The following is a 140877-nucleotide window of genomic DNA, read 5'->3' on the forward strand; positions in this document are numbered from 1 at the left end:
CTTTTCATTTTCTGGAAATGAGACGCCTCACTTCCTTACTGAAATCTATATTACAATTTACTGTCGAGAAAGGCCTGTGAAACAGTTATTTGGCAGACTGATAGGCTGAGCTCATATATCCATTTATCTGCTCTCATCAAATATGGATCGCTCCTGAGAACAGCTTGGACAGGACTCTCGCTGCAGCATATGCTCAGAGACCGACTGGCTGACATCTGTGTGTCCTCTGTGAACTGTGTGTTTATTTCATTTATTCCATTCTCTCTCTCCCAGTGAGTAATACCAAGCTCACATTCCTGAATGTAACAGCCTTTGGCATTGGTCTGAGATAATGTCTTAAAGTGCCTTTAGAGATGCTACATGTTGTAATTTGGCTTTTGAAAAAATAAAATGTAATCATTTAGTTGAATTGAATAAATGAATAAATAAGAACTGCAATCTCCTTTATGTTGTGGGACACAAATAACTCCCCAGCAAACTCAGTGTCAGTCTTCACATTGATCAAAGACATTGGTGATGTTTTCTTCATGGTTATGTCTTTTATTTTGTGAAGTAATGTAGTTGCCAGAACTGCCTTTAGGTCAGAAAAAACAACAAAGAAGAGATAGTGGCCGACTTTCAAAGACCGGGTGACTCCACACGAGTTAACAAATTGTTTTTCTCTGCAACATGCTCAGACTAAAAATAACAACATACTTCAGATACCATGTACAAGAGCGACTGCAATCTCGTCTTCCCACAGAGAAGATAAAGTCACTGAACACATGTGAGTGTGCAGCGCCATTAGCTTTCCTCTCCGCAGTGGTCGACTGGGCCAGTGGCTTTTATGTGGCCATTAAGACGGCTATGCAAATGCATCAGGAAAGGCTGGCTCTGTGCCACAGTGCTCTTCAGTATGTGGATTTCCAGATAGCGAGGTAGTAAACGTGATGGTTTAAAGACATCATCATCCAACCCAGTACACAAAACATTTGTGTGTTCTGACACATAGTGTTTATTGTCATCAGGATCACATGTACTGTAGTTTGGTGATATTCCTGTGACATGTAGAGAAATTAACAGCCTGGAGAATAGTTTTGCTGAAACTCTCTTTAAAGAACAAATTTTGCTCCTTATTTATTACTTTTTCTAAATTGTAAAGGTGTTTGAGTTTTTTCCAGTTTGGACTACTGCAAAAAACATGGCGGCTGCCGTAGAGGGGACCCACTACCAATGAAGATATAAAGTAATAAAATATAAAGGGCCCAGTTTAGGGTAAAGAAAACAACAATTTGTACATTTTAGACGATTTCACACTAGTGATAACTTGCTGCAAACAGATCGGACTCAATCTACATCCAGGACACGGTTAAACCTTTCACCCCAGAACGTCCACTCCGCTTTACATCGGCCAATCAGCTGGCTGCTCACTCACCGCGAGGGACAGCTAGCCACTCATTAAAATCACCACTGTCCTGGCTACCAAATGGTGCAACAAGCTCCCCATTGACATCAGGACAGCAGAAAGTCTACACATTTTCCCCCGCAGGCTAAAAATACATCTCCTCCGACTACACCTTGGCTAAGAAGATGATGGTCTAATAACCATTGTCAACTCTGGTGTATATAAAAACAACAAATATATATATAGTTGTACTTGTATATTGCACTTACATGAAGTACTTGTAGTTTGGCTCTTTCGAAGCTAATGTACTTCCATGATTGTTGCTGGTCTGGGTTTGTACCCTCATGGTTGAATGCACTTGAATTGTTTGTCACTTTGGACAAACGCATCAGCTAAATGATATGTAACAAATGTAATGAAATGATAATTATTACATTATATTATTTTGTACTCAATGTCTGCCGCTTTCCCCTAAATCTTACACACTGGACCTTTACTGGCAGCTCCTGTGCAACTCACAGCAACAACAATAATTTGCGTTTACAACATTATCTCCCCACGCTGTCGTGCATGTGAGCAGCTAAACACAACCGGCGCTGCACGTGTATATACAGTCTATGGTGAAGCTGCAGCTGTAACGCGGGAATATGCGGTGCGCGCTTGCTACAGTGTGCGCGGTAGTCGGAGGAATGTGTCACAGCAGCGCGGAGCCGTAATGATGTCAACTTGTTATTTACTTTCCAAATGTGAATGACTGAGCAGGGCGAAGGGAGAATTAATCAACCGCGGTGTGACCGGGCAGGCGAAAAGGAGCTGGAGGAGAGCCGGCGTGGGGGAGGGGAGAGAGCGGCAGATATACACACACCATGCGGGGCTGCAGCCTGAGACCCCCCCCCCCCACCCACCCACCCCACCCCACCCCCCGCTTCTCCTCCAGCTAACACCACCTTTAATCAGTGTTCTTGCGCTAACTTAGCGTTAACACCACCCGTGTTTAGCTAGGCAGCTAGGCTACTGTATGCTAGAAATGTTGACGCTCCACATTCTTCAGACGCTAGCTTGTTCTCTTTAATCTCTGAGATTATAGTAATTCTAACAGAAGGGGACGATAGTGTGTTTTCTCATTGGCTTGATCCATCGAGTTTATGTTTGTAATATTCAGGTTTAAGGTCAGTTAGCCTTCACCCCCCCCCCCCCACTTACTCTCTCTCTCTCTTTTTCCTATTCTCCGTCTCAGTCTCTCTCCCGCTGCTGCCGCCCCCCCCCCGCTCACAGTGAACGGGGAAACTCCACCAGAGTCGCCCGCAGTCCGAGCCGCAGAAACTCGCCTGTCCCCGTTTCCCCTTCCATTTTTTTATTTTTGTAACTTTAAAAAATAAATAAATAAACAAACCCCCACCAACCCCCCCTCCCCCCACCGCGAACTCACAACTTCTCCCCGCCGGTTGTCAGGAGCCTTCCGGAGGGGGCCGACACTTTACGTTAGTCGGCGGTGGAGTCTTCACCCACGGCGGCGGTCGGAACTTGAAATATGACGGCGAGCAAAATAGGAGGAAAGTCGTCGCTCGCGTAACCGGCTTGAAGTTGGAGGTTTTTCTCTCCCCCGTGGGAAGAGGTGGCGGCGGACACCACGAGTTCACTCTCACGATACAAGAGAAGGTGAGTTAGAAAGTCGCCTGGCGCGGGTTTGAAAAGCTGCATGTTTGTGTTTGGTTCTTGAAGAGTACAGGGACTTCTTCGTTAATGGGGGATCGTGCCGTTGATTGTGGAGGTTTGCCGGCTCAGCTTCGTCACCCGCCGCCTCACACGTGTATTGAAATGTCTCCAGCTTGTGCCTTTAATATTCTCTCCTTTGATGTGAGCACTTTTCTCGTCGCCCTGATTTCTTTTCCTTCGGAGCTGAGCTGTGTGACTGCTTCACTAAATGGAATTAGAAGTTTTACAGCTTCGAGGTTGTCCCCATTTTCTTTAATACTTGGTAAATCTAGTTTTCTCTTTAAAAAAAACAAAGCATCACAACAGTAAAAGCTCCAGCATGCTGTGCAGTTTGAGGCATTTTCCCTGAAGCTGAAATATGAACGATATACATATTTATATCCCTTTGCAGACTTAGGGAGCACATGAGTGGGGGAGGGGAGAGACGTCCAACTGTACTACATTGCCACCAGTAGTCAAGGGACAGTTCATGTTACTGTATAACTACAATGTTAATGCTGTTTCCTGAGCTGCAACTCTCTTTAAATACAACGCAGACCAATATCTACAGAAAACTGCAACATTTTCCATTTGAGGACACTTTTGATGAAGAGATTAATACATGTTGCATGACCTATAAATTCTTATTTTCCATGCAGTAGCCCTTGCTTTTCTCAGTAGTTAATGGAATAATGGGATACAGCATGTACAGCCACAGTTAAGATGTCTCGCCTCACCACTTGAGCATCAAAGTGTTCATTATCGCTATTAAAGCAAGACAGTAGAAGGATTCAGATGGAAATAACCGCTAAAACACGCTGCTCTCTCAATGCTGTTTTGGCCTGATTGTATGTCAGTGGCACAAACAATAAGGTTTGTTCACAACAACCAGTCAATGTGGTCTAGCTCCTGGATTTGTATGAAAGCATTTCCGCAACAAAGAACTTGCATTAAAGAAATCATATGTTAGAAGATGGTGAATGGACCTAATTTGACATTGTGGTTGCTGCTGCCACCTTTTTGTTTATTTTTAAGGAGTAAGCTTGTAGACATAAGCTGTATGACACCTTAAACTTCACTAATGTCATTGCCACTGAGATACTACAGATATTCAGTTAATTGGATTTAATAACAAGAGCATATCAGTAACACTGTAATTGGGTCTTTCCATAGAAATATGTTTTTTGATAGTATGATTATGTAATTGGGCCAACATTTCTCCATAAAAACCAATGTGCAACCAATGAAAATAATCATGTTGAACAAAACCAATGTAGCCTCATCCTATATTACATTGGAAAAATCACTAAATAAATGTGTGTGTGTGTATATATATATATATGGAGCAAAATTGATTACACTGAAATTAGTTTAATGATTTTATGTCATTTACTAACATTTTACGTATTCTTGATTGCTTGTTTTCATATATATAGGATATTCCTGTCAACGTAGTGTGACCAGTTTACCAGTTTTGTCACCAGAGGTGAGAGCTGGTAGAGAACCGTAATTGCAGTCGTTACAAAAATAGGTTTAGTGCTGCCCATTACAAGAACAAAAGCAGTTTTATGATGTCTTAAGTACATGTTTCAGACAACTTTTCAGTTTCCATGTATTGGTCCTTAAATATGTTGTTGTCAGTGACTAAATTCTGTACTATCTCTATTAATAGCTGTGTGTCTTTCTTTTCTTTTGTGTTTCAGTAGCTGGTCATTGTTACCTTTTGTACTGAGTCTTCAGAGGGCATAAATTAATAATATAGCTAGCCCACAGGCCTTCTTCAGTTTTCTGTGAGCAATTTGAGAAAAAAATACACCTTATTTGTTTTTCAATGCTGTGTTGTCTCAGGTCTAAAAATAAAATGAGTGACCTCAGTGTTTCTGCTAGGACTTTTAATTTGAATAGGTTTAAATCAATATTGAAAGATCTGTATGGTTCAAATATAATTGGACATTTGGCTACTAAATGTTTCTGTGTGTTTCAATGGTTAAATCCCCAAAAAGCTCACATGGACAGAGAGTTGTCAGTTAGATCAAAGTAGAGCTTTCTGTCAGCATGAGAAGTAAAGAGGTGACCATACAACTGAAAATGAGGTTAGAAAGTAAAGATCCATCAAAACAGAAAGGACAGGTTGCAGTTCTCAAAAAACATCCAGAAAGAAACAAAATTCATTCGAAAAATCAATCTCTATCAAGATTATGGTCAAACAAAGTGATGATTCTGTGAAGGCTCGGGCAGATATATGACTGCTAATGGAACTAGAAAACTGGCATCTACTGTGTGATTTCACTGCTAATGGAAGCAACAGGATGAATGTTGAGCTATGTAGGGGAATATGATGTGCTCAGATTTAGTCAAATACATAAAAACTCATGGTTCATATTTCAGTAGACCGGACAAAGATCCTAAACATATGGCCAAAGCGACCAAAGAGCTTTTCAAGGTGAGGAGGTGGAATATCCTCAACCTGTTACCTGATCTCAGTCTGACAGAGCACCAGAGTCTGGTGTGTTTCTATGTAGTTACTTTTGAATCGTTAAAATTAGGGACAGTGGGTGATGAAAGGTGAGACATGCGAATCAAATTTTGTATCCATAATTTGTATTTAAAAGTTGCTGAAGCTCAGAGCTTAAAAATCTGTTGCTTTCCAAATGCCTCTGATTTTGATTAGATATTGTGATTTGGTCTAAAATATTGTGGCTTGTAGTTAATCTTTGTTTTCCTCTACTGCGTCATTCAATTGTGAATACTGTGGACCCTGAGAACTGAGGCACAGATGAGACAACAGCAAATCCATGGTATGTTGTGTCAGACTGTTCAAAACAGAAATTATCCCCTGCTCATAAGTAGGGCAAGGAAGTCCCAGAGAAAGCCCATGGCAGCCCTGTGGTGCTGCTAAGCTCTGTTTCGAGCTGTCCAAATATTTCTGTAACGGTATTTATTTATGATAGGCCATGGGGGGAGGTGAACCATTCTCTCCGAGCTGTCTTTGTGGGCTATCTGCCAGCTCACAGACTAGTGGTTACTCTGAAATGACGCCCATACAAGTACTGGCTAGTCCAAGGCTGTAGTTATTTATTTGGATGTCAGTTTGGATTTCAGGTGGCTCTGTTTATCATTGTGTGAACTTGTGTCTGCTGTGCGTTAACTCTATACTTGAGAGCATTTAAATTAAAGCAAGTGGGATAAAGCCACATGTCTTTAAGTCTGTGTCAAACACCCAACTGTTTTAGTGTCTAGCAGGTAATCAGTTTCTGTTTCTATTGTGTCTGAACCCATTACACTGTGGCTAATGATTCACTTACCTTCTTTGCATTAAAAGAATATGTTTCCTGCTTTTAGCAAACATCTGTGTCACATCATGCTCTGTTAATGGACAAACTCTTTTTCTCAAAGGTCAGTCTGTTAGTACAAACAGGTAATCTAATTTCTATGTAAAAAAGAGAAAGACTAAGCTCTGTGTGGCCACTGTCCAAGTGTTTCTCCTCAGTTGGACTGTAGTAATTTGTAACAAGACAGAACAAATGTTTCGGGGGCACTAATAACGCTGGAGGATGAGTGTTCAGGAAGTTGTGCAAGCACATGCATGCCAGAGAACCTTTTCACCAAAGGGGATATTGTTATTTTTTTCCTTAAGTCTTTTTTCATTCCCTGCTGATTCAGCCTCAAAAGATGAGACAGAAAATCATTAAATAAACAATATTATTTGTTGTTGTAGTTGTGTAGGTTTGTCAGGTCTGCCACTTGGTTTTCAATACCACTATTTTTTTGTCCTTTATGGTCGGGCTGCAGCTTCTTTTCACACACACACACACACACACACACACACACACTCAGTGGACAGCACAGAGGCGGCAGTAGAGACCATTAAGAAGTGACGGTTTTTCCTCAGTTGATCACAACACTTGTACCACTGCAAATATAATCAGAAAGGCCAGCAGAGAAGTTATATTTGAACCTTTCACTGCAGGATGCTTAACACAGCCACTGTGTGTTCACTGCGCTAATGGTGAATTGTTACAAGCTAAAATTAAAGCCGTCTGTATGAAGGCTGCTAGTTTCTTTTGCCACACGCCTTCAAATTAATGCGATCTTTGTTCATTTATAGTTACAAGTTAGCAGTCGCCCCCTCTCTAGTGGTATCACTTGCTGATGATGAGTCCACATCAGCAGCAGAGTGCAGAGGAGGGAGATGGCTGACAGACTCATGTCTGTGTTCTTTATTCAACATCATGCCGTGTTTTTATGTCAGGTGTATTATTTAGTTTATTGACATTTTTCTTTTTTCCTCAGAGATATTATTGATTTTATAAACTGTCATGACTTTGCTACTGTAAGTGTTTATTTTTTGCTGTGCTCGAGTCAAATTGTATTTATTCAAATATTGTTTGAAAACTCCACGGTTGCGTTTTAGTTTGGACAGGTAGAAACAAAGACTTGGAAACAGATGCAGGTGCTGCCTGATTGTGTCCTGTAAGTCTCAATGAATCTTTCCCTGATTTTTTTTTCTCCTATCAACAAATGGCATAGCTTTGACTATCAACGATGAATGCAACATGGAGAATGAATTAGAAGCTTATTCCTGTGACTCCTACTTTGACTAATGGCTCCACCTCGTTGTCAGTTTAATCAACAAAATCCCTGCTCTTACTTTTTGTGTTGTTGCTGTTCTTTGTTTTATTTTCCTCAACTAAGAAACCAACTGCAGACCACACAATCTGCTTCCTGTTTAAACTAGCACATGCAGGCCAAGTGTGCGTGAATGCGTCATTCGATATGCGGTTTCATGGGTGTCAGTATGGACAGAGATTAATTCTGATGTGGAGCTAAAATGCTTGTCTGGATGGAGATCGTTTTCATTTTAAATTAGTGTGGACATAGCCCAAGGGTAAACCCTGCATTCACATACTTGGCATGCGAGTGTCAGATAGATCTGACTTATCAGATGGAACCCGAGATGCACAGGCCATGTATTCACACCATGTGAATGGTACTCAGATGAAGCTCCAGCTAGCTGTCAGCTACCCTCAGATTAATTGGTGTCAGTCTGTTGGTGACTGAGAGGTTAGGCTGCACGGTGGCTGAGGAAAACATAGGAACTATATATGCACACTTTATTATTTTCCATCATAACAATATTGAACAATGTTATCATACATTGTAGGTTCAGGCTTAGTTCTGTACTGAATACATTCATTGGTTTTCTTTCTAAAGCTATGTCCAGACAGCCAGTGAGAGGAATATGCTTTGTTGAGAAAAAGCATGAATTGTGGCTTTGAGCACACTGCTCCGGAAACGAAACTGCGATCTGTAGAATGCCAGTGAAAGTCTCAAATTTACCCTCTGCGTGGTTTGTAATTTCCTTTTCCTTGTAGTTGAAAACTTGTCAACAATGTACCAAACACTGGGTCTTGCCTGTGGTGAACAAAAAGACGAGTATGATTTTTGCCCATGGAGTTCAGGTAGTGTAAACAAAGGTTTATTATTCTACAGTTTACCTACCATAGTGCATAATTACACAGTCGATGACTGATTTATTTTACGCGTGTGTGTCAAGTCTTCCTTTACCAGTACCATGTGAAACATTACATGGTTAGTTTTTATACAGGAGATGTTGCATTTATTGCCTCCTGAGAAGACTACATTATGTGTCTTCATTGAGTGAGGCCACCAATGGGCCATGGAAGTATTAAATGTATGTAAATTAAAAATATGGTATTGATGTTAGAAGGTGTGTTTTCATGATCTAAATACCCATGCAGATTTAAACATTCTCTACACACATCAGAGGTACGTGCATGCTAAATCCTGAATTGTTTACAACAAGAAACATTTCCAAAATTTCGTTCTGTGTGAGCGTTGGATTGCTCAGCAGGATGTACACTGCAGAGGACATACATGCCACATATGCTACAAAGGGTGATCTCTGATGTGTAGTTGTTAATGTCGTACTTTGTAAATGATAAGTCAAGGGATGGCTTAGAATCAAGATCAGAATTTCAGCTCACTTGTCTGCTTTTGTTTGTTTGACCCTGATGTCAGATTTAAGGAAAGCACCACAAGAGTGGGGGGGTATTCAGGGTGGCATGAGCAGCTGTTGACAGAGAAGCAAGATCTTCTGGTCACCATGGCAACACTTGTATTGCCCACACTGGTTTGTTGCTGTGTTTCCAGCTTATTTCGTGCAGTCCTCATCTTGCTGGGGAAAAAAAGAGAATTGCCTGGCTGAGGCCCTTTATGTTGTTACTGTGTGTTTCTACTGAATGGATGTAGAAATGCACATTTAGGCTACAAAACAAAAATGGCATAAATAGTACAGTCGTCTTTTTTACCCAGTAAAGCAGTGTTACGTAAAAGCTTGTTAAGACATACTGTATGTTCCCATAAATATGTAATCGTTTCCGTTCCTGTCAGTAGTGGAGACAATGGTCCCATTAACAGGAACACAGCTTAAGGCTGTCCAGTTTGTTGGTTTTGATCAAATGTGCATATCATTTAGTCTCAATTTTAGATGTAATACACTGGCTCTTTATCATACAACATAAAGATAAACAGAATGCACCGGCCTAGATTTTACAAACGCGTCTTTGCTGAATTTTATTTTGCTAAAGATCACATGTTCACTGTGCTAGATTTGACCTTGTCTATATATGTATTGATGAATGCAAGGTCAGAGTACTGAAGATGTTTTATTCTGCTGTATTATTTGATTCCCACAATCTCCTCCAAACAAAGTATTTACTCGAGAACAACCCCCGCACAGGCATATACACTTGTAAGCCCTCCAGAGACTGGTCCTTGGTGTGCATACATGCACATATTAAACCATCCAGTGTTAACAATAACCATGTTACTATAAAAACAGTTTTTACATGTTTCCTAATCCAAGTCCTCATAACAAAATTGTCTCTGCCCAAATATCCAAAGTAACCATTCCAGTGTTGACTCTTATTTAAATTGGATCTAAACTACTACATCTGTGATTAAGATCTATTTGAGATGTATGCCGGTGTCAACATGTTGGTACAGGATGAAAATTTTGTTGAGGAAGTCCGGTTGGATTAATGAGTTTCTTAATTATAAGGCTTAAACAATGCCATTAAATTGTACTCAGTTGTAGTCTTCCTGTAACAAAATTCTTACAATTTTACTCCAAATCTCGACAGTGTCTAAACCGTTCCCTCCACTGTTGACTTACAATTGAAATAATTGAAAGGGATTTAGTTTCGTCCACACCAATAAGGTGAAAAGCCAAGGGGTCTCTCTTCTTTGAGCAATGTAAGGCTGCTGATATCCTTTTGTTTCTGTTGAGAAAACTAAATGACAACGATGGACAAGTGGGAGTTGTTGTTTTTATTTGATTCTAATGGGTTCAGCATGAGGGTGGATCATAGGTCCTTGCGCTTCCCATTAGAAGACATCATGATGAATCTTTCTGGTGATCCTCGCTGTCTGTCACCAACCCCCATTCAGTCCCTGAGGAGAAAATATAATTGATGGTGGCGCATGTTAATGTGCAACTCTCTTGAGATAGACAAAAAAACACACCAGACATTTATATTAATCCAAATCTGTCAAGGCGTATTTCAAAGATTTGTCCCTTTGTAGTTTGTATGAGGACCATAGCATGAAGACATGTTTTCAGTATCAGTTGCTGCAGTTGCACTAATGTGTTACCCTGATGACCTTGATGATTGTTAGCTGCTGCAACAACCATTAGGTCGGCCCTCGTGGTTCCAGGGGTGGTCATCCATGTGCTACAGAGAGTCAACTGTCTGCAGACCCTGTTTCTACTGATCACCTCAGCAGATTATTTCTTCCTCTATGAGCTCTTCCTCTCTGCTTGAAGGAGTGTTAGTCAGTGGGTGGAGTCACTGGTTTGAATGAAACCATGTACACTTGTGTAGTTTCTCCTGCTGCACAGTCGGCCACCCCTGGTAAACATTTAAAATGTTGCCGCCCATAGGAAGCGTGGGAGAAGTGTTTCCCCAGGAGACTTGAGGGCTACCATCCCCCAACACGTGTTGACCTACCATCCCCCACCGCACGCCGACCTACATCGGCCGCCGTTAAGTGACTCATTGAGAAAGGCAAAGAATAACGCTCAAATGGTTGTTGTGATTACCTGTGTGGGGATCATTATTTATCACCCTGCTCCCATTCCACCACCATCACCACCATCTCTCTCTGGTTCCCCTCCCCCACTCCAATCGCTCTCACCCCCCCAAAGACTGCAGCCCAACCAGAAGCTTCAAAGGCGGGTTTTTACTCAGCAGAGCAGTTCAAGAGAAAATGGCTGCTGTTTCCAGGTCTTGTTTGCACATCTGTCAGGAGGTGACTGTTCAGGAGAAAATGGGGTCCCTGGTATGCTGGTTTCTAACATTGTGCTTTTCAAACCGGCATGTGTAGGAGTGAGATGGTTCTGTATTGTGTTGTGTATTCTTTTACTTCTGCACTGAAACTGTAATGTTTTAAAAAAGTATTTTATTTGCATTAGTAGCTAAAGTTGGTTATAATTGTAACCTATTATACCATATAGTCTGTGCGCGTGCAGAGAGAGAGAGAGAGAGAGAGAGAGAGAGAGAGGATGCCAGTGTTGTTTAGATTTTGTTTAAGGTAGGGTTACATCATGTGAAGTATTTTAAGCATATAGCTGCAGTGTATAAGTCCATGGGTTAAGTGTTTTTCTAAAGCAGATACTGCAAATTATGCTTCATGATCTTTATTATTAAAAGCTAAATTTGTGCTCTGTTTAAAAGTGTTGTCATGTAATCCTTGGAACGTGTGCACACATGTGAAATGTGTGGCTTGGCTTCAACTCAGATATTTTGAAAATGAATAATGATACCCAGTCTTTTCTTACACATGCCAGTAGAGCACCTCAGCAGCAGTGCAAGTGTTTGATTTTGAATTTAATATTGGTTGTGAGGCCTCTTTCTAAAACATTCAAAGCTGTGGGTTTCATGTATATTTTTATGATTATGGTTAATCAGAAATTGCTGGGTGGCTCAGTGGTAGACATCATTTTTTGCATATTTACATTACGTTAAGGTTTACCAAATCATACTTTAAAAGGAATACATTTTAAAATGGTTTAAATGTAAATTAACAGTACTTGTAGTTCTGCGTAATTTTCGCAGTGCACTCAGAAGTGACTGGGCCACAAAACACAAGCCATGTAGTTACACAAGTATTTGCTCAGGGTGTCAATTGCGTAAGCAAAGAGTGAATTGGTACTTTGCTTAAGTGACAGATTTGATACAGATATATTTGTCTGCCGTGGTTGAGGTGGAAGACTGAAAATGCAGCTGAGATGTGTACAGTGTTGACAGGCCATTAAATTATGAAGGGTTTTATTGTTCTTCTGCTTCAACCACATCCTTTGGCCATAACGCACATAGGTGGCTTGGTAAGCTGGGTAGTTTATATTCTCAATGGTGCAATAAACGTCCTAAAAATAACCATAATGTGCTTGATGACCACAGAAGGGGTTCTCATCATTTGTCATTTTGGGTTTATATTTGTCTAATCCTGTCTATTGTCTGTCTATTAAAACAGACAAATTGTTTGTTTGTTAACACTGTTATAAATGTACAGTACATTTACACAGTACAGTACACTGTTGGTTGTGGTCTGGTGCTTAAAGCCGTTTTCAGACATGACCTGTGGGTAAATCCAGATAATTGACCACAGAGTTTACCCAGTTTGCCTTTCACACATGCACAACAGAGCGGGAGGTTCTCTGTGCAGACACGTTAACAACAGCAACAAATCCTCCGCATTATTCAGACGAGAGGTGGAGCAGCTGGGTGCAGCAGTTAGAGGCAGGAAGCGACGTATTAACTCTGCTGTAGAGAACACGTGATTTTCTTTACAACACAAAGACGCTGGTGTTGGCTCACCACCAACTCCTGACATCTTTGTCGGTGTCATCTATGTGTGTGTGTCACCGCTTTTTCACCAGGAAATAATTTGTTTCTTTGGGTTTTTTTATTTGTTGTATCTGTGAAAAAATAGATTGTGAATTGAGACCTTTTACTGTTCCAGTTGTGGCTTTGGGGAGATGTATATTAAAAAGCTTCTTGAAGTTGTTCCATTGACACACACAGTGACAGTAAAGACTGATGGGACTGGATTGACTTGGTTCTTATGTTCCATTCAATACAATATCTAGTTTTACTCCTCAGATTGATTGATACTCCTTCACTGTTCGACAAACCCCACACTTGCTCTGTGGTATTTCCAGGCAGGGGCTCATCTGGCTCAAATGTTGGATCTCTGATACCGCTTTGTACTATTAGACATTCATATTGTCATAGCAACGTCAGCCACATGGATCATTTGATGTGTGGGGAAGTCAGATTCTTTTCTCAAAAAAAAAAAATCAAGGTTCAAAGAATTTGAACAGGAAGCATGTACTTCCCTTGAAGTAATTTGACCTCAATACATATTTCAGTATATAATCATGTTTCATTTACATACATTAAAGTTTAAGGGCATTTTGTAGGTGTGGTTTGTAGTGCTGATGAATAACGATGTCTGTCAAAAGCCGATTTCAGACATGAACACCAGAAAATATCCAGCCATTTGGGTCTACACATTCTCTATAGTTTGCCTTTCATATATGAAAAACATATATGATTGACGCAGGAGATGTTCTGGGTTTCCAGATGTACAATAGGAAAATGACGTACAGCCAAATATTTTCAGGAGAGTGTTCGGACTTCAGTGCGAATTCCCATTATATTTTAAAGCTACAGTATCACATTATCATACTAACCACAATACAGGATGTGTGGTTTTATATCATTGTCAACATTATGTCTGCTGTATGGTTAGTCAGTGCTTTGAAAACAGTGTTTTTGTTGTAGTAGTCTTAAAGGAAGTAGCCCCCCACCCCTCTTATCACTTCAGTGGTTACATGTCTCTTTTCCTAGATGCCACATTGTTTGTTCAAAGGAGACTGATACCCAGGGAACTGGTGATGGTGCCATCATGGGCCCAGTAGAGGGATTATTGCCTCTGCCCTGCACCGATGGGACTCGAGCCCCTCCAGGCTCCCTGCTAATTATGTTTCCAGTTGTTTGGTATGTATCTGTAGTGGGTTAGGTGCAGCGGCTGCCTTGCTTTGATGTGTAGCCCTTCCTAGTCCCATATGTAAGCTAATAAGCTAAAAAGAAACATTGCAACAGCAGTCAAAGCAGGGAAAAGAAAGACAAGCCTTGCTTTGTTAATGGATGAAGGTCGCAAAGAGTCATTGTCTCTTGAGTGTAATCTGTTTGTTGATGGAAATGATAGATGGAATCATTTTTTTAATTAGCAGTAAATTTCTTTCTTGCATTGGTTGCAGTGGTTTATTCTACACCAGGTGCAACTTAACCTAAGCAGTTTTTCCTGTCAGTAAATATCAATGAAACATCAACCCTCCGCACGTCAGCTGCAGTACATAAAGATAGAAAGAATATACCAAGGTGAAAGTGAATAATTCATGTTGAGTAACATGTTCAAGCCCTCTGGCTGCATGCCCACTAGTAATTGGGACAACACCATTCTCTGTCTATTTTTCTCGATCACTCTCGTTGCTACGCTACCAAAGGGAAACTTGAGTGGGCCTGGAAAGTGTTTGGAATGAAAGTTGGACGGCCATGCGGTCCTCATACCTGACACCCCCCCTCCATTTCTCTTCTTATTTTCAGCAAAATGTCTGTCCCTTTATCTCCCAGTGGGAGAGCAGGAAATGGCTCTCTACTTTTAAGACATGACTCATTGTCGCGTTGCAATTTGTTCCATATTTTCCTTACATTAACACAGAGAGTGCTCACATATTTGCTGTGGATTTGTGTATATTTACATCTTATTTGTGGGTATATAATTAATCTCATTCCAGCTCAATTTACCCTTCTCTCAAAGAAGTGCATGCTTGAATCATTTGGAAATGATAAACCCTCTCAGTATTCTCACAGTGTTCATCTGCCCGAGGACAAAAAAATGGAATTTCAAATCTAATTGCATTTTTGTTTCTCTGGCCCCCTTCAGTTTTGAAATGGGCTCAATTGAAATGTTTTTCATAAGCTCTGTTAAACATTTCATATTTGTTGAAATTAACTTGGGAAGGTCAGGTCGGCTGCTAGGAATAATTAGCCCCTCGGTCTCCTCTGTAGTTCACTAGATGAGCACAAGACTGGCATTTAATATTTGTACTTCTTTATCAGGACTCTGTTCCATCTAGATGGTTGGCCCGGTCACTAATGGGAAGCACCATTCAGTTCTCAGTAGATGCCAAATTGATAGAGACACTCCCATTAGACCAGAGAGGAGAAGCGGGAAATGCTTGGATCCAGTACTGTTTGTGGATTCACAGGTTAAATGACCCAGCTATTGACACTGTCAAGGAAGGAATCATGCAGCAATGAGCAGGACAAGAGTGAGCATGTTGTAAGAGAGGCTAGAAAACAGGACTGTCCTCTGTTTGTGTGTGGGTGTGTAGTATATATATTGGCACACGACTCTGTCATTGAACAAAGACTGATTGAGCAAGGACTGATTTCTGCTGGGTGCAAAATTAGTGCTTATTTTTATAGGGATGTAAGAGAGAAATCATTTGTTTGAGAGGCTTGAAATGTGTGATATGCATGACTGCAGTGTGCAATCTTAATTATATCAAAATGTCTGATTTTATTTTCAGGAGTGAGCACAGCCTTACAATATACCTCCTCCCTGTCATTGGGCTAAGATGAGTATTACCAGCGACGAAGTGAACTTCTTGGTCTACAGATACCTCCAAGAATCAGGTTTGTCTCACTAAGCAGTCATATACCGTTAAAATTATCATTTGGGCTTGAAACATCAATTACTGATATTTTCCAGCATTGCAAGGTTTTTGCTTTAAAATCACATTTATTTGGTAATTGTCTGGAAAATGCAATTATCGTGCATTTCTAAAAGCAAAGCACGTGTTACGCATAGTCCAACATGATGCCTACTTGTTTCAAGAGATGTTTTCCTTATCACATAATGGATGGAAATAAACCTCTTGTAATGTGGCTGCACAGAACTTTGCCCTGACGTCAACTTGTTTTGCTCTTTTTTGATAAGATTCTGATCACTGAATCGAATTTGAGTCACTGCATTTTATTACTGGTTATTGTATCAACATCTGTGCTCATCTGGCAGAATAGAAGCTACGAGCAGCTCAGAGGTCAACATTGACATTGGCATGCCTTATTATACTCTTATTATACTCTCAAATGACATAGTTGTTACGCCATTGGGCTTTTGTATTCAATTACTGTTGGCTTTGTTTGGATCAAACAAGACTTTTCTATGAATATTTGTGCTGTGTTTGTGCACATCTTGTGCTCGGCACTCACCCATTAATGAATGTGAATGGTGTGTTTTGTTTTCAGGTTTCTCCCACTCAGCATTCACCTTTGGCATTGAGAGCCACATTAGCCAGTCTAACATTAATGGAACACTAGTGCCCCCTGCAGCCCTCATCTCCATCCTGCAGAAAGGGCTACAGTATGTGGAGGCAGAGATCAGCATCAATGAGGTGAGGAGAGGGATCTGCTTTCATTGACTCTAATAGATGTTTTTATGATGTATGAACATCAATTAGAAAGCTATACTCAACTTTTTCTAAATAATGATTATTGACTCAAAAATTAAAAATGGCCTCATGATGTGTTATTTATGACTGTTGTTCTGACAGGATGGTACAGTCTTCGACGGTCGACCGATCGAGTCGTTGTCGCTCATCGACGCTGTGATGCCAGATGTGGTGCAGACACGACAGCAGGCCTTCCGCGACAAGTTAGCCCAGCAGCAGGCAGCTGGTGCCATGGCAGCTTCAACCTCTGGAATCCAGTCTATTGCACCAAAGAATGGAGAAGCCACCGTGAATGGGGAGGAGAATGGCACTCACAACATGAGTAAGTTGAATAAATATATTTGCTCAGTAGTAGGTACTAACATTATCTATGATGTAGTTATATCACTCCATTATGTTTTAGTGCCTAAAACAGAGAACTCAGCTAGAAAAGAAATCCCTCGTCTTAACTTTCACTGTTGTTGTTATTCGTTTGTAGTATTTTCTGTAACCAAGCAATCAACTGCAGAACGTTTTTCAGGTGTGTTACTTCTGAAGTACTGATATTGAGGTCTGATATTCTTATATATCTTATATACTTGTTTGGGTGGAGATCATTTTTTATTTCAAAAAAGAAATTAGTAAAGTTATGGGGGTAAAAAGAAAGAATTCAGTCTGCTTCTGCAATGGCTGACAAGTCTCTATTCTATGTTTACAGTTTATACTTTGATTTTAATATAAAATGATAATGTAAAAAAAAAATCGTATTCTTATTAGTTGTGACCAGATTTTGTTTATTTTATCACCCTCACGATCATGGAAAAGGAAGAGTTACAATTCTGATTCTTGATGCTAAGTAACTCAGTGTTGACCTCTAATCAAACATTTATTCAGAAAACTATATGGACGTTTATCATCTGTGTGGTTGTCACAGGATGTGAATTCATAGGCAGCTTCTGTGAAGGTAATCAGAGACGTATACATCAGGTGGAGGTGAGGAGTGGGAGTTTTCATTTAAAGGTGTGGATTACTAGAGACAGGGAGGAAGTTAGAAATTAAAAGCTCTCTAAGCGTTTCCCTGCCTCCATCACTTCGACTGGGTTCTCATTATACTGTGATAATTGTGTGCACGCCAACTGGGTCAGTTTCTCAGACTGAGATAAATAAAAATAGCTCAGGCTTATACCAGCAAAAACACAGTATTGATTTTCTTTGATCCAACTCTGTTGTTTAAATGCAACTCTTCACCCCCTCTAACATTAGGCGATAATTAATATTCATCAGGGATACGTCTATCAGCAGTATATTTATACTACCACTAAGCTTGCTGACAAGTGTGGGCATAAACTGTACGTGCTTGCGTGTGTGTACTGATGCATACATTAATATGAGCATGTGTATCTGTCGGCTCCTCTCAGATAACCACATCGAGCCCATGGAGATGGAGTTAGATGTTGCGATACCAGCCAGTCAGGCCACAGTGCTCCGAGGCCACGAGTCTGAAGTGTTCATCTGCGCTTGGAACCCTGTCAGCGATCTGCTGGCTTCAGGGTGAGTCTCTGTCTGAGCTGAAACAGATCACTGGATGAGTCATGCTTTATTGTATGCACGCTTTGGCTTTTATTTTGAAAGATAAATGAGGCAGCTTATATTACAACAATCTTTTGACCTTCCCCTGCTGCGTTGGTATTTTCCTCAGCTCGGGAGATTCGACCGCCAGGATCTGGAACCTGAACGAGAATAATAATTCCAACTCTACCCAGCTCGTGCTGCGCCACTGTATCCGAGAAGGTGGCCAGGATGTCCCCAGCAACAAAGACGTCACCTCACTAGACTGGAATGTAGGTCCCCAAACATCAATCCACATGTCTACTCTTTTTACTCGTACCATGTGCAGACTTTGCAATTGAGGCAGCTCAAGTAACAGTTCCGATTTCTTTCCATCCGACAGAGCGACGGGACTCTACTGGCAACTGGCTCGTACGATGGATTTGCCAGGATATGGACGAAGGATGGTATGTCCTCCATCATTCCAGCACAGCGTTGCTTCCTTTTGTTATCAGGATTATATCATTGTTATTATGTAAATAATGCAACCTCAATTTTTAGAGAATCTTTTCTAAATTAAATGGATGTGGCTTTTATTCTTAAGGAAATCTGGCAAGCACCTTGGGGCAGCACAAAGGGCCCATATTTGCACTCAAGTGGAACAAGAAGGGGAACTCTATTCTCAGTGCTGGCGTAGATAAGGTATTTTATAAAGCTACCCAAGCATGGATTTTTGTCTGTCAATAATAATATCCACATGTTTTTTTTTTTCTTGTACCAGCCCTAGGGCTTGAAATTAACTTTTTTAGATCACTAGCCAGAGTGTAAATCAGAAACATATAATTTGTCTGGTATCCATAAACTACAATCTAAACTGCTCTTCTATTAGTAAATATAACAAACTTAAGATAATGAGACATAGAGAGAATTAGTAGTATTATTTGTTATTGTACATGTTTATTAATTATATATGAAATTGATAAACAGCAGTTGTTCTCATTTTGTGATTGAAAAATAAGAAATAAGTTAATAAGTTCACATAGCAAAGTTAATGACTTTTTCAACCTTCCTATTAGTTGGAAAATAATTTCAAGCCTTGGCACTATATCAATCTTTATTATGTTGATTTAAGAAATCTTTCAATGCTCCATTTCATTTCCAGACGACAATCATTTGGGATGCACACACAGGAGAAGCCAAGCAGCAGTTCCCTTTTCACTCAGGTAAATTCACTTCACTGTGTCCACCACAATCAAAACTGATGGAGATGTATTAATATGATGCAAAACAAATGTTTCCAGCTCAGTTGTGGCCTTTTAAACCTCTGATCCTTTTGAAAGAGTATAAACCTTTTCATTAAAATATTCTTCAGCCCCAGCTCTGGATGTCGACTGGCAGAACAACTCCACCTTTGCCTCCTGTAGCACAGACATGTGCATCCACGTCTGTCGACTTGGCAGTGACCGGCCACTCAAAACTTTCCAGGGCCACACGGTAAACAGCTTTTTCCACGCTCATTTTCTCACGTTATCTCACACCATACTGTGCTCACTCCCTCATGCTAATGTGTTTTATGCTATGCAGAATGAAGTTAATGCCATTAAGTGGGATCCGTCAGGGATGCTGCTCGCCTCCTGCTCAGATGACATGACGTTAAAGGTAAGAGACCAGTCCTCAGTCCTCGGAGGTTAAAACAAGCCTGAGTGGTGATTTGCATTCAGTCATCATATTTTGTTGTTGCTGTTTTCTTCCCACTCAGATCTGGAGTATGAAGCAAGAGTCCTGTGTTCACGACCTCCAGGCTCACAGTAAAGAGATCTACACAATCAAGTGGAGTCCCACAGGCCCTGGCACAAACAACCCCAACTCTAACATCATGCTTGCCAGGTGGGAAATCACTTACACATAGCTCACATTCAGCAGCGTACAGGTCAGGTACAGGACTGCGCACATTTGAGAGAAAAGTGCAGGTTTTGTGTGCTCAGACAAAAACAATATGCATGTCTGAATGTATGTTTGGGAAGGAGACACTTGTCGTAGCTTGGCATTCAGAAGAAACCTTGTTTCAGGCAAAATCTCAATGCTAGTAAATGTCAGTAGCCCACATCCTTACACTCTGACCCAGATGTGCACACGTTTAAATGTTCTAGTTCAAATACCACTGGAATTCACAGCCGTTACTGACAAACCAGCAAACCTGCCTTTAATTCACAAAGGAGATAAAACTGCCATTATTGTCACGGCCTGGATGGAACTTCATAATCTTGAATAAATGCCATCGTTGTTCAGTATGCGTGCAATAAATCTTTAATTGACTTCAGGTTTGCTCTCTGCATAAACTACCTCTTCACTTTCATTTCTTGCCACACTTAGATGAACCCTGGCTATTTATACTTACAGTGACAGTCTGTTGTTGCTTTGTGAAGCACGTGTCAATCGAAATCAGCCTCTGTTCCATTTGTTTTCAGCAGTGTCTGATTACAGGTGTTGGTTTGACACAACTTGATATTTCCTTCTTTATTTTGACAAAATTCACACATTTTTAATTGTCACTGTATTCAAGTGTTACCGTGTTATGTAGTTTTTCTCCTCAACAAAATGATGATTAACAAGTTTTCCAGGATATTTTATATTGGATGTTGAAATGGGAGCATTGTGACATTGGATTGCTAAAAAACACAAAATATGACTCAATTCAAAAATTCAATTCCAAAAATTAGATTTGATGTGTGATCATCTTGCAGACACTACAGACTTGTAGCTCTGGCACAAACAAAACATATTCTATCGATCATCTTGTTACAAAAACAGATGATTATGAATCCTTAGCTCTGCTCTCATGTCTTATTTTTTTCACTTTGTCTTTCCCACAGTGCCTCCTTCGACTCGACAGTGCGGCTGTGGGATGTCGAGCGAGGCGTTTGTATTCACACACTGACCAAGCACCAAGAGCCCGTCTACAGCGTGGCCTTCAGCCCAGACGGCAAACACCTGGCCAGCGGCTCCTTCGATAAGTGTGTCCACATTTGGAACACCACGGTGAGCGTCACAGAGGGATCTATATGCTTACGGGCCGAATAGACATAATATAATGTTATGACATATTTTGTTTGTTGCGTTGTTTCAGACTGGAGCCTTGGTGTACAGCTACAGGGGCACTGGTGGTATTTTCGAGGTTTGTTGGAACAGCACCGGGGACAAAGTTGGAGCCAGTGCATCAGACGGCTCGGTAAGCCACAGCCTGTGTGATAATGAAATCCTGATTTTTGTGTCTGTCCTACTTTTTAATTCATCTTATGTAGTAATAAAATGTTGAAGTACTTGGTGATGATAAACATATATCATTCACACAAATGTCTTTCCTTTCCAGGTATGTGTTCTCGATCTCCGAAAATAGCCGACTTAAAACTTTGATGAATCCTGGAATGTGCAGCAGATTGCCTTCTTCTGACATCAGCAAGGACACTCTCATTGCTCAAGAGGAGCCGATAAGGTTGACTGAAAACCACATGACTGCACCAGCTTCTGAGGAGCCAACACCAACTGAATTCTGGGCACCTTTATTGTCTGTTGCAGTGTGTTTTATGACACGCCTGTTTTGAGACAGCGGAAGTGGGTTAAAGAGATCCCCAAGACTGGTCTGAATCCAAATCCCTGGGGGCATCCGCATTTTTAAAAGGTTTCTAATAAGAAAGTGCTGTGATCCCTCCGGGCCACTGGTCCAGCTGTTATCGGATTGTAAGGGTTGGAAACGCAAAGATGAGTTTTACAGGAAGAGAGGTGTTAATGAGACACGTGCGAAAGGCAACATATTATGAAAGAAAGTTTGTGGTTTTTGAAATTCCTTTGTGCAAATGTTACTTCATGTCCAAATGACGTAACTGGAGACATGATAAAAGTAACATCTGTACTGAAGCACTGGCATTGTCTTGTCGACAGGGTGCTGAACTTCTCCTCAGCGGAGAATAGTTTGTCTCAAGAGTACTTTTTTGGTCTATTTTTCCACAGAAGGACGTTTGAAAGTCAAAATTGAATGTGCCGCTACAAGGTAGTTCTCAGCTCACGTTTAACACCAACGTCAACAACAACAGGAAGAACCTGCCAAGGAATAATCTCCGAACATGACCTGCTCAATTCGGTCGAGATTAGAAAATTTGTGTTTAAGATGTGAAAAGTGTGGTTTACAAAGTAAAAATGTTCTCCCTTTTTGGATGTAAATTTAAAGAATGTAAAGATATGTAAATTAGATTAATACACAGACTTATATACTGTGTATATATGTTTATATACAGTACTCTTTATTGCCATCCTGTAGGGGGCGCATTAATGGCTAGAGTTGACACTTCTTTTACTGCTAATGCGCAGAAACAAGACCTCTTTTTAAATGAAGCGCATGTCTCATCATCAGCTTCTTTTAATACAGTCTTTCTCGACCAGTCATCAGTCCAGTGCTTCAAGTTTTGTTTCTGGGTTTTTTTTCAGAGTGAAGGCAGGTGTGTTAAATAACCTTGGTCTCTGTTAAGCCACTGAAGAAACGTACTTTACCTGCAGGCAGTAAACTATCCGGTCAACAGGAGCGAACAGTGGTTTGAAGCATTGAGATGTTGTTTAATGTAGAGCTGGACACGAGAGAATCAACAACTAAACCCTACCTATGAGACCTTCTATCGCTTTTAGCATTATCATGGTGACCAGAGGGTGGAGATCAAGCCAAAATCCTGCTGTTTGTAAAAGAAGAAAGAAAGTTGCTATGATTGGCCTTATTCAATCCCACTGAGCTTCACACATGTGCAGTAAGTCTGGCTCCCTCTGCACATGTCAAAGATGAATCTACAAACCAACACACCATCGCTCTGATTTCCCTTTTTGTTGGTCCCTTTTCTACCTTTAGTCTATTTCAGCCAAAACACTTTTTGTATTGGCAGGTTCAGCAAATGTCCAGACTTTGCTAAAAGTAAAGGGCCAATTTATTCCTTGTATTTTTTTTTAAGTCACGATTGGATGTTTGATGGGTGGTTCGTTGTTTTTCGTTTGCTGAGAGCCATTATTGTCTGTGTCAGACTGAGAATCGGGCTGTGGGTTGGTGGCCTTTTCTTGGCATGCTAAGGAGCCCAGTTGGAATAAGTGCTGTGACAGCTACTGTTTCTCTCGACGCCCTGGTCCGGGGTGCACTCACCTGTTTTCGAGGACAAAACTTTGAAGTCATTCTGTGTCTCAAATAAATCACTCTATTTTGATATCAGAAACCACGGCGCCTGTGTCTTGATTTCAATTTGAACTTTGAAACTGAAATTGGTTGTATGCCTCAGTGCAGTTTCAGTCCCTCCAGGTCTTCCTGACATGTTTCAGTCCTAATGATATGAGGTCACTGTGACCTTTGACCACAGTTTCATCATTTAGTCTTTGGGTCTAAGCATCAACTAATCAAAATTTTAGTTTTGTGAGGTCACAGTGACTTTTCATCTCAAAAACCAAATCAGTTAATCCGTGAGACCAAATGAACGTTAGTAGGAAATTTGAAGGGATCCCCTCGTGGTCTTGTCCAGGTATTGCAATCACAAGGCAAAAATGTGCTTTGGGAGGTCACAGTGACCTTGAGCTGACGGACAACCAGCACACAAAGCCTCTGACCACTGGCTGCAGCTGACACGAAAATCCCATGCAACCACTCAAGACATTAAGAAGGTGTCACCAACAACAGGTTAAGAAATATTCAGGGAATTTAATAAAGTATAAAATAAATGTGTGCAAAAATACAAGATGGATAGTTGGAAAATACAGTAACTTGTTTAAATACGACACTAAATACATTCTGTTTCGCCCTAGAAGTGTAAAGACAAAGAGTGCATATCACAAATTGTGATTGTGTTCTCGGTGCTCCACCATAGCCATGATCTGAGGACCTCATTAAACCATCCAATTGTTAGTAGCGACGGGCAGTGTGTACAGAGGACAGGGACTTAATCAACGCAAGCACAGGTGCTCATGTAGGACATCCATTCAGTTCACTGTTTGTTATTCTGTCTGAAATTTGGCAGCAAAACTAGACTGTGTCCACTTTCCTCTGCACCAGCTCTGTGCAGTTTGTAAACAAGAGGACGACTGTCCTATTTTGTTTGCCTACAACTTTTATCATTTTGCAGAGTTATCAAAAGAGGCATCGTTGAGTTGAATCAGTACACTTTTACCAGTGTATTTACACAAGTATCTACACTTTTACTTAAGTATAGGATGTGAGTACTTTTGCTATACCTCTGCACAAAACCCAGTGTGCGTCTAAATCGGAGAATCAATCAGGAGAAATATTCTTTTTAAAACACGCCTGTGTTGTAGCATTGAGAAAATGTCATGGTTGTTCTGTTCTACATGAGACTGTGCTGCGGCTTTGGGGCTGCACAGTCTACAAGTCTATGAAGTAACGCTACGACAGACTTGATATCGACTGAGCAGTTGATATCTGGGAGAATCTGGAAGAGCACAGTATCGGCTAAGGGAGGAAGAACATCTAAGACATGAATGTGAACTAGAAGAGCAGCATCACATCCACAAAAGCAGAGGGAGGTGTTGTTTGATGTGGACCCGAGCTAGTCCCTCACAGAGTTCTCCAAGGATTCTCCATCAGCGTCTATATCCTCATAGTCTCGTAGCTCGCTGGAAATGTGGATTTCAACTGTACTAGACTCTGAACCTAGCAAGACAAAATATAAGGGGGGGGGGTTACTGGGTGTAACCGCACATGACACCTTAACAAACAGCGTAACCAACTGTCCACAATTATGTGCATGTATTCACAAATGTATTTTGGGAGTTTTAAAATCATGTAAAACTTGAATGAGGACGTTTTTACTGCGTTTTATAATAGAGCTCGTAGATAAGCTTTTTTTTTTGGGTGAAAAAAAGATCAAAGGCCTTAAAAATGAGTGGAAAAAACTTTATTGTCTATCAGAGACACTTGAGTGGTGACACAAAACACTGAATAGCCTTTTGTACATGAACTACATGATGCACAGAATCAACTACAAAAAAGTAGAAAATTATAAAAAAAAAATAATCCCAAAATACATTTAATTAATACTAGACAGGCCTTTTTTCACAGCAGACATTTTGACTTGTCCCAGCAGGAAAAGTAGAGGTAGTTAAACATGTGACAGTAAAAGAACTCTGACGCTGAAGCCGGATTAATTTAGCCATGTTTACATCTGGACTTTTCCTGCTGTGACATTTGAAAACAGCTGTAGTGAAAACAGGGCCCATGTCATCACTAAGTTCTGCAACACAATGACAGAATAAATATTTTAAATTCAGAGTTCAACATACACACATGCAACTTCATTAGGTACAACTGTGCTAAAACGTATTCAGTCGACACACATATCAATATCAAGGGACTAATTATCTGGTTCATCTATATATTTAACAGCTTTGCCATTGGTTTCTGTGGAAAGCTCAGGCATAAGAATGAGGTCAGAATGTGGAGAATACATTTGAATGAAAGAGCATATGACTGCCTCTACGAATGGCTTGTAACAGATAAGTGAAATTGTTCCATAAAAGCGGCTCTAGTAACAAGGAAGATCTTTCTCTCGTAGCACATGAACACAGTGTGGTAACTGATATGAGTCTTTGAAGAGTTTGTGTCGAAAACATTCTGCTAAGAAGAAGAAACCACGCAAGTTTGGTGGCAGCATTCGTGGAAGATGAAATAGCAGGAAATGAAAAATATGAGGCTATTATAGTCAGACCTCAACATTTCAACTCAAAATCCAAAATATTCTTCTGATTTCTCTCAACATCATTTCAACTTTATTCACATCATTTCAACTTTATTCTCAAAATACAAATGGTTAAAGAATCTTCCTCCTTTATCAACAACTCTCAGTGTGATTATTTGGTACAATAGCAGCATCTTGATCTACGCTCAGAATTTCTGTTCCATCAGTTACTTATTCACATCAAATGTTCAACAGTTCATACTGTTCATAACTTCACTATGCTTCACTATTGTACGCATAGATTGAATGTAAAGATTGACGACGTTTCTCTACCCCCTCCAACTACCATGAAATAAAGCCACAAACGTAGCCACCTTGGTCTGAAGACGTCATTTGGAGCCAAAGTCTGCACAGTAGCCATCTGGGGATAGAGCCAAGTGCTGTCGACCAAACGCAACTCAGTCTCAACTGTCAGTGGTCAAATATCGAATTAAAACCAAACTTACTGGGAAGGTTATCACTTGAACATACATCAGTGTGATTAACACATCATCGATTCTGTTTTTATATGATGTGTATTTCCATTGTTTTGTCTAGGCCTCATCTGCTAACATGACCTACACTGCATCCAGCCACCAGGTGGCGATCGAGACGCGAGCAGCCCCGTCATTCATCTTTGTGCACAGTCTATGATTGCATCTATCAGAATTACAGTATATCATGGCTCATCCAAACCTGCACCATTGAAACGGTTCAAATTCTATTTAATCACAACAATAAAAAACTTCCCTGCTAATGAAAAAACAACGTGTTCCTCAGTGGATGATCTCACTCATCCCAAAGACACTTCATCTTAAGAAGAGCCAGTCCAGCAGCAGGAGACACCGCGCATCAAGAACTGTTGAGCAGTGCGGCAGCTTCACCAGCCCTGATACACAGGTGAGCTGTCACTGCCACCTAGAGGCCAATTACCTTCTGAGAGGACACTGATGGCGTCGGACTGGTGCTGCCCATTGCCTGCCATGCTCTTCTTGGCCTCCTGGATGTGGCTCTGGTAGAGAAGGGTAGTTCCCACCATGGGGTTGTGGCTGGCGGTGTTGGGCACCGAAGTGGAGAGCGAGTCCCAGGCCAGCTCCCTCCTCCGCTGCAGGCTGAAGTCGATGTCGAAGCCTGTCCAGCCGTGGAAGGCCAGGGTGTTGATGAAGGCCTGCATGGGGTTCAGGATTCCCTGGAGGAGTGAAAACAATCAATTCAAGTGTTGGATATTGATCAAATTTAAATTCTTTATTCTGTACGTTGATGTTTTTCTAACCCACCATAATGAACCATGTGATGAGGGCTGCGTTTCGAACATTCCTGAGACTGTTGTCGTTGATGTCCGTCTGCATCTCCAGGTAGAAGAGGAGGCTCTCGTTGATGATGTTGGGAACCCAGCTGAAACGTCACGGAAACAATGTTTCATCAGCTTTAAACAAGCTTTAAAATGCACTGAATGTTCTGGAAGTGTCTGACCCCAACAATCTCCTGCTGCCTTCTTCATATGTGAAAGACAAACCCAAAAGGGCTGAATCCAAGTTCAAGTCTGACAAAGGCTTTCGTCAAACTGCCCTTGTACTGCATTAGCAAAATCAAATGTCATTGCTTTGTGCTTCCCAATAATAAGTCACTCTGTTTCTTTACATCCATACACACGATAACAGACGCTCACATACCATATAAAGAACACCAGCATCATCTTGAAGAAGCGTATTTTTATCTCATTGGCCAGCCGCCTCTCGTTTTCTGTGTAGATTCCCTGTCGTCCTTTCAGTAAAGATGTCACTGGATTGGGGGAAAAAGAGAAACCAAAATGTGGTTATGTTATTTCTACTTTCGTCTTTTAAAATGATTGTCGAGGGGGAGGAGCCAACCTGCAGATATGGTCCTGTTGAAGAAGATGGGGTTGGCTGCGAGGACGAGCAGCATGGGTGCGTACGTGGTGACGTAATGAGGGATGGCATGCTGCAGGCCTTGCTCGCAACTGCAGAAAAAGGAAAAGGAAATCTTTTAGGTAAAAACTGACATTGTTAATGAGCAGTGGAACATTTTGGATAAACAGCAAGTATCATGTTAACTGGGTCAAAAGTCACTGACCTGAATTTCAAAACTTCAAGGAACTAAAAACTGAAAAGATTTTAGACACGCTGCTTTTATCGCTTGTTTCGGAAGAAAACACAGGGAAGAACAAAGAGACTCACTCAGAGATGGATGGGTAGTAGAGCATGGCCACTCCTTCGACACACAGCAGCACAGCCAGACCCCATGTAATCATGTGGTAGAGGATAATGGTGCTGATGGGGAAAGAAACAAGTCATGAGACTGAGCTCACAACACATGCTGCAGCTCTGTATCTTGAGGGCGACGTTTCATGCAGAAAACAATTGTACTTCACCGACTGCGATAAAAGAAATCTGACTTTTAAAAGAACCTCTAAGACCAACTTAATAACCAGTTCCAGGCTGTTACATTTAGAGTGGACTTTTTACACACTCCAGGTCAGCTCAGTAAAAAACTTTGTGCATCAGGTGATAGTGAATTTTGGTCATGGAAGATGAGGCTGTGAGCACCTGATTCCTGCCGATGTTTTCACCACCAGGAAAACGTCAACAGCGTAGCAGAAGGTCCACCAAAAAGAGGCGCTGAAAAACAACTGGATCCACATCTGTAACACATCAATCAGATCCATTGTGATACGATTAAATGCAGCTTGTTTTACAGATCCGTTCCTCTCAAAAGACACAATGACGCACATTTTACACTTTGAGGTTGAACACATTTATGTGTGAAATCGGGATTCTCCAGGATCCCACATGATGTGCTTAAAGCTTCCCTGTGTAGAATTTTGTGAAATCTAGTGGTGGAGTGCCATGTTGCAGCTGAACACCCCTCACCTCACCCTCCCCTTCCAAACATGAGAGAGAACCTGTGGCAGCCTTCAGTTGTCATAAAAACTCAAAATGTGTTTGTCCAGTCTGGACTAATGTAAAAAACATGGTGGCTTCTGTAGAAAGGACCCGCTCCTGTTGTAAAGTATTTCAATATAAAGGATCCATTCTAGAGTAAAGACAACCACAATTTGTACAATTGGTGAAAACAACGCTAAGATTGTTTCATATTAAATCTCTGCCAATAGATCTCATTCATCTAAATCTTACACACGGGACCTTTAATGATTTGATTTCAAAAGTGCTCAGCTCACGTAATGACTGGACAACTGAGGTTTTGAAACAAAGGTTTGTCCTCATACGTACTGCGCTGCCCACGCAGAAGACTTCAGGCCAGACGTCAGTGTTGTTGACCACTGAGATCTGGTCCATGATGTTGGGAAGGCCCAGCCACAGCGACGACCTCAGGATGATACCTGCAAGAGGAAAACAGCACACGCTCTCAGAATTGGACAGTTCCTGCTTTGGCAGCAAGTGGAAGAGGAGTAAAGCAGGAGATGTGAAACTGTTCTGGATTTAATTCACATTTAAACACTTCAAAGTTCCTTCATCCCCTCTAGTCTCTATTTCTATGAGCATTAATTAACGAGAGTCCTCTTAATTGCAGCTTTACATCATGGAACTGTCTCCATGTGCGTTTTACAAGGGTGTTTCCATTTCCTACATGAAACTGTTTGTTGCCGATGAGCCATGGAAAACACAGGAGCTCTCCCAGAGTCTTTATGTGATGCACGCTGTGTATTTGACTTTTGTTAAAACTGTGCCATGGGTGTTGGTTTGCAATGGAGGAGGAAACTCAGCAGACACATGTGATCACAAGACTTCATCTGCCTGAGTGTGAGTGATGGATGAACAAGTTGAAATGTGACACTGACGATGAATGAATGTGGTGCAGGGACCTGAGGATGAATTCCGCAGCCTTTTGTGGATCAATAACTGCAGCATCTGCTTGTTTTTCCAGAATGATTCATTCAAATCAACTGAAGGTCATCACACTGCTCACATGAGAGGAGTGGGATCACTCTTTTATTATATAAAGAGGAAAAAGCAGCTAAACACTCGAAATATATCTTAATTTGTCAAAAAAAAGTATTAATTTGGGAGATGGGGTTTACATTTATGGTGTGTAACCAAGTTTCCAATTGAAATAAGGGGAATGAGAGCATGTTTTATTGATGTGTAATTGATTTTAAAACTGTATAAAACATCTCTAAATTGCATTTCCAGCAGATAAATCACATTTTCATGACACATTATGTTTAAAGTTTCTTCCCTGTATGAATACACCAGGTCAGACTCGCAAATGCAGAGTAAGAAAAGGGTTAAAAACTAAATATTTGCGTGCGTAATTGGGCACAGCCACATGCGCTCTTAAGACCCACTTTATCTCTTCTCTTTTTTTAGGCCCATCGGCTACAGCAGAGGTTTTCACGCTTTACCTGTGCATCCCAGGATGTCACACACACTGATGATGAACAATATCCGCGAGGAGGACGCGGGCCTTGGCAGAGGATACTGTCCCAGTCTTCTGTAGCCTTTGCGCTTTGGCAGAATTTGGAGCACGGCGAACAGGAGGCTGAAAGCGGCGCTGCCCAGACTCAGAGCCCCGAACAGCACCGGCTGGAAGGTGACCACAAAATCCGTCGCAGCGTCCCGGTTCGGGCAGCAGAAGGTCTCCAGCCGGGGGGAAGCCATCACAGACCGGAGGTAGAGAAAGAGCGGAGAGAAGTTGGCTATGGTGTCAGCAGGGGAAAGGAGAATAGAAAAGAAAGGAAATGGCTGAGTCCATGACCCTGCTCCCTCAGAAATCACGGGGCTGAATCATCATGTGCTTCCATTTAATCCCTGCAGTTATAGCTTAACTGAGCCACAATACCAGAGGCCGACAAAGGACCGAGTGTGGTGGAGAACAGAAAGATTTGAGTTACAAGTGAGTCCAGCAAGGAACTCACAACTTTATACAAATGACTCCATGAGTGTGTCAGTCTTCCACTGCACTTCTCCTGTGCAAAAATACAAATCAATACAATACAAGTACAACAGGAGAATTTAATTTCATGGACACTAGGATTCAAAGGCCCTTCACCCCTGATGGGAAAATAGCTTGTGTGCAAAAAACACTGCACAAACCATTAGATGTCCTCCACTCACACCGACACAAAGAAGCAGCACATCAACACATTATAACAACATCAACATCTGTATATGGCTATTATTCATTAAAGAATCCAGCTGTATATCACTATGGCAACACAACAAAGGATTTCCTTCCTTCCTTCTTTTGATGCACCAGAAAACACGTCACACCACGACACAAAGACATAGCATTGAAATGCAAAATAGAAAAGACACAAAAAAAGAAAAGAGAAAAATAGAGCAAATCAAACAAAAAAAAAGTTGTAGGTCAAATTATAAATAAAAATATTGAATTATGTTACTAATTTCATTTCACTTATAATAAATTAAATCAAATTAAACTGACATATTTTCCAGAGTTGAACTGAAAGTGACACGCACAGGAGAGACAGTTAAGTAACTCTGACACACACACACACACACACACACACACACACACACACACACACACACACACACACACACACACACACACACACACACACGCCCCTACATTCACTGATAAGTGAGCCACTGACAGGCCTCACATCCACATGAACCTCATCCACTGACACATTTGGATTTGGTAACCAGTGTGTGAGTTGTTCCTCCACAGATTGAGACAATAAATATCCTGCGTTGTGCATTAATAAATGTGACCAGCAGGTGTAAACGAGGGACTGATTTACTGATGGAGACTTTGTTTTTATGCCATAAAGTTAAAACGACCTTGCCTTATAAAACAAAAGATTTTCCAAACAATGTCCAAACAATGAGGAAATAAAGTCATGAAAAAGTTCACTTTGTGCTGCACGGAGTGAAACGTAAATAATTTGTGTCTGGAACCAAAAAGTGAGGCCTCACAATAAATTAGGCTTCAGCTCCATTCTGGGATTCACAATAAGGACGGTGACATGTGGTGCACTTTGCTGTGGCTCGTTCCAGGATTTTAAACCTATTCTTGAAACACTTTCCCTCATGAATATTGATGCAGCAGCAGACGTCCACTGCACCATGTCCAGATACAGCAGAGGTCACAGCCGCTGCCGAACCTGCTCTCTGGGCCTGAGATCTGAGGAGACGAGTGGACATCTGAAGCAGCTTTATTTGGGGAAACAAAGCATCGAGGGCTTTCATTATTCACAGCTACAGAGGTGGCATTCATCGAGTTTGTACAATGCTATTCTAATCCATACGCACCTTCCCTGACAAGGCACAAAGTCACTTGTATGGGACGCTTGTGGCCTGTTTCCAGGGATTAACAACTCCCTGAGGAACAGAGCTGCAGTGTTGACTGGCTGTTTGAAACGTCTGCTCTCTGCTGCTGCCCCCTGCTGGTTTGCATGTTACATGATCGTGGCTCTCAAAACATTAGATATTGATGGAACTAAACATGTAGCTAAAAGTGAAAATGATGTATTACTGTGACACATTATTCGATCAAATCTGTAGTATAAAGTGCCACTAATTTAAATCAATAATCACATATCATTCTATCAAACAAGATGTTGTCAGATATGGTTTCCCCACAAAATACATAACGTACGTACAATTCAGGAAAACCCTGAATATGCAGATACTTTGTTAGTTTGAGGTATTTAACTGTTTAATACGTAACAGGACAAAATCAGTTTCAAGTTTCAAAATCAAACTCGTTCTGATGTCACAAAACATCAAACTCGTTCTGAGATGAGAAACTTTCCTCCTGCAGCAGATGAATGTGAATGAACCATCTGGTATCAAACTCTGCTCACACGTTACCGTTCTGAATCATGTTTGAGTCTTTAGAGATTCAAGCTCTACTTGAACTTTGAATGATGGTTTGAAACACACTCTGAATGTAGAAGACATTACAGGCACAATAAAGTGTTTGTTTTTGTACAATATTCACAATCACTTGAGTTTCATCAACAACGGCTCAGGAGGTAGGGCGGGTCGTCCACTAACCAGAACTTCTGTGGTTTGATTCCACAGCATTGTGGATTGTAACATCAGCATTTTAACATCTTCATGTATTTATACACCAGTCACCACATGCCCACAGGAAGTGTCAGAGTTTTTAAGACACGCACATGACTAACTTCAACCTACGTCCTCCCCCAGCGCCGCCTGCTGCTGCAGAGGATGGGTGTGGATGCACAGTGTCAAATTACAGACCTGCTCAACAGGCCCCGCTGCCTCTCCCTCTGCAACTTAATTGGTTGAGGCCCAACCGCTACTTTCAACCAGCCTGCTTCCTGAATGGCAAGTATTTTGTGTGAGAGGAAGTGACATCACGACACCAGAGTCCTGCCACACAGACACAGTGGAAACAGATGAGGACCAAACACTCTTCAGATGTGCTTTGACTCGCAGCTCAGCCTCCATTCCAAAAATCCTGTGAGGCGAAACAATGAAAGAGTAAAAACAGATTTTGGAAAAACACAACGACACAAATATGTCTGCTGGGCACAAAGAGACGCCGCGAGACACTACATGTCAAACTGGGACTGTTGTTTTTTCCTCCAACCCTCTGATGAGTGGTGAGTAGCTGCTGGCAGCAGGAGTTCACACTGCAGCTGGAGTGTATTCACTGCTTTACTCAAAAACCTTCAACATTTCTTTTTAATCCACATTTATGTGATTTGAAAGTTTGTTTTCATGTGTTTTATTCCAAGATGTGGAATCAGACTGGTCTCCAATTCACGACGCAGCCTTCAACGGACGAGTGCTCACTCTGCAAAAACTCATCACACAGGTAATGTTTGATAGGATTCTGTTTTAGGAAACATTTTGTTGGAAAATCATCAGATGTGTGAAATACGTATTCACTCTTTGCTAAAATATGAAATATATCATTTGAAAAGACACAACTCATGAGCCTCTGCAGGATTTCTGAATCTACATGTGTCTGTTCTCAGGGTATATGTGTAAATCTGAACACACTGGACCGGGTCTCTCCTCTCCATGGAGCATGTGTACAGGGCCACGAGGCTTGTGTCAAACTTCTGATGGAAAACGGGGCAGATGTCAGTAAAGCATCATCGTCTAATTTTGACTTTCTAACAGTTTTAAATTACGACAGCATGTTTTGTGTTGAAAGAAAAACTCAAATCCTGCTCTGTGGTCTTGTTCGGGGGCAAATATATAAACTGTTGCTGGGTTTAACTTTGCAAAATTTGCATTTTAATGACAAACTCTCGCGCTAACAAGCAGAAACATGCTCGATTGCACAATAACACATTAACTAAGAAAGATGTGCAGATACAAAGTCCAATTTTTTTCAGCCACAACAATGCACTGCATGACGGAGGGAGACGTAATCAGTGGATGATTTGTTTTAGTACAGAAATGATCTTAACACTGTTCCTAATTCTTTATCTTCATTTATAAGTGTCACTTGACTTATTCTGGCTTTTAGTTTGAGGATTTTCATCAGGAATCTTTGCTGAATTATCTAAAAATACCCCCCCCCCCTGTCTCTCTCTCAGGTAAACGGTTCAACAGTGGATGGAAAAACTCCTCTGACAGAGGCCTGCGCCCGGGGTCACATGACCTGCGTATCGTTACTCCTTCAGCACGGAGCGACTCCCGTGGGGACCAGTCACTCCAGCTCTCCAATCCACCGGGCTGCAGCCAAAGGTTAGGGGGTCGCATTCTTCAGCATTTACGCACGGATAATAAATGCTGAGGCAGCTCGGTCGGTCACCGCAAAATGCACATGGAGCCAAAACATCAGAAAACGCTCTTTGAAAGTTTATAATGTCTGAAAACTGTGTGTTAATGTGGCTACAAAGAAAAACATCTGCATATTTTTCTCACAAGCAGAGTTCAAAGAAGAAGATCCCTTCTAGTGCATCTTTTCTATTTTTGATGATTCTGATAAAATCTCTCCAGGTCACCCAGAGTGCATTGCTCCTCTTGTTCAGCACGGTGCAGACGTGGATCAGTATATTGAACAGTCAGGTTCCCCTCTGCACGTTGCATGTTCCAATCAGCACCCGAGTACTGTGAGGAAACTGCTTCAGCTCGGTAGGAGACGTCTCACACACATGCACTCTTCTTTTAGGCTCAGGATGAAGTAACTTGGATCATGTTTTGTAAATGATGACAAATTTAACAAACTAAATGTTTTAAGTGAAAGAAAAAATAAACGAAGAGCAAAAATACTTTTTTAACAGTAAAAATCTAACTTCTAACTCACAGTTTTACTTTACCTGAGAGAAATATTGTCATTTTTACTTCACCATACTTACTGATTATTTAGACATTTTGCACATAAAAGTTAAAGGTTTTTAAAGTTAAACAATTTTACTTTTAAATACTATTTGTAGATATATATGTATATATAGCAGAGTAACTACTTTTTACTAAATGTTAGGATCAGTGTACTTCCTCCATCACTGTAGAATCATCACATACAACTACTGTAGCTTATCATTTGTAAACTTTAGTATTATAATACTATCTGGCACAATAATTAAACAGAATAACAAAGCGAGTTTCTCCAATTAAAATTCATGTTGTGCTTTGTTTCAACTAAAATCAATATTTCTTCATCTTTTGGAATATTCATGAGTGAATTCAGTTTAATTAGAAAATGCCACCAATTCTTGAATATGATTAGTAAAGATTTCGTGCTCTTTGCTGCTGGAGAAGAAAAGCATGAAGTGACCTGTCAGAGATGCTCTCCAGCAGTTATGTAACGTGAGGAGATCAAACCTCATCAGTCTCCTCTCTCCTTCAGGAGCCGGTGTGAACAACAGTGTGTCTGGTGACTCGCCCCTGCACATCGCAGCTCGTCTGTCCCACCCAGAGCTGGTGTCTCTGCTGCTCGACCACGGGGCTGATCGCTCCCTCAGGAACCCAGAGGGCCAACGGCCGCTGGACCTCGCGCCTCCCAACAGCCTGGCAGAGAGGCTGCTGAGACAAGCAGGAGGTATTCAATGAAAACAAACTGAGCAAGTAGCCTGACGGAAGATTCGCATGGTCTTAACATTAGGTTGAGCAGTGGCTAATAATCCCAACATCTCTCTGTCATGGCTCCTGCTTCTCCCCTGATGACCCCCCCCCCCCAGAAGTGTCTCCTCTAATGCAGATGTGCAGGCTGAACATCAGGAGAGCGGTGGGCAAGCGAAGGCTGGGTGGAATTCATGACCTTCAACTCCCCACAGAACTGAAACACTATCTCCTCTACCATTAAGAACCCTGAGAAGATTTCATGCACTGAAAAACCTCAACCCCTCAAGATCGGAGCATTTCACCTCTAAGTCCATAGGGGGCGGACTTGCACAGTCTTACAGTGGGATGACCACATCGTGGCTCATGGTTGAGATGGTCATCGACTGTAATTCTTCTCAGTGACAGACTCTAATAATGAATCTGGACTTTTACAGGGAGACTTAAAAGTCCAGCAGCAAGATTTGATCTTTGAATATTCATAAAGAAAAATGCATACATATTCAGAATGAGAATACAGACTCAGGAGGTCAAATACAGTCTGCAAAATAAGCTACAAATGATTATTTTGAATATTAAACACGTCAATATTCAGCTAATGTTGTTTTTTGTTATGAGTGGCAATAAAGACTGACTTTTATTTTGGTTTTTGATGCTGCTGTGTTGAAATTCTTTACTTGAAGTAGATGATACATGTCTGATTCCTGGAGGGTTGAATATTAATTCTTGAAGACCATGTGGTTCAATTCTACAGGGATCTCGTCAGCAGATGAACCAAAGGCACAGATGAAGTCATTTCAAAACAAAATGACAGTTGTTATGATCGATTACACACTTAAATCCACAGTGGAACTTTCGTGATTAAGACAAACAAATGTGCCTCCTTCAGACTGGATGAGAAATGGATCAGCGGGTCTTTGTATGATCATACATGCAGCTAAATGCTTGTGTGTTCTCAAACACGACCACAGTCTTTGTACTGAGCACACAATCCACCAGTGGTCTGAACTTCTAAAAAAACCTTTAACTTCCTTCTTTTGTTCCCGTTTTAGTTCCTCTCATTGCTTTCACGTGTTTTTACAACTAATAAAACAGATATAAGACTAGTTTACCATTAAATTTACTATCTAGTTGTGAAATGTACGGCTACTAAACCTACGCGCTGTATATGGTGCGGACAGGTTGTTTAAAAAGAGACTGCACATTGAAATGTCTCTGACTGACTGTGGAGAGACACGCTTGCACAACTGTCTCATTTTTCACTCACTGTAAAAAACAAAGAGTCTAATGTTTATGTTTTCGTGCTCATTAAGCAAAGTTATTCTGGGAAACAAAAAATGTTGTTTCCCCAGAGTCGAGGGAATATTTCAAAAACAAGCAGAGCGCAGGGAACAAACACACAAACAAACTAAAGAAATGTGAAAATGGAATTCATTGGGGATAAAAGAAGTAGATAAAAAAACAACATCATATATATGTATATATAAAAGTAAAAGTTAAGTGACAGATGGATGTATGAACTGATATATTTCATTCACCATGTTGCTCCAGTCCTACAGCAACATGATGAATAAATCCATGTGTCCGTCTGAGAAACGGAGCTTTGCAGATGTTAAAGTGAAGAATCTGGAATTTATTAGCATCTGATTTTCTTGCATATAGTGATATTCAGAGGAGGAGCGGGGGCACTGCTACCAATGTTTAACTCCCATTCATTTAAATCAAAGAAAACTATTTTTTTATTGAAGTTATCTCTTCTCTCACGATGTTGTTTCTCCACTACCTCAATCAGGTTTCTGTCAGATCTGATTCCCTGTTGAGTCTTTTATGTGCACAGAAGATAAATATTGAATGGAAGTTGAGGGACACTGGCGATGTTCCCAAAACTCCCAGCAGCCTGTCAGCTGTCACCATCATGAGCAAAAACTCTTCGAGGACTCATTGACCTCTGAGTCTGTGGATAAATTGGGTGAACAGACTCGACAGGAAGTGAGAGCAGGTTCACAGTAGATGGAAATGTGAGGCTGAGCATAAAACACACCTATTGATTACAGAGCGATCAGTTTTATGTTACTCCACAGTAACTGGAATTGATTGTAGTTCTCTGTGAGCAGACACGTCCTCTCTGCGGTGACAAAAGCAACAGTTGCTCGACTCGCCCGCTCCCTTCTTGTTAAACGCAGCACTCATTAACTTTCCCATCGATCGCCCCTGCCCCAATTTGGCACTTGAACTAAATCATTGTTCCCCTCACACAACATACAGGTGCCCGGGGCTCAGCCGCACATCGAGCCACGCTTCGATTTAACTGGTGCGTAATGTTTAATCAATACTGTGGAGGAGCTTCTGACTTCAGAAGCTGTGCAGGAAAGATATGGAGTGTGCTCTGGCTGTAATTAGCGACACGTAGACGATCGGGCGAGTCCGTCTGGTAACGTCAGTCACAAGAGCGCTCAAATAATTTTCCAGTTCAGCCGTCGTGCCATAACTGATGGTGGTGCTGTGTCCCGCTCTGTGCGGTGCAGTGTATCTGAACAAGCTCCCAGGTTCAGTCGGGTACTGTGTGGCTCTCGGATGCACTTATAAATCAACCCACCTATGTGTGATACCAAAGCTTTTACTGTTATTCTCCAGAGGCAAGCACTCCATTAACCCCCATCCTTTTTTAGTACATAGGCACTTACTACCCAAATAGTGCAAAATGCATTTCTTACCAAGGGTTTAAGTGAGACGCACACATGCAAGTTTTACATCCAGCACACACGTTGGCTTAAAACGATCCACTTCCTTCTACAAGCAGCTTTTAACAGAGAGGTTGTACACTGAGAGGAAAGAGGGAGTCGTACGAAGTGTTATCACTAAAATAGAAAGAGTAATCTTCTGGGAATAAATATTCTGCGGCACCCAAAACAACAGAGTGTTTATAATCAAGTTCAACGTAGGATTAGTTTGCTCATTACTGTGTGCATCTTTCTAATCATCCCTCGAATGCAGGCGGCCACCACCTACTGAACACAAGCTGCGGATGTTTCTGCCAGACAAACCCTGATGTGCACACATCTAATAACCAAATCGTAATCATTCGTTGTGCCGCTGCTCTCGTCCTGATTGCTCCGAGCTGGATCTTGTTATAGATATCAGCGCTTCCAACTAAGTTACAAGTGGGTTGCGCCGTGTCCTCGTACTCGCCAGTAATTGCTTTGGTATTTTTAGTTTGCAAGTGTTGGGAGTAATTAAAACAAATGGAGGAGATAGAGGAGGCAGCGATCTCCTGTGGCTTCTTGGTCCGAGCATGGAGAGGTTTAGTTGGGTCGTATACGGCGATGTTTTCAATTAGACACCGCTGCACTAATGAGGGTTTATTACAGAGTGTAAATACTTGTACTTGAGTGACGGAAACATTTAAATCTAAAGATAAAGGGTGTGTAGATGCTCTTTCATCTCTGCCTGACTTGACTGCACAAGGACAATAGTATAATAATCTTAAATGAAAAAGGTAAGTTGAAAAAAAGAGTTTATTTTACATTCTGTAGATTCATATAATGTAAAAAATTGTACATAATGATCACAAAAATAACTATTTTTTTCTAAATATTGTTACAATTGCAATAAATACACATTTATTTTATGATCCTTCTTAAAAAAATGAACGAATGATTTGATGTCACATTGTTAAAAGTGTCTCTGTTAACTCTCAAGTGCTCTGAAATCAACGAGTACAATCTCTTCATACAATAACTGCATAACGACTCACATGTCTCTAAAGTCAGCGCTCCTTCTCTTTATGACGGCAGCCTGTGGGGGGAAGGCAGGGAGGGGGAGGCAGAGCGCACGGCGACCGTCTCAACCGAGGCCCCGCTGGAACCGTCTTGTGTGTCTGTGGTCGACAAAAAGCAGGCGGAGGAAGCTGGGGGGGGTATCAAGATGTCGGCTGGGCCGTTCCCAGCAGGTAAAGACACAGAAGGTTCAGCACCACGAGGACCAGGACCAGCCCCGTGAGAACCTTCTGCAGCCAGAGACACGTGTTCAGCTTCTGCTCTAGCCGAGAGTTGCACGCCGTCATTCGCATGAGCTGGTGGGATAAAGAAAAAAGAAAGATCACTCACCTGGTTTATCAGTGTGACAGCCTTGTAATGAAAGTCACAGAAACAAGAGAGACTATAACGTGCAGGAGAAGGAATAGTTCAAGATCTGGTTAACACACCAAGACTGTCCATTAGAATGAACCTGGAGCGAGGAGGCAATAAGCTTAGCATAAAAACTGGGAGCAAGGGTAAACTGCTAGTCTGGCTTTATCCAAATTTAGATACAAGTACAACTAAAAAATATAAACTGCAAACATTTTTTGACATATATAGAAAAGCAATTTGTGTTTTAAGGTGGAGTCACATGCTGTGAGTAGTACTTCGTGAACAACAGTCGAGTTAAGTGACTCAGAGGATCTCAGCTCTCTCTATTTTGGGAGTATGCGATGAAAATGCAAAAACTATTAATTACAACTTTATTGCTGCATTTCAAACTCCAGAATCTCTTGATGATGATGGGAGTCTATACAAATCTTTTGAGGTGTTAAAAAATATGTCAATTAACACGTATATTATAACGAGTCACAGTCACTTCAACAGAACTCACCATTATGTCTGATTCCGGCTGCCCGCTGGTCCCTGTATCCACAGGACTGTCCCTCAGAAGACTGACTGCTGGTTTCAAGCTCTCCAGAACATGGCAGCGCAATCTGAGGGAAAGATACAGTCTAATGAGCCACGAGGAGTCCACCAGTACAACTGTCATGAGAACTGTGTGAAAAGAGGCCATCACCAAGAGTGTGTGGTGTGCACCTGTGTTCCATGATCTTGGCTTTTGGAACTTCTTTCCAGAACTGGGCAAGTTCTTGTGATCCAACGTTGTCCATCTCAGCTGCCATGACCAAAAATCGGTCCTGTGGCGAGGCCTGAGATCCTGCACAAAAACCATTCAGGGCAACATTACAGCAAAAAATAATCCTGCAAGCCCGCACACTTGGTTGTTACAGCTCTAAAATGCCTGACAATTAAGACTTGGGTTATTTTTTATGTGAGAGAAGAATTTCAACTGTTGTTTGAACTAATAACAAAAACAGCTAATGAATGATTTGCCCTCAAAAATGTGCCTCAGTGTTGGACATAACAGTCCTGCAATGCATAAAAGCTACAAAGAGCAACCCTTAAGAAGACAATACTGAGTCTTCTGAGACATATGAAGCTGACAATACAGTCCCCACACAGGACTCAAACACTGTCAGTTGTCTGGTTGTTTGTTTTGGGGAGATGATTATTTTATCACTATTGAAATATGTATGTCAGGTGAAAGAAAAGTGGCTGCTGGCACTTTGAAAGGGAAACAGACAGGACCGCTAGATTATTCTAAGGTTCTGCATTTGCAAACATCTGCTGTAAGTGGAGCTAAAGTGCAGTACCTCCATGTAAGGACACCACTATGTCTATTGAAGCTCCTGGTTCACAGCAGCTGCTACTGGGCTTCACTCTGTACTTCTCAGGTGCTGTGGTCCGAACCTGTGGAGACGCCAGATTCACCTTTAATAACATGTTTGATATGTTCAACTGTTAGAAAATATGGTAAAATGCACATCACACCATGAGCCATCGCTCAAGTTGACATCATAAATCTATAATGATATATAACAAAGACCAACTGATTTGTGATGAGCCTTTCACAGATGTTTTATATCAGCTTTTTCAGTTTGCCAATATGCACTGATACTGAAAACTTTTTTATTTTACAAAATGTACATTTAGGTTTATTCTCTAAATTAAACTTCTATATATTTTTGCTGTATTTGTGTTTTTATTTTATTTTGTGTAGCAGTCATCCTGACAACTCATCCCTTGTTCACAAACTCAAGCAGCCAAGTTAGCCCACAGGCATGCGAGTGTCTTCACACTCACCTTGAAGGCCACTTGATTTTTGGTCACATTGCTCAGGATAATGAGACATTTCTTCTCTGTCTCTCCAGAACCAAAGCTGAGCTCCTCTGCAGGGCTGCACGGAGAGGAAATATAAAAAGCACACAGTGTAACAGGAGCTGGGTGGACATCAGAGGTGCAGATCTTGAATAAACAACTGTGATTTGGTGCTATAAAATGTCTGTTTACCCCAGCAGAGATTTTAGATGCTAGATGCAGACGAGAGTTCCCATTTGCTTTGTTGGTTCTGTTTTATCTTATCAGTAAAGAGTGTGCGACTGTGGTTCCTGTGCTTTGCTGTCTGTGTGATATGATTACCGCAGGACTTGTTGCTTTTCCTGCGAAACATCACCTGAACTATCTGCTTTCCTGGAGCATAATATAAAAACAGTGTACTGTCACTAAAGCAAGTTATATACATACTTTTCAACCATGACTACATGATTTCAAACTACAGCCTGTGAAGTGTTAGACTATAAACTACAAGAAAATGGAAGCAGTATTATCAGAGAGAAACAACAGTTACTGGTAAGAGAATGAGAGAAATGTGTGCTGTAGTTTACATGCTATGGGTAGACAGTGTGTGGTGCTAGCAAGCGACATTATCAGAAAGGTTTCCGTGCTGTTTAGTGAGCTACCAGATAATTAGCTCGCCATGGTAGTGCACTTATCCCTGTTAATGTTTATTTGTTGGTTCGTTCATCAAGGGAAGGAGCAGGATAGGACAACAGTTATGTAAATTAGATACGATACGAGCCAATGTTGTCTTTAGGACCAGGTAATACATTTTTCACTTTGACATAGTATATTAACATATCTGACCCAAAACACAAAAGACACATCATGTGTTCTGATCACACCAATGTCACTCTCGACACCTGAGAGCACGCAGAAGGAGAACTAAAGGTATTCTGACAATTTGATGCAATTGGGAGGCATGATCCTGAAATCCAAAAACATAAAACTCTCCATTGTGGTTACCTTGCCTTGTTCTCTGATTGTTGTTTTTGTCTTGCTTCTTCTTAATTAATTTTCAACAGTCACATTTGGCTTAAAATAAAATGTGATTTAATGAATTCAGCCTTAATAAACACAGAACACTTGATGCACTGGGGACTTTCTCTTTGCCAAGAATAAACTGGCAGATGGATTATAACATAAAGGTTCTCATTGATGTAGCCTGGCTTCATTTCATGGACGAAACAAACATATTTTTCTGTTTCATGTCCTCATGTGTTCCTTCCTGGACTAAAACAGCTGTAGAGCCTGACGTTTGCTGGAGCTCAGAGTGAGTCTTCTGGCTCTGGAAACCTTTGGCAAACACAAGATCAAAGCCCCCTACTCCCCTTTAAAGCCCCCAGCCTCGAATTAAAGCTAACACAGCTCAGAAACATAATTGCATTTAAGGCTCATTTAAATCTGTTTATCACTATAATTCACAGCCTGGAGCTGTTCAAATCCTCACATCAAAGCCGTTACTCTAGAAAAAAAAAAAAAAAAGCACTCCACGGACAGCACTCATGAAAAGGAGGAGGAACATCATACAGTGTGTGAATGTACCACTAAGCATATACCGAAGATCCAAACAGATCACTATGATCGCTATGCTCCTTTGCAATTCACTAATTTTGAAGTTGATCATTGACCAGTGCCTCTCCCTGATTACTGTGGCACCATTAAAAATGAACAACACAGACTCATTCCTTCTTAATGAACAATTGATTGGTAGCATCCTTAATTCCTGTGACCAGATCAATTGAGCTTTAAAGGGACAACACATCAATAATGACTTTAGGCTTTGAGCCAATACATGAAGGAAACACTGTGGTCAATACCTACAAGGCAATTAAAACTTGTGGATGGCTCCTAAATACGCATACACTCAGTTGAAAGTTTATTAGGTACATTTAATGTACATTTATTCAGATGGAGAACAGTGACAGTGCAGAACCTGAACAGGTTTTGTGGCATCTTGCACAAAGAGAACAGGCAGACACAAATGAATTTAGCTGCAGTGAGAAGAAGCTGACTTATGTGCACATCCAACCCCAGTTAGACGCAGGAAAATCAGTCGGTTTATGTTGTGTGTGATATAGTCTGCTGAACCACAGTAAACAAGAGTAACTGTTTTGTGAGGTTGCAAAACAGTGCTTTAAGCTAAATGATAAAGTATAGACTGTATATAAGAATGATTGATGTGTCCCCACTTCCTCCAATTGTACAAAAATAAAGTATCACGGATCAAAGGTCTAATTCAGACCGAGACGCTGCACAGTAATGAGCAGAGTGGAGTACGAAGCTGTCAATCCTGATATTTCATCTAATTTTCGAAGCATCAACTAACTAATTAAAACCAAACTTCCTGAATAAATGAGACTTGACCACACATCAATGTGATTAGAACTACCTAAAATAACCATACCATATTTGAGGAACATGAAGGAGGCGGGGTTTACGACCTACACTGCAGCCAGCCACCAGAGAACAATGAGGATGCATTGGCCTCACTTTTGGAGAGCTGACATGTCGTCCATCTTTATGTACAGTCTGTGTACATAAACGTGAATTGGGGCTGATGGGGATGTCACTGATCTCTACAGATAATGAGTGGAATAGCCATAGCAATTACAATTAAGGACACTTGAACTCATCTACTAGATGTTGGGATGGTTAAGTGTGGTGGACTGATTAACTAACAGATCAATATTGGCTTAAAAAAGCAAAAGTTTTACAAGAAAATATTCCTGATGCATAATTTGGACCTGTATTAACAAGATGACACAAAATAGAAAATCACACCAACCCCATGTCCAATATAGAACATTCACTCATAAAACGATTGAGTGCTTGCAAATATAAGTGTGTAGACACATTTTCCCTTTCTCCTCTAACAGTGTGGCCATGAAAAAAATCAACGCAGACATAAATAACTGATGACAAACTGGAGAAGGAAGCAGGATGACCTACCTAACATCTAGCAGAGGGCCTTTGAAGGTGGTCAGTGGCTTCCTGGCTCCTTTGGTCCTGGCACTCACGTCTGTTTTATCATTGTCCTCTGACTTCACACTGTCTTCCAGGAAATTCACCTGAAAACAACAAAGACCACTTAATTAGAAAATGAACTCAGAGTTCAGATACTGGAACATGTGACCCTTATCTGGTCCTTTCTATGAAAACGAAAAGCTTGACCCCTGCCCTTCATGAAGAGAAAGCTATCAGTTAATGAAACCCTTGGCTGTCATTTATGATTAATAAATGGATCATGTGAAATAAAGGTCATCAAAAGAGTCTTTCTTCCCAATTATTTTTCTCTGAAAAACCCACATGACGACTCCTGACCCAACTTCCAGGTTGTCTCCAGTGTGAGCACAGAACAACAGGAAGCGTGTCCATTTGAAAATGCAGAACCCACAAACTTGTGACTTCTGACAAAAAAACTACAGCAAATTAAAGTTCAACTGGAACAAAATTCTTAAAACAACTCACTCAGTTCAGCATATTCATAACCTTTGACCCAAATCATCTGGAGACAGACAGACCACAAGACCACACAAAGGGGACAGATATTGGGAAACATCTGTATCAGCGCTGGATGTTATGGACGACTTAGGCAATTTAGGGAAATGGATGCTTTCACACATTGTAGCTGGCAACACATATTGTGCAAACATGAGAAGGTGAGGACATGATTGGAGGGAGGGAGGGAGGGCAGGGGCAAAGGTGAGTGGCCTCTGCATGTGATGGCAACATTCATGACTCAGAGAGGAAGTGTGTCATTTGCTGTGATAAGCAACCAAACATGTCATCTTAATTTTATGGCTGGCTGTCATGCAACTGCCACAATAAAGACATCAGCTGCTGATGAAATGTCTCTATTTATTTGTCATTTTAAAGGAGCAAGCTTAATACAAGGAATTACAAAACAATAAGTAAAACATGCTCAAACATAAAATTAAACTTTGAAATATTAGGCAGTTTCATTCGAATCAAAATTATTGTTTTGGCGAATAAATCATTGGCACCACTTGTCAAATGCTCATACAAAATTAAATTATTGATTAACAAAGAAACATAATTTACTATGAGAAACAAATGAATTAAAAACACCTTCATGGTAGTAATAATCACACACAATAAAATTAAGAACTTCATTTTGATTTCTACACACTGTGTAAGATATGAAATGCAAAAGACAAAAATAAAAATCACTGAAGATTTTCCATCATCAGAAACTGAAAGATTAGTGCAATGCTCACAGTGAGGAGTGTCTATAGATTATACAGAGCATAATCAGAGATTTTATACATGGTCTCAGTCTCCAGACTCACAGGCCTGGTAAGGATTGTGTTAGTGGACAAGGCACAGAGGGCTTTGGTTAAAAAGATGCCTCTAGTTAAAGAAGTTAGTTTAGTGCTGTAGGTTACAAACATAGTCTACTGTAATATAACAGTAATCATCTTTTCTAATCTGAGGTTAGAAGACACAAATAATATGAAATTGTAATAGGCAGTAGAGAAGGTGCTTCCCATTATCTCTAAGAGAATAAACTGAAAGGAGTGTCTCAATTGGTTCAGTGTTTACATGATATTGTGCAAAAGGTACACTATCCATCATTTAGCGTACATCCCTTGATAACAAGTCTGAATTTTTGTGGTTCCTTCATAAAAAAACATAAAACAGTTCAAAGTCAAATTTAAAATATGGAGTCCAGGACAGGTCAAGGGATGGAAATGTCAAGTGGAGTGGTCCTGACATCGGTTCGACTTTGAGGGAGGTGCACTCACAGAAAATCGCATCGCGTGAGTACACCTGCCTTTTCCAGTCTGCAGAAATCTTCCGGACACAGAGCTCCATGTGTAGGTGTGACCTTACACTGCCTTACCACCAACCCTTGTTTCAAAACAGAGAGAAAGTTCAAAATTAGCTTTTCTTTGGCCAAGACATTTTCAGCACAGTGCTGCCTGGAACCCAGAAGAATTCAGGTCGGGATGGGTGGTGGTGGTGGCGGAGGCGAAGGTGGAGAGTCTCTTGTCATGAAGACAAATGGATCAGAAGCAGGGCTTGAAATGTTGACAGGCACGTTTACTGATATAGTGACACAACAATGCCTGATGAACTTCTCATGAGACAGCAGACACAGCTGATTTATAACATTTATCTTAGGATCTTATATTAACCTCATATTTTATTGTGGTCATTTTGGTCAATAGCCTACTGTATACTAACTGCCATACAAAACTATTGGTTTGTCGGAACTTGCTTGGTGGCCTTAGCTAATAGATTAGATAACAGGAAAGCCTTGAATGAATTAGTTTCTGGCCAAAGTTCATAAAATGTCCAGACTTCAGCATGTAACTTTCCTTCCGTCGCAGAATTAGAAGTCACATAAATAATGATTCAAAGGTATTTGAATCGCTAAATAACTCATTATTTAAACTTGGGAGTTTGTAGAAAAACTTATTTTCTTTCACCTTGAATATTTCTGAACAATCTATTTAGCTTAAGCAAAGGGATTAATGAAATTAGTCATTTGCTCCAATAGAGAGCTCTGCACCTTTTCTCTGGGGTTATTTGGGGCAAATACACGCCACAATCTGACGAAACATATGCCAGAAAGAGTGCGAGGAGATTCCGTGTTTATATTTATATTTCCCGGTATAAGAGCATTAGCAAACTTCTGTGTCGTGCCTGTACAGTATTGTTGAGGCTAACAATTCACTGATTCGCACATCCCCGCTTTGTAAATTTTAATCTGTTGTGCATGACCAATGTGGTATTTGTTAACAATAGGAGCACTGTTTGTTTGTTGGGGCTTAGGAGGCTCATGGGAGTAAGTTAGGGTAACGCAGCACTGTAAAAACTCTCCAGTAGACAGAATTAGTATCCTATAGGCAAAATAAGCTAAAGAAACTAATGCAAAGTTATGTCATTGTCATCACGTCTCAAGCAGGTTAAATCCAAGTTCACTGCTCCCTGACTGGGACAGGAAAACAAGAAAAATAACAAACCAAAAATAAGAAATAACCACAGTTGCAAACAAGGTGCATATCCTGAGATGGCCTCCTTAATATCCTCCATCTATCTCCACACAGGCTTTCATTGCAAACTGCTCACAAAGAAAGAAGCTAAACAGATAACAGTGAGGGCTCGATTGTCCTGTGGGGAGCGAGTAGAATCTGTGACACAAGCTGCAGTACTGCTGCAAGCAGTTGAAATTCAGTGTCATCAGACTAAGACGAAGGTGACAACAGCTGCAGACGTATACAGACTGAAGCCTGTGGGTGTCTCAGCGATGGTGCTACACTGATGCCATTTGCGGAGGAAACAGGAATCTAGCTACAGCAGGGAAGAGCTTAACAAACAGACTCGACAACCTCCGCTGATCGTACGAGGAACCGAGAAGATGACGAGCAGAGCAGTGTGCTGGCTGTGATGCATGGGATTTGTTGGCAGGATTTAATTGCAGCCAAAGACATTAGGAGTCACCTTCAAAAAGACAATGAGCAAGAGCTTAACGTCTACAAATTCAGGGCATTACTTGCCACTTAATTCACAGTTGTCTCAACAGAGCAGCCTGATTACATGCTGTAATCGCTGGCTCAACTTAAAGAAATGAGCAATGAGGAAAGAGGAGGAATCTCTGACAGTGCGGCATCTAATTTGACTGGGAGCAGTGTGTCAAGTCTACCAGAGGTGGACGACACTGTCTGAGATGTCACAATCAGATTTAATCATGACTCAATCCCTCTCAGTTTATGTTAAACATGAGAGCAGCTGCAGACTGTATTACTTTAAACATCAGCAATATTAAATTGCATTCAATATGAATTTTATTCAAAAATATAACGCTTTCTCTTTCAAATCCAGATATACAATGAGATCATATAAAGATCCCACATACACAAGTTTTTAAAAAAAATAAAAGTTAACTAATTTCTGGAAGCACTGGCGACAATAAGATTTCATAGGAACTGAAGAAAAGAGTGTTAAAATTTACCTTTTTGGGTTTTACTGCATTCTCAGAGTTGAAGCTGGACTCAAGGGCATCTTTCACATCCAGTTCACCCTCTTTGCTCTCTGTGTCTTCCTCACTAACAATAGGTCCATTGTCAGAGATGGGTGTTTGGAAGTCGTCATCGGGAAGAGGTGGGTAGCTGTACTTGAAGGAGTCCTGGGATGTAGTGAGATAATTCAAAATCACTTTAAGCAAGCGCATTGTCGGTTTAAATTAAAAGAAACACTGTATGCAAGTACAGAAAGTCCCATTGACTTCTATGTAAATAATATAGCTTTTTACACATCAGCTTTGCCGTCATCACAATATGATCCCACTAAAAGAAGATTAATACTATTTATGATGTGTGTAGTTGTAGTAACTAAGTTAATCTTTTGTAACTGTGTGACATTAACAAATTAAAACACAATGTACAAGGCTATTTTAGAAAGACAGACATACCGTTCCACCCATGTGAGACGGCAGGTACTCAGGGCCAATAAAAGTATTGACATCAGATCTGGACGCAAACTTCAATTTGCTGATTGCCTCAGGGCCCAACCACGACTTCACAATCTTCCATGCCGCTGGAATGAGACAAATTTTATGCTCAGTATGTCAGAATATTTATAGTATTTAGAGAAGTTACTGATGGATCCAAAAATATACATGTTCATATGGACTGTTAAGAGAGGATAGGCTCAGTCTCACCGTTCATGATCCACGGCATATCCACAATGATCATTTTGGCTGAAATAGTATGAAAAACAAAGTTCATATCAATTGTTTCACTTCAAAATAAATGAAAGTCACTGTTATTGATTGAAACATGTTTCCATCTGGATAAATATTCATTTTGCTTTTATATCAACTTTTGTTACTTACATAAAAACTTTGGATAATATACTTTGAAGCAATTAATAATGTACTTCACAAACTCCATGTCCTGAAAAACAAAGTGGGGGAAAAACACTGATGTAAAAATCAAAACAACTCAGAAATCTCCAACTATGAAAGATGCATTATGGATGTTCGACAGTGAGAACGTTTGTTTAATCGTAAACATGTCCAAATCAGTAACGATAAAATGATAATTAATTTGAAGCACAATTTTTTTTTAACTAACTTTTCATTTTTTGATATCCACTATTTCCAAAACAGATCATCATATGACTTGCTGTAATATGTTGTTTTAGTCACCATGCAATTTCAATAACTCCATCTTTCACATTCTTCTTACAAACCATTTTTCCTCAAAAGGAGAGTTCACAGTAAATGGGTTAAAATAAAATGCATGTTTTCCACTTCAACAACAATGGGCTTCTGATCAAACAGATAATTAAATCTAAAGGCTGTTAGAAAATCTAATCATGGCTGAGAGAAACAATTCATATGATAAATCCCATTTAGATTAGAAAATGCTTATCAAGGTAAAAGGTTCTGTCATGTTTTAAAGGCTGCATTTCTATGTTGTGATTTTATGTTGATTACAATCATCAGACAAACAGCCCATGTGTCAATAGATACAGACCTTATACCATGACTGGGCTCCATAATTGACTAGAGGCCTCATTGCTATGCAGGAGCCTCACTCCTGAGCCTTAATGAGATCATACTGGGTACTCTTGTGCTCTAAATCGTACTGTGGTTCAACAAACTCCCATAAAGGTTGATTTCCAAACTCATCCTCTAATCTACTCATTTTATATTTGGTTTGCATGTCTCTTCATCCAGCCCAACTTTGGTTTATTTGAATTTAATTAAGCCATTTCTCCAGATGAGAGCCTAGCCTGAGAAATACAGTCGCTAACGCCTGTGACGCGGTGAGTCTGCGGATTAGGCAATCCACTTGAATTGACCAACAGGATTTAAAGGTTACTTTAATCTCTAAAGTGTAAAACCATTGAAGTGCATCAGTCTCTAGAAGACCACGGCTAAAACTGCAAGAAATATGAGGACACTCAACAGCACTTCTATCACTGCAAAGAAAAATAAGAGAAAAGTATATGTAACTACCAGGTAATACAAAAATATTTGTTTTGAAACCCCGGATGTTAAATATCAGTGTTATGGAATTTTCATAGACACTGTCTCTCGTCCTCTCTGGAGCATAGTGCAACAGGCTGTTGTGTTTGGGAAGTGTGAGAGCTTGGCAAAGGTCAAAGCCTTCACTCCCTAGACATCACAGATATGAGACTGTGTAAGCAGCACTACTGTCTCCATAACTAGAAAATACATTTGATTGTTTAGGAACAAGCTCACCCATGGATTAAATGATCTGTTGGGGTTTAAAGTGTGACTGCAGGAAAGCAGACTTCAGAATATGAGAGAGCATCATGCACGGATGTTGTATGGATGAATTCTGATTTTCTCCTTGGCCAAGCTTCAATAAATATTTCAGCATAAGACGTCAAAGGGCTCCTGAACGCTTTCTTCATTGATGAGTTGACCATTGATCAGCAGATTTTCCACCACAATCAGGACAAGCAAAATTATTTTTCATCAAAGAATAACAAATCAAAATATAATAATGAAAATCATTTTCTGAAACATTATCATCATCACGGACTTACTATATTGCTGAGGCCGGATTCTGCCATGTCAAACACAACAGTAAGCGGCATCCCGGGTTCTTTCTTTGCGTACCGCTCCAGCCAGAAGGCGACATACTTCTTCTTGTCCACTATTGTTTTAGCATCCTTGACGTGAAGCTTTACTTTGAACCAGACTAAACACAGGAAAAATTGTTTAATGAATTATACACTTGTTTTTTTAGATCACATTCTGGGTAGTTTTGGATTTATGTAGTAGTGTTTTAACACATTTAATGAACCAGATATCAAATCAAACTGATGAAAATGAGTATTTACTAAGTCCATATCAGTACAGTTTAAATAGGTCTTTGATAAAGTATGTACATACAGAGCTTGTTGCCTTCTTTGTCATAGCCGTGGAGGAAGACAGCACCAGTCTCAAACATCCACCTGGGGATGCTGCTCTCAGTGAGATCTGAAACACGCAGGTGTACACACAACACATTGTTAACTGGTGTTAGTTCTCATTTAAAGCATTAAATAAATACAGCTGAATAGAAAAACCTCCACCCCACACCACATTTTGATTAATAATTAACCAAGCCACGAGAATCAACTGCTAAAAAAGAAAGGGTCCAAGTTGAATGTGTAGTTCAACGAAAGCACAAGCGCACTCATGGACTTGAATAAATCAAGTTTCCTGAAACAACTGTTGCACAAATACAATTTGATGGATTAAAGAGGGACTAACACTAACAAGTCAGAAAGAAAATTCCTAAAGGACAGAAACAGTGGGGATTGTTCTCAGCGGTAGCCTATGCATGGAGATATATGGGTGTGTGACACACAATGACACTCTGTCCGGGCTCATCTCGGAGCGGCACAGCCGTTGATGTGTCTGTCACAAGCTGGCAAACTTAATTTAACAATGTCAACAGTTCTGCTATTGACTCTGGATATTTAACTTTAAGGTCAATTGTGTCTGTAGCACCAGGATTAAAGTTTTTAAAAGTTCTGAAAGCTTGTATTTAAGCTGTCAAATTCACAATCGTGTTTGTTTTTTTTAATTTTAGACTAGTTGTTGGAGTGCTTGAATATTTCCACTGACAACAGTAAGCTTTTATGTTTAATAAAAAATGCTTTTGCAAAAGGGAAAGGGAGCTAACAGATATTGCTTGACAGATACTGTATTGACACCAAAGACGATGTGAAATCAAGCACGTCCTGTGTAAAACTTCTTACCGTTCACACCAAATTCTTTTCTCCACTGGAAACTATCATCGATCATTTTCAAGGCATCGTCAACAACATAAATCCTCCATGTGAGGTAACCCTCCACCAGAGCATCGTCTGTCTGAAGCCTCTCCACGTCTCTGGAGTCATATTTTTCTGTTGAATCTGTAAACACAACAGGTAGAACCAGGTTGAGTCACATGATGCTCAAAATTCAAATGGGATTCACTTTCAACTTTACGTCTACTCATCAATGCTGAGCTGCTGTTTGCACAGTGCTGTGAACCACCAGCAGGCCGTGAAGTTCAGCCCCAGGGCTGTCACTAGTCTCTGGCACAATATGTGACAAAACGTGGCTAATATTAGCTAGTTAACTGTTGGAGCTTATCTGGGCTCAGAGCATGTAGGTCACCACAACGTTAAGCAGCAGTCAGCTAAGCTACAATAAACGAACGTATGCTGATGACAACAACCACACAAGTTGACGAGGAGAAAGTGAATTTGTAACTAAGCACAATAACTTGTGTAACCTTGGACGAACTCGTTGTTGAATCTCAGCCTCGTCTCCTCGATCTTCTTTTCGAGGTCCTGTCAAAACAGTGTCAGACACGTATTCAGGTTTCAATATGATCACTTGTACAACCGGTGGAATAAATGAAGCTGTGTTCTGTCGCTGTTGAACGGTACCTGCTCTCCTTCGTGCTGCTCAAGTTCAGCCATGTTCAACAGTCGCTCTGCTGCCGCTTCCTCCCCCGGTAGAGCTAGCGAGTTTAGCTAGGATGAATCAGTGCGAATTGTGAAACCGTCGCCCCGCGGTATCCATTTTGGCTCCGTTCGTAGCCACGCCTCTGGGCTGTGACGTTGAAAGCAAAGAGTGAATGATGGGAGGGCGATGATCAGGATGAGATTAAAGCCAATCGCTGTCACACTGGAGTCGTTTTAAATACAGAGCTAACAGGCTGAGTTTATTAAATACAGAGCTAACAGGCTAAGTTTGAATACAGAGCTAACAGGCTGAGTTTATTAAATACAGAGCTAACAGGCTAAGTTTGAATACAGAGCTAACAGGCTGAGTTTATTAAATACAGAGCTAACAGGCTAAGTTTGAATACAGAGCTAACAGGCTGAGTTTATTAAATACAGAGCTAACAAGCTAAGTTTGAATACAGAGCTAACAGGCTGAGTTTATTAAATACAGAGCTAACAGGCTAAGTTTGAATACAGAGCTAACAGGCTGAGTTTATTAAATACAGAGCTAACAGGCTATGTTTGAATACAGAGCTAACAGACTGAGTTTATTTAATACAGATCCTAACAGGCTGAGTTTATTAAATACAGAGCTAACAAGCTAAGTTTGAATACAGAGCTAACAGGCTGAGTTTATTAAATACAGAGCTAACAAGCTAAGTTTGAATACAGAGCTAACAGGCTGAGTTTGTTTAATACAGATCAGATACAGAGCTAACAGGCAACACGTTGCTTTGTGATGTCATCATCTCGCTTCTGTTTCCTGACTCTTACCCACAATGCACCTGCCAGGAAGCGTTGAATTGCAGTTGGCGCGCCGCTGGATGTAAACAGTCAACACGAGGAGACGCGGCGGAAGTGTTGTCACTCGCAGGTCAGTTCAGCTCCAGTCATCCATCTGTCCTCCCCGCTGACACTTCGACCATGACATCGACGCTACCCAACTCCAGAATAATGTTAACTCGAGCCGGCAGTGCGGAAGCAGCGGACTTTTAAGCGACCATGTGCTATTCTGTTGCGTTATGGAGACACAACGCGTTGAAGAGCTGTATAGAAATCCCCGTTTAGTTTCCCTGTGTGGGAAGATCATCTTATTTGATCACAAGCGAGCTTCAGGCAAAAGCAACAGCAGAAAAAGTGAGTTAACATTCCGCAGCTTGTCGTATGATCGGGGGAGCAACAAGTTCCTGAAGGATGGAGCAGCTGTCATCAGCAGGAAAACACCCGCCCACGTGGACATCGTAAACTGCAAACGTGCCTTAGACCTCCAGAGGAGAGTAACCACACCGTGTGTAGTAGTGGCACAGAGGGGGGAGAGAGGAGATGGCTTCTTGTATAGCCTGCTAACAATGTGTGGCTCACACAGACTGGAGTCGTGCTTTGAGTTTAAGCTTCCTTATCAGATAAAGGGGGCTGCGTCCATCCTCCAGGGCCCCACAGTGTTGTGGAGTCATGCTGGTTATGTCTTCTATACGTCTCCACAGGCAGGAGAGGTGAGGCAGATTCCCCTGCCGTTGTCCCACAGTGTGTTTGGAGAACTCCCCCTCCTCAGAGGTCAAGTATTTGTTCTTGGGCTGAAAAATGAGTGCGATCAGCCCTCAGGCCAAACCCTGGGTTATTTCCCTCAGAGTGGACAAGCTTTCGATGGCTCTCTGATTCTACCTCACCCCTACATTGGAATCACACGATGCATCTTGGCGCTCTCGGCCGAGGTAGTGGACGGGGCCCTGAAATCTGCTGTGGTTGCAGCGACTTCTCACCAGCAGCTCGTTTATTTCCAGAGTGGGGTTGTGAAAGACATGTGTCCGCTCCCCTTTCAGCAGCCCGAAGACATTCAGTTGGTCAACTGTGGAAGGAATGGCTGCCTGTTAGTCATATCCTTCCACCAGGGAAATGTTTGCGCTCTATGGAAGGAAACATTTCAGGTATGTAAACAAAATGTGTTTCATTGAGTATAGGTGTTTTCTAAGATAACAAGTTTTCTAAGTCTACTTATTAACCTTTCTCCTCCAGATAGCCTGCCACTGGTCAGGTGTCAGCTCTGTCCATGTGGATGACTTCCTGGGATGTGGAACAGACCAGATCCTCTTGGTTTTTAAGGATGAGAGAGTAACAGGACAGCCGCTAGACAAGTTCCTCATCACAGACCTCTGTGGTATTTCATATTCTGTAAGACATACCTTTTACAATATGCTGTTCATAGGTTTTCTGTTGATGAAATGCATATGTTCAGCATAACTCTTTAAATATACATGTTTTCAGCATGGACAGGACACTGATGATCCAAAGCAATCTTCTCCTCCACCAGAGAACAACCTTCTTACTCTTCAAGCCTTGGAGTCCAGACTACAGGTGAACATTTATGTACCATCACTGCATTAGTCTTTAATTCACTATTATAACTAGAATGGCACTAGCCCATACCTCGCACTAGCCCATACCTCTGCTGAGGCCCAACACTGCCAACAGTCCCCTTTAATTGTTTCCTGGTGATATGAGCAGATTATGTTATTTATCATATCAAAAAGCAAAAATAACAGAATTATGTTACTAATGGTATTTGTCTTGTATAGATTATGTATTGTTATTATTTGACCTTCCCTCTAGAAGAACCTAAGTATTATTTGAACACTGTCATCTTATATAGTGTATATTGTTGTCAGAAAATCATCATGTGAATACAGTGGTAATGATTTGATTGAATCTACAGCTTCATCCACAATATTCCTCATGATCAATCACCTGATGATAGTTCAGTCACTTATCTTGACTATGTTCAGTTTCCAAAGAACACTAACAGTCAAATGGGCTCTTTCGTTTAGAGTGGACTGACTGTGCTTCAAGAGCTTCAAGGAGAAGTGAGAGTGAAGGACAGAGTTGTACATCAGGCAGTTCAAGCCCTGTCTGCTGTGGTGACAGAAAGAGAAGCTGTTCTCACACAACCTGAGCAGGTATAGTTCATGGGAAGAAATATACAACCACGACTTTCTGTGTGTTGTGTTGGATTGTAGTTAGCTGTGATTTTAGAGACCTGGGGGGAATCAGTAATTTGAATCAAACCAGCAACTCTTGACAGCAGGACATTTTAAATTCCCTCTTAAATTCACACCATCAAAATGTGTGATCATACACTATTTATAATTTAAGGATATACAACATATATCTCCCTAAAGCAGTGAGGTATTTTACTGTTACCAGCACCCCAACAACAGTTAGCTAGATTTGGCTCCAGCTCTTCTCACTTATTTTGATATGTTGTCATATTTGAGGAGGCACATCACATGAGGCCCAGCCCTGTATTGCTAATGCTGCCACAGGCACCGAGGAAGTAAGAGCTAAATGTTGGCAGATAAAACGCGTGGCACAAATGTCTCCTTGTCATCTACTCTGTTGCTCACTGTGACAAATCATAATTTAGATGTTCTCTAAAATGTTGCTGCTTTCTGGTATTTACCTGAAAGACTTTATTTCTTGATCTCGCAAACACCCACTGCAAGCATATGTCTATGAAAAGTAATTTCCAAATGTCAGGGATAATTATATAGTATTCTCAGAGAGTGTCTCAGTGCAACACTGTTATTTAATAGCATTTTGTTCCTAATGGACTGTTCAAATTAAAATGTCCAACAGAAAGCACTATTGCTGTCAGTGCTGTCACACACTTGTCATCGCTGATCACAATCTCTGTGACTCTCTGTCCAGGAAGGCCTCGTCGCTCTGTTGGACTCTGATGATGAGTCAAAGGATGAGGCCTCGGATGACAAGATGCAAGACATGCCGGCAGTGTCTCCTGAACCTCACATTGACAAGCTGTGGCATCGCGTTGCAGAGGACCGAATAGTTGTGGGGGTCATACTGACGACAGACAGCTCCTTGTAAACACATTTTTTTTATTGAAGTGAATTGTGTATATTTCTCTGTGTGAACAGTACAGAACAGCCTTCTTAAATGTGACCCCTTGAACATGACATTATTTAAACACGTAGCAGGGATTCTTCTAAAATCTGCTTGATGTCTTGTTAGGGATAATGAGTTCATCTGGTTTAAGTGGATCCAACTGTGCATGTCGAAGATACAGACGATATTAATATGGCGCAGCATGTACAGTAATAGTCAAGTGTGAAGTTCTGCTGACCAGCTGTCAGACCGGATCACTGCTGCCTAATTAGAATCGCCAGATTAAAATTGTGTCGCAAGATCATGTTGAGTAAATCAAATCTGTGAGGTCAAATATTTGTCTTTATTGAACTTTGTTTTTTTTTAAATTTTGGAATCAAAGACTACATTTCATGGACACTTATATGCAGACTATCAACCACATTCACAATAATTTTATTTTGATTATGATGTTTACATGAGTTTCTCATAGAACATTCCATTTATATTCCCGTTTACATGTTACAGAGCATAGTCTGATTATGACTCATGTCATTACTTACCGAGCAAGACCTTATTTAGGTTAACGTAATCAAAAAATGCTGTTTCCTTGGCATTTGTCTTATTCAGGCTATTATTGTAATCAGGTTAAATTATTGGTGTCCATGTAATTTTAGTCAGTGTAGCCAGATTGCAAAGACAAAAATAGCATGAACTGAGGATGTCTTTTCCCCTCTTTGCTTCGCCCCAAACTTTATATGAATTCCACAAACCAGATGCACGGCCGATAGGTGGTCACCATGGCAACAAGCAAGCCTTTGATAACTCTCCAAGCTCCATCGGATCCCTCCATCCACCTGTTACTGTTTTTAACAACAAGTGGAGGAAAACGACTTCTGGCATGGCTGCCTCCAGAGCCTGTGTATAGCTGTTTTGATTGGTGCACTTGTACAGCTGGTGTGATTTCAGCACTCAGAGATATTGGTGTTGTTAATTAGTTTACACACACTGACACACACACACACACACACACACACACAGACTCTGTCTGCGGTTTCGTATCTGATTTGCAGTCTGATTACCCGCTGTCCATGTGATATCTGATCGTTAGTGATGTGTTATTTTTGTTCCAGACCAGTGGCCAGCGTGAGCTTATCCATCCTGACAGAGGCGGGCCAGGGCTCAATGCCGGCAGTCATCCAGACCCAGAGCCAAGTGTTATGGCTCCCCACACCCCGCCCATCTTCCTCCTCCTCTGCCTCCACCCCACCGGAGCCGGCAGCCAAAAGAAGCAAGCAGCACAACGCCAACACACCCAATGATCTCAACACATGCAGAATGGCTGTGACTGCTGTGACCAGGCTGATTCCTCTGTTGAACTCTGGCTGTGTCAAGTGCCGTGTCATGCTCCATTACGTCCAGAGACAAGATGCTTTTTCTCTCCTGAGCAGCCCAACACCTTTTGTTGTGCACTGCGGTCAAGTTTCTCTAGATATCCACAGGGATTTTCAAACCCCACTGCTCAAAAACCCCAAACTCAAAACAGGTAAAATCACAAACACCTTGCGTTGAGATCTAAAATTTACTAGATGCTCATTATTGTGTTCTTTTTGTGCCCAGATAAAGTCAAAGAGGACTTGCTGAGTTTGTTGACTGTGCTGGATCGCTGGGTCTTCCACATAGACTCTCCTGATCACAGCTTAGGTGATGTAGACGGCTGGATTCAGAGAAGGGAGGGTTGTGAGAGGATAGAAGTGAGCCCTCAGTATCTACTGATCAATTCCTCGGGAACATCTGCTCTCATGCTGCTGCGCTGGTGCCAGATAACACCTTTTCAGGGGGAACTGTCTGTCCACTCCAGGTAAATCATTTTTATTTACAGATAACAGAAAGACGGATGGCTTTATTACTGACCTCAGAGCAGGTCTTGGTAGTTTTGATAGAACTGAGTTTTGTCCACAATCATGTTATCAGTTCATGAAGCAAAATAATGTATTTTTTTATCTCAAAGGAAAAGTTGGCCTATGAAGTTATATAGATATATACAAGCTAAAATAGCTTCTGTTAATGTGTAGAGATACTTACCAAAATGCTCTGTGACTATCCTTTAGGTTTAATCAGACACAAAAGATACTGATATTTGGTGATTCTTTGCTCCACTTGTGAGTGCATTGCAGCAACATGAAATATGAATACCATTAGCTGACATTTGTGTGTATGTGTATGTGCATGTGCATTAGGCCCCACAAAGAAAAAATGCTCTGCGGCGCTGCTAATGTCATCTTCTTGGTCTGGCCTCTCATCTTGGTGGGAGGTTTTTTGACATATACATGAATTTTGATGCTTAAATAAGAACACTGACTCTATTATATATATTTCATCTCATGACACATAATCACAGTGTTTAGTAATACATGCTTTCATCTTATAATGATTGGACAACTGAAATTCTCTTTCTGGCAAATCAGGCTCACTTAGACTCAACACGATCCAACAGATGGTCACTACATCTATTTCAACCTCTCGTCTTGTTCATTTTAGAATTAATCTAAAATGTTGGTGCTCACTTATAAATCCCTTCATGGCCACGCTCCACAGAATGTCAGATCTTCTGCTGTGTAGGTCATGAGCCATCTCTTAGGTCCTCTACCCAGGACTTTTTAAGTAAACCTTTCAGAGGTTTTGAGATTTGAGGATATAATACTTTCCAATCTGTCGCCCTTGAGCTTTGGAATCGTCTCCAAATAAGTTTGAGGTATTCTGAATCTGCAGATGCTTCTAAACAGCTGCTAAAAACCCAGTAGTACCTTTACTCTAAGTCTGAATTTGACCTTCATGTTCTATAATATATAATATTTAAATATCAAATTTGTAATTTAAAAAAATACTCTTTATGAAGACCTTCCTTTATTTTTCATAATTTGAAATATTAAATGCTGCTGTCACTTATAAAATTGAATATTACTGCTCAGTGTACTGGTTCAGAAAGTTATATCTTGAACTTCCTTAAATATTCAGTTTTATTCAATTAGTAAAGAAAGCTTATTTTTGCCAATTGAAGTGGGAACTGTTTCATTTATATTTTTTGATTTATAGTTGACAAGGCTTGGAAGACAACTAGGATGCGTATCAGTATCATTCCACTGAATATCAGAGATTCACTGTTGAGAAGAAAATAAAAAATCCTGCAAATAAACGGTGAACAGGCAGGTTTATGGCAAACAGCTGATAACCAAAGAAATAAAGAGAATTCAACAATATTTTTCAATTATAATGAAATAACATCCACATTCTTACTCTGCTGTTCCTTTGCAGCCAGTTACGGATGCTTCAATTCCTGGACTCTCTCTTGGCTTTCCTCCCTGCGTCCTGCTCTGTCCAGCCTGTCAAGGGTACCAGAGGACAGGGTGCTGCACAAACATTCTCTATGGCGTTGGAAAAAGAGGTGGTGTCGCTCACAGAGTGTGTGTCATTGCTTCTGCATGAGAAACAGGAGGATGATAAGAGGAGGAGGAGCAGTGGACATGATGAGACCCCTCCTGAGCCCGGTTCTGTGGAGGGGCTGCAGAGGTGTAGGGAGGCATGGCAGCAAGATGCGGAGCGGAGTAGTACGAGGTTGAGCCCCCTGGTGGATGTGGGGCGGTATCGTAAGCTGACCCGAAGCGTTCTCAAAGTCCAGCTCGATGGGGATTTGGCCGCTCTCTTAGAAATACAGAGGACGTTACTCCACTAATGTGCTGCTGACAGAGCCACTGTTCATTTTCTGTCTTCACGGAGCAGTTAGTCTTAATGTTGGAAAAAGCCAATAATAGTGATATCTAAAAAAATCAACAGTTCATAATGCATCTCTAGAAACGTCCTGCCCCTCTTTGCTGTCCTGGTTTCTCTCTGAGCTGGACTGCGTCTGATCTCTCAGACAGCCCCACGGGGGGCTTCATATCTTTTGAGTGTCTGTCGCTGAATAGAGCCCCTGCCTACTTCTATTGGATCACCTCCTGGGTTTCACAGCTTTAATCTGATACTGATGCAATAGTAACTCTGATCAGCTTATTACTCTGCCCAGACCTGCTGTGTTCAAAAATGCTTTTTTGTATCAGTTTGTTTTGCGACTATATGATTTTCAGTACAGGGAGACAGACCGCTTTCATCTGTGTTATGAATAAAAACAGATGAAAGAGGTTATATATTTATCACTGACTGGCTGTAGTCGACTAAAAGCATTAAATGGTATTCCCTCTCATGGCTCAGTTATTTTGGATGAAACGATGGAATGGAAAACCGTCTGTGGGTGTTGTTTCTCTCAATGTTGTTCAATGTCTTTCATCCAAGCAAACATCAAATCCCACTTTAGAAGGACTGAGTCTTTGCTGGATCCATAAAGTCGGTGGCAGCTTGACCAGTAGTGTTTGCTTAAATGGTTGAGATTTTTTTTCTTGTCTCTCAGAGGGGCTTGATAAACGAATGTGCATTTAGTTTGTTCCAGGAACTGTTCTGTGTATGTGTGTGTGTGTTTGTTTTACTCACTCACTTACTCTTAGGAGAGATCCACTCTTACACCTTTTAATATCTCCGCTTCATTGCACATAACCGCTTCCACTCAACTCACTGCCACAGGACTTCCCTAAAACATAGATGTGACCCAATTACTTCTAATTCCTGTTTCCTTGAGTTATTCCTACATGTTATTATCTAAATGCTGCTGAAACACTAAAAGAAATACATATAAAATAAATCTCCTCTTTGCAGCTCAGTAACCTTTGCTGTTCTATCCAGACAACTCAACTCCAGCTACCATTGAAACTCAATCCACACATAAACACCCTTTTTTTTTCCTCTTTCGCAGCCTCTCACAGATAAAAACCTCTCCTCAGTCACACACCTCTGTCACTGTGGGCGACAAAGAAGAATTGTGAATCCTGTACAGTTAATAACACCAGTAAATGGCCAGTGGCGAAGTAAATCACACGCATAAAGAAAAAAACTCATCTGTACTGGCGTTTTCTGAGAACCCCGTCCTGCTGCACACAGTAAAGTATATGTTTTGTCATCCCGTTACTGCCTGTGAAGTTCTATTAACTCTGAGTGTTGGAGGTAGGCTGCAGGGTTTCTACCCTCTGCTGACGTCCACTCATCTTGAATGAAGATGTGGTAGATTCATAATGTTGGAAAACATCTCAGACATTGAGAAAACTGCACCTCATACAACCTATTGAAATGGGTCGCAGGTAAAATTCACACTGTGTAGATTTCTTTACACGTTTGTGGTTGCCAGACGTCAACTTGTTTTGTGATGATGACTTTGATTGAATAGTAAGTTAAATATGAGAAAACATTCATTGCAAAAGTTAGTAGAAATAGTTTGTGTTTATTTAATAACTAAAATCTTGATTAATCTCAATGTCGTTTTATTATTTCCAAAATGTGAACTTCCATAAATATTAAAAATTCTCTCAAACAAATTTTCCATCCATTTCTTTTGCTTTTCCTGGTGGAAATGGAGGCTCAGACATAAGATTTACAGCAATAATAAAATGATTTAAGTCCCAGTCCTCAATTATTCATCATATAAACATTAGTATTCATTGAAAGGTTTTGCTGAACTGATGATGAAAAGTTTTCACAAGATTGTTTTCTGCCTTATGTATAATCATTAAACATTTAACCAAAAAGTTATTTCTTTATATATTCAAAATAATTCAGTAAAATTTTGTTGAAATCTTAATTGTTTGACCCTTTAGTTTACAGCTGAATCACAGCCTGTGCCTATAGTAAGAAGTTGAGTCTTCAATTTAGGTGGCTGCTGCAGCTAAGCCATGTTTGTAATGATGCTGTATGATGAGCACTGGTCTGGTCACTACCCGCAGTTGACTGTTATTGCTTTTGGGGTCAGTGGGTTGTCTCTCCTCTGGACCCTGGAACTCAGTGGGTCAAACCAAACAGGGCAGCAGGACATTGATTATATCTATAACATAATACATAGTGTACAGACCTCAACATAATTCTATATGCAGAGAGCTCCCATGATGCAACGCAGTGGTGAAAAGAAAGAAAATCTTAATGGGTTACATGGAAATCAAATCCTTCCATAACTTAGATACTTTAACGAGATTCTGCCTTTTGCTCATCACATGGCAACAAAGTTTTGTTAAGCCCTGAGGTGTAATACTACACTCGAGTGAACAGTCAAAAAGATGAATTGCAATGATTATGTATGTTTATAGACTCATTGCATATAAAAAGTAAAGCCAAAGCGGCTCAATCACCCCGTAGTGGCTTGCTGCATTATAGTCATCCCACCTCCTCCATGCTGGTGGTTGGGACATGGGCCGAACTGAAAAGTCAAAGTACATTACAAATATATTTTTCCCAAAGTCGGTTTCTGTGATTTTACATAGTTCTTCTCATACGGATGTTTGTTAGTTTGTTTCTGTTTAGTTGTTTGATGCTATGCTTTGTGGATAGTAGGAGGGGGTGGAGATGTATGGTCCATCTTTACATACAGTCTATAATACGCTGGCTTCTGAGGTTACAGATGTTTACCGTGTTTATGCTGAAAATGAAGTCCTCTCAAGCTTTCCTCAGCAGATGGATAACAGACAGTTGCACATGAGTTGTGGTTTTCAGATGCTGCCACATTTCAAAATGGCCTGTGAAGTTTTATTAACTTTATTTTATTTTATTTACAAGTTTATTTCATTCATTGACAACACAATTAAAATGCAAACACAAAATCTCAGATCTTGAATGAAACGAAGCAGAAAGAAGAATAAGCTTCTATAATCCGCCCCTCTTTCACAAAACATTAATTAACAAAGCAAATAATTCAATACAATTTAAAATGATGATTGTGAATTCATAAACACTTGGTTCTCACGAGGCTAAATTGAGCTCTCTACAAAAACACACAGAAGCACCTCAATAAATCCTACAGGAAATACCAGCTATAACAATAACGCTGCTGGTTTCATTATTCAAATGATGAAATTATGTTTTGATGAGTATTTGTCTTCAAAATGGAAAAATCATACACCACTATTCTTAACTTCATTAATGTCCCACTTTTCCAGTCACATTGGTCCTATCAATTGCTGTGCAGTTGCCATGGCAACCCTGGTTTCTTGCCTCTCTCTCTCTCTCTCTCTCTCTCTCTCTCTCTCTCTCTCTCTCTCTCTCTCTCTCTCAGACCTCTCAAAGCAGCCTCCCCCAAACCTTAATGAATGAGGGGGAAAGTTGTTTCCCTATTAAACACCATTATAAGCTGCAAATAATGTTCTTCTCATAAGCCATCATCCTCAATTTGATTGCATATATAGACTAAATTATACATTATATTAAAGCAGCCACAATAATGGCTCGTGGTGTGAGGCTGCATTGAAGAAATGGATGGTATATCCACGCAAGGATTAGTATTATTGATTAGTTTATAATCCCTGTGTTTTGTGCGTTTAAAAAAAGCTCTTGGATTATTCATGCAGCCGTCTCAATAAGCCCACCACAGGCCAGGCATTCGTCTTTAGAACAAATAAAGGTTGATGGATCCTGGCTTCACGCGGTGCGATAATGAACAGCCTTATTGCTCGGATAATGTCATAACAGAATATTCATCTATGTCTCTGTGATATATTTGGGTTTGTGTGCGCTCACATGCAACAACAACAGGTTGAAGAATGATTTCTTTTAGCCTGTGTATATATTTACTACTATCGTCCTTTCACCAGATCTGTATTCAACTGGTCGGCAACTGCCAACCGATTGAATCTCTATATAACAGTGTGAAATCCATTATCATGCATTAATGGAAACCAACTGTCAGATCATATCTGCGTCACCTCAGGCCTCTCACCGCTCTGTGGCATGTGTCATCACCCTGACTTATGGGCCTGGTTGGGCGCAGAGACAAAAAGGACAGGAGAGGTGGAGAGTAAATAAATATTGTGCACAGTCGATTTTATTGATGTACAGGCCAGTGGATAACCTTTTTTCCCAGTAAAAGCATTCAAGAAAGGAGTTCTTCACCACAGTATATCAGGAGTGCGAGGACCATTAGCTGCTCCGGACTTTGAGTGTTAATGCAGATTTGTTCTTCGCTGTCGAATCCTGCTACAAACATACGTCACATCCCAGCAACAAACACACCAAGTGAAGGGAAACTGTCCACAGAGGCTGAAGAAGAATACAGAAAGCTTTATATATGTATATGTATATATATATATATTTATATCTAAATGTAAACACAACCTTTCCTCCATTACAATAAATATTTCATAAGGCTCTAAATCTACAAAAAACATAGTCTCAAACTCTAAAACCATACCTAAAGATACCTGGAGTATTTACCTGGAATATAAATGACTTCATATGTGTGGGCGTATGACGGTATTGAGGAATTCAGTGCATGTTCACAGTTTGTAGGCGCACATACTCGCCATTATACCTCATGAACCGAGCCTGTGTGACACTTAATGTCTGTATGAGAGGGAAAATCAATGACTTTCAAAACATCTGAATGAACTCTCAATGGTTTTTGGTGACATCATTTGTCCGTGGATATGATTTATAATTACATTTAGAGATAAAAGGAAACAACAAGAAAGTTGCTTTGAATGTCTGGCCACAGGTAGAAAAGCGAAATCTGTGCATTCGACTCTGACGGATCACTGAAAAAATAGAGAAACATATCAGTTCATCTCACCTAATCTTTTTGATATCTAAGGCCTCCGGTATAAAAATGCAGGATTTGATTCCAGATTTTCATCTGCTTTGTCGCGCTCATGCCCGAGACATGCACCGCTACCTATGATTTTTGAAAGATGTGCACCTGCCTTCTACCTGTATGTTTAAGTTTGCTGCTGTATTTCGTTTTAACCCAAGAGGAAGTAACACTAATATCCTATAAAACAGTCTCAAACATCCTCGATAAGAAAGAACCCTTTTTTGCAAATCACAAAAAATCTCTGAGGGTCTGACTGAGCTACAAATCCATGAAACCCTTGGAATGTTTTTTCCCTTGTTTGTACAGAAGCCGAAGCTGATTCAAAAAAACGTTTGGTCCATTTTCTCCAGCATGTTCCTAAGACTTGAGTTAAAACCATTTCCCCAGATTCTTTAGGAAATATGCAGCAGTACAACAACAAAACAGCTTCTGTGTCTCAAAAGCTCCTCAAGTCATCATAACCTAAACTGTATGATGCATGAACTTTATACATTATCCCTGAAACGACACCACCATCAATACCACAGTCTGTCCTCTCATCTCGCTGTGCTTCCCCAGCATTTCTCAATCTGAGAAACCAAATAGAAACGTTATTTGTCACAGAGGGTGAAGTCTTTACTTCTTGTGGATGTCCTCGTGCCTGATGATCTTGTAGGTGACCCAGTAGAAGACGTTGAAGATGAGGAAGGCCAGAGGAAACGCGGCCCTGGAGATCGTGTCTATCCTCTTGGCTCTGTCCACGAACTTCTTCCTCATGGTGTCTATGTCCTTTGGGACGGGCAGTTGGGGGTTCGGGGCCGGAGCGGCGTTCTTAACAGCTGAGCCGTCCTTTGTTGGCAGACACTGGCTCATGTTGTAGCCAGCGAAATTAAAGCGGCCCTCACGCATGTCCTCATCCTGAAAAAAAGAAACACAAGCACATGTGGACAGAGTGAACACACTTCAGCACAAAATGTATTCTTTACTTCTTGACGGCAAATGCGTTACACATATATATAGAGCTTTTTAATCTCCTTCAAATTAACATCTCATTCCATCATTCACTCAGGGTCATGTCAGGACAACCTGCTCTGTCTCCTCAGCTGCTGTGGTTCACTGAATTTTCATGGACATTAATCATCAGATATATGCAAATAGGAAAAAAAAAACAAGATAACATCATGCCCTTAAAATAACTACTTACCTAATTAACTTTAATTCATTCAAATTATATTCATGTTACTCAAGTTCAAATATCTCCAGAATCTTCAGCCACGTTCGCAGCTCTGACAACATGGTGACGTTTAGCAGGCTGATGGTAAGTATTTTAGTAATGCAGTTTTTTTTTAACATATATCAAACTGGTGATTTTGTGTGGTCCATGTCCCATCTGCTAACATGGAGGAGGCGGGGGTTTATGACCTGTAGCGCAGCTAGCCACAGGGGGGCAGTTGAGATGTTTGGCCTCACTTTTGGGGAGCTGCCATATTTAAGTATGGTCCATTGTGTTTGTCAGAGGATCAATGAAGTTCTAACGACACATCAGCCAACCTGATTTCCCAGGTTGTAACTTTAGGGAAAATCCATCCAATACTTGACCAGAGAGTGTTCAGCAATAGCATCAATAGCTGCACATCTAACCTGTGAAAAACCAAAGAGATCTCCTTTAATGACTTTAAAACCCACCTTTTGATTCCTCCTTTGTCTTCGCCTCAGCCGAAGGAACTCCTTCTGTTGCCTGGAGACAAAATTAACCCCGGCATATTCCAGCAATGCAGCAAATACAAAGAGCAGACACACAGCCATCCAGATATCGATGGCTTTCACGTAAGAAACCTGCGGGAGACAACAGATATTTCTTCGTTAGATCAAACAACAACAAACTCAAATTCAGTCCTGATTTGACCTGGCATATTTGAAGTTTTTGTCTTCATTCGAATCCTACACCTGTTAGATCTATTCACTGCTGATTATTTCTTCCCTCCTCTTTATGTTGCTCATTACATCAGCCAACAGTGACTTCTGCACGCCTGTAATTAGCGAGGGTGTTTGCTAACAAGTGAGCTGCCAGTAATGTCAGTGAGTGCATGGACATAAACAGCAGGAAGTAATTACTGCTTTAATTACCAATACAAAGAGAACGGCAATAATAGTTTGTACCTTGATTCCGATCTGTTTCTTTCGAGAACGTGAGGATGAAGATGGAGGCGGTAACTCCTCTTCCGTGTGACCTCACATCTCCATGACGGCTGATTAGCATGTGGAGCAAACAACTCAGCCTTTTGAAGTGCTTTTTAAGGCAGTTATTGTTTTTCTTGAGTCGAGCCGCTCTTTAAGGAGGAGGAGGATGCTCTTTAAATATTTATCAGCATACATGTGTCTTTAATGTGAGAATCTCTGTTGGGGCTGAGGCCTCCTGCGTGCACATCTACAGGCTGATGCATGAAGAGCATCTGATCATCGAGATCAGCCTCTCGATGCCTGTCGGACCCTTCAAAAAATATGTGCATAGCAATTTATCCGGATTGAAAATAAGTGAGCGCACATCACTGCTGCTGCTGCTGTGGGTAATGTATATTTTCTTTAAGATGAAAGCAGATTTATGGTGTTACAGAAATGTCGAATGCTGTGAACGGCACCAATCAGGTTAGAAGAGATGCCCAGCTGAGCTGTTTTTATCCTCACAGACCCATCTGTAATAAACTCCAGAAACTAAGGAAATGCACAGAATGCTTTTCTTTACTCCCACAGTTTTGGTTTTCATTGTTAGAAATCTTCATGACACCAAAGCTTTTATGTGTGTTTAATATAATAGACGTGTAGACCTGTATTCGACCTGCTGTGAGAATAAAAACCTTTTCACCTTTGGAAGAGAAGCTCTGGAGCCGGAGCTTTGAGTGGTCATGGTAAGCACGGTGGTGATGCCCAGTGCCACTCGGGCAGGAGCAGCGTCCATGTTGATCCAGAAGGACACCCAGGAGAGGATGACGATCAGGAGAGAAGGGATGTACATCTGGATCAGGTAGTATCCCATCTGACGCTCCAGGTGAAATTTCACTTCAATACAGGTGAATTTACCTGTAAAAATTCAGACACGGGAGAACTGTCAGTTGTACAAATATGTAATTGACAATTGAATTGTTTGTGTGCGTCCACTGACCAGTGTTGTAGTGTTTGGTGCAGTAGCCCAGCTCCTTCTCCTCCCTCATGATGAACTGAGGCAGGGTGAGCCCCTCCGACACCTGCACTGGACCGTTCTCCAGCCACTCAAAGATCAAGTCGTTCATGGTGTAGCCGACTGGAGACAGAGAAGAGCGTCGGAATCAACATTTTGAAAACAACAGCTGATTTTCATGTTGCAACAAACAAGTCAGTCCTTACAACTCTCCAGCTGCATCGTACACGTTTGGACGTCCATCGGGAAGTTCTTCAGATCCATCGGGCAGGACAGGATGAGCGTCAACCTGCATGTGAGACAAAGTTACAGAAAATGACACAGTTAAAAAGGTGAATAAAATAAAACGCCCCGTTACCTTGAATAAAATGAGGCATTTCTCTGGATTTGAACATTGTTGGAAAGAGGAAAATTGTTTACCTGAAAAAAATTGAAAATGAAGTTTGTTTAATTAAAGATCAGCTAATGCTGGTGCTAATGGGGATCCTAATGAAGACAGAAAGATATCAATTGTGTTCACTTGTTAATTTTAACTTGAACAAACTTGGTTCATTTGTGTGTTACCAATTTAAGTCATTTCTTAAAGTTGATTAAAGAATTTACTCAAAACATACATGTATATCATAGGTTTATTGGTTATGGTTTTAATATAGAGCCATTGCATATTTTATTTTTAACTTAAAAAATTAAATTACAGTTGTTGTATTATTTCTATCTGGATCGTGTTCATCCTCTGTGCAGGATTCCCTTCAGCAGGTTCCCATCACACTTTCATTACTGCAACTTATTGTCTCTGTGATGCATCATGGTCCAAATGTCCGCTCCCCCACCGTGTCATCTCTCTCATGAATGGAGAGTAGCTAACTGCCGCTCATCCCTCCCGCTGACCCGCTCTACCTCCACACCTGCGCTCCACTTCTGCCTCGAGCCGCTCTTCAAATGGACTCTGAATCGATCGCTTCGTTCCAGAGAAAATTGAATCTTCTGTGCGATTGGAGTTGTATTGAAATGAAATGAAACATTTTCATTTCTTGTACAGAGTTTTGCTCGGTGCTCGAGCTGACAGGCTTTGAGATGTTGTCCATCGTGATCTGGTGGCAAAAGTTCATCCACAACGATTTATAATGTTCTGTGTGTTGCATGTTGAAGGATTCAGTTTGTTCTTTTGGCCCAATTTCTCAACAATGCCCCTGAGATGATCTTGCCCTCTTGCAATCAGCGCTCCTTTATTAAAAAAATCCACATTGCACATGCTTTGTCATTTCAAAGAGTGATCTTGATGCAGTAGAATCCATTTGAAAGTGTATGCTTTAGATTGACACTCTTTGATGTTGGAGAGGAAAAGTAATGAGTGAACATGTCCTGAGGTGATCGTGTGCATCAAAGATGGCTTCTCTACATGATCATCTTTCACTGATTCTCTACCTCTGTTACTGTAGCCTACTACAGAGCCAGGTGGTTTTCCAAAAAATAGAAAATCTTCCACACTTTTGTTTTTGCACACTTATTAATTGATTATATATTTTTTTATACTTGTTTTTCTGAAAACTTGTCTAAGTGGTTCAGTCCTCTATTCAATTCTTATGGCATTTCCTAATGACAACATGTCCAGCTCGTCACCTGATGCTGTAGAGAACTGTCCCGTTCTTGAAGATCCGCAGCAGCTTGTTGTCGGTGGTGACGTCGTGGAAGTTGGCTCCTTTCTCATTGGCGAAGAAGAGGTCGGGCTTCCATATGGAGTCCAACATGGAGGGGTCTAGGTCGAGGGAGGAGTCTGGATATTTGTTGTATGCCAGCCGAGGGTCATTCCACTTCTGCCGCAGGAAGATGTTCACCCTGTAATCCTGCGGACAAGACGAGCAGCTTTGATTGTTTTGCAGTGCAGACATTGAAGGTCATGAAAGCATGCTGGTGATGGAGGATCACTATCATCAGTATCATATATATCATGCTCATTTTGATAAGGTTGTTAACCTACATCATCATGATTGTTAAAATACACACAATGCATATCATGGAATTATAATATATAATATATATAAATCACCCGACTACTGAGGAAATAAACTATTTGTTCACTTTGTAGAATACAGGTTTATTTTTACAACATATTTAAAGTACAAATGAAACAATATGATATAACAAATAATATAATGCTCCTGATTAAAGTATATTTTTCAGCTAATAATATTTCACTTTCACTTCAGGAAATACACCTTCCAAACATTTTGTCACATTCACACATTTACAACCGTTAACATAATACAGAGCATTTTCCAAAACAACAGCATGAAGAACATGTGAGAAATAATAACATGGATAGTGAGAACAAAAAAGAAATTGAATTGCACATCGAATCTATATCATCAGTATCTCAACACTAAACAAAGTGTGTTTACTTTGATGATCGTCTATCGCTGCAAGTTGCATTTGCAAAAAAGCAGTGACCTCTGACTTTTCATACTAATCATAATTTATCTGATGAGCATTAGAGGAGATAAATGATGCATTTGTAAGACGCTGATGAGGAAAACTGACAGCGCAGTTAGCAGCGGTCTGACTGACACGAGGCTCAGAGTAATTGATATGTCACGATGATGAGAGGCCCTTATGTTGTTTGATATTTCATCAGCATATCGGCGGTTCCAGATACATTATTTGCATGTGTCTCCAGAGCCGTGTAATTCCCTGGCAACCTCGTGAGCAGAAAATAACATCCTAAACTGTTCTAATCACTCATTATGAATCATTTGATCGTGATGAGTTTCAATGCAGAGGTTTTATGTTTTAGCAGTTTGGTGTTTTTACACATTTTAGATGAGCTTAATTTAAACGCTCACATCGACACGCACATGACACACCTACATTTAATGTAGTCATTGTTTTTTTGTTTTGCCATGTTTACGACTCATTGCCTTGGTGCTCACTTCTGATACACTGCCTCATGACAGCAAGGACTACACCAAGTCCTAAATCCTTCAAAATAAAAGCACCAAAGAATGACTTCTTTCTCAAACTTTTTTTTCTTTCACACACTAATCTGCGAGCCACTCAAAAGGGCCTTGTTGCCCAATTTTTGGTTGTGAACCCACCATCTGAGAACCACTGGTTTATGATTTGGTCTGTGTACAATCATGGATCTGCCAATAAACTCATTAAAGGCAAAAATAAAAGTATTTTAATGAATGGGAAGACAGAACAATTTAAAATAAACACATAAAGTTGCTCAGGTTGGTTAAGAAAACAAAAAAACACAGGATGGTTCACTCTTAAATCCAGAGCAGGAATCACAGCGATAGAACAAGTCCAAGCACAACGCTCAACTCACCATAGTAGTTTCTGCTATAGAACCAAAGCTGTTGATAAATATGTTGCAGGTAACATTAACGGGTGGACCTGAGGGATAGATAACACATTGACACGTCGTACAGGGCAGAAATCACACAGAAAGCCAGAGGAACTCACCATGGTTGTCTCTGTGACAGAGCCGAAGCTGTTGATAAAAATATTGCATGTAACGAATACAGGGGAACCTGTGAAATGGAATGACAATGACATGATAAGGGGAAAAAATACGATTTCATCCAGGACAACTGCGTCAGAAAATGTGTCCTTTAGTTTACAAGCTGTTGTTGCACCATGAATGTCAACACGTGTTAATACCAACGTGCAGCTCTCTTCACTATTATTATTTAATGGGAGCTCGAGGAGTGAGCGGGGACACGTTGATGCAAAAGATCACATGAAAGAGGATATTTAGCTCTAGAGATGAAAATTATGTTTTTTTTCGTACTGACGTGTCGATCTTTTGTGTGGTGATCTTTTGTGGTTAATGAACACATCTTTTCTGTATCCTGTTCTTGTAAATTCAACAGAGGATACATGCACACAAACGAATGCATGCACACACATACTCAGTAAAGTGGAGCTGCAACAATGGGCCCAATAATCGAGTGCTAAGACAGGAAATTAATTGGCAGTTATTTTAATGGCAGATTAAAAGACAATAGTTCCTTCTTACCTCCACCAGGGAGGTTATGTTTCCACCTCTGTCGGTTTGTTTGTTTGTTTGTGAGCAGGATTACACAAAAACAACTGATTTCCCATGAAACATGGTGGAAAGATGTGATATGGGTCTGGTATGAGCCATTTGAGTTAGGTGAGGATTCGGATCAGAGGCGGATGCAGGAATTCTGGAATAAATCGACTTTAAAAGTCGAACATGTTCAGGAGACTGATATAAAGGACTGTGTGCAATTTTGTAGAGATACAAATACAAATACAAAGATCTAGTGATTTTAAATATGGTTTTAAAAAGGCAATTTAAATGTTGCACATTGGGCCTTTAGAAAAAAATAAAACCTATTATACCAATACATCAATTGACAGTTAATTAAAAGAAATAATAATCAGTTGCAGCCCCTCAATAATGTATTAGTCCTGATATCTAATCAGAGCATTTTCTCTCACTGTGTGTAAAAATAACCATCATGCTCTAATGAGTAGTGTTGTTTTTACTCCACCGTGGCCTGAGCTGGAATCTGTTTGTGAGGGTTGGCAGGTTGTGCCATTTAAAGTCACAGCAAATCTTTTCTTCTCTCTCTCTCTCTCTCTCTCTCTCTTTCTGACAAGTGGAGTTGTTCTCCTTTCCCAGTGCCCTCCCCACCCCCACCCCCCCTTCATCAATATTGCAGAACACTTGGTAATAATATTTGCCTGGGTTTTGTTTTGTCAGGTGGCCACATTTAACAGCAGAAGCAGGAAAAATAAAGCCTCTCAACAAATTCAGCAATGCAATCTAGGTCAGCCTTCAGAAATGCAGTTCATAGCACTCTTCAAAGTGTGACTAGCAGGTTCACAACACAAATCATCCGGGGCTCGTGCAAAAAGTGTTTGTTTTGTGGCTGTGGGGAGGGAGATTTTATGTGAGACAGGGAGCTTTATCCTAAACTACAGAGAGAATGTGAATTTAACCAGCAGGCTTTTGGTCTTTTAATCCCTGTGTGCTTTTCCTCTCATAGAAACAGTTGCTCACACTTCACCCCTGAAAATGCCAACTGGTGTTCAACAGCCTGTGTTCCTCACATCTCGAGTCCAATTCATCAGGCTTGTCCCTTCCTCTCAGATAGAGAGGAGATCTGGGCCATGAATTTCTGAGTCTTGCTAATCTATCCTGGACGGTTCCTCTATACTGGGGTCCCCAACCCCCCAAAGAACCCCCAGCCTGCAATGCATGGTCCTGAGCCTCCAGCGGTCCAGCCTATCCTCTCTCCCCTCTGTTCCAGTGACAGATGCTGTGTTTGTCTCCAGCATCGCAGCACCGGCGACAACATCAGAGGAAGTCAGTGGCCAGCAGCCATGCCACCGGGGGCTCCATCCATCATTTGGCCTGTCATGGTGGCATCCCTGTCTGCTGTACCAGTCTGAGACTGCGATGTCTACAAGACGCCCCCTCCTGCCTCTTTCTAAATGATCATTTAATGGATATAAGTATTGTATCACATATAATTCCAGTCAAAGAAAAACAAGCATGCAATGTTATAATGAGGGTTAGTTCAGGATGTAATGGAAGCAAGGACAATCTTGTGACTGTCAGCTGGAGTGATTGATTGTTCTTATCCCAGGACTGGCAGCACAGTATCTCCACAACAGATAACAACAGGGGATCTCCAGATTAGTGAAAATGTCACAGTCTGGGATGGACATGCAAAAAAAAACAGTCCATTACTAGATGTTGACGCAAAGGTGGTGATTGTGGTTGTGGTGGGGACAAGACCAGACTCGGTGTGAGGAAGTGTGTGAAGATTTTTCGAGAAGACAAACATGATGATAAACGCACCTTTAAAATTCGGTCGTATTCGTGCATCATACCCAGACGTGCGACCCATGAGTGAGTCCAGAAAGTCTGATGGAGACATGTTGGAGGATGATCTGGAATCGTGCTCCTTGGCATCAACAACTCTGGAATCACACACACACGAAAAAAAGACAAATGTCACAGCTCAAAGACATCATCAAAGATTTCTGTGCGCTCACATGGAAGAGTGGAAAATGCGTAAAAGCGCAAACACGTCTCAGATGAATTGTATGTGATTCGACGTCGTGGGCTTCTCCTTCAACATGCATGCAAGATCATCACGCTGACAACACAACATGCTGTAATTTATAGAGGTGAGATAACAGGAATACTGTTGTGACGCCGCAGGATAATAGAAAATGACACCATTTCCGTGCGTAAATCTCACCATAGTCATTGCATTGTTTTAGGAGTCTTTAGGGGCAGAAAAAATGAGTCACAAAACCAAGTGAAATGTATGGGAATAAAAGGGAACTGAACGAAATCAAATTCGAAATGACACTCAACTTGATCCTTTCATTTATATTGTTTCTTGAATCAAGCCATCAAACCCTTCTAAATGTCTAAATGATCTAAATACACAGTCTTCCATCGATGAACTTGATAAATAAATGCCCTTACCTGAAGTTGTTCGTCTCCATGAAGTATGTCAATAAAGCTACCAAAACCTTGACGAAAGAGCGATTCATTCCTGGTGGTTTCCCCATGTGCTCACTTTTCTATTTGTTCCATGTGTTTACATCGGTCAGACACATAATCCAAATAGGGGCACCGCTTTCTTCCTGACCAGGTCGTGGGCGTTTGCGTTTTCTCTTGTCACACAACAGCGATACAGGAGACATTCCTCACAGCCGCCACGGATCATACTTTAGTTTCATGAAACTCTCGGACTCCCCCAAACACATTTTTTTGCGACGGAGGTGAGAAAACGAAACATCCCAATGTGGTTAGACGTCGAGAGGAACGTGGAACTCCAGAACGCATCCCCTCATGGCAGCTTTCTGGGTCGGATCTGGATGAGATCTCGCAGCGTGGAGACGTGTCCACAGCTGGTCTGTGCTGTCGTTGCTCGTGAAGCGAAATGTCTCCAGGTGGACTTCGCCGTCCCCCTGAATGGGAGAGGAACGCCTTTTCTCATTTCAGCACTTCAGACAGCTCCCGGTCTCCGTTACGCGCAAGCGCAAGACTTAAAAGTGATGGACGTGAGTTGGTTTTCAAGTCCAATAAAACGAGGGAGATAATCTGACAGAAACATAATCAAACACTTTCTTTTAATGTCATAAAATATTTTAGAATTTCATTGTTTTGTCTCGTGAGAAATGGGAAACTCCCAGTGCGCACAGGGAACCATCCGGATCAGGTGGGTTTGGGAATTTCTTGTTTTCCAATGGTCCAATAAAGAACCTGCAATTATATGATTTTCGATAATGTTAACTTATAATTTCTGTACCCTTGAGTTCACACAGAAAACAGAGGGATGCTGATTGACTGTTTTACTCTGACATCACCCCTGGCTGGATTTTCACACACTGTGCCTTTTTTTTTTTTTTTTTGTTTGGTCCTCATCATTGTCTGTTTAGAGCAGCTTCCATCCTCACAGAGATATGAAAGTGTAAACAAAGGACGCACCAGTGAGAAGCCTCTGGGAGAATATTTGGTACCCTGGTTGCCCTGGAAACAGATTTCCGAGGCACATCATTGCAAATGCTGAAAGGTTGGCCTCCCAGAGCGAGACGGAAGCGAGCTGACAGACAGAGTCACAGACGGAGACAACGGGAAATATACAACTGAAGCCCAGGGGTGGAAGGATGGAGGTTTTTGTATAGGCCAACACAGATTCATTTATTATTGCTCCATTATTATAAAGGTATAGGTCCATATAAGCTCCTGCTATTGATGCAGAACCTGGAAGCTGGCAGTGTGAGGATATGAGTGGGCTGCAAGGCTTCACGACCACAGGCATGAATGACTCATTCCACACGAATACACAGTCATGTGCTGCAGAGGAACCAGCTAAACTTAGTGAGGCACAACAAAAGTATTTAATTCAAGTGAACCACAAGCGGAGAGTTGTAAGATTAGTGCATCACATGCCTCAGTGCTGTGACATGCTCCGGGCCGTATTACACTTCAGCCTGACACTCGGTTTACTGACCAGTGTGCAGGGGAGCTCGGGCCTGTCTCAGCCCCAGTGCTCTCCACCCCTTTAATGCTGAGGTCCAAATTACAAAGTGTCACAGCCTATCTCATGCTCGGGAATGTAAGGCTTCATGCTCTGGTCTGGGGATTTAACATTAGAGTGTCATCAGAGGTCGTGTGCAGGGCGTGTACCACAGCATGTTCACCAGCATGAATACTGGATGTTCAGTGTGAATTATTTACCAGCAGGCACATGTACATGTTGTATTGTTTTTAATCAATGAAGAGACATAGCTTGTCCTTCATCCTGCATGAATAGCACAGTGCCTGTTCTAAACCTCTGTTCTGTTCATCTATCTATAAACCTGTATTTGTAAAGGGCTGTTCTCTTGTCCTGTGTTTAATGTACCAGAGCTACTTCAGAATGATTCCAAGTCTTTAGTTAGTCCTCCTCAAACAGTTCTATAATATACTGTCCCTTTTTGTACTTTTTTATTGTATGGTGCAGAGTGAAGCTTGAAAACTTTGTGTTCATCCTACCTGGTTTATATAATTGTCAATATCATTTTTTGATTGAATTTTGAATGATTCACCAAACTTATTTTTTCATACAATGCATCGACACCTTGATCTTCAGACCGAAGTTTCCAACTTTTCAAAATAAAACCTCACAATAAAGCATCAACAAAATGAACATTGTGGTTTTACAACTTGATTCTATGAATGTTGCTGCCATGATGGAGATCAGCATCAAGGACTCCTGTGAATTTCTGTGTCGGTCTGAAATAAAATAAAAATAATCGGCCGCAGCATTGGTCGTTAGTTGGCGACCACTGCTGTATCTGGGGTCGTAACTTGGTCCACTGACTGAAGGCACATTGCCCCGCCCCCACTGACTGCTTCAGAGCAGGTGCCTGTTTATTCAATTTGTATTAACATTGAATGTAACATGTGTCCAAATGGCACCAAACATGGCACTACCCTGGGCCGTTATCGATACACACACCAAGTGTGAAGTTGATAAGATGAATGGTTCATGAGATATTTGATCTATAGACACACAGACAAAAGTTTGTGGAATTATTATGTAGATGACTCCGGTGTCGCTGTGTCTGATCCAAGTTGAAAAACAACATCTATAAAAGCTGATATTTTGTGACGTCTCTTTAATGAATACATTTCCTGCCGGCCAGAGCCAAAATCCTCTTTGCACTTAAATCATTTATTACTCATCTCTGAGACAGCCGCACTTGGCTCGTCTGTGTAATGACAACGAGCCAGAGCTTCAATTGGCCATTAGTTTCCATAAGGAAAGTCTTTGGGCCAGGTGGGTCACATAATTAAAGCAGGACAAGTCAAATCTGTGTGCCATTAAAGGGGGGAGAGAGAGCGAGGGAGATGTAGTGTACCTCTGAAGGAGTGGATAAAGCCGAACGATTCTTCAGACAAGAGATGTCCATCTGTCTCATTTATCCAGCAAGTTTCCACACGACCATTAAAAAATCACAGGCTCGAGACAGGAGCTATTTTAAAGCTGCCCACACACAACAAAGATTGGTTGCCGCTGCCTGTTTTTCTGCGGGGAATTAAGGGGTTTACATCATCTGGCTTATTGTGTTGTCTAAAAGGATTTCCAGCAAGATTTACAACTTTAAAATGAAATCCAGAGGTTTCCTCTTGTGCAGTCTAATACCACATCCCAAAATAACCTATACGCAGCAATATAGCCTGTCATTTCTGTGTCTATATTCGCAACACAAACGTATAATGTCAGAGCAGTAAACCCGCTGGCAGCTCCATGTAGTCTGTTGTAATTGATCCTCCTCCTCCTCGATGAATCGAGGAGTTGTGAAGCGGCCGGACAGCTCACCTGGAAACAACAAGCAGGCTTTACCACCCTGAAGCTCATGTGCACTGGACTGGAGACGATTGAGAGCTGTAGGAGTATCCATCGCCCCCCCATCGATTCCTTGTATCTTTATCCCACTTAATGACTTTTTCGCTCTATAATTCAACTCATGGAGCTGATCCTACAGCGAGGGGGATGCGCAGACAGTAACTTGTGGCGGGAGGTGCTATCTTTTTTGATGAGAACATGCACTGTTTGTTTTTCCTGAGGAAGAATGCACAGGATTTAATGAGTGGATTGTTGAAAAGAAGCAAAGGATTTGAGAATTCTCCAGCGCCGCAACACAATTATCATAAGCTCTCCGTCGTAGCAAAGAGAAGCTAAATTGAAGCACCTACATACACAAGCAAGAGATACACATGTATAGATTATACAGCCACTCTGGTTGCAACAGGAACATGTTTGAGATATATAGGAGCTATGGAGTCATGTGAGACAAGGGTGATTGGATGGCCTAAATGCTCCACTCCTTAGGTCATTTCATCCTTCAGGCCAAGTGAAGAGAGCAGCTCTTCTCTGTGACTTATCTGTCAATCACAGCCCTCCTCCATCAGTGGGAGCCCCCTGACAGCCACAGAGCCTTTCTCCATCACTGAGCACTGGAAACCTGCTGATCCCCCACAGTCTAGACCCTCCCCACACTCATACACAGCCCCACATGCAGCCCCTCTGTCTCCGCACATTCAATCAGCCCAACGGAAAATGCCACAACACTTTTACGGGACGTGTACGTCACATCCAGCATTAATGAGCGTGTTCAGTTTGTTAAGCAATTACTCCTCAAGTGGATCCATCATGTTTTCATTCACATCTGCATGTCAGGGACGTCTCCTCCGAGTCCCAGTGTCTGTGCAGTCACCCAGATCTTAAGCAGCAGCAGCAGCAGCGGCAGCAGCACATATACACATGCAGCTCCCCGGCTGCTCCATGTTGACACTGGCTCACAATTTATCTATTTCTAGCTCACGGGCTTGTCTCGCTGAGCGTTGTCACTGTAGTTGCACAGCTGTCAAAGTGATGCAAGAATATATTGAAGATTGAATGCGAATTCGATTGCTTAACTGGTTTACATGAGCTTTTCGTTCAAGGGGAGCTTGATGCATGTCACGGGACCAATTACACATGAGAAGGACATTCATAGAGGGGCAGTGTTTATTCTGTTTGTTTTTCTTTAGATTGGGAGGAAAAAGCTCTTAAATGTTGAACATCAATTTGCATGTGATGATATTCCAACTTAATGTGGTGGAGGAAAATTCCTGTGGCAGCAGCAGCAGCAGCAGCAGCAGCAGCAGCAGCAGCAGCAGCAGCAGCAGCAGCAGCAGCATCTCTCCGGGTCCGTCAGAAGAAACAGGGAACGTTGAAGTGAGCGCGCTCGGCTCTACCGGTTAAGTGTCTCTGTTAGAAAACAAGACACGATGTGCTTGCACAAACATGGCTTCGCAAAAGTGATTAGCATGCAGCCTGTCAAATGGAGGAGGACATTAAAGATGACTGACTGTCTCACTTGAAAAGAATACAGTTCTATAGAAGTGAGCAGCTTACAGTACCAGGGAGGGAGGGTTGTCCCTGTGACTGCTGCGTGAAGAAAACACGGCTCTCTATTATCAAGCATCAGTATCTTGTTGACTGGACTCTTGCTGTGTCTCCTCTCCTTTTCATCACGTTTGTCTTAAAACCATCAGAAAGTGATGCAGGTTGACGATAGCCACAGCTGTGTCTCCACAAAGTTTGTCCTCAAAGCTGGCATCCTTATGTGTCAGGAACTGGATTAGGTAGAGGGCGTCCATTTTTTTTTGTTCTTGAGTTTATCAATAATTACTTTTCGGTAAATTTTAGGTCGACCTCAAGAAGCCAATGCTTTTGTTGTGCAGAATTTAAAGGCTCATTCACAAATGAAATCAATCAGAGGCTTTACTGCAAAATGACAATGTTACAAAAGATACAAATAAAAACAGATTTCTCACCCAAATAAATATACACTGAATTTGTGTTTAGTTGAGCTGTATATTTCTACAATGTTCAATAAAGTATATCTGAAGCTGCTGCTTCTACAAAGCCAGATCTGTTGCAATATGCCGAAAATGTCAGTCTAGTTATTCTAGCTACAATATGCGTCTACAATTACCAAAACAATAATGTGCTTTTACAAAATGTCAGATTCTTTATAAGCTGCTAGTAAAGCATCTTAAACCAAAAAGGTATTCTCCTTAATTATTTACAGCTGATTTACAAAGTATAAATCAATCATTAATAATTGCTAAAGCTATCAGCGTTCCACGAGGAACTGGTACAGTTTGTTTAATGTCAAATTAAATGAGCAAAACAACCAAAAAATAATGTAGTTTAGTAAATATAACACAACATAAAAACAAAATACATAAATGAAATGTTAAAAATATGGAATGTGGTAAAAGTTATGGCTTATATGAAAACCACCCTCAAATATTACAAAAAAAACAAACATACAAAATCTTCTAAACATTTTATATATTAGTCTAAAATTGGACAATTAAGAGATGATGTAATTTTAGATGTTGTTACTGTATAACTTGAAGGAAAAGATAATCCACGTGTTTGAATTAACAAGAGAGAATACACTCCATCAAGGAATCTCATATATTTTACAGTCAAATTGTTCAGGTGTGATGTTGGAGGACGTGTGTGGTTTCTCGTCGGCTGGTGGACGTGGTGTGTAGCGGTCAGACCCTCGGCTGCTGAGAGACGCTCCGAGTGGACGTACCTGACAGCTCGCAGCTCCACTTTCATTAAGTCAAAGGTTGACTGGGTTCACTGTCTGAACAGTCACTGGTCTGAACTCATACATTATTTAATAAGAACCATCACAGACTTTTCTTTCATTTATTCACAGCCATGCACCGAGCTAACAGTGACCAGAAAAATACAACAAAAGAAAAGAAATGCCTGTCATTAAGATCATATACTGTGAAAAGGGTCAGGTTTCTCTTTACACCGATCACACTGAAGTGGTGGAACAAGATGCCAGAGCTTTGCTGAACCCCAGTTTCTCGCTACTTTAATCCAACTTTGAACTTGATGAATGCAAAGTTATTTCCTCCGAGCTGATTGCCATGGGAACGGAGCTGTAACTGTCTCCTCCATGTGAGACAGCTAATAATTGTCTCCTCCTGAAGATGTCTCATAGCGTTATTTTCAAAATATGAAAGTGCAGAGAATCAGACACAATCCAGTGGATAATTACCAGATGACCATGGATATGAGTGGTTTGTTTACGTGTGCTTTCTTCTCGTGTTTTGAAAAAGAAAATTGGCAGCAAATTTCAATCACGTCCTCCACCTTCAGGTGAAGGCTTTGAAGGGGGAATAATCAGCGTGTGGAGACGAGGAGGACGCAGTCACACTCACAAAGGATCTTCTCCTGGCATATATAAGAAATATGCCTAAGTGTCCAAGTTTATGCAAGTAAAAAAAAATTATATCATTAGAAGAAAAAGAGAAATGACTACATTATTAGGGCTTTTAATTCCACCATTTCACTGCACACAGACTGACACAAGGTCAAAGTCAATTTCTAATTTGCTTTTATAACTAAATTGTGCACATCTCCAGAGCAGCCAGCAAGATTCATAGAGGGTGGATGGAAGAGAAAAGACGGACAGAGAGAAGAGAGGGGAGAAGGAAAAAGAGAGGGAGAGATATTTTCACCATTTGAGACAAAAATGGATAAATCCAAACAATTTGACATGTTACAGTTTTAGGTATGAAATTCATAGAAGCTGAATATGTGTTAGTCTTAAATTTCACTTTTTACAGTGTCAATCATCGTCATTGTCCCTCGTGTCTTCGCCTCCTGCTCTCACTTTAGTTTGGAACCATTTTTAGAACACTGTGGGGCAGTAAACACAGTTTCCATGGAAACATCACAGAGACACACATTGATAAGCGGATTGGAGCAGCTGTATTTTTCTGATGACGAATGGAACCTCAAAAGCTGTGTGTGTGTGTGTGTGGGGGGGAGAAAACAATTAAATACAGCCAATATATATTGGAGAAGAGGGATCCACATAAGCGGAGGAATCTGTTTGATTTCGCATCATGAGGCAGATAACAAACGACTCTTATCTGGTTTGGCCAAAAGCTCCCTCTGGCTCTGCCTCCCCGCCTGCCAGCCTGCCAGCGCCTCTGCCTGCGCGTCTGAGAGCGGCCACAAATGGGCAACAATTTCCAATTAGATTTTACTTTACAAATGGATGTATTGATCCGGAGCAGCTGTTCTCATCAGGCCGCAGAGAAACAATCAGGCAACGTTTAAGTTGGCATCAGTCAATATCCTTAAACAGATGAAGAAGGAGACACAGGTCAGATATGTGGTTAAAAAATAAAAATAAATAAGAAGCTTGGAATTAGATTTTTTGCCTAAATAATCTAAATTTGCTTGTTGGTTAAATGGATATTGTTGGATTTAGGTTAGGGTTATTTTAGGATAAGGGGGGGAGGGATAAGTTGTTTTAGTTTATTTTTTCTTAACAAGGTAATTTAACTTTTATTTCCTTTGTGGAACCCCCCCCCCCCCCAGATCTGACAGTAACTTATTGTATCAAGCAGCGTGTTGTCATCGTCTGGAGTGGATCTGAGCGTTACAACAGGACACTATATTTACACTGTGTCCCATGTCTCCCAGGGTTATAGGCGGAGACTCAGCTGTTGTGCAGACACACAGAGAAGAGAGAGAACAACTTGATCACAGTGCAACTGATGCAGTCATGAGAGATGCTCGATGCCTGACAGGAGCACGTCTCCCCTCTGTGGATCTCGTGGATCGTGAAAGGTCCAAAAAGCAGCTTCATCCACATCCCGATGAAGAGTGAAGCAGCAAATCGTGCGATGAGATTCAAGCATTAACTGTCCAGTATGTAGGACACATTTACACACACACACATTTTGTTCTAACCATCTATCTAACTATATTTACTACTTATCTAACCCTAAGCTTTAAACATGGCCTCACCTAAACATTGAATGATTGACATTATGTGGACATGCTTGCTTATGTCCCCATAATGTGACAGTTTGAACAAGTCCTCACAACATGTATAATACCTGAACATCACACACAGACACAGACACACACACACACACACACACACACACACACACACACACACACACACACACACACACACACACACATACACATACACATATTCCTAACCTACCCACAATTCCCATCTTACCTGTAACCTTAACAAGGAACACAGAAATTAAGTTGAGCCTCACTATGACTGGACTTTGGTCCCCATGAGGTCTGCTGGTCCTGACAAGGTCAGTGTTTGTCCTAAAGACATAGCAACTACGGGTACACACACACACACACAAACACACACACACACACACACACACACACACACACACACACACACACACACGCACCTCAGAGTGTGGATCAATGTGACTGAGGCTCAGTGATGAACTCTTTTCTCACTGGAACTGTTTTCTAATGACGAGCCTCTGTGGCTGAGTAGAGAGTGTTTAACGACACCAATACTTAATAACACACAAGTTCAAACATCCTGAAAAAGCAATTTTATGTTGCAAAGGAAATTAAGTGTGAGAAGTTAAATGAGATAATTCACTCTTTTTAATCGTCCTGGTCTTAAACTGCTACATCTAAAGTAAATTTGGGTCAAAATGGTTCAGTCTGCCGGAGACTAAAATCAGCTTGAGTGAAATAATTGAAAATGGTAATGAAGCCCTGCTATCACCAGGTCAGCAAGAGGCAGTCTAACATCGTGCTCTCCATTAAAGCTCAATTTCCCACGATACACAGGAGCTGCAGGCAGGAATGAATTCCCACTAACATAAACATCTCAGTACAGTGAGAGCAGAGCATATAGATCATGTTGAGGTGCACAATCTAATGTGACCGTGAGGACAACAAAGTGTGTCCTAATGTGATAGGTTTGTCTGCGTCACACTGATATGAATGTGGCGAGTGCTTCGTAGCGTCATAGCGTCACCTCATTTGTTCTTTCCTTCTGAATCTGCTGAGCAGAGGCTGCAGCACATGTTGTGTCGTGTATGTTACAAAGAACTGGACGAATTGAACAGTTACTCAAACTTTATTCCCTCTTTATGTTGCACATAGAGGAAACAGATTTGAATATATGTCAATACAGTCGTATTTCTATTTTATTCTTATTTAATTCTCAGTATTTCCTTTGTGCTGCTACTTCCTTATGCTTCCTTATCTTATCTTATCTTATCTTATTGTATCTTTTCTTATCTTATAATCTTATAATTTCATTGTACACCCTGTTCAATGACAATAAAGGCATTCTTATCTTCGTCTTATCGTATCTTATCTTATCTTCTTCTTATCGTATCGTATCATATCTTATCTGATTATATCTTATCTTGTGACAGCACCAGGAAGTGTGGTAATATCAGCTACTGAACATTAAGATCACACCCATCATCATCCATTTGCATATGTACACAAAAGTGGAAAAAACCCAGTGAAATTATGAAATATTCCAGTAAAGTGAATTTGAACAACTGCAGATGAATTATACTTCATGCACAGACCGAGTGAGTAGATAAAATCAATTTGGCAAATAAGTGAACTACAGTGCAGAGAGCTCACTCTCTGCAGGGTGTGAATGACGTATTAGATTGCTAATGGCTAATGGCTTCACTGAGAGTCCTCTTTGTTGATGTGAGTACAAACCCACATTGAAACGTTTCCATTTAAAGGTCAGCAAATGTATGTAAATGACTAAAGATTGAGAGGATGCTTTCATGTCTGATTGATATTGACAGTGAGTTCGTGAAAGACACAGCGGGGACATTATGATGAAGGACGGTGGAGAGGCGGTCAGCAAATTGACACTATGGTGCATTACTTCAACATAAAGCTTGAATTCTTCAGTTTGACATAATTGCTTTGGGAATGATCATAGTTTCAAAGACAAGTGTTTACAGATGAGCTTCAGAAGGTTGTTCATCCATGTTCTATTCAATATATTGATTAGGTGACTACATCTATGTCTGTTGGTTTAATGTGCAATTCTCACAGTTTTAGAAATGAAACAGAAATACATTTTCAGTGATAATAGAAGATGCAATACTCAAAATAATCAAGAAAATTACAAGTTCAATGGCAGATGAGATTTTATCCTTAACAACAGGTAACAATCTGTATGAAGCATGTTAATACAATACTAGCAATTTTAGGGTTTTTAATTAAAAATCAGTAAATATTTGAAATAAAATCATCAAATATCCAACAGAAAATATGATTTGATTATTCAACAATAACCTTATAAAATAAATATGATAAAATGTCAGGAAAACTGCAGAAAAATATTAATGTAAAAAAATGACTCACAAATATTTCTTTAATGTCTGAAAAAATATCGGTAAGAAATCAGTAAAATATCCCAAAGAATAAATGGGAAATAAATGTTAGCAAGCTTTTTATAATCCAGCAATCAGCTCCTTGTACCGTGGATCTCTATTTCTTTTTCATAAATGTAAATCTGAAGAGCTGAAACAGAACACACACACACACACACACACACACACACACAACTACATGCTTTTATCCAGGACTCAGGAGAGTCAACAGGAGAGCAGCTGCTCGGAGGCGATACCATTCAAATGACATAAGTCTCCTGTCATCCAAGGAGCTGATAATTTCCCTCAGGTAAACTCGAGCACGCCGCTTTCTTAATCTCTCAAGTAACATAACAGGCGTCCTCTGGAGAAATGTGACTTTCAACATTTGTGATGGGAAGAAAAAAATTCACATTTATAATATTTATTAATTGAAAATGCAGAATAATCTGCTGACAAAAGGACAATAAAGGCTGCGTTTGACATTTTCAAGAATCTTCACTTCTGTTGATTCCAAATCAACTAATGAGTGAGTCTGTGAATGTTTGGGTTGAATAGAGAAGTGAGAGTGAGAGAACGAGTGATTAAGATGGAATGTGAACATCTGTTTTCTAACAGGGGAAACAAACTACTTTCTATTTCCTGCAAAGCAGCAAGAACAGGTTTAATACAGCCAACAAAATCACATGATATCATGTCTGCAGCAAACAACTCTTCACTCAAGCAAAAATTTTAAATTCGGATTATTAATTGATACGAATTGATCACCTTCCCTCGACCAAAAGAAAAGCATTGTAGATAAATTGGACTTCTGGAAAGTGCATGTGTATGTCACATTAAAGAAAACAAACTCCAAAAATCCAAATGATTTAAAGGTAAGGTAATGTTTTTGAAGGTTTATAATTGTTCCGAGGTTCCATTCAAAAGGACAATTGAAAATCTTGAAAATACTGTTCGTTCTGTTTTTTGCACCTGACACCTTGTGGCAACCATGAAATTACCCACTAGGGGGCAGCACAGTATAGACTAATGTGAAAACTGTTATCAGTAACTTCAAGAATCAATTAAAAGGATCTTCACCTATAAAAAACATACTCATACACAACACGTTGTCAGTGAAATGTTGACTAACTAGCAACTTGAATTTATAATAGCTGCCAGCCAACAAGTGATGGGAGTGGTGGAGGAGACCAGCAGGAGTTTAGGTCAGAGAGTAAATCTGATTCACGTCTGTTTCAACTTCCTTCCTGTCGACATACTGCAGGAAGCTCAATGAACATTCAATTCACAGCTGAGACTTTTCTTCTTGATGCATCACACAAACATGTGAGCTGGAACCAGTGTCGAGTGTGTGCACCAACCTCACTGTCTGTGAGTGTGAGCAGTAACTTGATCTTTGCTGCCTGTGTTTCTTGACATCTGTTCTATCCAAACAAAGGAGACCTGAAGGAATCAATGAAATTATCTTCAGCACACAATCAATGCTGGACTGAATGATGCATCCACACAGAGCTGCTATGACCCAATTATCTCTGCCGGCTGAGTCACGAGGGTGTGCACACTTATTCTTTGTTTTTCCGTTCCCAAAAGTTAAGTTGAGTCTGAATCTGGCCACTCCCAACAGAAGGGAGACGCACAGTTTACAGTGATGTTCCACCAAAGCTCAGTTGTGTTTTGATCCACTCTCACTTCTCTTTTTACATCCTCTCTTTTTGCAAACATAGGCTTGAGAAGATAACTAGTCTGGATGCAACTTCCTCTTCAGCCCCAGCTGTGCCACAAGCAGTTTTTTTTTTTTGACCTCCTCCATGGGGCCTCGGAGGGAGCAATAAATATCATGAGCTCAGTGCTGCTTTCATGTTCATCACTCCCTTTGACCCGCTGCAGTCAGTCACTGATGATGCTTTGTGTTTGCAGAACCTCCAGCAGAGACTGACGAATTACACAACTCTTCCAAGATATGACTTTTATTTTGTTAAACTCTAAATTAGAGGCGATTTGTGAGCCTCTGAGAAGTTGAGGATATGTTTGAAAAAACTTTGGATGAGAGATCCAAGCACAAACACATTCTGTCCCTGGGTGGCATATGTTTTCAACTTGTGAGCAGGATTTTGTTTTACAGGCAAGTTTGGTAGATGAAACTCTTTTGTGGAACGTGGTAAACAACATGTTCCCTCTGTATTTTCCCTGAGATGGCAACGAAACATCATTTTCCACTTCTTCTCAAATACTAAACCAGATGTTGATTCCACACTTCAACCTCACATGTTGTTCACTTCTCTACAAGGTCAAAGTATCAGGATTTTTCTCTGAATTCAAAGGGATCTGGTTTTTACATAGAGCCACATGGTTATTATCATTGATGATTTTTTTTCTTGCTATTTTTGAATGAAAATAGCATGAAGACACATTTTTGCCGTTACTCTCTGAGGTTTGAGCACTTTTATAGTTGATAATATTATTTAAAAACTTATTTTAGAAGCTTATCCTTGAGCTAAACTTCAGACCTGAAAGTTGCCTGTTTCTGAACATCTGTTTACCTCAAGAAAGGAATTCCGAAGAACTGAAGGGATCAATCAAATTATCTTGAGCAAACAATCAATACCAGACCTCAAATCTCAGGGAAAACAAATCCTTTGTGGGAATTTGATTTGTTACACAAGTTCTGTTATGCAGCGTATGACCCGACACGTCAAGGAACTCCTCTTGGGCCTGTATCCACCAATCAAGTCGTGTAGCATTCAAAGTTCTCTCACTGTCTGCCATTTTCTCACTGGTCTGTGACCGTGGAGGCTGTTGTCGTCGCAGTGCTTCAGCAGGTCTTCTTCATTCGTAACTAGACGCTGCAGGGTTACCTCAATGTGCCTCCACCGCCTGCTGAAATCAGCCCTGTTGATCTGTGCGAGTTCTTTAATTAGAAACATAACACAAATTAAATTTGACGAAACGTTCAGTCTGCAGCTGTGACTTCTTCCCTCTTTTGTGAGAAAACACTGGGAATTAAAAGAGTAGCTATTAAAACAAGAGAATTAAATGTAGATGAAGTTAAACACAATATGACACATTTCAATCAAAGCTAAGAGACTAAAAGTCAATATCAATATTAATGTTGAATCAATATTATTTTATATTAATGATTATAACAAAAACCTTCATACAAGTTCTTTATAATAATGAATTTAACGACCTGACGACAATGACATGTATGAGATAAATCACAGTTAAAACCAGTCAAACACTCAATAAATAGTTTGACAGTAATTTTCACACTTTTATGATATAATTCCAAAATGTGTTTTCAACGTCTGTATTTCACCTGTTGATCAAACGTTCTCCGGATGCTCTCGTCACGTCCTCTATGTGTTTCTTCGTGAATGACATGTCCAGTAAAACATCAGATAAAACATGCAGGGTTTGTCTGATGTGTTTTGTTTTGCCACGGTCCGCCCTACTAACAGTTGCACGGCTGCTGTATACCAGCTGTGTGTAACAGGCAGCACAGCGCTGGAATGTTCCCATGCAGGTCCTCTATTCAAACACACACACACACACACACGCACATGCACACGCACACGCACATGCACACACACACACACACACACACAAACAAAGATTTGTATTTCTGAGCATCTGAAAAGTGAAAATATTCCAAATAGAAAACCTGAAAACTGAGACAATCGCAGCCTGAAAGTGACAAAGAAATTGTGGATTCAGAATTAAAATAAATATGTACTTCTGAAAAAATGACGATGTCTTTGTAACTCTGAAGTTGTCCAGTTAAATATTTGTCTTTCTGAGACTGTTGTGTTTTTTTCCATGTTGGGCTGTTGCCCTGCTTGTCCATGAAACAACCCATTGAGAATTGCCCACTTGGCCAACAGTGAAAAGACTGGACTGGATTAGGGGGGAGGGGGGGGTGCTCTTGGACCTCCTTGGATACCGGATACCAGCACACTGGACTGATGATGACTGCCATTGTTTCTGTGAAGGCTTCATCTTTGTGAAAGGCTGTCATTTATCACAGAGGTAAGGCTGAACATGAGAGATATAAGATCTGACACCCATGATGTGTAAGTGGGCCGACATAAAGGCTTCCACAGGCAACAGGGAGTTGTGTTGTTAATAATCTTCCATGATCTTCAGAAATCATTAAAACTTTGATTTGGATGTTCGTGATCTCTGACCTGTGTAAATACCTCAGCCGACCTGATAGCAACAACGTTCTTCATCACTGTGTTTCTCTGGTGATTGTCTGGAGTCTTGAGTTGCATGCTATAATCTTGAATGAAGTCAGATTATGTGATGATGATGTTTTAGAACAATCTCTCCTTTGTTTCCAGGAGGACTTTAAACTCAGGATTGCTCGAAACCTTTAGATAACGAGAATCATGACAACTTGAGTGAACCAGTGAAAACTACCTGATGTGGGCTCCTCCTCTGTGGTGACGGTTTTAAAATGGTGGTTAACAGGTGTGTATGTTATAAAGGTTGAGTGTGCAGCATTTAGTGACATCTGGTGGTGAAGTTACATGTTGCAGCTGAATAGCCCTCACCTCATCCTCCCCTTCCAAACATGAAGGAGAAGCTGTGGAAACCTTCAGCTGTCATAAAAACTCAAAATGTGTTTAGTTTGTCCAGTCTGGACAACTGTAAAAAAACATGGCGGCCTCCGTAGAGAGAACCCGCTCCTGATGAAAATATAAAGGATTTAAATATATTGGGCTAATTAAAGGGCAAAGAAAACAACAATTCGTACAATTTGGACGAAACACACTGGTGAAAACTTCACGAGGAATATTTTATAATTTCTGCCAATAGACCTTTAATTATAATGATTAAGACAATGCTTTAATCTAACTGGCTTCAAATGAAGTTATAAGTTATAAAAGCTGGTCTATCCTCTGAGAGGCAGGTCGCCCCAAACAAACCCTACTTAGGGCACCATGATATCCGGCCCTGGCTTGAGTGGACCCCTGAAAACTTCCTGATGAAGGCTCCGTCCTCCCATCAGTAACACCCCCCACACCCCTCCTCCTCCTCCGTGGTGACGTCACTAAGGCTGCCTCTCCAAGGGGACGCAGCAGTCGGGTGTTGGAGCAGCCAGGCGGCCAGTGCGCATCCCAGGACGCATCACCAGTGTAGCTGCAGCAGGAGCTCCAACTTTCAGCCGACCGGGAACTTTGTGGGGGAAACTTACAACAACAGAAGACATGGGTGAGTTGTACTAACACGTGTTCCAGTGTGAGCGAGTGAGAGAGTGTGTGTTTCTGCGGCTTTAAAGACGAGTGTCGCTCTTTGTGTGGTGGTGACAGCGTGCTGACTTTTTTGTTTTGTTATTGTCGCTCCAAACTCTCGGGGCGCGCCGCCGACTTGCTGCGTAAAACTGAACTGATTTCAAAGCAAGTCGTTTATCTGACCCGGTTTGTGGAGATTCGGCATTAGAGCCGCCTGCTGAAGGACCCGAGGAAAGCGATTAGGGAGATTAAGTCTGACAGGATCCCTGCAGTCAACTCTGCTCGAGTCTGTGGAGGTGTTGAAGTCCAGATCAGCTGGGTGCCTCCACTGTCCCTTACTAAAGTCCTGGTGCTCACATGGCCACACCTTTCAATGTGAGTCCTTATTGATCAGCAGGAATTGATCCTGTTGATTCTGATCATTGTCATGAAGGTGAAAGGTTGTTTTTGTGGTATTTCCTGACCAAACTGCACTCAATGATTTGCTGCTTAACTTAAAAATGACTGTGGAAACACTAGAAGAGGCCACATATTGCATTAGTCAGATGCTGTGTGTGTGTGTGTGTGTGTGTGTGTGTGTGTGTTTGTGTGTGTGTGTGTGTGTGTGTGTGTGTGTGTTATGCCACAGTTGGTAATTACTATCTGAGGGGCTCAGCTGACACATTCCCATCTTTTAATCAGTCCCAAGTGTTGGACATGTGTGCTCCCACGAACCTGGAGGGTGGGATGCTCTGCAGAAATGAGGCGTTCAATGCTCCATGGATGTTTACTATAACTTCTTGCTGACTTTTAAAATAAATCTAAGATGAGCTGTGAACCAGATGGGACAGTGCACACAGGAGTAACACTTTCACTCCCAGCATGCCCTCACCCTGCACTGGACTTTGATATTATACAGTAAAAAGACAGAGAAGGTCAGTTTTAAAGCGTCTGCGTTGGCTCTGTGCTGCATTTAGGAGCTTGTGTTGTTTGCGGCGGTGCAGCTGAGGCCCGGGGAAGAACACTGTAGTGTGAGAATGTGTATCAGTGCTCATTAATTCGCTCTGAAGTTCTCACAGAGGCGTCTTTGTGCTCCTAATTTGGAGCTGCTCCTTTGTGGGACTTCAGCGGCTCTTAATGTAGAGAGAGAGAAGCTCAGTGAAGCTTCAGAGTGGACGCCTTGTGAACTAGACACCCCCCCCCCCCCCCCCCCCCCCCCCCACACTTTCTCACAGAAGATATTGCTCTGCATGGCAAATGACCTCTGTGCATTGTCGACTTGCAAAAGCTCTCATTTTATATTCAAAGATTCTTTACGGCCTTTTCCAGTGAAGACAAATCATTGGTTCGTTGTTGCGTGAGCCAGGAGATTGATTTGAACACTTGGACTTTTGTTGTGTCAAGAGAAACAGATGCGATTTGCTGTTTCATGAGAAAAAGCTTTGAAAACAGGATCATGTGTGTGTGCACGGAACCCTTCGGCCCAACATAAACAGGATGTGTTGAGAGCGATTCTGTGTGGAGCTGTGAAGTGGAGATGTAGTCCAGAGGTTATGTGAATTATATCTGATTTGATTTTACGGAGAGCCTCAACTTGCAAGAGGAGGGGGTGTTCCGTGTGTTTCCAGTGATGACACTCTCCTCTTTCCTGTTGGTGAACGGTTTAACAGCGGACAGGCCCGAGTTAAAGATGTGGGAGGATGACCTGGCCTCCGTCCACTGAGTTCAGTTAACAAAGAGTCACTTTCCACAAATATCTTCTTAGGTTCTGTCCTGTGACAATTACCAATGAGTCTCCTTGTTGACTAAACACAGAGGGAAAAAAAGTGGCTTCAGTTCAACTTGGACATTTTATCTTTGGCCTGAAGATAAAAATGTTCCCTCTTGCGATCATGTCCTTTTTTTATCAAGAAAAGCCTGATGCCTTTCTGCAGAAAAAGTGTAATAACTTCCCCTTGCAGCAAAATGTGACCTCTAAACTACAGAGAACAAACATGTACAAAACAAGCAGTGTTTTTTTTAACTAAACTTCCTGGCAGTGTTTCAGACAAAATTTGGAAAAACTGTTTACAAGCTCGCAAACTCTTAACTTAATGAACTATCTTTTCGATCTTTTATTAAAGAGTCAATTTAATTATGTGCTTGAAATCTAAGGCTATCCTATGACAGGAGATTCAACTAATCAAATACAGCAAATTACGGACACTGTCAGTTCTTCACGGAGCCAGACTCTGATTGTAAAACAAGAAAAAAAAAGAGAGAATGATTAGTTTTTCCTCATGGAAACTCATCACCTTCAGCTCAGGGTGTTTTGTATTCTGTGAAGCGGGCTTGTGGAAAAAGGTCATCGAGGCTGGATGCGAACCAGATCCAAATGTGACATCATTGTTCTTGAGTATATTCAAGTACAGGAGAGTTAATTGCAGCTGACAGTTTTGAATGTGTCTTTAATTAAACATGTTGCAGTAGTGCAGCGGCTCAGCTGTTACTGACTCGTTTGCTAGTGTACATACAATGGTGTCAAGTGAAGCTTCATTATCATAGTGGAAAACCACATGATAAAATCTGATCGGCCACACAAGAGCTGGACTGTGTCCGTCATAATGATTTTCACATGTGTGTCTGGGATGTGTCTCCGAGGTGTCAGCTTGTCTTTATTGTTGTTACATTCCTGCTGCTTTTTGAGGATATAAGGATTTCTGGAAAGTGTCTTGATTATGCAGCTCATGCATCAGCAGCGATTACTGTCACCGACACACGACGGTGGTGGACAGCATGGGCCCTGACCCCTCATCCTGGAGTCTGAGGGGGAGGAAAGAGCCACGGCCACTGACGCTGAGCCAGAGGAGGTGTTTGCTATCAACATCATGTCAAACTAATGAGCGATAACAGACAGTCGGGTGTTTTTTTAATCTGTCGGTCACATGCTTGTGCTTGTTTTGCTAAGAGATGCAGAGAAGAACCCAGGACTGTGAGAATGAGTCACTGCAAAGGTGTCGGGAGCAAACAATTGAACTTGGCTGTTTTTCCTTGAATCAAAGGAATTTCTCCTTAACTCCAAAACCCTCTTTCCGCAGTCGAGAATGTGAATCAGTCCAAATGGAGTTTGTGCTTTTACAACTAGCCTCACGTTTCCATGTCACCTTCAGTAACCCCTAGATTGCTTTTTGTGGTTTGCAGTTATTAATTACAGTAAATATTCACCATAATGAGAAAGTTGCTGTCACAGTTACATGATTTCTGGGCTTTTTTCCATCTGGCATAAGATTTGGTAATTATACAGTAGATGAGGCTCTTACAGAAGAGACCACTTCTGCTCAATCATTTCATTCCTCTCCTGCTTCCTCTCCTGCTTCCTCTCCTGCTCCACTTTGTTTCCTCTGAACTTCCCTTCTTCTCTCTCTGGTTCTCCATTTCGCTCTCATAATAACTGCTCTGCTTTCCTTTGCCTTTATCTATATATATTTTTTGTTCCCCTTCAGCACTGCAGGTCTGCTGGAGCAGTCATGTTCATTTGTTGAGCTTAATAACTCTCCCGACGACAAAGAGCGCCATTGAGTATTGTGACATGAAATGATCGGAGTAGAAGTTCCTGAGAGTGCCTTGGCCGTCACTTTTACTAAAAGCCTTTTCACAGCTGAACAGAAGGGATGCAAGTGGATGCGTGGGTGACTCTATATGTGTGTGTGTGTGTCCGTGCAAGTTAAGTTCCCCTTGTTAGAAATGTCCCAGTGCCACTGCTGCATGGCAGAAACCGGACGCCATTTAAATATCTGAAAATACTCACTAAATGCAAAAGGCCCCAGCTTCTGAGAAATGCAAAGGCAGCTGAACCCTGGGGTTGTATGAAATATGCCAGAGATACAATCTGTCCTTTATCTCATCTGCATGACTTCAGGAAAAAAAACACCCATGATTACCAAGGTTAAACTGCCAAATATATGCATAATAAGTCCTAATTTGAATTTTCTCTTCAGTTTTTCAATATGTTGGCATCTGTGCATGTTCGTAGAGGAGCAGCAATCTGTATCAGTGTTTTGTTCACAGTCAGATGACTGTTCCAGAAGGCCTGTGGTAAAATAATGGGTTCAGCCCTGGCAGCGGATGAACATTCACTCACTCATTCAACAGGCTTTCAGCCCCACTGCAGGATTTTCTCCATTAAACCTCTCTGCAGCACTGAAAATGTCAAATCAAGTTAATTACTTTTATGTAGCAGCAAATAAGAAAAAAAGGCAACTCAGGGCACTTTGATATAGGGCAGGTCTAGATTGTACTCTTTATAATAAGGTTTTCTCCATGAGCGAGTCTTTGTGGAAAACAGAAAGCCTTTTTAACAGGTAGAAACCTTAACTCATGATCAGTGGCCGTCTGCCTCGTCTGGTTGGGTTGAGGTTAAAAAAAAAAGAGGATGGGGGGGAGTATAAAACCATCATAGTGTCTGTGCTTTGAGTGTCTCTCTCCATATCACATGATGGGGACATTGACTAAATGGTCAATAACGTTGTTCCCAGAACGACCTATTTTCTCCTGCCAGCCTTGTGTGAGCAAGTAAGTGGATCATAATATTGGTCAACATGAAGTGACGCCTGTAGCAGAGAAGCCTGTGCCAGCTAATGACTCCACCCTGTGATGGACACACGAGGTGAGGCAGAGGATTAGAGCCATGAGTATTACACACGACCATGTTCAGACTGACTGTCCCTGCAGGGTCGGTTCGGTAAAAGGTTGAACCTGGTTCAAGAGTGACATCATTCAATAAGGTGACGTGGTGGCCAGTCAGATACATGCAAGTGCATATTTGTATCATGAGCGCTTTTTGCCTCACGACTGAAATCTTCCAAAAACTGTTGAGTGCAGTTTTTGTATGTTTATGAAGTTGACACAGCGATTGACATTCTGAAAGCCTTTGGGGAAAGACTGTCCAAAACTGTGAGCCTGTATTCAAGTTAATGCACTTTGCCGCTTTCTATAATTGCAGTTTTTTTTTTTACCACGCCTTCGAGTGTGGCTGTTCAGAAGATCCATAAATATTTTGCCTTGCTGCGCTGTATGAACTGGTCTGTTTTGAGCACTTTAGCCTAATATCAATTCATTGCTTTAAGTCAAGTAAGTTACACTAAATGGACACAGTTATAGGGACAACTAGACATTGCCCCTGCAAGAACTTTTATCTCGTTCTAAATACATATTATATTAATATGGAGTTATTTTCTAAACGTTGGATGTTCCTCACTTGTTCCATATACTGTAGCTCCATCCAGGCCTCTACACCTTTTTTAATCAATTCTCAATGGTAAACTTTCACATCTCAAAGTCAGAACTAAGGTTTGTGTCTTTGTTACATTTGATCTGCTTAGTTTTGGTTTTACATTGTAAAGTGAAGCACACCAGCATTGATTGGTTTGTAGATGGGCATGCTTCTGATGTTGGCAGATAGTAGTCTTTTCGATTGAATGGAGAAAATCAATGAACTGGTTAATTTTGTTGCCACTGTAATATCATTATGGTATTACTACCAGCATCACCAACTCCAGTCACAGAACTTGATGCTGGTTTGAATGCAGCAGTTGAATGTCCTTGTTGTTCAAACATTATATCATCAGAGGCAAATATTTCATTCACCTGCAAACGATCCAGACTGAGACCACCTCTTTTGGTCTGACTAAACTGTGGTCTGTTGGTTCAGACTTTGGTCTGAGGCACTTTTCACTTTTGTTTTGAGTTAGACTGAACTAAAAAGTCTGAATTAGTAGTGAAAGTGTCCTTAAAAGTCCCAGAATGTCCTTTTAGAGACCTGCTGGAGTTGTCACAGATGCTTCATTGACAATTTTCTACACTCAGATCAGCGATAAGGGTGAGAGGTGTTTCCAGATAAGATGGTTGACAATTTCAACACAATGTGTTCATTCAACCTATTTGGGTAGAAAGTGCATAAGTTCTTGTACTAATCTATAGTTTCAACAACTTCTGTATAGATTAATATGTAGGAGCTCAACGTGACTGCACTTCAGTCCTGAAAGTAGTTAAGTGAAATGAGAAGAAACAATAGGGACTCCGGCTAAATTCCCCACAAGATCATCTGTGAGGAGCGAGAGCAGAATGCATTAGTCTGCTTTTCAACTGTGGGAGCCTGTAGGATTGAGCTGTTGGCCGAGTGCCCGCTGAGCGTATTCAACCCTCCACAGATAGGTCTTTGTCCTCTGCGCTTTTACGCAGCTGCTAAACAACCGTAAGACAAAAGCATCTGGGGTACCCCAGCAGACCAATGAGAAATGCTCACCATATGAAGAGCCGTGCCAGAGACCATTTGGATACAGCCAAATGCTACGCTCGGGATGAATTAATCAGGATTTTCAATGGGTAGCCATGTAACCCTTGACTTTTTCTTAAGTCCTATATTCCACATGAGATATTGAGCTGTTTGTTTTGCTTGAATACTAAGTCACAAAACCAGATATGTCCTCACTGCTTGTTGTGTTGCTTGTGTCTAAGATGAAGTAAATACATGTGAGTCATGTTGTTGTGATGTGGTGCTTCATGTGACACAGTGAAACCAAAGTTAAGAGGCCACTTGGACACACTCTTCTCTCTCTCTCCTAACATGAATCATTTTCCTGCCTCAGAAAAAAAAATTCCAAGTGACAGTTTTCATTCTTTGCGTATTATCCTCCAGAGAAAGGCTTGATAGGCAGGAAGAGGCACTTCTGCCAAGCAGATGAAAATCTGCAATAGCTGAGCTCTTGTAAAGCGACAGCTGCAGGAAACCCAATAGCTGAGGGAGACTGTTTGGGGGGAGGCAGTTTGCTTCCCAGACAGACTTTTTGGGGGTTAAAGATGGATTTCAATTTGACTAAATTGCTGAAGAAGAAAAATTTAATAAATTCAACTTGGAACTTTGAACCCGCACGACTGAGTCATTCTTCAATGTGAGATGCGTTTACCATTCACACAGGTTGTTGTGTAGCTTACTGTAGGCTACTTTTAATTTGGACAACAGGAGAAAATTCCAGCTACAGCGGGGAGGATATCCCAGATGTTTGGACCTGAAAAACAGCTTGACACCCGTGACACCGTAACCACACACAGACCAGTGGGGAGATCGGTGAGCAGTAGTAAAATTACAGCTACACCACCGAGTGGTCTCCTAAGTCATCTTAGCTTTTGACCTTGGTCACAGCTGGAAATATAAAAGTGATGTTGTGACAGAGTGGAGAATCTGGAATGACCAGAGAAAGGAAATTTGTGTGTGTGTGTGTGTGTGTGTGTGTGTGTGTGTGTGTGTGTGTGTGTGTGTGTGTGTGTGTGTGTGTGTGTGTGTGTGTGTGTGTGTGTGTGTGTGTGTGTGTGTGTGTGTGTGCGCACATTATATATATAACAGCATAATATTTAGTTTTTACAGTAACTTGAAGTTTTGGGTATATGACGAAAGTGATGTTCCTGCTTCTTTCTCCACTTTAACGAGCAAATGTTCAAAAAAGAACAAAGTAAACAGTGTTTTATTTATTCATTCACAGCCAAGAAATTTGATTTGGATCTGAACATATAAACACAGAATTCCTGGAGGTGAATTTATAAACCAAACAAACGTTTTTAAGAAACAGCGCTCTCCTCTTGTGTATTATCTGTATTGGTGCAGGGGTTTTCTTTCTGTTCGCAGTATGCATCATGTATTTCCACATAATTTTAGTGTTGGATTGTGTCAATTTGGAAATGTTAGTGATACTGAAATAGAGACTACATCACTTCAGATTGAGCCAGTTGCTTTATAGTGTCCAGTGTGTAGGACAATGGGACAGTAAAGTCTCTACTGTCGGAGAGCTGCCTACCAGCGCTTAAAGTATTATTATAATGGATTGACCCACTCTCGCAGAGGTCAGCCAGGGTGGAATATAGACTGTACAAACCACTAGAGAGAATAGCTTCCACCTTTCTCTTGTAATGTCCTGTATTGAGTACTTATTGGTAATTGGTTATTGGCACTTAAGTCCACGTATAATCCGATTCTGTGATGAATCTGAGGATAAGCACCATCTCCGCGGGCTTGGATGTGTCAGTTTCAGGTTACGAACGACTCTCAGTCCTTCCAGGATCCAGCCCCAGGATGCAGGGCTTAGAAACACAGGAAGGAGCTCCTCACGGAACAATGGAATTAAAGTGATATGCTCGCTGGCTGCTCCGTTGTCACAGCGCTGACGGTGAATCCTGACACGTTGGGATCTGGCTGACTGGTCCAAGAGGATAGCAACTGGCCCTGGCTGACAGGAGGAGGCTTCGGCCTCTTCTAATGAGGGATTGGGATCATGCTGGAGGGTTTGAAAGGGGTAATGTCTCGGGTCAGGGGGTGAGAGGTTAGCAGCGTGAGGCAAGGGGACAATGGGGCCGGCAGTAGCGACGCAGAGAAAGGGATCCCAGCAGCTGGGGGAGACGCAGGGGAGGGTGTGGGGGCTGTTCATGGGAAGTAACCCCGAGATTAGCCGGAGAGTCTCGTCTGCTGTCGCCACGTCTCTGTGCTTCATTATGACTCTATTGTGTGTGTGTGTGTGTGTGTTCACATGCTTATGCAGCATGCAACAGGGCAACAAGTAGGAAAATGAAAGACCGTCTCCAACCCTGTGTTGTTTGCCATCACAGCAGCTTGAGTGTGAGAACATTTGATGTGTGGAGATCCTTGACCGTGTAAGATGCACATAAAAGAGTGCGAGACATCAAATTAGAACAGGCCAGATTGTACAAATAAATAGCATGCCTGATTTCTTTTATATTTTTGCTTCATTTGTCTGCAGGATATCCATGCTTCTGTTCTATCTCTGCAGCACAAGATAACACAAATACATTTCCTTCCATTATGATTCAGTCTGACCGCTGTCTGATCATTCAAGTAGCATAAGAAGCAACTCATTGGTCTTTGTGTTGTGCTAAATATGAAAAACGCTGATAGGTATTATATTTAAAGGATTAATTTGTACTCAGTGCAGTTTACTGCACTATTGATGGTTGCACAGAAAGAGATATAAAATAAGTAGGGCATCTGGGGCTGTGATTACATTTACATGATAGAAAGCATTAAAGCTGTTACATAAATATCGCTAAATCAACACTAGGTCCCGTGATTATCTCTACACTTCCTCTCAGGGCTTCAAAGCTCGTGTCTTTCAGCGTATTGTTTTGATTTTGTTTATGGCACAGCAGCTTATTTGTTGAGCACCAAATTATAGACGGACAAAGTTGGTGAACTTTTTTCCATCTAGAGAAACTGCTGCTGCTGTGTCGTCCCCCGCTGAGAAAATTGTTTTTATATAAACCTCATTTTTTCATCTATTCCAGCGTATCTGGGTATTTTCATTATTCTTATCGCACTAGACATGAGGTTATTATGTAGCATTATTCTAACTGGATAATGGAGATATAATGGAGGTGTTTGCTTGCTGTACCTCTTGGCTCCCGGTTCGCTGGCTCCATAATGTAAGCGCGGTGAGTGGACCACAAAGACGGCAAAGTCTCTCGGACCAGAGGCATCATTAAAATATTTAGTACACAGTGAAATAAAAACAAACAATTATGCAAAGACCTCTACTTTCCTCTAAAATGGCAGAGGTTCACAGCTTAATAAGGGGTGGTGGGGTACGGCTATTATGAACAACTCCTCTCTCCCTCCCTCCGTCTGTATCACTCACTCTTTTCCAAGTTTCTCTTTCTGTTTCCTGGCTTCATTGTGCTCTATTGACTCCAAACTGAAATTCTGAAACTCTTTAGGTTTTGATATTGCAATGGGGTTTCTGTCCGGCCAAGCCATGGTGGCTGTTTCCAAGGCACCATATAAGCATGGGAGCCAGGATAATATGAAGCATCTGTGTCTCCCACTCTCCACGCAACAGACTTATAGGCCAAAACCGCAGTGGCTGTGGAGGTGCCAGAGAGCCAGGGATGTGAGGTCATTTTTAAAGGAAAAAAACATGGCTGCCAGGCATCCGTGAGCGAGCGTCGCTTCATTTTCCAGCCCTAACACGATGTAACACAAACATGCAATTAGCGAAGTGCTGAGTCAGATACCCAGGGCATTGTTTGGTCAAACACTTATAATTACAGTGGGGACAAAAAAAATCAATGTGGAAATTATACAGTAGAAGAAATGTCAAGACATTAAGTATGTCTCTATTAGAACTGGTTGAAATTGAATAGAGGAGTTGGATTTTTACCAAGAACTTAAAAGTCTTTTCAGTAACGAGGAGAACAATGTGTGGCACTACAAGGATGAAGGAGTTTGGTTTAGTTTTGATTTTGAGGTTGGATGATGGAAGGTTACAACTATGAGGTCTTGGGTTCATAAAATCCACAAATTAATAATGGAATTTATAAACTCTCAGTTGGGTGAATAAACAATACTCTCACGAGTAGAATTTAGGTGAGTAGCCCAAATACCTCTGGTGAGGAAATCATTCAAACTATCATATATATTATAATTATAATCTAATTTTTCAGTCAGAGATTACAGGATATATTTGATTTCCAGACATTGTGGGTAAAAAGGGAGTAAGCTTTTTAATGCTCCCACACAGAGGTTAGCTGTCGACAAGTCTATTTGGGGGGGTTGGTGTGTCATTCAAATAGGAAATTGTAATGGACATTTTTTACTATTTTGACATTCAATATCACGAGGTTTGGAACTTAATCCGAAGATTATTTGATTCTCAATAGTCCCAGCATCAACGTGAGGAAAGAGGAAATATCCAAATTACTCATTCAAGGTCAAGTCTAAAGTCCATAAAGGAATTAAATGCCTTTTAACCTTTTACACTGAAAGACTGAGTGTATTGAATTTCCCTCTTTCTCAGTTTTTGACGGAGCCAGAAGGAACCACAGGGCTCATTATAATTCAGCCCATTGTGGTTTTCTTTCTCACAGTCACATGTCCATTACAAAAGTGAATGATAGACAGTTTGCATGTTTATTTTCCATTGCAGACCGAGAATTCTCTTTTTCTTATGAATGCAGATCCTATAGAGTCGATTGTTTCATCATATCACAAAATAAATTCAAGTTATTGTTGAACTGTTCAGTAAAAGTTGAATTACTTTTGTTCTGCTGTCGACCTACAGAGGGAAATGGGTCAGCAAACGAGCGTATGGATCTGCATAATGGGTTTTGCGGTGAGTGTGGTGCTTTTTTAAACCAATCGATGACTTGGATTCAGCACGTCAAACATGATGGTAGACATACAGGACAGATTGACCTATAGAGGGCCTACATTTGAATCTAGGTCAGTAATTCCACCACAGTTCATTGGAATGACGTTGACTGCAACACACTGCCAAAAGAGAATCGACGAGAAACTCTGTGTCTCTGGATTTGCAGTTTAAAAACAAGATAATAGAAGCTTTTTAGACAAGAGAGGTCAAATATTCTGGGATATCTGGACAGTTGGTTTGGTTTATTGTTTTGTTTTCAACAGACTTCGTCCTTCACAGTCAGTCGTAGCTCATACAGGCTGCTCCGCACAGCCTTTGGAGTTGATCTTGAGCTTTCTCAGTCTGTCGTCAGTGTTTTTAAGTAGGTGCTCGGGCCCAGGACACAGACTGCACTCCCTGAGAAATCCTTCCTCCAGTGTGAGCCGAGCAGGGTGCAGGTCCTCACGGGTGACTGAACACTGAGGAGCTCCCAGGGCCCCCAGTCCCTCTCAGCATGAAAGGCTGACCCACAACAAAGCCCCCTCCCCACTCCATTTGTATGAGCTTCATCATCATTCAGATTGTGTCCTCAAGTAGGGGAGTGGCGCTGTCTCGCACTGTAGCCGAGCACGCCGCACTCAGGCCTCACCTCCGACGTTCACATGATTATTCCCACAGCCACTCAGCCTGACACAGCACTGGTGACAGCAGCATGGTGATGTCTAATCACTAGTCTAGTCACTCTTTTGCTCTGAATGTGTCTTTCTTCATTCATTCATCACTTTACATAACATGCTGTCATTACATTTCAACGCTCCACTAATCAACACAGTTTGTGAAATGATGATATGACATGAAATGAACTTATCCGAGGGAGAGAATTGTCTCTCAACTCTGCAGCTTTAATCTGCTTCATATGATTTTTTTTTTGTATCCTCTCGGCCTAAATGCAGAACAAACAGATCTGAATGCTCATTTGTCCCTGTTGTCACTGGCCTTTTAAATGAGCGTCTGTTTTGTCATGCACTGATTGCTGGCTGCAGGGCCGCTGACAGGTTTGGCTGGGCCCGGGACAAAATTCTCTCAATGGGCCCCCCCCCCCCCAAAAAAAACCCCACACACACCTCTACTTTCTCAGTCCCTACCCTACCCTTAAATGACGGAAATTCAAAAAAATACTCATTACTCAACAAACAATTTATTTGAACATTTTAACATTAACTTTGTGTGCCATGCGCCAGACTTTTGTGGTGTCCAGCTTCTTTGCAAGCTTGTGTTCTATGGAAAGCATTGCCAGCCCGTTGAGCCTCTCCTGTGACATCTTTGAGCGCAAGTAGTTTTTTATAAGCTTCAATTTGCTGAAAGCTCGCTCACCTCCAGCCACAGTCACAGGCATGGACAGGAAGATCCTGAGCAAAATGCAGAGGTCCCCATAAATGCTCCTGAATCACTGTGTCTTTCTCTCTCTCTCCCTTCACTCTCCTCCCCTTCTCTCTCACTGGTAGCCTGTTCTTCCTCTATCTCACTGGTAGCCTGTTCTTCCTCTCTCTCATACTGTTTGGTAGCCTGTTCTTCTTCTCTCTCATCCTCTCTAGCCTCTCCTATAAAGGTGAACATATTTCGATAAAAAGGGCTATATCTAAATTAACAGGTGTCAAAATGAACCATTTAAAAAATAACAAATTGAAAACCCCTTAATTTGATGATTTAACACAGAAAAGAATAGACTGATCAACTTGGCTAACTCTATCCCAAAGACTACAAAAGTTTAAAAATCTAAGGTTTTTTTTTTTGTTCCCAAAATTGTCAAACGCCGAAACACAACCACAGAATTCGCTTGTGCAGCTCCCAAACACATGACATCGGGATGACAAGCCCATTTATTACGGATAAACCAAAAGGATTATTTACAACTTTAATTGGATAGGCTATGGATATGGACTGAGTGAAGTTATGGCTTTCAGAATCATACCACAATAAAACTCACGCTATTGTATTCACTTAGAGCTCATTAACTGCACATTTCATCGACCATTTTTCACTTGACCAAGGGGAATCATGTCAAGGGTACTTTTATTTATCACCAGACCCGCGTGTATGTCCGCTGAACTTCCAGAGAATGTTTGGGGAACAAGGCGGAGCCCATTCATCTGGCGAGTTTCAAGTTAACGGCAATCAGAAACGAAGTTACAGGCTACCCCAAAACGTCACGTTTATAACCCATTCGTTACATCCAACTCATCTAAATGGCAATTCCACATGTTGCCATGCCACTGGCTTATTTTAAACCATGAGCCGCGTTACACTGGCTGTAATTCAGCTGACTGGGAATTATTCTCAAATCAATTCAGCCTGATTGGAGTGCGCAGCGCGTGCCTGCCTGAAACATTTGCGGGGTAATGTGCATATTCTAAGATTCAATTATATATAGGCGTATGAAACACAGTGTAATAAAGCCGTTGTGGTTATCAAATTATTCAATGCCCCCTGTCTGTCTGATATTGATCTCCGTGTGACTTTCTCATGTGGTGCTGCGCTAATATGTGTGACACGCCGCCTGTGCCTGTGTTACTTGACGACGGGGCTGTAAAAAGTTGGCCGTGTCCTACCTGGCTGTGCTGCACAGCTGCCTTTACTGGTACCTGCAGCATCACCTGCAGTCTTTTCTGAAATATTTATACAGAGATCCCCTCAGGCTTTCGGCTTCTTCCTCTCTTTTTCGCCTTTCTTTTTTTTTTTGGGCTCATGACTTGTGCATGTTGAATCGACTTGCGCAGCGCGCACTGACCACTAATGGAATGATGTCGTCTTTTTTCTTCTCCAAAGACCAAACCATTTTGGCATTTGATAGGGGGTTATTGGCCGTTTTTTCAAGGGCAATGAAGGCAAACAATCTAGGAGTCATTAATTGAATGCAAATAAAGCACTTTTCTTCTCTAAATCAACACATTTTGAAGTATACATACAATAATTAATCCCAACTTCATGGGGGTCCAGTTATGGGCCCCCCCCATTCCAGGGCCAGTCCAGGGCCCGGGACAACGTACCCGTTTGTCCCCCCCTGTCGGCGGGCCTGGCTGGCTGTGCAACAAATTGTCCTTCGGGGATGATGAAGATTTCTCAACTTGACAAATATACCACGGATAGAGTGAAAGGGTCAGCTTGAACTGTTGAGGCTGCGGCGGTAGAGTTACTTTAAAAACCAGTATCGCCTTTGTCGTTCATTTTGAGGGGATTGTTTAAGCAGTTTTAATGAAGTCTGAATACAAACCCTGTTGAATTCTCACGTTTTCTGTTTCTCTTTTAAGTTTTTATGAGAGTTGGGCGTCACATTAGATCTTGCAATGGACTCCCAGATGCTCAAGCCTGCTCTGCCATAAACTCAAACATCTTGTTGTCCACACTCACTTAAAGGTTTGCAGATGGATCATTACATCGTTTTTGACTTTGGCATAATCAGTAATCTGACCTGCTTTAGTATAATATACATTTAGCTCCTTTTAAGCTTAACTTGAGCTCTTTAGTGCAATTAATGAAGAGATCACAAGCGCAGCCACCTCAAAACAGCTGTATGTCTCTAATAAAGCGTTCAGAGAAGCATCACGTCTGTATACAGGCTCCCTTCTCCCCACTTCACATGGATGATGTCAGTTCTCCTGGTGTTTTACAGGGCGAACGGTGAAAAAGCTTTCAGATTAGTGTGGCACTTGTTGTGGGATCCCTGCTAAGTTCACTTCCCTGACCCCGGAGGCTCCCCCTCCCCTGCTGATCCCTCTCCTCTCTGAGGTCTGGTATCCGTGAGAAGCCCCCTCTCCAGCAGGACTCTCCCCCCACCGCTGAAAGGCCCCTCTCTCATTAGCATGCCCCTGGGGCTCCTCAGCCTGCTGTTGCCAAACAAACACAAGCCAAGATTTTTCCTCCTCATCTCCCTCTCACTGTCTGATCCTCTGGTCGTCTCTCACCATCCATCTTCCCCTGTCTCTGTTATTTTTGACAAGTCGTGTCCCACTGCATCACCCCCACCCCTTTTTTTTTGCATTCTCCCATTTCTCCCTCTTTTATCAGCTCTTTGGCTCTTCTTAAATTTCATTTTACTGTTCTCCCCCTTTCTGCTTCTCACATCGTGTTTCCTCTGTTGTTTATATCGGCCCAGAGGAGGCTCGTTCTCTCTGTTTAGGAAATGTTGCTCTGCTGTTCCTTTCCTGTCTCTTTTTTTATGAGTTTGTATCCACCAGATGGAGGAAGGACAGCGGTCAAAGTTTGCTAATGTATGCTGCAGGAGCAGAGGGCATATGGTGCAAATCAAGAGATGAAGGGCTCGGTCGCGGTCAACACACACACATGAGTTAGAAAAAGGTGATTGTGCAGCAAAGAGTGGTTTTCACCCACAACTAAAGTAGGGGCCCCCTACGCTCCTATCCCCTCACCGCTTTCTTTAGGTTACTATTCATGTAATACAAGATGAGTGAGCGCAGTGTTCAGGGCATGTAGGAGGATTGTACGTCAATAACAGAACAGATTCATTTGACTCAACATGAATCCCCCAAATCAAGTGAAAATGGATTTTAATGATGAATGCGATAGCAGTGTCATCCTATCATGTGGAGATGAACATAGGTAACCCATTTAGAATGAATTTAAAGAACAATATTCAAAGTTGGGGTTTTTGTAATGTTTTTTATTCTTATCTGTACAGCAGGGATTTAAGCGCAAACTGGAACTGGAAGTAGCGAATATCACGCAAATAAGCTTGTGGAAACCTCTTCTGCATCTTGGAAAGGAACTGTGATGTACAGTGGAGCGGTGGACGAGACGGAAAGCGCAAATGTGGAGGAATGAGAGAGGGAGAGAGAGAGAGAGAGAGCAGAGAGGGAGTGAGAGGAGAGAGGAGAGTACAGAGGGGGAGATAGGAAGAGAGAATTTGCTGCAAGGAAGCATTTTTGCTGGATGGGAGAAAACCAACCATGGAAACTCCATCAGAGGAAAACCAGGAGCAGGGTCAGGACAAAAGAGGTACCAACGAGCACTCACAAAGAGCCAGGGCAGATCTTTTCACCGCTGTGTTTACTGGGGCTTTGACCTACTCCAGGCTGCTTGGTTTCACTCAGCACAATAGTTGGTTAGATTTCTTCTCAGCAGGGGCTTTTTATTTAAACGTCAAAGAAGCCTCCTGTGTCAGTGTTTGTGCGCACGAAACTTAAACGTGTTGCAAATGATATTTTATTAGAAAATCGTTGCATTGCTGCCTCTGCAAAACTGCTGCTCATGTCATGCGTGGAGTGTGTTTTGGCTTTGTGCTTGTTTTATGATCTAATTAGTGGAAGTCACACACTGCTGCAGGGGGTGATGCTGTGTGTGTGTGTGTGTGTGTGTGTGTGTGTGTGTGTGTGTGTGTGTGTGTGTGTGTGTGTGTGTGTGTGTGTGTGTGTGTGTGTGTGTGTGTGTGTGTGTGTTGCCGCTGGTCATCATCACACAAGTGTCACTTCTAAGGACAATGAGCCTGTTGCAGGATCAGCGGCAGATCAATCAAAGCTCAGGGTGCGTTTGAGTTTTCTTTTGGGGCGGATTGATGATTAACGAGGTGGATGAGGGGCTGGCGAGGACGAAGACAAATGGACCAGATATTGTCAGTCTCACAATCAGACAGTCATGAGGGCTGCATGCACTAAAGCGAGATTGTCATTAACTCACTCATCCCCGCCTTCTTGTAGAAATCTGCAGGGATTCATTGATTTTTCTTTTAGTTCTTTATTTTTCACATGTATTCTAATATGTCAGACCAATAGTAGTAAAAGCCTGTCATGTCTGATCTGCCAGAAACGCTCATCACACCCAGAGGTGGAGTTACTGACAGATAAGATGCAATTATTGATTTTACAGTGACATAAAACTGATAAAAGCAGCAAATCTTCACATTTTAGGCGCTGGAAACAACAGATGTAAGCATTTTCCGTTGATGAATTCGGGCGTAATGATTCTCCATTTGTTATTATTTATGATCCGTTTCTCATCTTTTTTATCTGGGTTTTCTTATCAATGAAAAGTTCTACCACAACGCCGACCCCAGCTCGACATTCTCATTATTTTATTTACCTGCCAATGCTCACTTTTAATTACTGTGTCTCTTTCTTTTTATATTTGGCATTTTCTTACTTTGTTAAAGGACAGACAGTAGAAGTGTGACAGGAAATGAGGCCAGAGTGAGATGGGGTCGAAGGACACAGAACAAAGGTCCCTGACCTGACCTGACTCCAGCCAGCGAAGTTGTAATTACGTTGTTGGCACCTTAAACCTTCAGACCACTTTGGCGCCTTAATCTCTCTTTTTATGAGGAGCTGTACCTTGACTTTTAAACCTCTGTTCAGGTCGGGAATGTACATGAAGAGATTTCGATATTGGCCTGTAAGTAGAGAGAATTAAACTTTTCTCCAAATGCACATAGAATATTGTCCATTATGACCGTCATTACCTCTTATTGTCTGTAAATACATTAATCATCCCCCACTTCTCTCAGCCTCATTCACACACAGCTATTAGCTGAGACAGAGTAAGTTTCCGATGCAAGACCACTCTCGACGAATTTGCAGGCTCAGATCTCCCCGTCCCTTGGGAGAGGCCATTAAAGCCATTATGGTGTTTTAAAAGTTTTGTTCCTCTCGAAGTGCAGTGTGGAAAATTAGCCTGTTTCTCATAAATGGTGTTTTGGCAGTTCGCCCCCAGCGGAGCAACAAACAACAATACTTTAGCATTAGCTGTAAACAGACACATCTGTTTGCAATGAGGCTAGATGTGAGATTAAACCTAAATGCCAGTTTCAATGGAGCTGGGAGCCAGTTTAGTGTTTAGGACTCATGAATAAGATGGAAGAGTCTCAAATTGTGCCTGTCCATGTGTGTTTATTTGTGCGTGTGTTTTTTTTGTATATTAAATGCATACCTTTACTATACATCCTTGCTCAAGTTTTTTTTGTTTGGGTGTCTGTGAGCGGACTTGTGTCTGGTGTGCGCATAAAATTATATTATAATTCTCAAAATGTTTTCTTCTCAGCAGTAGAAGGAGGATTTAGACATGTTTTTACTTCACACTGACGGCCCTGCAGTTGTTGGAAGATTTCATCTTTGTGGTGATGACGTTCCCTGTTCACGTGACAGATGTTGTTGAAGGATGGAGGGTGGTGATGAAGCAGGGCCAGCTGCAGGGGTGAGGGCGTTTCTCTATGTCTGTTAGTACGGGGTATAACTTAATAGAACAGAAATGCTGTAGAAGCACAAGTGTCTACAAGAGAATAATTTGACCCAGGAGTGAATGCCGATTGAATCATTCCCAATGCAGACAAAGACAGATGCTAGCAATGGTTGTTAGTTGGTTTTTTGACCAGTGGAAAAAAGGGATGTGTGTCTGTCTGCAGGTCTGTATCCCTGTTAACCTGCAACTCATGTTCGTCTCGCTGAGCCATCTCGTTCACACATTGGCTGACTTGAGATGCTTAGAAAAACAGGATCCTCCCGGAGTGTGAAGAGGCTGCTCAGGCCCATTGTGGCCAAGCTGTGTGCGGTGCTGGAGGGGCACACAGGATGGAGCTCAGCGGTGGGCTTGTCCTGGGCCTCCAGCCTTTGGGCCGGAAGAGCAGGGCCGTGGTTCACTGCCATTCTCAATGGCCCCTGAGAGTCCATGTGTGATGGACAGTCCCGGGCTGCACACACTGGCTCTTTGTGTTAGAGTTTCTTGGACTCTCTCGGTCTCTGTTTTTTTTCGATCTCCCTCAAACACTACCACACAAACAGACACACACACACACACTCTCTTTCTCACACAAGCAGCTTTTTCTTCCTCTCTCCTCGTGATCGTGAAGTCTAGTCTTTGCTGTAAGGCCTGACATTGTCATTATAAACAGTCGCTAATTTGTCTGTGTTTCTCTCTTTCAAGCCGTTTTTCATTCGGTCTCTCCGCCTCTCATTCATGCACAGTAGCAATGAGACTGCGAATGGAGAGTCTTGGGGCGGCTGGAGGTCTAACCGGGTCTATTAGTCAGGGAGCATGTGAAAGTCATCAGAGGGAAAAGCGTGATTTTCATTTACAGTGCTCTGCTCAGAACCAGCCGGTAAAGATCCCTTTAGTTACAGGCTTGTTGTTTAGAGTCACCGGCTCCTTCTGTTATTGCCTGTGGAGGAGGAAGATTTGAGCTGATGTTTACGCTGCAATATCCTGTACTCCTGCACTAATCCCACACGGTGCACTCAGAGAATACAGTCTTCATTTTACTGCATGGTAAATCTTAATGATACTGGTTGACAATCATGTAGACATAATATCTTTCCCTTCAAAATGTTTTGTAACCCGTCAGTCTAAATGCTGAATTTATCGTCCTCTTTGAACCAGGTTTAGTTTGACATTTGGAGAAACTAGTGCACTGCCTATTCTAAACATGTCTGTTTGGAATGGGCTGTTTGCTTGTTCTATGCTCGGTGCAGTTTTCTTTCTGAAACTGTAGAAGTGATCTACAGTATTTAAGCCACAGCAAGTAAAGACCTGCTGCAGGACAAAGCACACAGAGCATGTAACCATTTTATTCAAAGTTAATTAAAGCTCTGCTCATGACTCATTATACCACGGAGCATGGAATTACAGACCACCGGGTCGGAAGTTGCAACTGGAACGACCCCTCAATTCCGAAATTTCAACTCGGAAGGTTCGATGAACCTCACCACCCCCGACTTCGAAATCCAAGATGGCCACTCCGTGTGCCAACAGTTGTGTACTTTGTAGTTTTTACTGTTTATTAGCACTTCTGTCATTAAATTTGTCATACACATAGTGCTTTCCGAAAACTGACTGTGGACGTGTTACCATGGTGTTGTGAAATGCATTATTTTGAACTGGTTTGCTAACAACGGCTAGCTGGCTAACGTGCAACTCGGGTTGTTCGGCCGAGCTCCAAGGTATAATGGAACTTGGAATCAGCACAAAGAACTCAGAACTGCAGAATAATTTGTTGTGATCGACAACATCAGTTAGGATGGCGACGCTGCTACAGAGTGCTCGTGGCCTGTTTATTAATATAGAAATTCGACTCTGCACTTTCTTGGGCTCATAACAATACACATGCCAAGTGTGAAGCAGTTGAGATGAACGGTTCGCGAGATATACGAGCTACAGACCGACAGAAAGAGATTTCTTGAATAGTTAGATGAGTGGAAAAAAATAGGATGGTGTGAAGAACTGATTCTGAAATACAGGCCTCCACCCTTCTTTAAAGCAGCAGATTGACTGATAAGAACATTAGAAATAAGAAGAAATATTCCACAGATCATACGATTACTTCATAATTCCACTTCTGCTTTGAATCTATCTACTGAAGAAGACTTATTTAACTGTGGTGCTGAGTACTGTCCCCGTGGTGCTTTGTGCAGGACTGGTTGAAGGTGCTGCTGAGCTTTGATGTTGTTTCTGTCTCCCCCGATGTCTCATACCGAGACTAAAGCTTGCACAGAGGCCCTTTTGTGAACAGAGCAGTATTCCTGAGGTCACTAATAGTTGAACCACGGCAGCGAGTCTGTCCGTGTGCCAGTGTTGTTTCAGTCAGCCAGAACAGAGTTATACTAACCTGCCAACATGTTGAGTCCAGCTGTGAAAATACAACCTCGGATTTATTGTGTTATTAGGCATAACACCTGATAAGTGACACGAGAGAGAGAGAGAGAGAGATGGCAAACGAACATGTTCATCCTGGATGGATGGACAGCCTCAAAAGCAAGTAACTCCAGTGGAATGGACAGTAATCAAGCTGGCCATGGGTCCGTGCCTGTTGGGACTGGGCTGTTTGTTTGGCCTGCAGTGATGCTGGTTGCAGCTTTTCTTCTGTAGCTGCAGAATGAAGTTCCTCGAATTGTCTTTTCCATTGTTGTGAACATCACTTGCGTTGATGAGTTCTTGCTGCTGCTGCTACAGAACACTGGTCACCTGTTTATTAGAATATTGAACATATATTTTGTCCAAAACGCACCAAAGTCGACACTGCCCTTCTTTGGGCCCTTAAGATAAGATGTGATTTTTCCCGTTAATAGTTTTTTTGGGGGGGGTGTTCTCACACCTTGATAAGCCCAATGGGACAAATTGTGATTCGTGAATATGGGCTATACACATTTTATCGATTGATTGATTTAACAATACAAATGCCAAGTGTGAACCGATAAGATGAATCATTCTGGAGATATGCAGGCCACGTACAGACAGAATGTTAGGGAAACTGTCAGAACCTGGGACAATGGGAATCAAACGGTGGAGTCTAACTGACATAATTGGAACACTTTTAATATGTATTGCCATTGCAATGGCAATTATTAAAATGTTAACTTATTTACAGCTGCAGACTCCCAGAACAGGTGGTTTATCGATGGGATTGAAAATTTTACTTTTTCTCTCTTTAACTGCACCGAGTTAGACGAATGGGAGATGAAGGCATGTCAGCCTGACCTTCTTCGTGACAAGCTGCAGGGGAGGGTGGTTACATGGTCAATGAGATGTTTTAGTAATGTTTGAGTATTCAAATAACCTCTTACTCTACACATTGATATTTTTGTTTGTAAGTGCTTCAGGCCTCCCTATCCATCCATCTTGTTTAATTTTTATTTTCAGATCCAGTCAAAATTCAGGAAGAGTAGTTGACTGTCGTAGTGAATCATGGCATCCAGAACCATGGTATCAGGTTTTACAGAGTTTAACAACCGGGAACAGTGTTGCATTTCAAAGCTGGGTTTTAAACCAAACAGACACTTAGACAGTTACACAAGGTTTCATTCATGACATGAAACAACTTTTTGCAATCACATGAATGTTGTGATGTCTTGTACTCATTTAATACAAGATGTTTTCTCACACTTTTCAAATGGAAATTTAACTCTCTCCAGAATGATGGACTTTTATTGCCAGGAAAGCATTTTGAGGCCGAGGATCCCGTCCGACTCAGCTTCAAACCTAAGTAGATTGTCGACTTACGGCAGAGATACAGCCTGCGATCAGAGCAACCTGACGTGACATCCACTACAAGAGCTGCTCTTCCTTTAAATGGACTGTATTTACTTTGCAGCTGGGCTCAATATCCTGTTGAGCGCTCCCAGCAGCCCACTGGCCCTCCCCAACACACTCATCAGAGAAATGTGGGCTGCGGTGGAAGTTAGCGACTCCGCTCCGGGCGCACTCATTGAGTTGTGGTTAACACGCTGCCATGGCAACTCTTGTTCACCCACCATGGGACAGAAAAATGTTTTTTATCTCCCTGCACTACACAAACAGTCAGGATGAAGCATCTGAGTGCAGAAGTGGACGGGCCCAGCAGCAGTAGATCTGCTTTAATATCCTTATGGCAAAGAGCACAGACACAAATGAACTTTCAGGACTGTCGCCTCGTAGAGGAAGCGAGAACAGGAGGAAAGAATTTCTGCTCTGTTTTCTTTGAGACAAACTTGACGTCGTGTTAAGCAAAGATTTACTCGTGCTGTCTGCAGCTGCCCAACACGTTATTCCTCTTCCCACTACACACAAGAAATAGCTGAAACAGGAAATCTGGATTCAACAAGAATCTCTCAGAGTAACTTGTTGCTCTAACTAGAACTTGGTCTCTTGCGCTGTTGGTATATAAAGGAATAATATGCACAGGTTTTATTGAGGTTTTTTTCTAAAGACTAAGATAATTTAATGCACACTGTTTGCTGTGGTATAGATGATGCAATTTACAGTGGAAGCATTGTCAAAACTGTATTTGTGGTATTTAAAAAAAAATCAAAGAAGTTTATTTTTCCTCTAGGATTTCTCAACCCTGGAATAAGTGATGCTATGGTCACTAGGGGGCAGTGTAACTGGGTGATTCGGCAAACATGTCAGCAAACTGGAATAACATTAACAATTATTTTTTTAATGTATTTTTGTATATCTGATGTACCATAGACTATAAGTAAAGATGGATGAAGTGACTCCACTTCCTGTGCAAAGTTGAAGCCAAACACCCTGCATACGGATGCTGCCATTTTGTACTTTTGACGTCATTCGGAGCCAGGGGGCAATCCAGATGATTTCACTTACTTTTGTGAAGTTATATATAGTCTCTGCATGTATGTATGTACTGACACAAGCTTTGTCTGTTGCCTGCTGCTGGTTGATACTTGAGCTTTTTGGTTAAAACAACTGTCTGCATCTGTGACATTTTGCACCAGAAAAACAAAACAATGAGTTTAAAGAGGCTAACTCCGTAGAGCTGAGGGAAAGTAGAGTAGTAGAGTTTGCTCTGCCACTTCTCACATACTATCGAAAATACTAACTGTAGACACGATAAATTCTCTGATTGATATCGGCTTTTGCGAGAGCTTTAAAACAAAAGCAGCCACTGACCTGAATGTCCCATGACTCCACAAAACATCCTGTCAAACACATGTGGATATGATTGTGAGCACACTGGGGTTTGTTTCCGTGCGTCCACAGACAGCACATTGTGGTGACCAGCTCCATTTCACAAACCAGAGAGACACATCGGATGAGACAGACTCATCTGGGTCATTTCATTCTCCCCATCGCGAGTTGCCATTGATTTCCATTACAGCTTGGCAGGCACCCATTGCTGTGACCTGCTGGACGGCCATTAGTGCCCTTTAAGTGTAGTGATGAATTGTCAAACGAAACATTAAAGGCAGCGAGGAGTGTGGAACCTCAGCGGCAACACAGCGAGCTGCACTGTGTCTGCTGCTACTTTGCATTGCAGAGGGGGAAGAAAGCATCAAGTGTGACCGCAGACAGATTTTAATGAAACATGTCTGCTCTGTCTGCACTGTTTCCCTTGCAGCATTTTAAAGTTTAGTTTGGTTTTTAATGAGTCCTGATGAGTCACAAAATTATTCATATGGCACCATGATACCTGCCTCTCCCCTACTGCATGCTGGGATAGGCTTGACGATGAATAGATGATTCATACTAATCCCACATTTGATTTCCCTGAGATCACTTCCTGTCCACATCGTGAAACATATTGGCATTGAATGGACATTAAATGGGAAAAAAAGTTTCATCCTATCAGATGACGGCCATCACTGACTCTGTTCTTCTTGTTTTTTTTGCACAGGTTGCTTCGAGTGCTGCATCAAATGTTTAGGCGGCGTGCCTTACGCGTCGCTGGTGGCCACGATCCTCTGCTTCTCTGGTGTCGCCTTGTTCTGCGGATGCGGCCACGTGGCTCTCACTGGCACCGTGACCATCCTGGAAACCCACTTCTCCAAGGTCACCAGTGATCACGCCATGCTGACTGATGTGTAAGTGACCTTACACTGGATGTGTGTAGTTACATGGCGGCCTGCGATGCCATCCAGTGTGTGAGAAACATAAAATGAGATCCTGGTAAATTTGTGGTGATGTTCAAGATATCTTTAATATCACAGTGTCAATGTTTGCTGATGTGCTAAGATATTAACTTATATTTTAAATCATCCAAAAAGATTTGCATTTGACTGTATGTTTTATATAAAAATATGTTTATTCCTAATTCAAGCTCTATATAATTAATTGGAACTGGGATTTCCTATTATCTAGATTATTTATAGTAACTTTTATAGTTAAACTATGAAATATCAAGCCTCAATTCTTTGTTGTTAGGGTTTGATGACGAATCATTAGAAATCATTGCCCAGTTTTGTAATATAAATAATGGCTGATTTATTGGTATTGGAAACGTTTTTATCACTATCAGTATCTACATCAGCTGCGCTCTACAAATAATGTCGACTGGAAAATAAAAAGAGGTCCACTCTAAAGTGAAATAACACTTTAAATCAGGGTTTATGTGGACTATTTTTAGCCAATATCGTCTCCCACATTCACTTAATCCTGGAGAAGAGTCCTAATATGGACTTTTTTCCCCGTTTCAGAGCATCCATTAGTCCAGACAATAAAACAGCAATGACAAGAGACAGGAATGCACATATGTTTCATGTTGGTGTAGATTTAGAGTGCACTGTTTAATTTAAGATTTCCACAGAGGCAGTCTGTCTCTTCGTGGACGGTTTCCAGAGACGTGCATCACCTGTTATCTCCACATTTGGCCTTAGGGAAGCTGGGCTGCTATCTCCATCATCTCCATCTGTTTATGATTAATCTGCCAGCCCCAGGTTACTCATGTGTTTTTATACCATATGGTCGCTGGTGTTCGACACAGTTACTTAACCTGACATTTTTAGTAGGCTTCTCCAGGGCTAAACACATGATGGTGGCTGATTTGTTCTGCTGTTTTGAACCCACTTCACCTACTTTACTGGTAAAACTCATGTGTGTGACATTGTTCCTAAACAGAGTACAGCTGATGCAGTACGTCATCTATGGCATCGCTTCGTTTTTCTTCCTGTACGGGATCATTCTGCTGGCCGAGGGCTTCTACACAACCAGTGCAGTGAAGGAGCTGCACAGCGAGTTCAAGACCACCATCTGCGGACGCTGCATCAGTGGAATGGTATGTTCACACACAAGCACCCTGCCATGTGTAATCCTGATCTTTATACACTGATTGCTTTAAAGCAATGATTTCATGCCATGGGATTAAATTATTTAGGAAAAAAGTATGTGAAGGAAAAAAAAGGGGGATGAGGAGGAGTGTAATTGTTACCATTTCACTCCTGATTTAAGTTTCATGGTTGTCCGGTGACGCTAACATTGTTCCATCGCTGCGTCCTTAGTTTGTCTTCCTCACGTACATCCTGGGCGTGGCCTGGCTCGGTGTTTTTGGCTTCTCCGCCGTGCCCGTCTTCCTCTTCTACAACATGTGGTCCACCTGTGCTACCATGGAGTCTTCCATGGCCAACCTCACCAACATCGACTCCATCTGCGTGGATGTTCGTCAGTATGGTAAGAGGATAGTCATAAGAATGTCTTGTTCAGGAGATCAGGGTCCACTAGGAGAGAAATTGTGCCCCAGGGACCAGGGCGGCGCTGGGTCAGTGAGGGTTTGAACTTGGTTGTGATTGGCTAGTGAGTCCAGGAACACACAGAGGGCCAGAGAGGGCTGGTGGAACTTGGATTTTGACACAATCCACTGGACCACTGATGCCGTGGCCCAAAATGATTGGAACTGATATGACAACCAGGTTTGATGTTTTGAGTGTATATGAAGACTTTGTATTTCATTGCTGCAGGGATCATCCCATGGAATGCCACGCCAGGCAAGGCCTGCGGATCTACGCTAGGTGACATCTGCAAAACCAATGAGGTGAGATGCTGCTCTCCTCTTCATTCACACTCCAACAGTGGTTGATTAGGAAATGGAGAAATAATCCCTCTTGCTTGTCTTCCCCCAGTTCTACCTGTCCTATCACCTGTACATCGTAGCGTGCGCTGGGGCCGGAGCCACCGTGATCGCTCTGGTAAGTTTTCCTTCAGTCTCTCCATCCCTTTATTTTTCCCTTTAGCTCATCTTTGCATGGTTTGTATCAATGGATCCTGTGTGAAGTGGTCCTCTTGTCATTACCATATGGTTTATGTAATCGCACTAAGGACTGTTACTCAGGCTTTTCCTCAGCTCCAGCTTCATTTGTTGTTTCCCATCTGCTTAGAAGCACATGGCCCTGATTTTACTTTAGGATGGTGCAGTTTGAACTTGCTTTTTTGTTCAGTAATTAAAGAAAATCATAATCATGAGTTTGAACGATAAAATCCCAAATAGAATATTATATTATATTATACTTTAAATTTGTTTGTTTCTTTTACTTCTTTTTACTTTAACTACTGGTTAAATGATTGGACACTTTACTAACCAGTGGCGAGGAGGTCACCGGCATGTTCTCTTATATCCTTCTCTGTTGTCTCTCTTCCACCAGCTGATCTACATGATGGCTACCACTTATAACTTTGCAGTTTTGAAGTTTAAGAGTCGAGAAGACTGCTGCACTAAGTTTTAAAAGCGTTTTTAGGAGCCCGGCGCAGCGTTCGAGGCTGCACTGAGTAGAGACAGTTGCCACTGACAACAAATGAACTAAAAAGAAAAAAACTGAGAATAGGAAAAAAAAAAAATCTCTCCAGTAGTAATCACATGAAGTGTAAATAGCTGATCTGTTTCCTTTAGCGTTTGGTATCCAGGGATAATGCTGGTCTGAGGACACCAGATGAAAGTTGTCTTCAGAGCGTAGAGGGAGGTTTTGGTTTGTTCCGCTTTCTTAGGCACTGACTTACTGATTTTATAAGAAACGTGCACAGCTAGAAATCCACACCAGTGTTATTATATACAGTCCTATTGTGTGAAGCTGATTGGACCTGCACAAAGGCATCAACCGCAGGAGATTTTTGGAATAAAAAAAACAAACTGTTAGGATTATGCAGCATTTCACATTGCATAAGAGGATGAGCATCAGTTCAGTGCAGTCGGAGCTGAATGCAGATTTGTTGGCTCACTCCTGAGGCTCTTGTGAAACCTAAATGTAAGATATTTGTGCAGGTTTTTGCACATTTAAAAAAAAAAAAAAAATGTTTTATCTAAATGAGAATCTAGACTATTCTGAGGTTTCACCAAGAGATAAGCTGTGTCTCAATTTAGAGGCTGCATCCTTGGGAGGACTCTGTCCACCTGACCCATGGAGACCGTGAAGGCTGAAACGGTCTAGTCTTAAGAGGCTTTTCCGCGATTGCCGTCACCAACTGGCCCCGCCCTTACTGATGTGACCTAGCAACGGAGCTGAAGTCGAACAGTTAGAGAGTTTTTTTTTTTACATTTGCATCATTAGCTGTTCGGTTGAGTTGAAGCTTGATACTCAAGCACAGAACGTCTCGTCCCTTGCCGTCGCCATTACCTCTTTGAAAAGAGGTTTGGTTTGTCACTGAGGCGCAATGAACCCTGGGATAGGTTTGGCTGGAGCTTTTGTTTGGCGGCGATGGAAGGACACATTTTAAAGAGACTTTGAGATGGGGCAGCCTTTTTGCGCGGTTGTGACGCAACTGGTCTTCAGATGTTGCTTCAGAAAGATGCAGCTCCTGAACTGAGACACAGCTATAGACCGCCCCAAGCCCTCATAGATATATATATATATACATAGATATATAGTATGTAGAGTTTAAATCCCAGTCCACATCTGATGACAAATATCGAAGGTGTTCTCAGGCTCCATATTTTTGACTGCCAGATTAGTAGTTTTGGTGAAGATGAAATGCATTTTTGTGAAAGGACTATCTGCAGCGGCCAAGTGCCTCGTCCTTTTATTTCTTTGGTTTATTTGCTCAGCCTTAAAATGTTTGGTACCATGAAGTGTTACGCAGAAAACATCAAGTATTATTTCCTTTTGTCACGAGTTAGATTCTAAACTTAACTAAAAAAAAGTTTATCGACTGTATTATGCGGAGTATTACGGTGTGTGTTGTAGATTTCAGAGTAACTGCACGTATGTAGCGCAGCACATGATGGAGGGTTAGGCCAGTACCAGGGGTATCCTTCTGCATGAGGTCTCACTTTTAATTCCATGTATTTTACAAAAGAAGAAATTCTCCTATTTTAGAGTAGAGCACACGTGTAATATTTTTTTTTCTACGAGCGCTGATGCTGGTGCGGCCTCGGCTATGAAGTTGATGTTTTGTTTCATACCTTTTATTCTCTCTCGAAGTGCCATTAAAGAGCCATTTGTTTTTACCTTTAACACTGAGCCTGCATGCTTACATTCTCAAGAACTCCTTGATCTGTTTATAGCAACTTATACTCCATATTTCATATATTTAATTTTCTCTTTTTTTGAAGACTGTAGCTTTTACTTTCTATATAAAATAAACAATCTTTGTTTACAAAAACTCCCCCTACTTGGTCTATTTTTTATTAATCTAAAAAAAACAGTGTTTCAGACGTATAAACCTCGACATGCGTATGAAGCAGGGTCTCATGCTTTGCACTAACCTCCAGTGTTTTTCAGCTGCATTAAGTTTGCATGTATAACTCACTTCCTCTGCTCACCATCACGCCTTTAAAGTGTCATTTCTGTTGGACTGTGCATAGCAAGGTAGCTGCACACTAGTCACGATCATCGCAATAACGTTACGATAACTGTTAACATCACCCTGTGTGTGAGGACTTTTGTTTGTGAAGCTTAACTTTACCTTTGTGTAAGTCTACGATGTACGTACTGTAGCTCTGACTCCTGTAGCTTGCTTTGCGTCTCTCTGACATGCTCACCGGCCATCCACCTCACCCTTCTCTTCCAGATCCACTTCCTCATGATTCTCTCAGCAAACTGGGCCTACCTTAAGGACGCCAGTCAAATGCATGCCTACCAAGACATCAAAATGAAGGAAGAGCGGGAGCTGCAGGACATCACCTCACGCTCAAAGGAATGCCTCAATTCCTACACATAAGGAAATCACACGCCACCTAAACACACACACACACACACACACACACACACACACACACACTAGACACTGTGGCCAACCACCGTGGCCCCGTTGGACCAAGACAACGCTAAAACAACCTGCCAACTGCCCCTGACACTGTGCAGTACTAACCAGGCTCCTAACACACTAATGCATCAGTGTTGCTTTCTGCACTAACTTACCAAGAAGTGTTTAAATCTCCTGTGTCAAGTTTCATTCATGCAGATTTTTTTATTTTCTATTTTTCTAGAGAGAGAAAAAAAACCGTGTTCGTATTCGTGTCATTTTGTTCTCTCGCCCTTTTTTATAACCATTTTTTTTGCTGGTGAAGCTTGAGACATTGCACTATTCCTATAAAACGCAGTTTTTACAGTCTTGCTCTGTCTGTCTTCTGAGCCGTCGGGGCCAGTTTTCAACGAGGGAATGTACAACCTTTTTATTTTTTTGCTCTGTCTCAATCAAAAATGCAGATGAATTATACACGTGAAAGGCCTTATGTCCAAGATGTTTTACTTCACAGGTCAAATATACAATATGTATGACATCCTGTTGGCAAAGTGGTGATTGTATGTATTCTCTAAAGTCCATTACACTTAACTGTATTAGTCTGGATCATTTGATTGTTGATTATTGGTTCTAGATTCAAATTTTCATCATAAAGCTACGTAAAACCCGTACAGAACTTTCATGGCCTACATTAACACTACCTCAGGTGTACACTATAGAGCCTCTGGAACACTTCTCCCTTTGTAAAGCTATGGTCTGAAAATCCCACTTCAACTGCAAAGAGATGCCTCAACGCAAGTATATATTTAGGTACCTGTAAAACAAACGCGTGCACACACACACACACACAAAAATACACACACTTCAGAAGCTTCTCATTCTAACAGAATCGTGGTGTTTGATTGTTTTTATGAGTAATTTCATTAGAATAAATCACTTGCTAAACGTGGAGCGCTGCCAATAATGACGTAGACAGATATTCAATTTATTTGAATTAAATGTTTGGTGAAATAAGAAAAATCAAGGTTTGCTCATGAAGAGCTTCAGTTATTGGCTTATTATCGAACATAACATCTGTACAATAGTACATTTTTAATTTAGTTGGTTTTGAAAACTGAAGAACAGAATTATGTCCCATGTGTATTGGTACTTTGAAAAACCTGTTGTCCAAACAGATCTTATGATATAAGCTGTAAATTGCGAGCCAGAATTTTTTCTTATTTTTACTATAGACAAAAAAAATGCTTTTTTCTTAATTTTCTATATTTGCATCTTTTTTTGATGTGCAATTGTCATGATTCTGACATAATTACTCGTGTAATCTTTTATTTCTGCTAGTTGAGTTACAGGAATAACTTGATGTTTCTTTGTTGCATGGAGAAAATCTGTTTCTGCAGCAACACACACATGTGATGTACAGTCATTTATACTGATGTCATTAGTAGGCAGTGTTTGCCTGTTAACTATTTTTTCTTTCTAACCAATTAATTAATCTATTTTATGTAGCTGATTAGTTGTAGAGGTTTTTTTAGCTTCTTTTATTCAAGTCAAACGTCTATAAGTCTTATATTTTGTTCCTGTATTTTCTGTGAATGTCAAGGGCTTCCCCGTAAATTACTGAAGCTTACATTTTGGAAATAAACAATCACCACACCAGTCATTTATAAAAACAATCGAAATGGTACATTCAGCCAAAGTGTGAATGCCAATGTGATTTGAACACAGTACATATGAGGTACTGTAGCACCGAACCTCCATCGTCACCAGACCAGTAACCACGGGTGTGCAGAGGCCGATACTATGGATATGCATGAAGCCGGGGTTTATCACATCTCATCTTTGTCCACCATGATTCCTGTTGAATGAACCAAAAGAAAAACTAAAGAATAAACGCTACCTATCAATCACCAGAAGGATAAAAATCCAGTATCCTGTCTGACTGGAAATCCCTTTATGACATGACTGTTTTTATGGAAATAAATAAAAGATAATTCCTGTCTGTTTTGATGTCTTCTTTTTTTGAATGATCGAAAGTATTGTACAGCAAGTTCAATTGTACCTCAGGATTTATTCATACATATACATTCAATGTAAAAAAGTATCAGATACATATTAAAAAGAAAAATACTTAACAACTAAAACCAAAATGCATCACACTTAAAACGAGACTGGAAAAGCTTGTGTGATTCTTCTGTTCATGAAGATGAGTTCATGTTTCGGTCTTTCTCACCAGAAATCATCGTCTTCATCCTTGTGAGAAAATGCTGCGATGCTGGGAAAACAAAAATCCAGTTAGAGAAAAGCCTCAAGGGACAGAAAGAAATTCCTCAATTAAGTCATCCTTGAGACAACAAATATTATCAAGATGATGAGAAATCGTGAAAGAAATCCAATGTTTTTGAAAGAGGATTATGTCGGCTTATACACAGTGCAGACAGTAAGTACTCAGGACAGGTGAACTTTCTTTGTTCTTCGAGCTGAGCTCCAGCACATTCAAGTTAGTAAAAAGGATAACACAATTAAAGTAGATTTAATTAGAGCAGGTTGATGTCAATATACACAGAACAGTGTGGGAGAAAGTTACCTGTCTTCTTTCTCCTCAAACAGACTCTTGGCCTCGGGGCTTGTGTGTCCTTCTTCTTCTCTTCCAGAGCTCTGAAAAAAATAAAACAAAAACAACCAGTTTTTTTTTAATGAAAGCAAAGTTGTAGTGTATTATTGGAAAACTGGGAGAAACTCACCTGTGTGGGCTGCTTCTCTCTTGCCTCCAGGACCATTCTCATGTATTTCTCCAGTGGATTTTCACCTTTAGGCTCCTCTACATCATCCTCCTGCTCTTCATCTCCTTCTGTCTTCTTCCGTCTTTCTTCTTCCTCCTCTTCCTGTCCTAGATGCTCCTCCTCTTGCACAAGCTTGTTAGACAAAGACACTGTCAGGACTCATTCATCAGACTAACTTTTCTCAGGAGACACAAAAAGGTGAAGATCTGAAAGAGCAGTTTTAGTAGAACTTGTTGAAAGATTCTCTTTACCATCTCCGTCTCTAGTCTTTTGAGTTCAAGCAGCTCCCTCTCTCGTGCTTCCTCCTGCTGCCTTTGCCTTTGCTCTTGTCTTTCTTTTCGCTCTCTTTCCCACCTCTGCTCCTCAGCCTCGTCATCTTCTTCCCTCGCAGTGTCACCTGTGGTTTGTGGGACTTCTGCAAAACACATGGAAAGACACGAGTTGTGAGTAAAGTTCCTGTCTTCCTTATGTTTTGCAGTAGAGAGCGAGCTATGAGACTGATTGCAATCAGTAGATGATGAACAGGTCTGACTTCAGTTTACAGTAGAAGGCTGTCCTTGTCATTTGGGGTCACTATTATGCATCAGTAGACTTGGGGCCTAGCGACTCACCCGCGGGGTGCTGCGAGTCCATCGGGTCTTCTGGGAGGTCCTGTGGGCGGGGGACAGCGGGGCCATCAGGGGCCTCCTCAGTGAGAGGGACGGCAGTGTCCAGGAGAAGCTCTGGAATGTGGCCGGGCTCTGGAGGGAGACACGCACAAAGAGTTCTTTTATGCTGCACCATAATGCAACAGGGACAGAGAACCAGCACAGAATACATAATCAGCTGCCCTTCATCTTCACCATTGTGCAGGGCCACTGAAAGGACACTTTGGAGGCCAGTCACACACTCATTAAAAAGCAGCCTTTCAAAAATCTAAAACCTTCATACTGCTGATTTAGTTACTGGGATTTTGTTTAAATTAATCACGAGAAAACGATCAGGACAAATGCAATAATATACAATGTGTAGAAAGATGAGGAACAGTGGAAATGATGGATATCGATTTGCATTTATTTCTGATGTGGTAGAACTGGAATAGTAAGGACAAAAAACTAAATACTATTCCTGAGTACCTGACAAAATCCCTGTCAGGTCTTCAAGGCTTATTTTGTCAGGTTGTGGGGAAGAGTCCGAACTGGTGAGGACTGGCTGCATCTTTGGTGGACTGAAGAAACAAAAGAGACAGATGAGGGCACTGTTATTCATTATCTCTCTGTGTAAGTGTATGACAATGATGCACTGTCCTTGCCAGTGATATGGCAGATGGTACCTGGGCTGGTCTCGTGCTGTGCTCTTGAGCTGAGGGCTGCGAGGTGGACTGAACTCAGAGGAAGAGTCACCTGAGGTCACCACCCCCTCGCGGGGGGCAAGAGGCAGATGTCTGTCAGATGACAGCTCTGGGAACGGCACTGGAGACGCAACTGGCTCTATCAGGGGCAAAGACTTGATGTTAGAAGATACAAACATAGTAGAAAGGTCATCATCCAGACTGACATGAAAATACTGTCTTCTCTGGAACTTTCATAAAATATATTCAGTATGTGTTAAATGTGCTGTGAGTATTTAATTGTTTATTCCTTGACAGATACATTTGAAGAGGTTGGTGCACCTCATGCATTACTTTTTATGCGTACATTTATTCATACCGTCTAAAGTTTCTCTTGGAAGCTTTTTCCTGGAGGGGGAGTGTGGTGTGGAGGACAGACGTCTGGTTGGATCAGAGCTTTCATCCCGACGGTGTCCATCACTCGGAAACACAGGTTCGGTCAATGAATGGAGACTGTACTCAGTGAAAACTGTGGACTCGGGTTGGTTGTGGGCTTCTAAGAAGGTCACTCTGGTGTTTCTGGTGTCATAGGCTGAAGAGGAGGAGGTTTGTAAAGTTTGGGGAGAGCATGGTCTGTGTGAGACCTTTGATTTGTGGGGGGAGCGGGTGTGAGAATGGTGAGAGACTTGTCTCCTTGGAGGAGAGCTGAGACGACGTGAAGGATGTAGGTGTTGTGGGGAGAGGGGTCTTAGGGGAAGCATGTGTGAGATGGTGGAGCACACTGCCCTCTGCTGGTAGTTCCTATAGGCTTCCTCCAAGGTGTCGGCCTCCCTCTGCAGCTCCTGGATGCGAGCCTTGGCTTCAGCCACCAGCTCCATGTCGGAGTCTGGAGAGTCTCTACGGGGCGACCTAAGTCGTCGTAGGGGCCCACCTGCATCACAAATATCATCATAACGTGCCCTGGCCCTCAGCAGAGCTCTGTCCACATAGATGTCAGGCGGAACCAGCTTGTCTGCATTGAGCTCCAGCATTGAGCGATCAACAAGTGAGGGCTTGGGCTTACGCAGCACTTCATTTTCAAGATCTGCCACGACCACATGGATCACAGAAAAGAAAAGGGGAAGAGGAAAGAAACGCAAGAGCAAACAAGAAGAGAGTTGAGAACTAGTACAGAACACCAACCACCATAACAGAACAGGAGCTCTGAGAAAAAAGATTTGTTTTTAAAATCTGTCTATAAGCATCTACACCTATAACCCAATTGCAACTACTTTAATATGGCTTTCTTTATCACTTTTATTAAACGTTCTATTAAGATGATTGAAACACATAGGGAGCTTCTTTGAGATCTTTAAAATGTGCAAAATATTTTCTCTTTCATAAGATTTAATGATCAACTGAACAATGTGACAAAAAGGAAGACAAACAGTTTATGAAAAGCAGAACCACAGTCAACTACATAACTGATATATTACTAATTATAACACAAAATACACTGGACACGAAAAACCAAGATGATTTAACTTAAGCGACACATGTGAAGAACATGCACGTCAGAGTACCTTGCTGTGTTTGGCGAAGCTGCATCTTGACGTCTTGAACATGGTTTGTCATCCACTGCGACTTCTCCTCACACTCCATCAGCTGAGCCTTGAGCTGAGCGCAGTGCTCCACCTGCAGAAAGGCCACAATTTACACAGACAAGTAAAGACAAGTCAATTAAAAAAAACACCTCGAAACTAAATCTAAACACAAAATATCCCGCACTTGACTGACCTCACTCAGGAGCTGAGCCTGCAGCACCTGTTTCTTGCTGTTAAACTCTTCCTCATCTAGTCTGCGAATGCTCTGCAACCTTTGAAGCTCCAACTGCAGGGACAGCAGTTCTTTGGACGGCATACTCAAATCTGAGAGAGGGGTTATTAAAGTCAAAACATAATTTAAAAAGCAAAGGTTATTTCCAAATGCTGCATCTACTTTTGTGGAAAAACTGTGTGATGAAAAAGCAGGCAGCGAGTACCGCACATAGGACAGTAGCTTTTTTAGGGCTCCACTGCTGAAGCAGGGAAATACAGTGTAAGCCTGAGATAGAGGTAAAATTAGGGTTTCTGTCATGGGTACAAGTAGCCCTCCGGCTCTGCTCACTGTCTTCTACGCCCCCCCCCCCCCCCAGTCCAGTTTAGAGAGTTGTCTGCAGAGCTACAAGAACAAAACAGAAGCCCCACATTGGCAGGAAAGATGCATTCTAAAAGCTGACCCTGAAGCAGTGTCACTTCACAGTACACTGCATCTCCCACAGCTCACAATGAGCCCAGTCTCAAGCACTCTGTGGGAACTGGATTTATTCAATATTAAAGAAAAGCATCTACAATTATTCTCAAGTTCTGAATCTCAGACAAGCAATAACTCTCAGACATTAAAATTTCAGACAGACAGAAAACACAGAGCCTGTTATTCTCTGATGGGGACACTGAGGCACGGCAAGAACCTTTTAGAAGTACTTGGGAACCGCAGCTGCTCCTCACCTGCATGGAGAAGCCGGTTCTCCTCCTGGGCCTCATCCAGCTGGTTCTTTAGCAGACGCAGCTGCCCCTGCAGCTCTGCTTTCTCTCTTTTCAAGATGGTGTAGTCACTCATGGCCTCCAGTCGCTCTCTCAGCAGCTCCTTCTGTTGAGTCAGCAGAGGAATCTGCTGCTGCGCTGTGTCGAGCTCAACCTGGGAAACAACAAGAGCCATTGTAAGAAAAGCTAAAATGAAACTACAGGGTGAATTAATAAATTGTATGATACATTATATAATATATTGTAATAAAATGTTTCATGTCAATATATCATAAATAACACATTTATAATTAAAGTAAAACCAAAGTTAAAAATCTGGTAAAGAGGCAAAGACACCTGTATATCAGATGTGAACACATTAGACCATCTGCTGTAAACTTATTACATGACAACATGACATTTATTGAATGAAACTGCGTCGGGCATGCGTCATCAAACCGTTAACTGTCGTATGTCGATATCTCAAAATGCTGTGAAAACTCCAGTAGGAATCTCTAATTATTATGACGTACGCATATCCACATAATGTGACTAAGGTGGGATAACACTTGAATTTGATTATTGTTTATTCCGAGCATGACTTTATTTAGGTTAAGGTAATCAGAAAATGCTGTTTATGTGACCAGACGCGTCCTCTGCTGGGTGTCTGGGGTAGTGATGCTCACCTGCAGCCGCCTCAGCTCTGAACATGCTCTACTGTGCTCCTCTAATTGGGATTCAAGTACCGCTGACTCCCTTTGGATACGAGACACTTCCACTGAGAGGAAAAAACAAAAAAGAATGTAAACATAATCAGAGGAAGTAATGAGCTACTCAGTAACACTTCATTCATTTAAATACTCACCTTTGTTTCTGTTCTCATTCTCTGTTAGTTTTTCTGTTCTCTTGAGGAATTCGTCTTTTAATTCAAACTGATACCTAATTTCATAAAGACATAAGATTGACAATTCAAAAAGAGGTCAGAGAAACTGTCGTCTCTTTTTTTCCTTCTTTGTCACCAATCGACTGTTGTCAAAGCCATGAATCACATGGTCAGGTGGATGATCTATGGTATGTTGACAACTGAAAATAATCACGACACTGATGAGTCATTTTTGTCAGCATTAGTCATACTGTAGCTCTGAGGCGAGTACCAACAGAACATACATTTAAAAAGAAAGATTAAGACTAGAATTAATGTTTCATCAAACAAAAAGATTTTATACTTTCAATCTTTGGAGTGTAATAGGTGTATACTAGAGTATGTTTAGTGTCAGTGCCTCTATCAAGCAGTAAAAAAAATATATAACTGACTTGTACTTTTGTTCAGCATGAAAATACCTGGAAAGTTCATTCTGCAGCCTTTGGTCGTGTGTGTCCTCCATCGTCTTCAAGGCCAGTTCTCTCCTCCTCAGCAGCTCTTCTGTGGTCTTGACCTTCTCCTCGTGAATTTGACAAGTCCTGTTGTTGTACAGCAACAGTAAGATTCTCCATGAACCAGTTTTCACAGTGAGGGCACAGCAGCCCTTTACTGACAAGAATGGTTTTAATTACAAAGCTCTCACTTTTCAAACGCCTCCATTCTCATCCTCAGCTCATTTTCTCTGTTCCGTTGTGTTTCAATTTCTTTCAGTAACGATTGTCTCTGCATGTACACATTTTTTTCTTCAATCTAAAGAAAAGAGAAACACAAAAACAGCATCACAAGACTTAGATTTAAGCAACTGACAAGTAAACCAATGACTGCTGATACTGAGAGCCTCTAACAATGTAACAATAGAAATAATAGTGATTTAGCTTTCGGGAAACAAGGCAGCAATCCACCTCTTGTTGTTTTTGCAACCGATCGATGGCATTTTTCTCCCGCTCCATCAATGCCTTTGTCTTCATTTCATAGGTCCTCTCCAGCTCTTGCTTCAGCTTGTCAAATTCTTTATGAAATTTAGACTTTTCTTCCATCTTCACCTTGGCGATCTCAACATCTTTAAAATGTTGAAGCTTTGGATCCAAAAACAGAAATGTTCCCATATTAGTGATCATATGTTAACCATTCTAAAACAGCATTCGTATATATTAATTAGAATGTATTTATTGCAGATATGAGTATCGAGCAGGTTAATTCAATTTCTTATTCATTTACTTTGTCGAAACATTTATGTACCTGTGTGTTCATTTCTGCTTGCAGCTGTGCTTCGATTTCTTTTCTGTACGCAGCCAGTTTTGATTGGAGTGGAAACCATTTGTCTCCACTACAGCTTAAGTTCTCATATTCCTTATCAATCATTTTCATCTTGTCAACTGTTATCAAAGATAGACAGAAAACATTAGAAACCATGCAGTGATTTAAGATGTGATTTAAGAGATCAGTTCCACGTACCAAGAGACTCTCCGTAACTCCCTCTGCTTGTTGTCTGCGTGTCAGCGTCGTGGCGCAGGCCGTGAGTGTAATGGTGTGTTAGCTGAGTTAGAAGGCTGATCAGAAGCCCTGCAAGACAAAGATAAAGCAAATATATGTTTATCTATCTATATGTGATGGTAGAAGCTGCTTATATTGAAGAAAACACATATGCACGTACCTTTGTCAGTGTTGTCTTTATTTGAAGACTGTAAAAAAACAAACATTATTACTAACCACATTTTTATTTCTAAATATTACATATGCTAAATGGCAGTATTACTTACCAGGGATCTGTAAAGGGCTGATCCTGGACTAATTTTAAGAAGCTGGAGAACATCCTCTTTGTTGAAAACCTGCCAAAATGGATCGGAGACCAACATGTTTTGTTTTTATCAACAATGCTCTTTAAACGTGATGCTACAGTGAATTTAACAGATGTCCCGCTCACCTTGTCCTTGCAGAGACCACTCTCAGGGTGGAAAACAGATAAGGTGTACTCATACCCTGACGTGCTCAGATGATCAGCCACGATGCTGTTACACGCTGTGACCATGAGAGACTCAGATTTCACAGGCACTGGTCTGGGGACCGGTTCTACTCCGGTCAATGGAGGATGTTTTAACTCCTGGATGAGCTGATTCCGCAGCTGAGTCTGGACCCGAGAGAGAAATATAGATGCAACTGACACCGAGCAGATTTAAGGACAACAAGAACAATCACGATCACGACTTACCTTGAGTGTATCGAGCACTCCTTTGTTTTTAAACGTTTGATAGAGTCTCTTCCTCAGCTCGTCTGGGGACAGGGAGTCTTCCTTGGTCGCGTACATGACTGAAGAGACAACAACAGCACAGTGATGCTAACATTGTCGGCTACAGAGCGCAGACATCACTTTACAGCAGCTTTTAAGTTCTCTCACCTGGAGTCGGATTGTTTAACTCTTCTTCACTTCTGCAACAACAGGGATCCTAAAAAGACGATTATAAAACATCCGTGAAGTCGCCTGACGACCAGAAAGCGTCCATCTCCAGGAGGTGTGCCGCTGTCATTTAAATCCGTCAACGGATACTTCTGTTCCGGGCTGTCCCACAGTTATGACGAAAAAAATAAAATGTTTGAATTTTTTAACATTGAGTAATTTAGTGTGAGTCGTGAAATAATTATTTAATGCCACGTTTGTTCAAAAAAGTGTGTCATTAAATAATTATTACATTTTTACAACAAATGACATACGATAAGTATATTTGGCAACTTGGCTGTGACGTCATCTATCCGCGACTGCTCTTGCTACCCTCCAGGAAACCAAGTTGACAGGTAAACAAACGTAGATTTACCAAATTAAAACGCTGTCGTGTTTGTCATTATCGTATGATCATAGTATTTAAAGTGTTATTATACTTATCACAGCTTGACATGATTATATTAAAGACTTGAACTATGATAAGCGTCTGTGGAGCGCTACAGAAGCGGTTAGCTTGCTAGCTGGAGGTTTACAGTCTTTCTGGTGACAGTGACGGGGAGATCTTGAACGATTTCATGGTTTAACGTTGTTTCTTTGGTTTTTATTGATTTCATGGCCGCTTGGCTTCGCTAAGACAAAGAGGAAACGATGTCTGGAAGTTTTTATTTTGTCATGGTTGGTCATCATGACAACCCCGTGTTTGAGATGGAGTTCCTGCCAGCTGGGAAACCAGAGTCCAAGGTAAAGTGGCTTCGCTCATAATAACATCATCAGTTATTTCATTGTATCGTTCCTTCCTTCGTTCCTTCTAGTGGTTATTCATTATTCATTAGACTAGGACATACTAGTAGAGACATAATCTTCACAGTATATGATTATACTAAACCGTCTTTGCTGTCAAGGGCCTCAAGACATAATAATAATCATCATCATAATAGTGTATGTTTATGTATACTCTTGTTTGATTAGATTTTTTTCTTTGAACACAGGATGATCATCGTCACCTGAACCAGTTCATTGCACATGCAGCCCTCGATCTGGTGGATGAGAACATGTGGCTGTCCAACAATATGTACTTGAAAACTGTGGACAAGTTCAACGAGTGGTTTGTTTCTGCCTTCGTCACTGCAGGACATATCCTTTATTCTGTGCAGAATATGATTGTTTTAATGTTTGGGGCTACGAGAAAAACTGTCAGAATGGTTTGTATAATCATGTTTGACGAGCTGATTTCAGAGGTTATATGTAATTTAGATATGATGCAATGATAATCAGTTGATTAATCTACAGAATGTTAATTATCTTATTGGTTGTTAAGTCATTTATTGAGAAGAAAACCCTAAAGATTTTTTTATATTCCAAGCTTTTTACTGTATGTTAGTCTTTGTCTTTAAACATTGTGAATTACATTTTTTTCTTTATATATTTAAATTGGAGAAATATCAGTTCTAAGATGTCCTCTTAGTCTTCGGGACATTGTGGTCATAGTTCTAGTATTTTTCTGCCATTTTAGAGATTACACATTTATGTGAGAACTCCCTCATTGAAAATGAAAAACTGCTAGTTTGCAGTGTATCATAATTATTTGGAAAGTCATTCACATTGTCATTATGCTTAATTACATCAAATAATGTATTGGAATAGGTTTATTCACCTTAATTATTTTCCCCACATATAAGATTCATCATGCTGCATGATGCACGTCAAGAAGATGGAATTAAAAACTTTTTTAATGATGTGTATGACATGTACATCAAGGTAAGTTGTCTTCCATGAAATTATAAAACTCAAGAAACCTTTCTTTCAGTGTTAAAATGAATCTCTTTTTTTCCTCTCTTCCAGTTTGCAATGAATCCATTCTATGAAATCAATGCACCAATCCGCTCAACAGCCTTTGAGAGGAAAGTCCAGTTTCTTGGAAAGAAACATCTGCTGAGTTAATCACGTCTCATGCACAAGGGCATGGATAGATATTGTCTCTCCGCTGTACATATACCTAACATACTTGTTTGATGTCTGAGTCTTCTTTCATGTTTGTCTAATGTAACACAAATTTAGATTTTTTATAAAGATTTTTTTTGTCCGAAATTGTTTCTAAGCTTATGTTTATTTCTTGCATGTGGTGGGCAGTGTCCAGAGAAAAAAATGCTTTAACCAACAATTCTCAAGGGGGTTTATTTATCGTTTGGTAAACCAGAGGTACATCTTAAAATGGAAATAAAATCCGGACGAGAAACAGTCAAAGAAAATGAATGGTTCATTATTTTGAAAAGTATCTAAGGAGGGGCTTAAAGCTGTGAGGGTAAAATGTTGAGTAATTTTAAGATCCAAATAAGTTTTTAAAAATAATCATATGAAAGAATATTTACTCAATAATAACCACAATTTAATCTGACCTATCTAAAGAAAATATTGTAGCTTGATTCAGTGATTTTTCATGTAAAAACATAAAAAATTAAATGTTTCCAGAAGCATAGATACACCTAATGCCATGCATGTTAACTTTGCTTCAATATTTATCTTCTGTTAGGGATGTTGTCCCTCAGTGCTTTCAGCACATAGCCATCTTCTATTCACTTTGAAGGATGTGCACAACAAGCCTGGATTTGTTAGTTACATAGAGTAGTACCTTAGCTAGTTTCTAATTCTCATGAATAAGGTTATTGGGCTGTATAAATGATTTTAATTTCATGATTATTTTCTAAACATAAATAAACAGGTCATTACTTTATCTGCACTGTCACAGTCTGGAGTGAAGTTCAAGGATCCGATAACAAGTGCACTACTGAGATAGCACACTTCTTATTATCAGTGAGTCACATTGTAATTCAACTTTATGATGGAATGGAATATTTAAACAGGGAAGTGAAACCTTTCAAAGAAAATGCCTCTGCTGAGCCATGAGATGTGTTTAGTTCCCCACAGATAGTCTTGGGCCAAAATGAAATGGTTTATTTCTTTGAGAACCCTTCTGTTCGAACTGTGGCAGAGCTGAGTGAATGAGCCAGTGCTTCTTGTTTATTCATGGTCAGATGAATTTAGTGTTTTATCGCTCTCTCTTTAAACCAAAGTCCAACTATTAGCATCATCATCAAACCTTTAACAGTACAATAAATCACAAAGCCAGTAGCATAACTTGTTTAAATAGGATTACTACAGCATTGTACACCTACAGCCTTGATGCATGTTAGGCATAACAGCAAATTAATGTTAGTGAAATCTCCTGGACGTTATGAACAGCAAGTGGTAGCAGAGCGAGGTTTTCTGTGGAGCTTGACTGTGTCTGTGGGGATGAGGTGGTCTGTTCTTTCATCCATTGCCAGCACTCTGCGTACTGCTTCCTCAAAGGCCACGGCTACATTGGTGGCATCCTTGGCACTGGTCTCATAATAGGGGTAGTCTCCATTCTCCTTGCACCATCGCTGAGCCTCCTCAGTAGACACCTGCCGCTCCGTCACATCCAGTTTGTTGCCCAAGATTACGAATGGGAACTTCTCCGGCTCCTTGACATCCGCGTAGTAAATGAACTCCTTCTTCCAGTTGCCTAAGTTGAGAAAACTCTGGTTGTCATCTACACTGAAAGTGAGCAGGCAGCAGTCAGAGCCACGATAGAAAGGAGTCCTCAGGCTACGGAATCGCTCCTGGCCAGCAGTGTCCCAGATCTGCAGGGTCACCTGGTGGCCATCTACCTCCAGATCCTTGTTGAGGAACTCCACGCCGATCGTGTGGAAAAGGTGCGCGTCAAATTTGTTGGTGACGTAGCGATTCATGAGGGAGCTTTTCCCCACACCACCGTCGCCAAGCAGAATGACTTTCAACAGGGAGGTCTTTGTTGTCATGGTTATTCACTCCTGGTCGACCACTAAGAAATAATTCACCTGATGGATAGATGCAATGATTGGGATATTTAATACTTACACCACAATGATATTACATATTTAAAAAAAACAAAAACATTGTGACCAATCACCAGTTTACTTCACATCTTAGTGCAGGAACACAGTTTTTAATTGGTTGACATGTGCCTCTTCCTCTCACCCCTGATTGATTTTGGCCTCCTCCTCTGGTCCAGATCATGTGCTGTAGACCCTGGTCCTCGGTCACATGCTCGTGTGTGTGATGTTGAAGTGAACAGCCATGAAGGTGTCGTTCAACCGGCTGGAACACAGTGATCGACAAACAGGTTTGTCATTAACATAACGAACAGGGCAGCGGTTAGCTGAGTAGCATCAACCCATTGCTGGAATATTTCCAGTATAATGCTGGTGGGCTCTCATGGTGTGAAAATGTACACACACCACGTACGTGATGTTGAAAACATCACAACAACATAGCAGCACACATGCTCGTAGAGAGACCATGAAATGTGTGTGTGTGTGTGTGAGCCAGGCTAAGTGTTAGCTAAGCGATGCGAAGATGGAAAAACAAAAACACAGCTGGACTTGTGAACACTATGCTTCCTCCGGCTGGCTCTGCCTTCCATGTAGGAAACGTCACGCTGGTAACTCACCTGGCACTCTGGTCCCTGTGGAGTCCAACGAGGAATTAAAACCCGAAAAACAGCTGGAGGAATATTAAACCATATGTTTGACAGCTCGAGATCACGTCGGGTCGCAGCGTTTCCTGGTGAGCACAGACAGGCTCCGCGCTAGAGCGGCTAACAGGCTAACCAGCTAGCAGCGGATCATGTGATCGTGTGAGACGACAACAGCCAACGAATGCAGAGGTAACGTTTCAGTCACTTCCACACGTGATTCACTGCTCACCGGTCAAACACTCACGTTTGCTCTTAAACAGAGCATCACTTAGCTTCACTGCGTGTTTATACTGATGTCAGCGAGTCAGCAGCTCCCTCCATCGCTAATACAGTTCCCCTCTTTGTAATATTCATGCACCAACACCAGAGAGCGACACTGTCTGTCACCAGCCAACACCCCAGCAGCTGCTGGCTGTTCTAGCCAACCACACGCTGCAACAAAGGGAAGCATCTGAAAACACGTTTCAATCCAAACTGATGGATGCAGGATTAGCTAACAGGCTGTAGCGACCAACTGGATTTGCACTGAGATATTCACTGAAGTGCTAAAATCTGAATAAAATAGCTTTACACCACAAAATAATCCACACTCCTTTAATTGAAGGTTCAGTGTGTAAGATTTAGGTGAAAGGGATATATTGGCAGATTGAATATGAAATAATCCTAGTGATGTTTAGATAAATGTGTAATCATCGAATGGGCCCTTCATATTTAAATACTTGATATGTACATCAGGAGTGGGGCCCCTCTGCAGAGGCTGCCGTGTTACATAATTTGAGTTTTTATGACAACTGAACCTTTAAGATAAATTACCTCTCCCACCAAAAAAAAAAATGCATTCAAAACCCCACTTAAGTAAAAGTACACATGCACTATCATCCAGAGATATGCAAATGTCAGCAATAAAAGTATTAGTTCTGCTGTAAAATGAATCCTTCTGTCTAAAATCCTGTGTTATTAGTTTCTTAATACTGGTGCATTCCAACTTAAGCAGCATTTTATTGTTGTCCCTGTTCAAGATGGAAATGGTTTTAACTGTTTTATGTTTAATGGTGGTTTGGTCCAGTGGTTCCTAACCTGAAGGTCTCGTCCAAAGGGTCACCAGATCTATATGAGGGAATGTAAGGAGATTAATGGAAATGAATTAAGGGCCAATGGTCTGTATTTAAATAGCACTTATCTAGTCTTGATGACCACTCAAAGTGCATGTGTACTTTTTGGATTATCATTATGTTTAGTGATTTCATAACATCATGATTTAGTTAGAATGAACCTCCCCCCTTTTAATATACATAGGTCTATTATTATGAAACACACTTATTCACTTTGAGTTTGCATCAACTACTCTATATACTATATCAAGTTTCTATAATAAAACACCACTGTTGATATATATGAATTCAGTAAGATGATCTAAATCGGTGGTTCCCAAACTGGGGGTTAGGGGACATCCTGAGACACAGGATGTAAGTTGATTTCCAGAAATCTAATACAATTTAGGGACATTTCTCTCGATCATATATTAGCCATACATGTTCCAAAGCTGAAACATACTAGTTACATTTAAAATAAAACCACACAAATAATCAGCCTTCTGATTTTCTTTTTCTCCATGTGACCCCCTGAGGTGATTATGCCAGATTAGTGACATTATCAGTTACACCAGGTCAGTTTACATCACCACAGTGCACATCAGTGTTTTTTTTTTGTGTGAACTCGCTCAAATAAATATCTCTTGGGATAATAGGGGCTAGGTTATTTTGGGGATCAGGGGCTGACAATTTTGGGAACCTCTAATTGGGCATAATATGAAAAACAAAAAGAGTGGTAGACAGGATTAGAAAAACAATCAGTTTTAATGTAATAGTATAGTATGATATGAAAGCAAAATTTACAGCAATTATGCACTGATATGTTTTATCATTTGAACTATCGAGCCTTCAAAAAAGTTATTCATCAAAGATTTAAGCAAACATTTCACTTAAGAAATTCACATTACATGTTACCGATTATTTTCAGTTAACTTCAGCAATACAGTATAGCATAAACACACCACAGGACTAAGCACAATACTGTTAAACATAACTAACATACTGAGTTTGCATTTCCACCTTTTCCTGAGATCTGAGTTATCTGTACTGTAAGAGACTACTTTGAAAACCACAGTACAGATAATGACAGGGTGTGCTGATGTAGCAGCATGGTGACATAGTAAACATGCATGCACTGATTGCACATAATCTCCTCTTGAGAACATGTGTCTGTATCTTTGTGTGGATGTCCTGAGGCTATGACGAGCAAGAACACTGAGAAAAAAAAACTCCACAACCGGGAGACCATAATGTGGACACGATACAGGAATCTTTGACGTGTGTCATTTTGAGGAGATTCTCAAATTGTTGGTTTTAAAAGGTGGAGATTCCTAAAAGAGCGGGCTGACGTCGTCCTGACAGGGCCCTGAGGTCAGCACAACATTGTCCAGCCCGATCTCTCCTCCGACACCTGTGCCACGCTGAGCTTCGAAGATAATCTGAAAGACATCCAAAGGTACAATTACAACTCTAGTTTGCTCAACATGGAATTAATAGAAAAGTAACAGAAGTACTGCATATTTCTGGTATATCTACCTCTTTTGTATGATAGTTATTATTATTATTAGGCTGGATTTTATATAAAACTAGGCCTCAAAGTTTGAAATGTGTCAGATTTTCCCAGTAAAATCCCCCAGCACTCTTTAGCTTTATTAGGCAAAAGCAATCAAACCTTCACCTGTTTCATACAAACTTGGGCATGCACATAACTACAACTTATTGACATGCTGTTTATCCTAGTTATGCACCAAGTAGCAGGCACTTTCAAACTTTCTTCAGACATTTTTGAGCCACAAATATTGTTATTATCAGTAACTACTGCCTTTGTTTGACAATGTTGTGTCTATGATATGTCTAATGAAATGAGTACTCACAGATCCTGGGGCCTCTTCTTTCCAGGCAACGGTGAGGAGCTCTGTCTGCCAGCCCTGGTCTTTGCTGTGGCTCTGCTCCCACACTGGGTAAGCATTGTTATCCAGCAGCACCTTGAGAGAGCCCACGTTGCGTCCCACCACACGGTAGTCAAAGTTGAGGCAGAAGCTGCCCTGCTGCACCCGGTCATTGAGAAGCAACTTCAGCTTGGCCATATCCTCCTTCTCCCCGAGGAGCCCGCTCAAAGCCATGTAGTACTCTGCACCTGAGAGAAGTGAAAGTAGCTCTGATAAAAAAACTGCATCTGACTGAGCAAAATAATTCATCTTATATTTGAAAACAAAGTATCTTGGTCTTATTACCAGTATCATGGTAGGCTACACTCCAGTCCATCTCATCAACTTTGTCTTGGACCCACTCACATGCTCCCTGGTCAAAGTTGCAATCCATGATAAATTCTACAAGGTAAAAAGACAGGAGCACAACAGCAAATTAATCATGCACACAGTCATTACAAAACAATGGCTCATAAACACAATTTCATTACCTTCCTGAACTTGTGCTATTTGGATTTCCTTGACTTCTGTGGCTGGGCCGAAAACGGATTCAAAGTCCTCTGATACTGTGATTAGAAGAAAATCAGTGTGAATAAATTAATTTAAGCAAAAAGATTGCCAATCAAACATGACAGTTAATGAAAAAAGGTAGGCACAGCTGCACCAGGATAACACTTCACACTTTTTGTCCATGAATTCCTGACAAAATATGTGATCTTAAAAAAAACCCCATCCATAATTATGCAGCAAAGAGATTTTCCCCAATGAAACAAAAGCCTGAAAGGGGCTTTTAACCAACAGGTGTGGACGTGCCCTGCTGTCACTCATGTCTCAAGATGGAACTACAACTTAAGGATACAGCCTCCCCCCCAAGCCTTTTAAAGCTCTTTCAGTGAACCAGCCCCATGGCAAGCAGCCTTTGACGAGTGACAGCTGGGGTTATTTAACCTGCTCACCCAGGGTGAGCTAGTGATAGAGAGGTCGCGAATGCTGATGACAGACTCTCCAACTAACAGTCAAGTGTGTTTGCACAACAGCTGTTTTGGGGAGAACATAATAAAAGGCTCGGGGGCTTCGTAACCTCCCTCCCTTCCTCCTCCTCCTCCCAGGAGATGGGAAGCAGGCCCTGGATGACTTGTATCCCTGGGCTCTCACATACCGACAGAGTAACATTCCTCCCTGGAGGTGATGGATGTCTTGGGGCCTGTCTCCTCTTGCTGGTTCCTAAACACACTCTGTGTTTTCCATAAAGATCCAGAGTGATGGTAACTACATTTATGGGGTGTTTCAGTGCATACCACTGAATAGTCACACTGCCCACTCTACACTTTTTATCTGATGAAAGTGTGTGAATCTCTAACCAGAACGAGCAAACACGCAAAGGTGAAAATGCCATGTGTTGGGACCATCAATTCTATTTTATATTACAGGGTTCTTTTAGTCTTTGCATTTTTTCTTTTGATTTAACCAAAGATTCCATGTAAAGAAAGATCGACCCTACCAGAGTGGGTATAAACTGATATATCCTGGCTTTATGTCCATGCCACCAAAACTGGAAATGTGCAATGTTGTAAGTAAGCTTTCCAAGAAGAGATCTACTATATAGATCTACTATTTTATTCTTATCTCAGCTGCCTACTGGAAAGATGATTATTGTGATCAGATGCTGACACAAGAACAAAGTCTCTATAGAAACACTCTTTGTTTTTGTCCATAATGCATTGCAGACCAGCCAGAATACTAGAAAAAGAATTATTATAGCAAGGCAGCCACTCTTAACTGAAAACATCTCCTCTTGGATTGAGCTGGTTGTCTTCGTCTTCCTCCTCATCCTCCTCGTCTTCCTCCTGCTCTTCATCAGGAAATTCTTCCTGTCGTCTCCCCTCTGTCTGGCTGCCAATGTAGACCTCTCCATCATAGTCGAATGGCTGCTGGCGGATCTTAGGGGGTGACGTTGCGACTGGTTCAGGGATAATGTTTTTGATTTCCTCGTCCAGGTTACCTCCCAAAGTCCCGGGCCTCTTTTGGGAGTCTGGGATGGCTGCAGGCAGGATGAGGAAGCATATTAGACAGGTGGAACTGCAATCACGAGTGGGAAATACAGTATTTTATGCTTCA

General features: G+C 41.3%; 11 protein-coding genes across 22 annotated transcripts in view; 5 read left to right on the forward strand and 6 right to left on the reverse strand.

The window, feature by feature from the left end:
* The first annotated feature begins 2116 nt into the window (after window positions 1-2116).
* Window positions 2117-23461, forward strand: tbl1x (transducin beta like 1 X-linked). The gene is made up of 15 exons (XM_020090066.2): window positions 2117-3043; window positions 15765-15870; window positions 16486-16631; window positions 16791-17010; window positions 18086-18218; window positions 18367-18508; window positions 18619-18682; window positions 18820-18917; window positions 19378-19438; window positions 19588-19709; window positions 19800-19874; window positions 19975-20102; window positions 21089-21254; window positions 21343-21444; window positions 21586-23461. The coding sequence occupies exons 2-15, from the start codon at window positions 15813-15815 to the stop codon at window positions 21610-21612; spliced, it is 1542 nt and encodes a 513-aa protein (XP_019945625.1). The 5' UTR covers window positions 2117-3043; window positions 15765-15812; the 3' UTR covers window positions 21613-23461.
* Window positions 23462-23917: 456 nt separating this feature from the next.
* gpr143 (G protein-coupled receptor 143) lies at window positions 23918-33313 on the reverse strand. Its single transcript, XM_020089676.2, has 10 exons — window positions 33184-33313; window positions 30351-30644; window positions 29218-29327; window positions 28534-28628; window positions 28165-28257; window positions 27838-27947; window positions 27640-27748; window positions 27244-27361; window positions 26900-27155; window positions 23918-24903 (listed from the first exon to the last, which is right to left on the reverse strand). Exons 2-10 carry the CDS (start codon window positions 30604-30606, stop codon window positions 24800-24802), a joined length of 1251 nt encoding a protein of 416 aa, XP_019945235.2. The 5' UTR covers window positions 30607-30644; window positions 33184-33313; the 3' UTR covers window positions 23918-24799.
* Window positions 33314-33407: 94 nt separating this feature from the next.
* Window positions 33408-36604, forward strand: LOC109631181 (ankyrin repeat and SOCS box protein 9-like). Of its 2 annotated transcripts, none has more exons than XM_020089788.2 (7): window positions 33408-33548; window positions 33684-33763; window positions 33927-34034; window positions 34497-34647; window positions 34903-35037; window positions 35753-35944; window positions 36084-36604. In XM_020089788.2, the coding sequence occupies exons 1-7, from the start codon at window positions 33464-33466 to the stop codon at window positions 36206-36208; spliced, it is 876 nt and encodes a 291-aa protein (XP_019945347.1). In that variant the 5' UTR covers window positions 33408-33463; the 3' UTR covers window positions 36209-36604. The 2 variants fall into 2 exon arrangements, with proteins under 2 accessions (XP_019945347.1, XP_019945348.1); XM_020089789.2 differs by having other exon boundaries at window positions 36087-36604.
* Window positions 35785-54350, reverse strand: mospd2 (motile sperm domain containing 2). 2 transcript variants are annotated; one of them, XR_011244312.1, is made up of 16 exons: window positions 53376-53536; window positions 53219-53276; window positions 52698-52853; window positions 51844-51930; window positions 51495-51649; window positions 49807-49867; window positions 49633-49671; window positions 49384-49508; window positions 48925-49098; window positions 44895-45013; window positions 41910-42003; window positions 41420-41516; window positions 40803-40923; window positions 40597-40699; window positions 39719-40036; window positions 35785-35925 (listed from the first exon to the last, which is right to left on the reverse strand). XR_011244312.1 is itself a non-coding variant. In XM_069532997.1 (16 exons), exons 2-16 carry the CDS (start codon window positions 53406-53408, stop codon window positions 39884-39886), a joined length of 1575 nt encoding a protein of 524 aa, XP_069389098.1. In that variant the 5' UTR covers window positions 53409-53541; window positions 54210-54350; the 3' UTR covers window positions 39462-39883. The 2 variants fall into 2 exon arrangements, 1 of the variants encoding a protein (XP_069389098.1); XM_069532997.1 differs by lacking the exon at window positions 35785-35925 and adding an exon at window positions 54210-54350 and having other exon boundaries at window positions 39462-40036; window positions 53376-53541.
* A 107-nt stretch (window positions 54351-54457) lies between these two features.
* Window positions 54458-61548, forward strand: fancb (FA complementation group B). Its single transcript, XM_069532986.1, has 8 exons — window positions 54458-55360; window positions 55449-55604; window positions 55698-55787; window positions 56258-56386; window positions 57138-57310; window positions 58445-58857; window positions 58932-59172; window positions 60627-61548. Exons 1-8 carry the CDS (start codon window positions 54458-54460, stop codon window positions 61042-61044), a joined length of 2523 nt encoding a protein of 840 aa, XP_069389087.1. The 3' UTR covers window positions 61045-61548.
* Window positions 61549-63966: 2418 nt separating this feature from the next.
* On the reverse strand, window positions 63967-76197 carry glra2 (glycine receptor, alpha 2). 4 transcript variants are annotated; one of them, XM_069533225.1, is made up of 9 exons: window positions 75657-76197; window positions 75018-75139; window positions 72644-72711; window positions 70799-71022; window positions 69385-69467; window positions 69164-69301; window positions 68867-69081; window positions 67690-67839; window positions 63967-66921 (listed from the first exon to the last, which is right to left on the reverse strand). In XM_069533225.1, the coding sequence occupies exons 1-9, from the start codon at window positions 75740-75742 to the stop codon at window positions 66640-66642; spliced, it is 1368 nt and encodes a 455-aa protein (XP_069389326.1). In that variant the 5' UTR covers window positions 75743-76197; the 3' UTR covers window positions 63967-66639. The 4 variants fall into 4 exon arrangements, with proteins under 4 accessions (XP_069389326.1, XP_019945357.1, XP_069389327.1 ...); XM_020089798.2 differs by lacking the exon at window positions 72644-72711 and adding an exon at window positions 72507-72574 and having other exon boundaries at window positions 75657-76196; XM_069533226.1 differs by lacking the exons at window positions 72644-72711; window positions 75657-76197 and adding an exon at window positions 72507-72534 and having other exon boundaries at window positions 75018-75034.
* A 15301-nt stretch (window positions 76198-91498) lies between these two features.
* gpm6bb (glycoprotein M6Bb) lies at window positions 91499-123214 on the forward strand. 4 transcript variants are annotated; one of them, XM_020089863.2, is made up of 7 exons: window positions 91499-91670; window positions 115946-116132; window positions 117166-117322; window positions 117546-117714; window positions 118002-118075; window positions 118164-118229; window positions 121042-123214. In XM_020089863.2, the coding sequence occupies exons 1-7, from the start codon at window positions 91667-91669 to the stop codon at window positions 121189-121191; spliced, it is 807 nt and encodes a 268-aa protein (XP_019945422.1). In that variant the 5' UTR covers window positions 91499-91666; the 3' UTR covers window positions 121192-123214. The 4 variants fall into 4 exon arrangements, with proteins under 4 accessions (XP_019945422.1, XP_019945423.1, XP_069388951.1 ...); XM_020089864.2 differs by lacking the exon at window positions 121042-123214 and adding an exon at window positions 118683-120633; XM_069532850.1 differs by lacking the exon at window positions 91499-91670 and adding an exon at window positions 107787-107850.
* Window positions 123215-123263: 49 nt separating this feature from the next.
* Window positions 123264-131341, reverse strand: ofd1 (OFD1 centriole and centriolar satellite protein). 2 transcript variants are annotated; one of them, XM_020089858.2, is made up of 23 exons: window positions 131162-131341; window positions 130976-131073; window positions 130691-130894; window positions 130527-130595; window positions 130421-130448; window positions 130222-130329; window positions 130006-130142; window positions 129669-129842; window positions 129410-129516; window positions 129186-129305; window positions 128710-128783; window positions 128531-128622; window positions 127830-128019; window positions 127081-127211; window positions 126867-126978; window positions 125684-126235; window positions 125308-125464; window positions 125111-125202; window positions 124607-124735; window positions 124247-124410; window positions 123957-124127; window positions 123800-123870; window positions 123264-123487 (listed from the first exon to the last, which is right to left on the reverse strand). In XM_020089858.2, exons 2-23 carry the CDS (start codon window positions 131069-131071, stop codon window positions 123442-123444), a joined length of 3024 nt encoding a protein of 1007 aa, XP_019945417.2. In that variant the 5' UTR covers window positions 131072-131073; window positions 131162-131341; the 3' UTR covers window positions 123264-123441. The 2 variants fall into 2 exon arrangements, with proteins under 2 accessions (XP_019945417.2, XP_019945416.2); XM_020089857.2 differs by having other exon boundaries at window positions 125684-126388.
* On the forward strand, window positions 131337-133291 carry trappc2 (trafficking protein particle complex subunit 2). The gene is made up of 5 exons (XM_020089866.2): window positions 131337-131556; window positions 131838-131944; window positions 132193-132337; window positions 132876-132961; window positions 133046-133291. Exons 2-5 carry the CDS (start codon window positions 131852-131854, stop codon window positions 133142-133144), a joined length of 423 nt encoding a protein of 140 aa, XP_019945425.1. The 5' UTR covers window positions 131337-131556; window positions 131838-131851; the 3' UTR covers window positions 133145-133291.
* Window positions 133292-133362: 71 nt separating this feature from the next.
* On the reverse strand, window positions 133363-136159 carry rab9a (RAB9A, member RAS oncogene family). Its single transcript, XM_020089865.2, has 3 exons — window positions 135714-136159; window positions 135242-135361; window positions 133363-135081 (listed from the first exon to the last, which is right to left on the reverse strand). The coding sequence occupies exon 3, from the start codon at window positions 135040-135042 to the stop codon at window positions 134434-134436; it is 609 nt and encodes a 202-aa protein (XP_019945424.1). The 5' UTR covers window positions 135043-135081; window positions 135242-135361; window positions 135714-136159; the 3' UTR covers window positions 133363-134433.
* A 1418-nt stretch (window positions 136160-137577) lies between these two features.
* egfl6 (EGF-like-domain, multiple 6) overlaps window positions 137578-140877 on the reverse strand; it is a 9582-nt gene continuing 6282 nt past the window's right edge. For all 3 annotated transcript variants that reach the window (XM_020089862.2, XM_020089861.2, XM_020089860.2), the window contains 5 exons: window positions 140540-140800; window positions 139251-139325; window positions 139066-139161; window positions 138706-138968; window positions 137578-138270 (listed from right to left, as the gene is read on the reverse strand). In XM_020089862.2, the coding sequence (XP_019945421.1) occupies window positions 138163-138270; window positions 138706-138968; window positions 139066-139161; window positions 139251-139325; window positions 140540-140800 (803 nt within the window). In that variant the 3' untranslated portion in view covers window positions 137578-138162. The remainder of the gene's footprint in view (window positions 138271-138705; window positions 138969-139065; window positions 139162-139250; window positions 139326-140539; window positions 140801-140877) is intronic.

The sequence above is a fragment of the Paralichthys olivaceus genome, chromosome 10, assembly GCF_024713975.1.
Source record: "Paralichthys olivaceus isolate ysfri-2021 chromosome 10, ASM2471397v2, whole genome shotgun sequence".
NCBI classification, from domain to species: Eukaryota; Metazoa; Chordata; class Actinopteri; order Pleuronectiformes; family Paralichthyidae; genus Paralichthys; species Paralichthys olivaceus.

Excerpts from the sequence above, each read along its gene's own strand:
- trappc2 (XM_020089866.2), top strand. The coding sequence starts at position 131,852 with ATGTCTGGAAGTTTTTATTTTGTCATGGTTGGTCATCATGACAACCCC. Across the intron at positions 131,945-132,192 it reads CTGGGAAACCAGAGTCCAAG|GATGATCATCGTCACCTGAA; the intron begins GTAAAGTGGCTT and ends CTTTGAACACAG. Across the intron at positions 132,962-133,045 it reads TGTATGACATGTACATCAAG|TTTGCAATGAATCCATTCTA; the intron begins GTAAGTTGTCTT and ends CCTCTCTTCCAG.
- tbl1x (XM_020090066.2), top strand. The coding sequence starts at position 15,813 with ATGAGTATTACCAGCGACGAAGTGAACTTCTTGGTCTACAGATACCTC. Across the intron at positions 19,439-19,587 it reads GCAGTTCCCTTTTCACTCAG|CCCCAGCTCTGGATGTCGAC; the intron begins GTAAATTCACTT and ends AATATTCTTCAG. Across the intron at positions 19,875-19,974 it reads CAGATGACATGACGTTAAAG|ATCTGGAGTATGAAGCAAGA; the intron begins GTAAGAGACCAG and ends CTTCCCACTCAG.
- rab9a (XM_020089865.2), bottom strand. The coding sequence starts at position 135,042 with ATGACAACAAAGACCTCCCTGTTGAAAGTCATTCTGCTTGGCGACGGT.
- fancb (XM_069532986.1), top strand. The coding sequence starts at position 54,458 with ATGGAGACACAACGCGTTGAAGAGCTGTATAGAAATCCCCGTTTAGTT. Across the intron at positions 57,311-58,444 it reads CTGACGACAGACAGCTCCTT|ACCAGTGGCCAGCGTGAGCT; the intron begins GTAAACACATTT and ends TTTTTGTTCCAG. Across the intron at positions 59,173-60,626 it reads GAACTGTCTGTCCACTCCAG|CCAGTTACGGATGCTTCAAT; the intron begins GTAAATCATTTT and ends GTTCCTTTGCAG.
- gpr143 (XM_020089676.2), bottom strand. The coding sequence starts at position 30,606 with ATGGCTTCCCCCCGGCTGGAGACCTTCTGCTGCCCGAACCGGGACGCT. Across the intron at positions 28,258-28,533 it reads AAAACATCGGCAGGAATCAG|CACCATTATCCTCTACCACA; the intron begins GTGCTCACAGCC and ends TTTCCCCATCAG. Across the intron at positions 27,362-27,639 it reads ATGCTGGTGTTCTTTATATG|CTGGGTTCCCAACATCATCA; the intron begins GTATGTGAGCGT and ends GTGACGTTTCAG.
- glra2 (XM_069533225.1), bottom strand. The coding sequence starts at position 75,742 with ATGGGGAAACCACCAGGAATGAATCGCTCTTTCGTCAAGGTTTTGGTA. Across the intron at positions 69,302-69,384 it reads TACGATGCAGCTGGAGAGTT|TCGGCTACACCATGAACGAC; the intron begins GTAAGGACTGAC and ends CTCTGTCTCCAG. Across the intron at positions 69,082-69,163 it reads CACCAAACACTACAACACTG|GTAAATTCACCTGTATTGAA; the intron begins GTCAGTGGACGC and ends GAATTTTTACAG.
- mospd2 (XM_069532997.1), bottom strand. The coding sequence starts at position 53,408 with ATGGCTGAACTTGAGCAGCACGAAGGAGAGCAG. Across the intron at positions 53,277-53,375 it reads AGCAGCACGAAGGAGAGCAG|GACCTCGAAAAGAAGATCGA; the intron begins GTACCGTTCAAC and ends CTGTTTTGACAG. Across the intron at positions 40,037-40,596 it reads AGCCGGAATCAGACATAATG|CTCATGCGAATGACGGCGTG; the intron begins GTGAGTTCTGTT and ends TTATCCCACCAG.
- gpm6bb (XM_069532850.1), top strand. The coding sequence starts at position 107,802 with ATGGAAACTCCATCAGAGGAAAACCAGGAGCAGGGTCAGGACAAAAGA. Across the intron at positions 107,851-115,945 it reads GCAGGGTCAGGACAAAAGAG|GTTGCTTCGAGTGCTGCATC; the intron begins GTACCAACGAGC and ends TTTTTTGCACAG. Across the intron at positions 117,715-118,001 it reads CGTGGATGTTCGTCAGTATG|GGATCATCCCATGGAATGCC; the intron begins GTAAGAGGATAG and ends TCATTGCTGCAG.
- ofd1 (XM_020089857.2), bottom strand. The coding sequence starts at position 131,071 with ATGTACGCGACCAAGGAAGACTCCCTGTCCCCAGACGAGCTGAGGAAG. Across the intron at positions 130,895-130,975 it reads GAGTGCTCGATACACTCAAG|ACTCAGCTGCGGAATCAGCT; the intron begins GTAAGTCGTGAT and ends TCTCGGGTCCAG. Across the intron at positions 124,128-124,246 it reads AAAGACTAGAGACGGAGATG|CTTGTGCAAGAGGAGGAGCA; the intron begins GTAAAGAGAATC and ends TTGTCTAACAAG.
- LOC109631181 (XM_020089788.2), top strand. The coding sequence starts at position 33,464 with ATGTCTGCTGGGCACAAAGAGACGCCGCGAGACACTACATGTCAAACT. Across the intron at positions 34,035-34,496 it reads TGATGGAAAACGGGGCAGAT|GTAAACGGTTCAACAGTGGA; the intron begins GTCAGTAAAGCA and ends TCTCTCTCTCAG. Across the intron at positions 35,038-35,752 it reads GAGGAAACTGCTTCAGCTCG|GAGCCGGTGTGAACAACAGT; the intron begins GTAGGAGACGTC and ends TCTCTCCTTCAG.